Below are 125,746 nucleotides of genomic sequence, written 5' to 3'. Positions count from 1 at the left end.
AGGTACCCCAAATTTTGAAAAAACTTGAAGCAGCTGTGCATTGGCACAGACCTGTAGTCTCCAGTACTAGGGACCCACAGGCATTCATTCAAATGCCAGCCTGCCTGTAAGATACCCCTCTAAGTTTCAGGAACTTCAAGTTCTTCCTAGCCTAACCTGTGTTTTAACCGGGAGTTTTAATGAGGTGGTTGACGTTTGGCCGTGTGAGGTGAGGCATGCATGGCACTGCCCCTCACGTTCTCTGGAGATCAAGGGTGATCTGGATCTGAGAAATACAGCAGTCTCCTGTGGGTACAGGGAATGGTGGCGGGATTGAGAGATGGAAGGAAGCCTGTTCTCGTGGGCCTCAGAAAAGTTGGAAGTGTAGATCTCCATGACCTCTCTGCTTTGCCTGTGCTCGCACGTGTGTAGGGGTGTGGCAGGATGCCTGAATTGCTTGTGGTGGGTTAGGAACTACTTCAGCCCCGCTTCACAGCAGTGGGACGGGTGTGCTGACAGGGCATGGCCCTGACCGGATTTGGCAGCACAGTTTGCACTGCTGAGAATCTGGGTGTCAATACTGACACCACATAAAGCCCAAACCCCAGGGGCTGGAGAGATGGCTCTGGTTAAGAGCATTGTTTGCTCTTCCAAAGGTCCTGAGTTCAATTCCCAGCAACCATATGGTGGCTCACAACCATCTGTAATGAGGTCTGGTGCCATCTTCTGGCCTGCAGACATACACACAGAATACTGTATACATAATAAATAAATATATAAAAAAAAGTCCAAACCCCAGAGCTTATAGGCGCTCATGGTCACAGGAAGCACAAGATTTTTCTGTAAGTGGCTGACCCTTCTCAGATCATAATCTGTGGGGATGACTCAGTGAATAGTTCTGTTATCTAGTGGGGTCTTAATCTGGATCCGTGGTGGATATTTTAGCCAAGGAAGTCTTAGTCCTTTGTATGTCCATGCGTGCATGTTTGTAGACATTGGCCATGTGTGTGCAGATGGCTTAGGCAGCCTGAAGATGGTGATGGAGTTGGAGTTACAGGTGAGTGAACCCTCCTCCTGCATAGGTCTGGAAACCCAACTTCTATCCTGGAAGAGCAGCAAAATGCTCTTAACCACTGAACATCCGTCCCTCCAGCCCAGAGTCCCTGATAGAAGTAAGTAAATCTTTTTTTTTTTTCAGACCAGGCTGGCCTCGAACGCACAGAAATCTGCCTGCCTCTGCCTCCCGAGTGCTGGGATTAAAGGCGTGCGCCACCACCGCCCAGCGAAGTAAGTAAATCTTAACCAAAACTTATTTGCTTTCATGGCGAGGTGGTACTCCTGTGTTCTCCAATCAGCTGCTGCTGTGGAGTAGTATAGTTAAAATATGGGCCTGTGGCACATCCTTGTAATTGTGGCATGTTCAGGAGGTGAGAGAATTGTAAGTTCAAAACCAGCCTCGATTCCAAAGCATGAGCCTGTCTCAAGAACAGTACAGCAACAAAGAACCAAGTGAACCCATGTAACTTTCAGGTTCACCCTGCTTATTATGACACAGTAACGAGGGGAAGAGATTGCATGAAGCAGTTGAATGAGCAGGCGGGGTTCTGGGGAGTGCCTGTTGCGTTGAATCAGCCTAGTGCCTGTAAGCTGAGTATTCACAGAGTGGGATTGCCACTGCACAGACCTGAGTCGGGGTGACACTCAACACAGTAGCACCTCCATTCCTTTTGGGAAGTAAGCTCATTGATTGCTTATAGAACTAGTGTTCCCACCCCCCACTCTCCAGGAAGTTGTATTTTTGTAAGGAGGGTGAGGAAGGGTATAGGTGTGTGGTGTGTATGCTTCTGTGGAAGCCAGAAGATAGCCTGAGTGTTCTCAGAAGTCTTTTTTTGGGGGGCGGGGGGAGATGGTCTCACTATGTAGCCCTAGCTGTTCTGGAACGTGCTACATAGATTTAGTCACCTCTTTAACTCTGCCTATCACATGGTTGCAATCCTAGTACTCAGGAGACTGAGTGGATGGACATAGAGGCAGTGGACATGGAGGTGTACATTGAAGTCCCTAAGTGACGGCTGGGTCCATGACTAGAGTCAGTGGATTTAAGGTGTCTACCACTGTACCAGGCTCTACCTTGTTTTTTGAAATGAGGCTTCTCACTGGAACCTGTTGCTTTCATTGGGCCAGTGAGTTCAAGGGATCCATCTGCCTCACCAGTGCACGGATTCCAAGTCCCAGCTTCTGTGTTCTGCATCTTGAACTCAGGTCCTCATGTTTGCGTGTCAAGTACTTTACAGAATAAACAGTTTCTCCAACCTTGCTAATACGATGCCTTAATAGCCAAACATCGGCTGTCGCTCTCTCTGAGGTCCTTTGGCATTCTGTATTTGGTATGTTGGTGCTCTTAGTCCCCAGGAACAGTGTTTTGCGTTGAAAGCACTGCCTTGTTACCTTCCTGCTAGGTTGTGTGTATGCCACGTTGTGTATCAATGGCCTGTCGTTCTTTTCATTGATTCACTAGTAGGGCGAGGTTCCAGCATGTGGGATGACAAGAGTCCCCACCATTCTCCTGGACATGCTGAGTCCACAGCTTCCTGTGTCTTCTCCCCGAGCGTGCACCTGTGTCTCCAGTCCCATCTCTCTGTCATACCAGTTTTTGTCGAGACCCAGTTCACTGTTGAGAATCATAAGTGGACAGATTCACCCCTCTCCCTTTGATTTCATTTGTCCCTGTTTGCAGGCCTGTCCCATTCATCCCTATGAGCTGTGTCTTCCTAGAGGACTCGCCCGTGGTGCAGCCTGGAGTTGGAATTAGCTGCTTTACCACTGTGCTAAATTCTTAGGAACAGAGAACTGGTGTTTAATTCCTGTATTCTTGAAGTCCCTAAGTGGTAAATGAGTCAGTGACTAGAAGTCAGTCAATTTCAGATTGACATTTCCGTCCAAGGATATTCTTGGGAGACTGTGTATGGGGAGGGGGGTATGTGTGAGGAGGAAGCCCCTGGTCTAAGTATTCTTCCTGGATGTCCCTAGTTCATGTTAGGCGTTAATTCCTGCAGAACAACTGGCCCCTCACAAGCCTGCTACTCCTGCTCCACCCTGCTAGAAGGGCGTGGTCAGTTTCCCTTCTTCCTCCCTGCATCCAGTCTCCAGTTAAGTCCCACCATGCTACCTCAATAGACTTGACGCTGCACTCCTCCACATCCATGATTTCACTGGTCTTCACTGCATCGTTAGATTAATCTTTCTGAAACAGCCCTGGCTTTGTATCCCACACGTCTTCTCTCTCTCACCGGCCCCATAGACTGTAAGCCTTGGTGGCAGGATCTGTGAGTGAGTCACCTTTGTTACCCACTCCATGGCATCTACCAATAAATATTCTTGACTAAACAAATGAGCTCCCCCCCCCACCGCCTCAAACTCACAGAGATCCGCCTGCCTCTGCCTCCTGAGTGTTGGGATTAAAAGCGTGCGCCACCACTGCCCAGCTGAGTTCTTATTTCTCAGTATGAAGTCCTAGTGAAATGCTTCTCAGGTTATACACAGATTTTTTTCTGGGGGTAACTGTAGGATTTCAGAAGTTCTCACAAGATTGGTGTGAAGTTAACAATTAGGAGTTAACCACAGAAAATTTCAGAAAACTTTAATTTTTTCCATTAGAATTGGCATGGACATGTGTCTATGGATGGCTCAATAAATATACTTTTATATACAGCACAGAAAATTTTACATTCCATCTTTAAATTGCAGAAATAGATTTTTTTTACAAGCCAAAAAACCTTGAACCAAAACGAAACAAAATTAACAAAAACCCTGTCATAACTTTAATGACTTCATGCAAAAAAGGGAAGGGGCCAGAGGGAATCGCCCGTTCAAGGCTGAAAGTCCAATAAGAAGTAAAAATTGTACATTAAGGAAGCGGTTGCTCAGCACGCTGCTTAAGGTGGGAGCCAGACAGATCCTTAACTGCAGCTTTAAGGCCATACCTAGTTTATACATATGTACAAAGAAGTTTCCATAGAAAACACATGGTCACATTCTCTTCTGGCAAAGGATGAGGAACTTCCGTGAGTAATTCAGACCCAATTTTCCAGGTCAGTTAATCAGATGCCCGGGACTGCTACTCAGCAATCTGCTTTGGCTATGTGGCTTGTGGAAACCTCTCCCACTGTGGGTGATCAAGGACTCTAGAGCTCAGCCCACAGTGCCCAGCTAAGAATGACTCTTGCATCCTTTGGACTTAGACAACTACAGGCACCTTACCTCTAGTGGACCCCACATCCACCCTGGTACTGTGATAGGAAGGATGTCAAGATGCTCTTCTGTTCTAAGACTGAAATGCCTGGGGAGTCGGTCTTGACCTCCAAGGAGCATCCCCTGCCTGTTTTAAGGGGCTAACCTTTCTCCCTGTGCACTGGGCCACATTTCAGTTGGAAGCTAACTTTTCTGGGGAGGGGAAAAGGGGGAAAAAAGTCACCCAAGGAGTCATCCGGAGATCGTTCTATCTAAAAACCAAGCCAGGGAACTTTTACGACAGGTTAGTTCTGTGCAAATACTTAGCTGGATGAACTATCGATGACAAAGGGCAGTCCTTTGGAGGTTACTCCCAGGTCCACAGGAACTCATTTGCTTTGGCAAGATTTGGGAGAGACTGAAGTGGCACATTGCTCCCCTTGGCAGAAGCTAGCTCATCTCAAATTAGTGAATTTTATCTGAAATCCAGATGAGACTCAAGAACTTACCAAGCCTGAGATAAGGCAAACACAGCATTGGTCCAGTGGTGCAACCACCCAGGCATGTTGGAAGCCAGTCCAATCTGGTTTGGAAGCCCCATGACTCGTTTGAACAGTCATTTCATTTTTTTTTTTTTTTTTTTTTTTTTTTACTGCCACCCTTTGGGTAGAACTGTCAAGTTCTTGCGTGGATCCCAGCAGAGCTGTCACCAGGTTGATCCTGACGAAAACAAGAGGGCTTCAAAGTAGTTACGGTTTTGTCTTGACCACTTCGCTTTTGAGACAGGGTTCTGTTGTTTAGCTCTGGCAGGACTAGAACTCCGTATGTAGCTCAGGGTTAGATCTTTCTGTTTCTACCTCCGCGTGCTGGGAGTATAGTTATGCGCCGCCACAGCTGCTGTCTCGGCCACTCTGATTCACTTTATTTCAAGCCTATGGCAATGGAAGACATGTATTTTGTCCAGTTTTTCAAGTTTTTTTTTTCTTTTCTTTTTGAGGCTACTGAGGCCCCTGCTATATCTTGTAAGCAGAACTCTGGTTGCTTAAATGGGGGGAGGGAGGGAAGAGAACATGCCCCTTAGCCCTCTGTTATCAGGAGTATGCATGCCAGCATGCAGTAGGCATTGTATGTGTGTCCAGCATGAGAAAGAAGCAAGATGAGCCCCTTGGGAGTCTAGCTCATTCATCTCATTTGAACTTGTTAGTGGTGATATTATCATGGAATATCATATATATCACGGAAGATGGAATCATTATGACATGATATTGGATGGGTTTAAAATGTTGTGCAATTTATCTCATCCAACTTTTAGCTCCATTGATATTACTCTGGCTAAACCGGCGTGCTGAGAGCACAGTGCCTTTTCATGTGAGGTAGAAATGCATCTAACATGGAGAACGTTAACCTACCCAACTGCTTCTGTCATCCCCTGCCCCCCAAGCTAAGGCCTGGGGACAATATCTCCTGAGGGAGATACTCTGAACTGCTCCCTCGAAATACCCCTCCTCGATTGGTCATGGGAAGGAAGCAAATTCCCGAGGAAAAACCGTGTCACTTTGTGCATTTGCACCTGTGATGGCGTCGCAGCACCTGGTTCCTGTCTGTGTTTTCTCCTTCATACCATTTTTCTCCTCGTCTGATTTTGTGTCTGGAATAAATCTTCTCTAGGTTGGGAAGTGATTTCTTTAGATGCAGCTAAGAATGAGAACAACATGTTGGACTCTTTCCTCCAGGTCTGCCCTTTAGTTAGACCAACAACGAGATGATGTGTGGACCACAAACTCGGCTCTAGAAACACCTTCAGTATACTGCCAAGGATGTGGTTCGGCGGTCGAGCACTAGTCTTGCATGCCACAGGCTGTGGGTTCAATCCCGAGTCACAATGGGGCAGGGGGCACAGAACACAGGGCTTCACTGTCGGCAGCGTGCATGACGTATGGAAAAACCTTTTTCAGTCAGTGTTCATGGTGCGCTCCACACAGAATCATAGCTTTCAGGGCTGGGACTGGCTCAGTCAATAAAGTGCTTGTTGTACAAGCATAAGGACCTGAGTTTGGATCCCCAGAACCACATAGAAGCTGGGTACAGAACCTCTCATCTCTCTCTACACACACACACACAAACACACACACGCGCGCGCACACACACACACACATGCACTTCAAAATAAATAAAGAAGCCTGACTCCCAAGCTCCTGTCTAGCTCCGGGGCCTTTTTGGCCTAAACCCTTAGAATTTAATGAGATGAACTGATGACCTTTAGGATGTGGGCTCCCAGTGACTACTTTGCGTGCTTCCGAGATCAAGGCAAAGCAGGCTCATGTATCATGGAGCTGTTCAAGGAGAGACCTTGAACAGGGAAATGGACTGCCCGGGGTTTTGCGCACATCAAGTTGTCTACTGGACAGTTAGTCCAAGAACAAGGGGATCCAGAAACAAGCATCTATTTAGTGCTTAGGGTTCTTGTTTTGAGTTGAGGGGGGATTTGACTATATGTTTTCTCTTCTAATTTCATTTTCCCTTTCATTTCTAAACCTGGAATGAGAGAGAAGATCTACTGGACACCCCTTCTTTTCTGGAACATTGATCAGTATTCCTGTTTCAGTTGGCACTTATTTGAAGACTGCTTCTTTTCCCCCCAAACACTTGCTGGGAGAAGTAGCTGGGCAGCTACTAAATGGGGAGAGCCATTTAGCTGCTTAACGGGCAGATGAGACCACCAAATGGTAAATGGTTGCCATGGACATAGTCTCATGATTTGGGCTCAGAACCCTTGAGCACCCCAAGAGCGAGGTGCCTCTAGTCCCTGCACCCCCCCCCCCGAATTATTCACACTCACACCAGGGCTCACCCCGCTCAATTTCAAGACCAGCCCTTAGAGACGATGCTTATCTTTGGCTCCTGTGCCTTTCCTTCTTCTTCACCTTGAATGGATGGTAAAGGAATTCTAGGCTTCAGAAAGCTCTTATCCTAACTCTTCACTCCGGCCAAGTCTAAACCTTACTGACACAAGGGTTCCATCCTCTGCAGGACCACAAGTAAGGAACATGGTCCTATCCCCCAAACAGCAGATTCTCATCTGCTCTTAGGCTCACTCCTCTTTGTCTTCAAACTTTAGTAGCCACTCAGTGGCTTCACCTCAGTTAAGTCCCCTGTGTATCAAGCCTTAGTAATAGATTATTAACCTTGAAGATGGGTTAGTGGGTTTATGATGTTTGTGACTACATTTTGAGACAAAGAAGAGTGAACATTGGCTTTTTTGTTTGTCAAGACAGGGTTTCTCTGTGTAGCCCTAGGTGTCTTGGAACTCAACTGTAGACCAGAATGTCCTCAGATCCACAGAGATCCACCTGCCTCTGCCTCCTGAGTGCTGGGATTAAAGGCATATGCCACCACCGTGGAACATTGGCTTTTGATCAAGATCTTTGATCTCTAATCTAGTAAAAGATGATATCCACCAGCATTTGAGAGATAACTAGGATGTTAAACATTTATATACTGAGATATACTTAAACAAACATCCATACTTTTGATCTGTAGCTCTCAGATGCATTTTAGTGCAATAGCTCATCTATATTCTACTTTTAATAACAAAACATTGATCATTTAATTTCTTCAATGTTATGCTCATCAACAGTTTGGAAAGTTAAGGTTTCTTCAAGATCATGGAAAGTTAAATAATTTGTTGAAGGTTAAAAAACACGTACACGGAAGAGAGAAATGGACACCAGCCAGTCTCAAACCTCAGTTCCCCATCCTCTGTGGGACCAGGCCTGGATACCTTCTGTCGGGCTTTGTCTTGGGCTAGTTACCTTTGACTCTTACGACTCACCGTGTGCTGTGGGTGCTTCATCTTGACTGGGTGTTAAAGGTGCTCTAGGCTTTGGAGTCACACTGCTTAGGGAAACTATGGGTGGGTTGAGAGAGCTTCCAGAGGGTGAGCTCCCTTCCCTTCTTCTCTGTAAGTATCCCAGCCTCCTATACTAGACCCCTCCTTTGAAGGCTTCTCTCCCCGATAAAAACCTACACTGTTGTCCGTCACTCACCCTTTGTCTGTCTCCCCTTTTCGCCAGTCCACATACCAGGCAAGCGCTCTTCCAACGGAGAGTTCTTCATTTCTGTTTGTCCTCTCTGTTACTGGGATGTCAGAGTCCAGCAGACTAAACCCTTGCCAGGATGCATGTTTTCCTTGCACAGACAGAGTTCTCATGGTTGAGCCAGTAAAGCAAGGCACATTCTCTCCTCTCTTGTCATAGACTGTTGCTACTGTTTCTTAGAACTAGATAAAAAGAAAGTGGCTCTCACTTTAGACTGCTGAAGTAGAAAAACAGAATCCATATTCTATTTAAAGAATGTGCTTCCTGCTTGCTTGGGTGGAGGCATCTTTTTCCAGTTGATTCAATGGGTAGAAGTCATTCACCCACTCAGAGACTTATTGGCCACTTACCAATCCAAGAAACAGCCTGGGAAAATCCAGCCTCACCTGCCTGGGCAGAGTAAAGGGTGGGTGGAAAGTGCTGAAGCTGTTCCTGAAATAGATACTGATAGCTTCTAGCGTGGTGTTCATCATTCTGAACCGGGCTTCCAGTCTGACTGGGAAAAGGCTCTGACTCTCCGAGCCCTGAAGAGGATACACTCTTCTTGTCATCCTCTCCGAAGGATGCAGTTACTGCCGGGGATGTGACAACCCCCTTTGGCTTCAGCAGGTTGCAATCAAGTAAGACAGAAGACCATTATCAGTGGCAGTACCACCTTGACTGGAGAGCCAAGCTGCCCTGCAGTCTTACGTCATGGCGCCTCACAAGACATTACTTCTTTTTTTTTTTTTTGACATTACTTCTTTTTATGATGCTCGTAAAGATGCATGCACTGGAGGAAGTGAACCAGCCTTCTTGTTTGTCTCCCAAGTGTGAAAAAAAAGGGCTATGGAAAATATTGGTACACTTCTGAAAGGAATTACTTTCCTATTTATTGATAGTTTAGAAGAGAAAATAATTAGGGTGATACTTCCTTTTTTCTTCTGGAGTTAATAGAAAAATAGATCTCTTTGTCTGTCTGTCTGTCTGTCTGTCTGTCTGTGTCTCCTCTCTCTCTCTCATACACACACAAACACACACCCCCCCCACACACACTCACATTTTCCATTATTGCCTTTGCCAAGAAGGGTCTTGCAGGTGCTAGGAAATTCCAGAAGAGGGCGGAGTGGAGCCGTTTATTTCGCAAAACAGTGGGCTCCCTGAAGCTAGCAGGGTGAGAGGCAGTTGGTGTCCCCACCTGGCTCCTATAATAAACTGCAGCTCTGGAGGTGAGTTGAAGTCATCTACTCCTGTGTGCCCCTTTCCAAGGCTCACACTATGCACGAGCAGCGTCAGTCTGTACTGAAGAAGAGCTTCAAAACCAGTGCGCCATTCTCTGCATGGACATCAGATTTCCATATACGGGACCATCCGTCTTTCACCAGTAATCTCGGGGCATAAGGCCCTTTGTGCTCAACCTGAAGGGGAACTAGGAAAGCCTTGCCCTGTATATTGGGATCACCTGAAAGCTTTGGCCTAACTTATCTAGTTCAAATCCCTTTCTTTTTTTCCTTCCCTCCTTCCTTCCCTTCTCTCTTTCTTCCTCTCTTTTTTGGGTTTTGATTAAAAGAGGAAAAACAAATTTGCAGATTTCCTGACAAAGAGAAGCAACAGGAATTGTGCTGGTCAGTGCACCTGTACATAAAACCTACACGCTTGCACCGAGCCCTGAGAAATCAAAACGATGGTAGGCTTTAGGCTGGGCGAAGATTCTCAGTGTAAGCAGAGAATCACAGCAGGTAGAGCCAGGGAGAGTTCAGATGCTATCCCGCTCTCCCCACAGCGCATTTGGAGAGAGCAAAGCTTGCAATGTACCCAAGAACACTCTGTGTATTAACTGTGGGCTTGACTCAAGCTGTCTCTTTGCTTATAGTCTGAAAGGCTTCAGTGACATTCTCCAGTATGTCTCAAAGATGTGAGCCCATTGCTTGCTGGATTTGGCACACAGGTCAGGCAGCTCACAATGGACCATTCCAAAATGATGACACGGGGACCCAGGAGCCCAGTTGAGACTGGGCAAATGGTTCATTGGTTTTTCTATCTCAGGGTGACTTCAGATGCTTGCCATGGAGACCGTTTTGGAAGGTGCTGGGTGCTTTTGTGTGAGAGACATGACTCAGCATAGATTCCGATGCTCCCCGTGGTCGCCCTATTCACCTAGACTGGAGTCACTCTGAGCACAGTAAGGAGAGGGCTCCCTTGATTATTTTCCATCACAGATGTTCATTACCTAAATGAAGGGAATGAAGTGCCTCTGGCAAGGGCTAATTGCAGCCTCTCCTAAGATGCGCAGCCTTGGAGTGACAAGATTCCTCTTCTTATACCATGGAAGATGCTCAGAGCACCACACACTGACATCTTCATCCTGAACTCTTCAAGGCCATCTTCACGTTTCCTGCTTTGAACATTTTTAGGGTGGGAAAAGACAGACCTCAGATGAGAGTCACCCACTCACGGGACTCCTACTGCTCAAGATTTCCCATAAGCAAAGGTCCTGTGTCCCCCTCACCCAGAGTCGAAATGTGGATTGTCCTTTTGGATCGTACAGTTGAAGAGGAGAGGAGGTTCAGGCCGGTTGACCTTAGACCTGGCGGGACACCAGCAGGGCAGTCTCATCCTCTTGGCTGCGTCGGGCATCTTCTTTACTCAGAGCTATTGGTCTTTGTCTTGGCTTCATCTGTTTTAGACCCATCTTGGTATTAGCTTCGATGCCACAAGGAAAGGAGGAAAACTCACCAGGAAAAGTGCATGGTAGGGGACAGGTGGACACCATCTCTTCATTCCACTCCTCCGTCCTGCCCCTGAGCTCCCTAGCTTGAGGGATATGAGCAAAGTGCCTGACTGATTGTCAGAGATCAATCTCTATCCTGCCTGTAACTCTGACCCAAGGCCAAGCCAGTAAAGTGCAAGGACAGAAGTGCCACTCCTGGGTCCTAGCCATGGAGCGCGGGGCTGGGACAGGCTTCGTGCCATGGGGACAGTGGTTCTGTGCATAGTCACATCTGCAACAGGACTCCCTCTTCCAGTTCAGTTCATCGCAGTCCCTGTCACTTTCCCTAGAGTGCCCTGGCTAGGCTGGGACCGTTCTGGCACTTCAGAGTTAGAAGGAAAGAGAAATATCTGTCTAACTTTCCTACATGTTAAAGCTGTGCAAAGCATCTTTTAAAAAAAAAGACTTATAAAAATATAATGGGGTCATTCCCCCAAACTTCCCATGTTATGATCTATGAAATGTCAAAATATAATGAATGGACTTTCTAAATATCACAGTCTCTTCCCACCCACACACAGAATGGGCAGCAGCAGCATCGGCGACCTCCCTTCTACCTCTTCAAACTTGATTCCCACCTGGCATTTGGGACCTGTTTCAGCCAGGTCCACATTCCCATAACATACCTGCTTGCAGTTCCAAAGGGACTCTCCAAAAAAATAGACATTTGGAAAAAAGTTCATGGGTTTACACTCAGTCTCTCCCCATATTATTTCTTGAGATTATTACTTTTTTTCAACAATAAAAAAGATTGCATATTGGTAATACAACGAGAAGACCATGGCGGCCATTGGGCTGGCGCTGAGTTGGGCTGGCATTGAAGCGCGGAAGCAAGAGGAGCAAGCTTGGCGCCCTGTGGGGGGTTCCTGGATTCCCCATCCTCAGGCTTCCACAATGGTCCTTCTCCTCAGTCACTTCCTGCTGTTGGTCTACCTTTATCCATCTCCATGACCCACGCCGCTGTCACGTGACCCTCTTGAAGCAGAGGTGGAATGGCTTTTTGGCATGTGTCAACAGGGGTCAGCTTGAAGATCGATATGGCATTTGTAAGGGCGTGATGTGGGCACATACCACAGCAAGCTTGCTAGTGACCATATCTACTCTGGGAGAAGTTGTCCATCACTTTGAGGACTTTAAAAGTTTAAGCAGTTACTAGGCTGATTTAAAAGATGCATCTTTTGTTCTCATGGGTTTTGCATTAATGTTAAGCATGGTTATATGTCATATATTACACTGTTTTCCTGCTCTGGGGCAGGCAGCACTGACCTCCAAACAGGATACCCCCCCCGGACTTGAATTTTGAAAGCTGTGATTCCCCAATCCCCCTCCCTGACCCCCACCCTAACCCTCATGGTCCTCAGTTGCTGTATTTGAAAAGGCTTCCCCACCACCTCATGCCCTTGGAGGCTAGATGAATATTGCCATACCCTGGAAGTATCCACCCTTGTGGTTTCTATTGCACTTGGAGGGAGATGGGTGTGCGCTCTCCCTCTCTCCCTCCTCCCCTGGCTCCCAGCCTCTGTGCTCCTCCCACCACCCTCTCCCAACCCTCCCTCCCTCCACAGCCATCACTTGTTGTGGACATCCTCTCTTCGAACAATCTTGTAGATGATCCAGTAGAACATGTTGAAGATTAGGAAGGCCATGGGGAAACCGATGCGCGATATCTTGTCGATCTTCTTGGCTCTTTGAATGAAGAGTTTCCGCATCTCCTCCGGGGACTTGGACGGTGCAGGAGGGGGGTTGGTGGTGTTGTTGTTGTTGGCACCCTTGACAGAGATGCCATCCTTGGCCTGCAGACAGGCTGGGCCCATCCCATAGGCGGAGAAGTTGAAGCGGCCTTCTCCACCCTCATCATCCTGAAACAGATTCAGCATGGGGCTCTACTTAAAATAAGACAAGGGCTGGGCACCCTCCCTGCAAGGCACTCCCCTTGGGGACCAGGCCATGCCATCTGATCCTCCCTGTCTCTCAGGCTTTGTGTCCCCAGTTGCTGGAGGCAGTCTGGCTGGCTGGGGAGTTCGGCCTTATAGAGGGGCGCCACTCACCTGCGGAAACAGATGCAAGCCAGGGGATGGGAATGGGTACAGATTCTGAGGTCTGAGTTCCGCGCCAGGTTGTGGGTCTTTGTCATTTACTGACTTGTGACCTCAGTCCGCTAACTTCCTTCCCTTGCCTGAGAATTATTTTAAGGTTTCTTCTCAAGACTTTTTCATCTTTGGAGGCTTCACTGAGTAGCTGACTCCAGGCTGGCCTGGGGTTTGATGAGGGTTTCCAAGGATAGTTTGGAGACATCCCCTGCTTTGCCTCTGTTCTGTTGCCCTCTCCCGTATTCCCCACCCTGTGATGGCCTGGGAAGGAGCAGAAAGCTCCTGGCTTTCCCATGTTACAAGCCAGGGAAGCCATGGCTTCTTCCTGCCTCATGTTTCCACACCATCACCTTCAAGAGTCTTCTGATTCCCAGAAGCTTGTCAAAGGCTCTTTGTCATTTGGCCCCAACTTACCTTTCCAGTCCCACCCCACTTCCCATGTGATCTGCACCCCTGCTGGCTTTGTTGACCTTCTCTTTCTTTGTAAAATGCTTGATCCCAGATCCTAGTGGTTCATCCCTTTCCCCAGGTCAGCTCCATTTTGCCCTGGCCAGTCCCCTACACTTGCAGCTCCACAACAGGACCAGAAGGCCAAGGAGTTTGTTTTCTGTGTATATGTGCACTCATAAGTGTGTGGTACATGTGTGCATGCATGGGTACATGTGAAGGCCAGAGGTTGACGTCAGGAATCTTTCTAGATCCTTGTCCTTACTTGTTGAGACAAGGTCTCTCAGTTGAACCCAGAGCTCACCAGTTCAGCTTGTCTGGCTGGCCAGCTTGCTCCGGGGATCTCCTGTGTCTGCCTCCCTGGAGCTGAGCTCACAGGCAGGTTACCCCCATCTGCCTGCCTCCCTGGAGCTGAGCTCACAGGCCAGTTACCCCCATCTGCCTGCCTCCCTGGAGCTGAGATCACAGGCAGGTTACCCCACCTGCCTGCCTCCCTGGAGCTGAGATCACAGGCAGGTTACCCCACCTGCCTGCCTCCCTGGAGCTGAGATCACAGGCAGGTTACCCCCATCTGCCTGCCTCCCTGGAGCTGAGCTCACAGGCAGGTTACCCCACCTGCCAGGCACTTCTGGTTCTCATGCTTAAGCCAGAAGCACTTTAGTGTCTGAACTGTCTACCCAGGCCAAGGCCAGTGTTTTGGCTGCAAGCTGGCTGCCAACTCAGTGTGTGGTGCTGGCAAGATTCACCAGCTCCTATCGCCCTCCTGGACACCAAGAGCTCCCAGGAGAGGAATTCTGTCTTGCTTGTTCCCCGAAAGACAATGCAGATGAGAGTAAGAAATGCAATCCAGGATCCAATACTCCGATCTCCCCGTGCCTCTGCCACCCTAGGACTTTCCATCATCTCCGTCTCCCTGCCTCAGTATGTCAAATGCTGGGACTGTGGGCGTGTGCGACTATGCTGTGTTCTGCTAAGGACTTTCTAGCAGGCTGACACTGACCTCAGGATAGTTAAATTCTCCCAGTGCTAACGAAGGCCTCAGATTCCCTGGAGTGTGTCCACCTGCTCCATCTCCCTGCATGCCATTCTCTGTGTGACATTATTCTTCAGTCACCAGGAAGCATTTCCTCACATTTGAGGATGTTGAGCTTTTCCTCTTTGGTCCAGTTCAAGTTATTCTCTCTGCTATGCTTCTGCCTCCCAAATGGGAGCCCTGGCCTCCCCTCTTAGCTGCCCCTTGAGCTCCCAAAGACAGGCTAGCTGTCATGCAGAGTGCCCTGAATGCCACTGATCCCACTGAAATCTGACATTGCCTCTCCCATTGAGAATAGTAGTTCTCAACCAGTGGGTGGCGGCCCCTTTTGGGGTTGGGGGACAAACTGCCTTTTCATAGGGGTTGCCTAAGATTATCAGAAAACACAGATATTAACACGATAATTCATAGCAGTAGGAAAATTACAGTTTTGAAGTAGCAATGAAAATAGTTTTATGGTTGGGGGTCCCCACAACGCGAGGAACTGCAGAGGGCTGCGGTGTTAGGGAGGTTGAGAAGCACCGTGTTAGTGAGTAAGCTTGTGAGGGCTGCCATGGTGCAGCCTGTCCTCCCAGCATCTGGAAGTAGAAGCCAGAGGATCAAGAGTTCTAGACCAGCTGAGTCACACAGATGGAGGTCAGCTTGAAGTATGTGAGGCCCCGTCCCTCAAACCAGGAACAGCCAGCTCACAAAACCCAACAGGAAACAAACACCGAGCACACGGACATGTTCTTTTAGTGCGGAAGCACAAACCCTAGCAAGATTATTACTTCAATAAATGAAATCTTCATCAGCCCCCAGCCTCTTCAATTTTTTTCTTAGACTTATTTATTTTATGTGCATGGATGTTTTTCCTGCATGTATGTTTGCGTTCTAAGTGCACACAGTGCCTTCAGAGGCCAGAAGAGAGTGCTGGGTATCCTGGACCTGGAGCTGCAGGCAGTGTGGGCTACCATTGTGTGTGCTGAGAATCAGACCTGGGTCCTCTACAAGAACAGCAAGTGTTCCTAATGTTTGAGCCAGCTCTCCAGCCTACCCAGCCTCCTTTTAAATATTTTCTTCTTTTCACTCTTTTGGTTTATCCAAGGGGGTTCTGCATCCTGCGTCAGACACATGACTAATGCCCAGGAAACGATCAGTGAGCCCATCTGGCTCAGCATTCACTGTGGAGGGCAGAGAATGTGGGGCAGAGCACGAGGGAGGGAAGACAGGTGCAGAGCAAACACTGGAAGGCTGTGGAGGCCTCACACCAAGGCCAAGAAGAGGAGTGGGGGAAGCCAGCAGCCAGCACATTCCTAGACCCAGGACCTGGCAAGCGACCTGGGACTTTATAATATCCAAACGTGAACTTGCCCTTACTGTTAGGAGGCAGAGAATAGAAACGGTTGTCCCCCCTCCCTTTTTTATGGCGGTTGTCACCACACAACACAACACAGTACCAGTGCAGACACCCAGTGTGGTACTGTATGACCCAGCATGGTAATAGATGACCCAGAAATGTAAATGGTCTCCACACATCTGCCGCTCTAACTCAGAGCTAAGGCCTGTAACACCGAGCAACACTGAATGCTCTAGAAGAGGTCAGACTGGAGAGGTGGCTCAGGACTTAAGAACACGGACTGTTCTTGCAGAGGACCTGGGTTTGGTTCCCAGCACCCGCATAGTGGCTCACAACTGTCTCTAATTCCAGTTCTAGAGGATTCAGTGCCCTTTTATTTTGTCTCCTCTGGTACCAGGAGCATACATACACACAGGCAAAATACTCATAGACATAAAATAAAAATAAAAAAAATTAAAAGATTTAAAAATGAACAAAACAGGTGTGGGCTGATAAGAAGGCTAAGTGGGTAAAAATGTTTGCTGCTAAGCCTGAAAACCTGAGTTCAATCCCCAGGACCCATACAATAGGAGAGCATGGGTTATTTTTTAAAATAATATATATGCATAGATTAAATAATATATATGCATATATATTATTTAACTTTATTTTATGTGTATTGGTGTGAATATATCAGTATATTAAATCCCCTGGGACTGGAGTTACAGTTGTGAATTGTCACATGGGTGCTGGGAATTGAACCCAGGCCCTCTGGAAAAAAAGCCAGTGCTTTTTAACTGCTGAGCCATCTTTCCAGCCCAAGAATGTATTCTTACAAGTTATTTTCTGATCTCCATAATTCTGCACATGCAGACATACATGGATATTTGTGAGTGTACACACACACACACACACACACACACACACGCTCAAGGCCAGCCCGGGCTACATGAGCTGTCTCAAAAGACAAATAAGAGGAAAACCTTGGAATGACACTGCAGGAAATGTACACAATGAACCAACCATCTCTAGACAAACAGGAGCCCCTCCACCACATGAATCCCACTGCATATAATGGGCTCTATTGGGATGGGAAACACCACAGTAGCTTTCCTAGACACTTTTGGAGAGTTATGTTCCACCTTCCTATCTGTTACACATTGGTAGGGAAAGAGGTTTGGCCCCTTCTAGCTAGACAGTGGCCCCTTGTATGCTGGAGAAAAGAAATACCTGAGGAATGACTGGAAAAGGCTTGCTATTCTGACTACAACCAGCAGGTGACAGCACAAGCACGGTCATCTTCCTGGAGACACTTGGGGATGGAGCAAGAAACAGACTATGAATCATAGACTATGGAACCCACAGGAGGGATCCAGAGCTCTTGTTGAGTCTGGGCCCCCACAGACCCCTCCCAGTGATCCTTCTAATGAGGTGGGCCAGGGACTTGGAAGACTGGATGCTCTCTGCCCAGCAAATGAGACAACAACTGGGAATGTGGGAAAACAGTGGGACTTGGGGAGCCTGGCCCAGATCATCGGCCTAGAGAAATCCAGGTTGGAGCTAGTTCCTTGCCACTCATCATCAAAGCTCCAAAACCTGCGTAGGCTTCCTACTCAAGGGAGGTTTCTATAGCCCAGATCTACAGGACTCCAGTCAAGCCGCACCCAGATGCCAATGGGGAGGTCTTCCATTGTGTGGGCCCAAGTAACCAACCTTGGCTTCTGATGCTCAGACCAAGTGCAGAGCCTTGTGAATGAGCTCACATCAGTTCATCTGTACCCAAGGGGAGTGATGATGTGAGCTGGGTCTGTGGTGAGCTGGAGCGTGTGTGCTCTGCCTAAGGGCAGCTCCATTGTGCAGATACACATGGGGATGGGTACTCAATTTTGTTAAAGGTGGCAAGCGTTTCAGATGGTGCCAGAAGTTCGTGGCTCAAGTGGCTTTCTATATATTTTATTCCTTAAAAAATTTTATTTTAGGGGCTGACAAGATAACTCAGCAGTTAACAGCACTGACTGCTCTTCTGGAGGAACTGGGTTCAATTCCCAGCACCTACATGGTGGCTCACAACTGTCTGTAACTCCAAGACCTGACATCCTCACAAAGACATGCATGCAGACAAGACATCCAATGTACATACAATAAAAGTGAACAAACCATTAAAATTATTTTATGTGTATGTGTGAATGCCTGTAAGGTATGTGCCCAGTGTTCTCTGAGGTCAAAGAAGGCATTGAATCTCCTGGAGTTACCAGTGGTTGTGAATTAACATTTGTATCCTCAGAATTGAACCTGTCCTATGTTCTTTATTTTTTGTTTGTTTTCTTTTTTTTTTTTAAATGAAACATTTATTTATTTATTATTTATACAGTTTTCTGCCTGCATGTATCCTGCAGGCCAGAAGAGGGCACCAACTCTCATTACAGATGGTTGTGACCTGCTGGGAATTGAACTCAGGATCTCTGGAAAAGCGGCCAGTACTCTTAACCACTGAACTATCTCTCCACTCCCCGTTTGTTTGTTTTCTGAGGCAGGTTTCTCTGTGTAGCCCTGGCTGTCCTGGAACTTGCTCTGTAGATCAGACTGGCTTTGAACTCACAGAGATTTGTCTGCCTCAGCATCCCAAGTGCTGGGATTAAAGGTGTGTACCACTAACACCCAGCTAAGACTGTGTTCTTAACCACTGAGCCAGCTCTCCAACCCCTTTCCCTTTATCCCTTTCTACCCCTTTCTGTCTCTCCCTTCTCTCCTTCCTTCTCTCCCTTCCCTTTTTTCTTTGTAGCCAAGGCTAGCCTTGATCTCTTTACCTCAACAATGATTTTATTGGACTTACGGAACTCACAGGAACATGGAGACTCCACAGCAGCCACAGTGGAAAGTCTTTGCCCAGTCTGGATGATGGCTTCCCTATAGCTGCCTAGAGGCTTTCTCTAATTCAGATAACCTTTTCTAGCTTTTAACTTTGAACATTTGATCCTCCTGCCTCAGTTTTCAGAGTGCTGGGATTACAGTGGAAATCACTGCACATCATTTTACTTTTTTTTTTTTTTTTGGTTTTTCGAGACAGGGTTTCTCTGTGGCTTTGGAGCCTGTCCTGGAACTAGCTCTGTAGACCAGGCTGGCCTCGAACTCACAGAGATCCGCCTGCCTCTGCCTCTCGAGTGCTGGGATTAAAGGCGTGCGCCACCATCGCCCGGCTTACTTTTTTTTTTTTTTTTTTTTTTTTGAGAAAAGGTCTCATGTAGCTCAAGCTTATCTTGAGCTTGACATAGCAAAGGATGACGCTGAACTTCTGATTCTCCTACCTCTACCTGCAAGCACTGGGATTATAGGTGTGCACTCACGTCTGGATTTATGCAGTGTGAGGCATGGAACTGGGGGCTTCACAAATGCTAGGTGAGCAATCTACCAACAGAGCCACACCCCAACCTCCCCTTTTTTTTGAGAGTGCTATGCTGTAGCCCAGGCTGACCTTGAACCCCCAATCCTCCTGCTTCTGCCTACAAATGGTTACTATTTCAAAGGAGACACTTGGTTCCTAAAGGACAGTAGGAAGGGCTAAACCTTCTAGGAGGCTCCATCCAGCCTGCCAAATCTTTTCCAGTACAGACATAGAAAGACCTTGCTGTCTGGGCCCCAGGAAGATTGTCCTGTGGCCGATTGGCGAGAATGAATTGAATCATGTTTGCCGATGTTTACCATACGAAGGGGGAGCTGTGTGTGTAATAGTTTTAATCCTTGACACTGGTGGGATAGGGACAAAGAAAGTTTAAAGCTTCCTTGGAACCTCTGACTTCATCCTCAGCGTAGTCTCCTACCAAGCCAGTTTTTATAGATGATGATGAAACTGAGCCCAGAGACAGGCCAGCTTGAAGCCACATTGAGAAAGCAAGCAGCAGGCCTGCCCCAGCCTGCCCTGTCTACAGGATGAAGCTGATTATCATCGTGACTGTGGGCATTTGCTTCTTGGTGCCACTTGATAATCCCTACAGCACTGCTACTGTGGCTCCTGTAACCAAGCACGTCATCATTCATCAGGGGAAAAGTTAAGGTTTTCAGGGTTTGACCCTTGACTCTCACTTGCCTTACCCCTGGGACAGCCCAATGAAGCCAGGGTCACGGGACTGCTCCTAGCTCTTCCTCTGTCCACCAGTTGCCCCTCCCTAGGCCACGCCCCAAAGGCCTACCTTGTGATGTCGCCGCTTCCTCCTAAATCGCAGCAGCTCCTTGTGTTGCCGGGACACGAAGTTCACGGCCGCATATTCCAGCAGAGCCGAGAACACGAAGAGCAGGCAAACAGCCATCCAGATGTCAATAGCTTTCACATAGGACACCTGGAGTGAAGGTGGGAGAAAGCACGGGGAGGTGAGGGGAGAGGAAAAGGTCCGGAAATAGTGGGTGCAAGATTCCAGAAATAAGCAGTTTGTAAGCTTTAGGTCCTGCCCTGTTCTGAACAGTGCGATGAACTCTCGCGTTGTCCTACTCCACCCTGCCGATAACATAAGCCATTCTCTCCCAAGCATATCCACTCTGTGTTCACTACCCTTCTCCCAGTCACGGTGTGGCCACGCGCATTATCAGATGGACCCTGGCCAAAGCTTAATTTACTTAATAATGGCTCCAAAATGCAAACACAGAGATGTTGGGAATTTGGATATGATCAGAAAAGCTACAAAAGGCGTCTTTTAAACAAAACGGCAAAGTTCTCAATTTAATATGGAAAGTACCTTTTGTTGACATTGCTAAGATCTACATCAGTAACACATTTTTATTTTAAGAAAATCCTAACCTTTTTTTAAATTTTACAGGTTTATTTTTTATTTTATGTTTTTTTATATATAGATATTTTGCCTCTCTCTCTCTCTCTCTCTCTCTCTCTCTCTCTCTGTGTGTGTGTGTGTGTGTGTCTATGTACCACATGCCTGCAGTTCCTTAAGAGGCCAGAGAGGGCACAGGACCCCATGGGACTGCAGCTACAGAAAGTTATGAGCTACCATGTGGGTGCTGGGAATTGAACCTGGGTCCTCTAGAAAAGCAGTCAGTACTCTTAACCACTGGGCCATCTCTCCAGCCTAAGGATACGTTTAAAAATTTTATTTTTAAATTATACGTTTCAGTGTATATTTGCATGTGAGTATAGCATCTGCAGAGACAAGATGAGGTCATCAGATCTTCTGGAGCTGGAGTTATAGACAGCTGTGAGCTGCCCAGTGTGGTTCTGGGAACTGAACTTGGGTCCTCTGCAAGAGCAGCAAGCACCCTTAACCCCTGAGCCATCTGTCCAGCACTACGGCAGAACACATTGTCGACAAAATATGGTACACATAGGAAAGGAATATGGCATATAGGGTTTGATACCATTGTCTTTGCATGCAATTGCCAGAGGGAGAGCACAGTGGAGTGTCCCTAGAGTATGATCCCCGGGGATAAGAGGAGATTGTTGTGTTGCGTGTGGATGGAGCACTGCTTGCTCTTCAGTAACTTCCCTCACTCCCCTCTGCTCTTCAGTAACTTCCCTCACTCCCCTCTGCTCTTCAGTAACTCCCCTCACTCCCCTCTGCTCTTCAGTAACTCCCCTCACTCCCCTCTGCTCTTCAGTAACTCCCCTCACTCCCCTCTGCTCTTCAGTAACTTCCCTCACTCCCCTCTGCTCTTCAGTAACTCCCCTCACTCCCCTCTGCTCTTCAGCTGGGATATTAGGATGGAAGGAACAGAGGAAGATAGAGAAAGCACATGGAACAAGCTGGGCAGAATGTCAGGGAAAAGATATGATGCCGACGTGAGAAGGGAAGAGAGGAGGATGGCGCACTGGAGTGGAACATCGTATCCCAGTTTGGGAGGATGCTGGACTGAGCGTTGGCAGGAAAGGAGGCTGTCAGCAAGCAGCACTGTCAGACCCCCAGAAACTGTGCCTTCACAGAATCATTGACTGCACTGGCAGAAACTGCTACAGTCACGTGACCTAGACCTCTGTTGATTAATACCAAAGGCTCATAGCCATCCGGAGGGAATTTATTCAAGGAAAGCAGTTGATGGCTGAGAGATGGCTCAGTGGAAAAGGGCACTTGCTGACAAGCCCGATGACCTGAGTTCAAACCCCAGGACCCACGCGGTGGAAGTGAAGAACCAACTCTCCTAAGTTGTTCTCTGACTCTGTTGTTTATATGTGCCATCCCCCCCCTCCAATGGACGAAAAAGTAACAACAACAACAACAAAAGCAGCTAGATTGTGGAGAGACTAGCAAGTTCATAGCATTGCTTTAAAACAATTGAAAGCTGGTATCTTTTACCCATCATGTCTCTGCTTCCCCAACCCTGAAGATCAACTAATCTGCTTTGTGTTTCTGTGGCTTCTCTGTTCTGAACATTCCCGAATTCCATTATGAAATAATATTACAACATGTCTCCTTCCATGCCTGGTTTATGTCACTTATAATATTTTTTAGGCTCATCTAACTGTTACATACAACAGTGGTGATTTATTTGCATTTATTTATTTTTAAGTATTTATTTTCTATTTATTTGTATGTCTGTGCATGCATTTGTATGTGTAGACGTACATGAGTGCAGGGCCTGTGGAGGCCAGAAGAGGCCATCAGTTCCCCCTAGAGCTGGGGTTACAGGTGGTTTATGCACTGCCCTACATTTGTGCTGGGAACCCAATGTCAGTCTTCAGCAAGAGAAGCAAGTGCTCTTAGCTGCTGAGCTGTCTCTCCAACCTCAACAGTTTATTTTTGGTTGTGAGCCTAGCCTTTAACGGCTGAGCCGCCCCTCCAGGCCTCAACAGTTTATTTTTATGGCTTAATAATATTCGATTGTATGGATACACAGCACTGTTTTTGTCCATCCATTGGACGCTGGATATCAGTTATCTCCATCTTTTGGTGGAACTCAGAGTGAGGCTGTGATCCGCCCTGTAGAGAGTCTGTGTGCCCTGATTCATTTCCCCTGGGGGCTTCGGGCGCTTTAACCGGCTCTTCTCCCATCCTAACCCTCCAGACCACAGTAGCCTTGAAAATCAGCAGCCGGAAAAGCCCAGTAATAACCAACCACCAGGCAGCCACTGGAGAGGGCAGAGGAGCTGCTTGACTCTGGTTCCCAGGGCCTTGCCCTCTGCCTTTGGCCTCCTCTGCTCTCCCCTTAGAACGCCTGCTTACTGGCTGCTTTTCTTTGACCTGATTTGGAGTGGGCCCTGGGAACAGTTTTCATTTGTGTCTTTTTAATTGGGGGGACATTGGTTGAAAACAATTAGTGGCAGTTGCTATCAGAGGCACTGAGGCAAAGCGATAGGTTAATCAAAAACACGAAAGAGGGGACTGGGGCGAGAGCTCAGTAGTGGGGCACTTGCCCGGCAAGCTCAAAGGCCTGGGTTCAAGCCTTTGCAATGCCAAATAAAAAGTTCAGGAAAGCGAGCTACCTATGTCACAAGATGCCATCACAGCAGGCTAATCTGTGAGTGTTCATGGACAATCCAGGACACCCTGACCCCCAGCAGGAAGTAAAGGCTGAAGTCAAGCGGTGCACTGCCTGACTAATGCTGACTCTAGCAGACTTTCTCAGGAGGAGATGGGGGACATTCCATAAAAATCTGTGGTTTTTGTGTGGCCACCAGGCTGAGTGAGCCAGACTTCAATGGTTGCCATAACACAGAATACAGGGTTCACAGAACCAGCTCGGACAAAGAATAAATGTCAACAATAAGTCCTTAGGGGGGTAGAACCCGAGTTCCAAAAATTGCCAGGTTGTATTATGTAATATGAGCGATTTATTGGGTGTGCAAAACTAGCAAACAAACACTCAAAACAAAAAATAACTCTCCCACCAGAAAAATATGACCCAGTTACAGGAAAAAAAGAATATGGATCAAAGAGGTGGCACCTGAGGACACCAGATATCAGACTTAACAGGCTTAACACTTTATTTTATTTTTAGTTATGTGTATGCATTGTGTCCATGTATGAGTATTTGTACAAAAGGCTAGAGGCATTGGATCCTATGGGGTTGGATATATAGGAAGCTGTGTTGTGGGAGCAGGGAATTGAACTAAGGTCCTCTGCAGGATCAGTGAGTGCTTTTAATCTCTAAGCCATGTATCTAGTTCCTTTATTTTTATTATTCTTAAAGATAGGATATCATATAGCTGGCCTTGAACTTGCTGTATAGCTGAGGATGACTTAGAACTCCTGATGCTTCTGTCTCTGCCTTCTAAGGGCATGTGTGCCACTATCATACCGGATAGAGAAAGACATTAAATTAGTTATCTTAAATATATTCAAGCAATTGAAAGAACTGTGTGTATGAATTTGAGCGTGGTTTCATACATACATCTTTAGTCCCATGACTAAGGAGGTTGAGGGTGGAGGATTGCCATGTATTCAAGGCCAGCCTGGGCTACAGAGCAGTCTGCCTCAAATAAAACAAAAACAACACAAAGAAGCTAAAGGAACATTTGAGAACGTTCTCTCACCAAACAGGACACATTAGTAGAAAGGTAAAAATTATAAGAGAGCCAAACGAAAACTCTGATGTTGAAAGTCAATAATTAAGATGGGAATTTCACTAGAGAGACAGCAGTGGGTATGAGGAGGTAGAAGAAAGAACCAGAGAATGTGGAGAGAAGTCAGCAGTGTTGAGATCATGAGTATGTGGGGAAGAATGAGGGGAGAGGAGCACAGCCACAGAGACTCATGGGAAACCACCAAAGCCACCAACACATGATGACTAGAGCTTCAGAAGAGGCAAAAAGAGGTAGAATAATTGATCAATAACCTACCCTATGCCTATCATCTGTTTAATAATCAACTCTCAGTTATCTCTCAATCTATTAATAACCTATCATCTATCTATATATCATTGATCTTCTATAACGTCCTCCAGCTGTCTACTCATCTGTCATGTATGTATGTATGTATGCATATATGTATGATCTGTCTATCTGTTCTTGTTTCTTTTTTGTTGCTGGGACAAATGCTCTGACCCACAGCTACTAGGGGAGGAAAGGGCTTATTTGGATGACACTTCCAGGTCACATTTCATTACTGAGGGAAATCAGGGTGGGAACTCAGAGTGATACTCGAAGCAGAGACCACGGACGGAAGAATCTTACTTGCTGGCTTCCTCTCTGTTCACTTGTGCTCAGCTAGCTTTCTTATATAGCTCTGGATCACCTACATAGGGACGGCACTGCCCACAGTGGGCTGGGATTTCCTACATCAATTAACAATTAAGACAATCCCTCCGTAGACATGCCCACAGACCAATGTGATCTGTGCAACCCCTCAGTTGAGAATCCCTTAGATGACTCTAGGTTGTATTGAGTTGATACTTAATGCTAGCTAGAAGTGTTTATGTATGTATGTATGTATGTATGCATGCATGAATGTATTTATGTCTACATGTATGCCATCTAATATATCTGTCTACCTTATCTACAAATAGCATCTTTCTATACTATTTGGCTATTTCTGTATCTATCTTATCTCCTTATATAGATAAACAAAACATAAGTACTAACAATTGGTGAATGTAGGTGAAGGTCATGGAGTGTGTCTCGGATACTCTTTCGGTGTCCCTGTGTAAAAGCAGAAGCGATGTGTGGCCCTGACTGGAAACGGTGTAGACACTGTTTATCACCAGCCTGGGCCTGGCTTGAATAGCAGAGCACAGTGCTGTGTCTGGTGCTAGCAGACAGAGTGGGAAGTGCCTTGGACAGTTAGAGTGAATGGAGCAGAAACTGGGCCTGGCATTAGGGAAACGCAGAGCAGGATGAAGCAGCGATAGGCAGCGGTGTGGTACATCTCAGGAGGGTGTCAAGGAGTGGGGCACGGCGGCAGAGTTATTCCTCACAGGGGGCATGGAGGGACAGCAGTGTAGGGAACAGAAGGTATGTCTAGTGCTAAGGGTGAATCAAGCAGTCTGTGTTGAGTCTGGTGGGAGGACTGAGGAGACAGAACGCTGAGTCAGACAAGCATGGAATAATTTAGCAACCTGGGACTCCATACACCCTTCTCCAGACAATGCATATAACAACCTAGGTCCCCCTACCCCCTGCATCATGCTGTATGCCCACTGTGGATAGATAATGGATAATGGCCATGAAGAACTTGCCCTTTGTGGATAGTTTCTATTCAAATATTTTCCTGGATGTATCTGGGTATAGGAAGGAGGGGGCTGATCCAGTCTGATTTGGTTTTGGAATCATGAGCGGTACGGCATAGTGTGTCCTCTGAACAAACTGGTAGGGAAAATTCTCTCTTTACCATCTTTTGTTGCTGTTGTTCTTTGTTTTGAGACAGGGGATCGTTATGTAGTACTGGCTAGTTGGGAACTCACTATGTAGATCAGGTTGGCCTCAGACCTCAGAGATCTACTTGCTTCTGCTTGCCAAGTGCTGGGATTAAAGGCATGTGCCACCATACCCTGACCCTTATTTACGGTTTTATACCTCTACATAATTGGGTGTACATATGATTAAAATCAAATGCATCTTGGAAAAGAGCATGCACAATAAAGCTTATATAACTCGAATCTGTCAATCACAATAGAGAACCACCCAGATCATATTCATTAGTCATCAGTCCCACCCAGGACCCATAAAAAGAAGTCCCACACAGTGACTGGGCCCTTGAGCCCTCTCTCACTCAGGTGACCTGCTGCTGCTCTCTTTGGCAGGGTACCTAATTTATATTCTGGATTTACTTACGAATAAAGTTTTCCTACTATTTTGCAAACTGTATTCATCTTCCCTCACCCTCTAATTCTTTGAATAAGATGCTAAGAACCTAGAAACTGTGGTCCAGACAGAGACTTCTGGAAACAATGCTACATGCAGCATGCATATACATTGTGACACACTATATGCTCCTCATGTCTCAGGCAGGGATGAGGGGTGCTGGCTTCTTCTCTATTCTAGGGTTCAGTACTCCCCAATGGTGCCACTCACCTTGGGTAGGGAGGCTCGGGAGCCAGAGCTCTGTGTGGTCATGGTGAGCACAGTGGTGATGCCGAGCCCCACACGAGCTGGTGCAGCATCCATGTTGATCCAGAAGGAGATCCAGGACAGAATGACGATAAGCAGGCTGGGGATGTACATCTGGATCAGGTAGTAGCCCATCTGCCGCTCCAGGTGGAATCGGGCCTCAATGCAGGTGAATTTACCTGCAAGGAATGACAGTAAAGGAGCCACGGAACATGACAGAGAGTAGCAGCGGTATTAGGGTCAGCTTGACTAGAGTCCTGATTCAGCCCCATGCTGTCTGTACTCAAAGGCAAGTGCTTGAATTGTTCTGTGCCTCAGTTTCCTCACCTAGGGTAAATGGTGTAACACAGTTGACCCTCCATATCTGTGGGTTCTACATTGCTGGTTTTAGCCAAGTGCAAGTAGAAATAAATATTCAGAAGAAGTTCATCTCCTCTGAATGTATGCAGGCTTTGTTCCTGTCATCGCACCTCAGACAACAGGCAAACATCTGTGTACACAGCATTTATGCTGAGTTAGGTATTGTCAGTCACCCTAAGATAATGTGTGCAGAAAGATGTGTGTGTGTCATATGCAGACACTGCCCCACTCTACCAAGGGGACTTGAGCATCTTTGGCATCTTTGCCTCTAGGTATCTGAGGGGGTCCTGGAGACAACCTGCTGGGAACACTAGAGGATGAACAATACACACTCCATATGGTGACTCTTTTTTAAAAATTTACATTTATTTATTCATCTGTGGGGTGTGTATGCACAAGTGGGCATGCCATACCATGGCCCTTGTGTGGAGGTCAGAGAACAGAGAGTGAATTTATCCTTCCACCATGTGGCTCCCGAGGAGCAACCTACGGTTGCCAGGCTTAGTGGCAAGCCCTTTACCCTTGGAATCCTCTTGCCAGCCCTCATATAGCGGCTCTTATGGTTTTAGTGGGGTGAAATGAGATGGTGCTGATGAAGAACTCTGACAGTCCTCACACATTGTGGGTACTCAGCAGCCTCATTTGCCACCACCATCATGACCACTGTTGTCATTATAATTATCATCATCACCAACGTCATTATCACTGTCATCTTGATCACCATTGTCCTTTCAGAATCGTTACCACCTTCATGACTGCCACCATCATTGGGATCAGCTTAATTGCCATCTTCATAATTTTCATTATCTTCACCATTATTAATTATTTAATTATCTTCACTCACCACTGCCACCGCCACCACCACCACCATCACCACCACCATCATTATTTTTTTGCTAAGAGAGAGTACAGGTGGAGTTTCCAGGCCCTTCTGCTTTGGTGTCCCCAAACATGACTCAATTCTATCACTTCTTGTAAACCTTTTGTTTGATGACTCTTATTGAGATGTTCATACCCACACTCTTGGACATCTTTATTTCTTCCTAAGTATTTCTTTCTTTCAACTCTTGGGTTTTAAAGTGACTTAATCCCAACTCTGCTTAAGAATCCCTTTGTTTGCTCTTTCTTTTCTTATATGAAACATTTCCTATTCTCTACAGGACAGTTCAAACTCTCTAGACTGTCCTGCCCAGTTGACCTCTGACCTGTATTTCTAGCAATTTCCCTCTTCCATTACCCTAATGGTCACTCTCTGTCCCCTGTCCTTGTCTGGAGCATGCCTACTCTGTTACCCTTCTGAACTTTATCTTGCCAGTATCTTTGCTCCTCTTCCTTCCCTTGGCCCAGGAAATGCCTTTTCTCCTGCAGGAACGCTTATTCACAAAGTGGCAGAAGGCTCCTTTCCTTGATGTGTTCTCAGCTCTGCTCCTGAGATCACCCAAGCCTTGAAGTCACAGAACAGCTGGTGAGTGAGGGAGTCAGCCAGTCTCTCTCTTTCCATCTCTGGCACTGGACTGTGCAGCCTTTTTTCTCTTTTCACTCATGTATTGCTGGAACTGGGACCATGCCTGTCCCAGGGAAGGGTCTCAGTTCCTGTCTACTGAAGCCGGGGACCAGGAGATTTCATGGGGCTCCATGTGATCAGTGCCCTGTCCATCTTTCACCTCTGTCCCCATAGGGCTTGATCCAAGACTGTAAAGGTAAAGAGTGGAGGAGGGAAGGAGAGGGAAGGTTCCCTGCCCATCCGCCTCTTTCCACCTCTTGGCTGCTGTCAGTAATGCTGTTGCGGGCACAGAACAATCACGTCTCTGAAATCCTTCCTTTACTTTCCAGATGGATATATAAAAGGTTATTGTTGCATCAGGATGCAATGGATGAGAAGAGAAAAATAATAGAGTATTAGTCTTAAAAATAAGAAAATTGGGCAGAGGAGATGGCTTATTGGGTGAAATTCTTGTTTGGGTGAGCAGCTGTAATCCCAGTGCTGGGGAGGAGGCAGGTGAATCCCAGGAGCTTTCTGTCAGCCAGTCTACCCCAAACGTTAGTCCCAGTTTAAAAAGAAAGCAGAGAGTGATAGAGGAAGGTACCTGCCATCCTCTGACTTCTTTGTGCACAAGCATAGTAAAACGTATTTGTATATACACACACGAGATAGATAGATAGATAGATAGATAGATAGATCCTGCCATTTTCAAATATATGAATGGAATTGGCAGGCCCTTTCCTACCAAGTGAAGTGAGCCAGCTACAAAGACAAGTACTCTTCCATTTCAGTTATGCATATGGTCTGTGGCAAGCAAACTCACAGAAGCGGAAGGTGGAATGGTGGAGTTTAAGTGAGATAGTGGCCAAAGGGTGCAAAGACTCAGTCATGCAAGATTATTAAACTCTGGAGATGTTGTACTGTGTTCCTGGTCCTGATCCATACACACAGTCCTTCAGCCCTTTGCCAAGAGGGTGGATCTTAGGTGCACGTGTTTGTACATGCACACGCATATCCGTTAGCTTGATTGTGGTCTCCATTTTACAAAAGATAGCACGCACATTAAGGTGTACATCTTCAATACATACACTATTAAATTCTGTCAGTCAATTCTAGCCCAGGAAAGAGTGGGATAAAAAGGAAAATGCCGCACACTGGTAAAGCCTGTGGCTTGGGAGGATCTGTTGTGTCATTTGGACCCATGGTCAGTGGTTACTCATGGTGGCCACCAGGAGCCCTGTTATCTCAGAGTCAGCACACTCAGGGGCGAAGTACATCTTCAGCCATCCGGAGACTTCTGTGCAGTGACCCAGAAAGCTGTAACTGCCCTAGGCAGACCAGAGCCCAGGCTGCCTGTCTCTCACAGGGGCTTCCACTTACAGTGGCTTCTCCTGTGCCCCTGTCTGCCTGGACTTGCCATTCTCCTATAGCAGGTACACCTCCCCTCTGCTCAGCTGGGGTCAGGCACAGCTTCTTACGAGTATGCCAGTTAGCACACTGGTCCTCTTGCCCCTCCCAACAGTGTTCACACGAGCTGGCTTCCTGTCTGAGATGGGGTATAGATGGTCTTATGTTCTAATCCCAGTTCCTTCCTGAATTCAGCCTCTCCTAGCAAAGGTTAGACCCGTCATGGACGACAGACAGCTGACCAAGTATCTGGGGTTCCCCTTCTCTACCCACCATGGCTCCCAGAGAATGGACCAATTTCTAATGTTTACTGATTACCATTTAGAACCATGGCCTCCCAGCTCCCTCTTGCTTGTGTGGGTCCAAGGCAAGCACTTTACTTCTGCACACAAGTTTCTGTGTGGCAGAGCCCACACTCCGTCTACCAACTCCCCCTCCTTGCCTCAGCAGCAGGACCCCCTACCCAGAATAAAGAGTATTTATTAGCTTCCTTTGTAATTAGGTGTGGCCTGGGCTTATGTTAGCATCTCCAGGACTCACAGAAATAACATCTTAATGGCATTTTTTTTTGGTCCAAACCTATTCCATTAACCACCAGCTGATAAACACAGACCACGCAGTTCTGCGACTGGATGGTGTCTGAGATGCCCTGGGGATGGCATGACAGTCTCTGGCACCCACCTGTGTTGTAGTGCTTGGTGCAGTATCTCAGGTCCTTCTCCTCTTTCAGGATAAACTGAGGCAGGGTCAGTCCATCTGCCACCTGCACCGCTCCCTGCTCCTGCCACTCAAAGATGAGGTCATTCATGGTGTATCCAACTGGGAGGGATCAGGAGAAGGAACAGTCAGCAGCAAGGTCTCTGTGTTACACTTAGGGTGGGGGGCTTGGTGAAGCCTCAGATCACGGTGGAGGCCAGGGAATTCCATTGCCTTTTCTTCTTTACCTCCCTTGTATAGGAGGTGAATTGTTGAAATTCATTCCCCAGCCCTCCCATCTAGCTTGGTCCTGGGGCCCTTGCTCCTCACTCCAGGATGAAGGATGATTGACAACCAACACTTCTTGCACATGCCACTCCCAAAAACTTCCCCTTTTGTTCTCTACAGGTTTTCCTTTAGGGGGTGAATCTACCAGGTGTGATCTTAATGAGAAGTGTAAGTGGGAAATGGTGGCCCAATCAAGGCAACCAGATTTCTGTTCCAGGACCAGCTCTTTTTTATTTTCTTGAGACATGGTCTCATGTAGCCCAGGCTAGCCTCAAACTCACTATCTAGCTGGATCTGTCTTCAAACTCACAATCCTTCTGCTTCAGCCTCCTTTGGCGTACATGACCTAGGTAGTTTCTACCTTGTGTGTGTGGTGTAGCATATATATACATATATATATATGTATGTATATGTATATATGTTCATGTGGTTATGTGAATATGTGTGTGTAAGCCAGAAGCTGATGTCAGATGTCTTTCTCAATTGTTCTCCATGTCATTTATTTTTAGAAAATATTTTATTGTTATTATTATTATTTTTGTGTGTGTATGTGAGAGTGTTACATGCATGCAGATGGCCTCAGAGGCCAGAGGTGTCAGATTTTCCTGAAGCCTGATTTTCAGATAGTTGTGAGCCGACCAGTGTGGGAGCTGGAAACTGAACTTAGGTCTTCTGCAAGAGCAATATATGTGTTCTTCTTTTTAAAAATGTTTTGTTTATTTTTATTTTATGTGGGCTGGTGTTTTGCCTGCATGCATATCTATCTACGTGAGGGTGTCACATCCTCAGGAACTGGAGTTACAGTTATGAGCCGCCCTGTGGGTGCTGGGAATCCAGGTCCTCTGGCTCCAACCATGCAGTATGAGCTCTTAACCACCGAGCCATCTCTCCAACAACCACCTTAGTTTTTGAGACAAGGTCTCACTGAACATGGAACACATTGCTTCAGTTAGGTTGGTTGGCCAGTGAGTTCCAAATATCTGCCCATCTCTGCATTCCTGGCTGTGCTTGGCTTCTACATGGGTCTGGGTAATCCAAACTCAGGTTCTGATGCTTATGTGGCAGACACCGGACTGGCTGAACCTCTCCTCTGGTTCTGTTTCCTCCTTCCAACAATACACTCCTCTAGCTCCTCTTTGCTAGAGTGACTTGGGCAGTCAGTTGTCTACCTCCCCTGCAGGTGAGCATCCCCAAATCATGATTTCTCTAGCTGCCTGCCTCCCCTGCAGGTGAGCATCCTCAGACCATGACTTCTCTAGCTGCCTGCCTCCCCTGCAGGTGAGCATCCTCAGACCATGACTTCTCCAGTTGTCTACCTCCCCTGCAGGTGAGCATCTCTAGACCATGACTTCTCTAGTTGTCTGCCTCCCCTGCAGGTGAGCATCCCCAGACCATGACTTCTCTAGTTGTCTGCCTCCCAGGCTGTGAGCATCCCCAGACCATGACTTCTCTAGTTGTCTGCCTTCCCTGCAGGTGAGCATCCTCAGACCATGACTTCTCTAGTTGTCTACCTCCCCTGCAGGTGAGCATCCCCAGACCATGACATCTCTAGTTGTCTGCCTCCCTGGCTGGTGAGCATCCTCAGACCATGACTTCTCTAGTTGTCTGCCTCCCTGGCTGGTGAGCATCCCCAGACCATGACTTCTCTAGTTGTCTACCTCCCCTGCTGGTGAGCATCCTCAGACCATGACTTCTCTAGGTCATTTCTCTTCATTCCTAGCAGGCCCATTCACAAGGGACTTGATACTGTGCTTCCTCCTGGGAGGATGCGGCTGACGACAAAGTCTGTACCCCAGTGAGACAGAGTGGGGGAAATTATATTTCTATTGTATATTCTCAAAGGGACCCCCCCCCTTGACACTTTGAGCTATAAAAGTACTCTCCTGGGTTCCAGTGATTAGGGAATTTCTGCCCTGCAACGGGTAAATAGGAGCCTGGTGCCTTTAAAAAACAAAACAGAACCAAACAAAAACCTCAAAACGATTCTGGCAAGGGACTCACAGCTTTCCAGTTGCATGATACACGTCTGTACGTCCATTGGGAAGTTCTTCAGGTCCATGGGGCAGGCCAGCGTCAAGGTGATTCTGAGAAGAGAAGGGACTGGGCTGATATGGGGACCACACTTAAGGAGTCTGTGCCCCCATCCTTTTGCCAAATCATTGTTTTAGGGTGGGGACCGGAGACCTGAGGACCAGTGGTTAGAGAAGAAGTGTGTTCACATTTCCAAATTCCCGGGATGGCAGAGGAGGCTTGGTGATGGAAAGGAGGTGGCCAGAGTCAGAGGGACTTCTGGATTTCTCTGAAACTTTCTTGGACTCTAGAGACCTCTGTTTTAGCAGGTTGCTGGGGTGCCAGATGCTGCCCTACGCCAGTTCTTCCTTCAGGTTTTCCATTGAGGCCCCAGCCCCAGGTGCTCCTATGCTTCAGCAGTAAGTGCTGTACATGGCTCTTGGCTGCTTCCAGCCACACACGGGGCCTGTCAAAAGTGAGTCCCCCTACCCCCACTGCTGACTCTTCCCACACAGCTGACTCACATCTGTGGGTTCAGGCAGGGACAGGTAGAGAGCAGTGGGCCAGTTATTTATTTTGGGGGTGTTCAACCCTTATAAAAGCTGCAGCCCCAGAGCCAGAGGGAACCCCTTCAGTGACACCCCACGCTGGTAGCTGAGTCCTGGTGGAGCTGATTCTGGGATTGGTGGACATAATTCCCTGCTGTCCTGAGGTCAGCCCTACTTCTTTGAGGTACCCAGTTAGAGATGTCTCCATAGAACATAGCCACTACCACCGCAGCTACACACCTGGCCCTTGGTGAATGTCCCTTCCGGCTCACACCACAGGTGTGTGGATGTCCTCCAAGGACATTAAAAAAAGCAGGAGAGGGATGGGGAGGAAGAGGGAGGAGAAGGGATGCAGCGAAGGGGCGGGGGGGGAGTGAAGAGAAAATGAGCGAGGCCCATTTCTGAAGATAAAAGCTCCGAAGCGGGGTAGCTGTCAGACCGGGTTAATTTCCAGATGCGGAATGACCTTGGGACCATTGCTTTCTGCTGACCTGTCCTTCTGTCAGGTTGCACCGGGACTCTGCTTCCCAGAGACATGAAACTGTCCTGGCAGCAGAGTCTTCCAGGCAGAGGTGACCCTCCCTCCAGCAACCCACCGGGGGGGCCTTGGTGGCTGACTCCAAGACCCGTGTCATTCTTCATCTAAATGTGGCTGCTAGGGTGAAGTCAATCCGCAGGGTGGTGAGGGTTCCATGTCCCTTCCCCACAGACTGTGGGGGTACTGAGCCCAGTCCCCTCTGAGGGTCAGGATCAGCCCAGCCTCTGCCCTTTCCAGCCTGCCCCATCCTGGATATTGAAGGCTCCTCTCTGAATAGGAGGTGAGACTTCTCTCCCACTGAGGAACTGAAGGTAGAAGGGATGGTCACTTAGCTCTCTGAAGCTCCTTTAACTCAGAACACATCTGTTCATTATCATGTATTGATTTGAAGACGTTAAGCGGTGGCCCATGGCCATTCTGATTCTCCAGAAGTCCTGGGACCCAGGTGGAAAGCTGTGGCTCTTTTAATTCTCCAGTGGGCATGGGACCCACACTGGTACCCTATCAGAACTCACTTTCTGACAGGAACCATGAAAACTTGGGAAGGTTTCCTAAGTTTCCACATCTGTACTTTTCTGATGTATATAACGGGATCATCAAACCTAACTCATGAGTTATAGAATGATAAAATACATAAGCAGAGCTCTGCACGGTATGTTCTCCAAGATGCCAGTGTGAGAGCGTGAGTCCATTTTTCCATTTGCATTGTCCATTGTCCCTGTGCCCTGGGGGAGGAGAGTAGGGACTAGAGGTGTGTGTGTGTGTGTGTGTGTGTGTGTGTGTGTGTGTATGTGTGTGTAGGGGACAGGGAGTGGGTGTCACAGGACACTCTGAAAGTTTAGCACTTAACTAATGTCTATAGGCTACAGGCGGGGGAGGGGTCCTGACTCCCAAGGTTTAATACAAGGCAAGTGGGATTTAAGGCAGGGAGGCAGCAACCCTGGCTCATCCTTGCGGAACGTGCCATTTACCCGGTGGTCCCATTTACCGCCAAGCTGCTGTGTCTTGGCGAGCTTTGTTCCTCTAGACTTGCTACCGATCCTGTCTGAGAAGTCTATTTTGTCTTTTTGTTGAAACACAGGGTGACTTAAACGCCACCTTCCCTCACAAGCCTTTGTCCCACCCTCTCTCTGTGCTGATCATTGGCTCCAGAACTCACCTGATGCTGTAGAGGACATTGCCATTCCGGGAGATTCTCAGCAATTTGTTGTCAGTGGTGATCTCGTGGAAATGGGCTCCCTTTTCATTGGCAAAGAACAGGTCAGGCTTCCAGATGGAATCCAACATGGACGGGTCAAGGTCCAAGGAGTCGTCAGGGTACTCATTGTAGGCCAGACGGGGGTCATTCCACTGTTGCCTCAGGAAGATGTTGACCCTGTAGTCCTGCAGCCCCAAGACAGCAGTGGGGGTGGGGTTAGGCTCTGGGTGCCAACTCTCAGAGGACTTGGGTTCTTATGGCTCATGGGCTCCAAAACCTATCCTGGAAGAGGCTGAGTGTGCCTGCCTCCCCTGGTGTGCCTGGGCACCAGGAAACCAACAATCACTCCTTTCTGTCCTCAGCTAAGTATACATAAATCTGAACTTTAGAACAAATGTTTTATTTTGAAGGGATTTTAGCCAGGCATGGTGGCTCATGCCTGTAATTTCAGCATAGGAGGTTGAGGCAGTACTGTCATAAATTTGAGGCCAACATGGGTTACATAGCAGATATTGGGTCAGGACTGCAGAACATGACTCTGTCTTAAAACAACAAACAAACAAAACAAGAACCAAAAAAAAAAATTTAAAAAATAAATTTCAACGACTAATGTAATAGATCTGTTTTCTTGTTCTTTAAAATCAAAACACTTCTTTCTTCATTCCTTCTTTCCTTCCTTCCTTCTTTCCTTCCTTTCTTCCTTCCTTTCTTCCTTTCCTCTTTCTTGTGTGTGTGCAGCACACATATGATGGTCAGAGGACAACTTGCGGGAGTTTACCATCTCCTTTCACCGTATGCGTCCAGGGGATTGGACTCAGGTCACCAGGCTTGATGGTGAGCACCTTTACCTGCTGAGCCATCTCCCCAGTTCCCTGTTTTTAGCTTCCTGTTAACATATTGTTTTATTAACTTTCTATTTTTTGTTTTTTTGAGACAGCTTCCCTGTGTAGCATTGGCTATCCTGGAACTCGCTCTGTAGACAGGCTGGCCTTGAACTCTAGAGATCCACATGCCTCTGCCTCTGCTGGGATTAAAGGTATGTATTGACACAACCAGTTTACTCCTCCACATTGTGTAAAATAAAATAAGTGTAAAAAGGGAAGTTCAAGGTCATTCATAGCTGTGGAGTTTGAGGTCATGCTAGGATACAGGAGACTCATGCGGTCCAGGCAGGTTCAGCGGAGGTTTTCTTCAGCTGCTTTCTCCTATCGTAAAGTTTAGCTTTGCTCACACCTGGAAAAGCTGTCAGGACACTGGGCAGGTGTAGGTAAGGAATATTCCATTAAAAAATATATTTCAATAGGAAGTCTTTTAGGGGTTGGGGAGATGGCTCAGTGGTTAAGAGCACTGACTGCTTTTCCAGAGGCCCCAGGTTTAATTCCCAACACCCACATGGCAGCTCACAACCACCTGTGACTTCAGCTTCAGGGCGACCTGACACCTTCTTCTGGCCTCTCCCGGCACTGCACACACCCACTCATATACAAACAAACATATAAAGACCAAAATAAGTCTTAAGAAAAGGAAAGTGCTTTAATTTTGATGAAAAGGTACTGTAAACTTGGGGTTCACGAATGTAGTAGCACTGTAAATAGAATTTGGGGTGCATTTGTTTCCCAAGGCAGAAGGGCAGAGCATCAGTGTTGAGCTACCCAAAGGGCATTACTCTCCCAAAGACTAATGACCCCAAGTCTGACTTTTGGTGCCAACCCTGAAGAAATAACACACACACACACACACACACACACACACACACACCCATGCACACACATACACATCCATGTACATACCTCCACACCCATGCACCCAACCACTCCCACACACACATCCACACCCATGCACACTCATGTGAGTGCACACACATACACCCCCACATACCCCTACTTGTCTACATACACACATACCCACAATGCACATCCCCCAATCCATGCACCCACCCACTCACCCACACCCATATTTGTGCTTGAGTGCACACACACACACACACACACACACTCGAGATAACACTCTTTCTCCGAGGGTGCCATCAAAGTGAGACCATACTTTCCTTTTGGAGAGCTGCTTCTGAGCCCTCATCAGTCTTGATCGGTCACTAGCGGGGATAAGTGAGATCTTCCCACACTCAGTTCACCCCTGTCCACCACCTCCCATGTGCTCCATTCTGGTGAAAATATTGATAGCTTCATAAAACATTCCAAAGCGTTTTATAGGATTTTCCTATAATTTAATTGAAGCCTGTCCCTCAAGCCCCATAGAAGGTGACACTTGGTCTCATAATCTCAGGTCTTATGAGTCCCATGATGAGGACTAGGCCTGGATATTGTTTTAAAAGCCCAGTTCCAGGAGATCTGACACCCTCTTCTAGTCTCCATGGGCACTGCACGCACAGAAATACATGAGGTGAAATACCCATACATATCAATAAAAATAAAGAAATAAAAATAAAAAATTCTAATTATATTTGTTTAATCTGTGTGTGTGTGTGCGCACACGTGTGTATGTCTGTGTTCTCTGTGTATGTGTATGTGCACACACAAGCATATGAGTGAAGATGTGGAGGTCAGAGGTCAACTTCCAGAGGCACATTCTTCCCTTACACTATGTAGGACTCCGGTCTCAAACTCAGGTTGTCAGGCTTAGTGGCAAGTACCTCTACCCACTGAGCAATCTCACCAACCCTGGATGTTGGCTTTTGTTTTTCTTGCATTGTTGGTGACATCTCTGAAGCTAGCCCCTCCTCTCCTTTTCCTTTGGAGCTTATGCGGAGAGTGTGTTAGGATGGGTTCTGGGAGAGCCACCTGGGAGTAAACAGACTATGAATGGTTGGGTAGAAAAAGCCTCCAGTCCCCAAATCCCAGTCATGCTTTTGATGTTCCTGCTAGTGACATGTCAAGGCTGGGCATGTAGCTTCGAGGAAGAAAAGGAAGTGACATTTCTTAAAATGTTTTCCATACTGCCACACGCGTTTAATTCTCACAAAAGCTCTGCAAACAAACACCCCGATTCCTATGACAAGGGAGAGAAATGGGCTTGGAGAGGCTGAGGGATGTGTCCAAGAACAGGGTTTATGGATTGGGGAATCTGGGGCTGGGATCCTCTTGACCCAACCCACTAGTGAAAACATGACTTGGATGGAGGAAGTTGGTTCTTGCTTTGGATGCTCTGGCCCTTGTTGCCTGGCAAATTCTGTGAACTTAACTTAAGCCCTACTTCCTTTAGGAGCTGGATGCTCTAGGTACCCCCTGGCTTTCTTGCTGAGCTCCCATCTGAGTGTTTCCCCCCTGAGAGTGGCTCCTCCCAGGTGTGGTTGGCAGCAATTGGAAAGGATGATGCTGAACTCATGTTTTCCCCGCAGCAGCTCTGCTACCCCCAATAGTCCCCTCCTATATCCATGTCTTACTCTTTTTCTTTTTAGCAGAAGTAATGTATGCAAACAAAGAGAACCATGCATCATTTGAAAGAAGAAATAGATCCCATAGGATCTCATAATGAAATGACAAATGGAAGTCAGGGCCAGAGACTGGGACAGTAGGGTCCCCAATGCCTGACTTTTTTGGCCCATGGCCTCCAGTTCCTGACAGTTTCCCTGGCTCCTGAGTTCTCCCCATGACCATTGGCTCCTCCTGGAATCTATTTCTTAGACAGGCTCCCACCATGGAGTTTTCCTTTTAGGGTAGGTAAACAGTTGGGAATGAAGCTCAGAAGAGATCGAAATGAGTGGTTCAGTGGGCTGAAAGTCAAGGGCTGCTTTGGCTTCTTAGCCTTACACTTTGCTGGCTTGGTGTTTGACATTTGTGGAATCCATGTGCAAGTTCAGAACCAGAGAGGCAACAATGGAATTCTTCAACCAAGGACTTAAGGTACCACTCTCTCAAAGGCAGTTTAAATTCCCAAAGTTGGGGGGGGCACTCAGAGGTATAGTCAGTCCAACTATCTTCAGCATCAACTCACCCCACTTTCAAGACTTGAGATTCCTTGACACTCTGATCTCTGGTAACGGGACAATTATTTGCTTTGCTTATAAGACCAGCGAAAGACATTAACTCACCCATCCATCCATCTGCCCATCCATCCATCCATCCATCCACCCATCCATCATCCATCCACCCATCCATCATCTATCCACCCATCCATTCCATCCATACTTTAAACACGTGAGGGCTTCCTATTTGTCACTTAGAGTTGGATTTCTCCCTCTTTCCCTCCTTATGGTGTCTAATTTAACATTTTAACATCTAATGAGCTCCTTTAAATTCAGAATTGAGGAGAACTAGGAAGCTCAAAATGTTTAAGCAGGAAAGATCTCAGAGTTTGCGAGGGTGTGTTTTTGAAAAGGAGATGTGGAAGACCAGAGGTCCACTCGCTATTGTCAGAAGTAAGAGACATGGCCTTAAGGGGTAGATGGAGGAAGCAAACTCATGCTCCTATTTTTCTTTTTATGTGTAGTCCGGGCTATCCTCAAACTCTCCATCCTCCTGCTCTAGCCTCCTGAGTGCTGGATTATAGGTTATTATAATAATATATGATATATATTTTATATATAATATGTATGATATATAATATTTATCATATATATTATGCCACTATACTTGACCCATGTATCTTTAAAAAATGCTTTATTACTCTTTTGGGGTGTGTGTGTGCATGTGTTGGTATGTGTGAGCACATGCTATGGCATGGGTGTTGAGGTCAGAAAACAGTTCACTGGAGTTGGTTCTCTCCTGTTATGTAGGTTCTGGAGCTCCAACTCAGTTTGTGAGTCTCGTGTCATTTGCCTTTGCCAGCAGAGCCATCCATCTGCAGGCCCCTGTGCCCCTTTTGAAGTCTTAGTTTTCAGCTCTCAAGGAGAGAGCGGAGATTTCCTTTGCTAAACTCAAATGAACTCTTACCATGGATTGGGCTGCGTTGGATACAGACAGGCAGAAGCAGAAGCAGAGGCAGAAGATTTTGGTTTCTGCCCTTGGTGAACTCAGATTATCCAGCACACAAGGCAAGCAGGGGTCACAAATATCCACTACAGGAAACTTGGAGTGTCAGTGGTCTTAGGATATGCTAACAAGCTGTTATCACATGCAGCCCGGAAACCATAGGGGCTTGTTCCCAGCAAGGTTAGATGAGAAGGTGGCACCTGAGATGTCTGTTTCAGTGTCTCTTTCCTCCCAAAGCAGCTCTTGCACCCAGATAAGGACAGCAGCTGCTTACGGTGTCTGCTTAGCCGGGAAAGGAGCCAACAGCGCGTGACGACAGAGGTGATGAGTGAACGCTTAGAGCAGCCATGAGGAATGGGGCCACAGCTTCAGGGTGTTTAAGATTAGAATGAGGAGAGTCAGGAGCAGGAGAAAAAGGACTCTCATGTAGGAAAAAACCAGCATAGAGAGCTGTGTAGGCAGGAGCATCGCTGCTTACTCAACCTAGCATAACAAAGGCTTCCCCTTCTGAGCACATACCGGGAGCCAGGCGTTGTGTCTAATCACGCCACACACAACTTGGCTTTTTCTTTTCTTCCTTTTTAATCTTGAGAATAATTCTGTGACATAAGTATTTTTCAATCCGATTTTTAAAAGTGTGTATGTATTGCTGTATGTCTTTATGGGTGCGTATGTGTGGTCATTTGGATAACAAACATCCCCCACAGGCTCATGTGTTTGAACACCTGGCCCCCAGCTAGGGGTGCCACCTGGGAAGGTCATGGAGCCATTAGGAGGTGGGGCCTTACTGGAGGAAGTATGTCACTGGGCTTTGAGGGTTTATAGCCTGACTTCACTCCCTGCTTTCTATGATGCACTTGGATCTAATATTACCAGCCAGCTTCCTGACTTTGCCACCATGCCTTCCCCACTGTGATGGACCCCACACCTCAGGAATTGTGAGCCAAGATAACATTTCCTCCCTTCTGTTGCTCTTGTCAGGTTATTTTATCATGGAAAAGAAACCAACACAGTGTGTGTTAAGTGCATCTGTATGTGCAAGCCAGGGGACAAGCCATGGGTTGTAGAATATTAGTTCAAGGTGTGTTACCTTTGTTTATGCTGTGGGACATTTGTTTATTGATGCAAAGATGTGTTGTATTCTTTTATGTTGCGTTATTTATTTCTGTGAAGCTGTGTTACTTTATTTGTCTAAAACACATGATTGGTCTAATAAAAGGCTGAATGGCCAATAGTGAGGTAGGAGAGAGAAATAGGTGGGGCTGGCAGGCAGAGAGAATAAATAGGAGGAGAAATCTAGGGAAGAGAGAGAGGAACAAGAAAAGAAGGAGAGGAGGATGCCAGGGGCCAGCTACCAAGCCCCACAGCCAGTCATGGAGTAAGACGGAAAGATAGATCTATAGAATAAAGAAAGGTAAAAAGCCCAGAGGCAGTCTGTGAAGAGAAATGGGATAATTTAAGTTAGAAAAGCTGGCTAGAAACAACCAAGCTAAGGCCAGTCATTCATAAGTAAGAAAAAAAGACTCCGTGTATTTATTTGGTAGCTGGGTGGTGGATCCCCAAAGAGTTAAAGAAGGTAAGTATGCTCAAATCACATGGTTGATAAAAAAGAGTTGAGGGGGTGGAAGTGGCTGGAGTCTGATGATATACAAGTCACACTTGTATTAAACAAGAGAAAGAAGCACAAGGAATATGAAGTAGTATGTCCAATTGTCCCTGTTTGCAGATGATATGATTCTACACATGAAAAACCCAAAGACTCCAACAAAGGTTATTGGAAGTGATAAATGAATTTAGTACCAGGATACAAAGTACCAGGGTACAAAACCAACATATAATCAAGAGCTTCTCTATGTACTAGTAATAAATTTGCTGAGGAAAAAAAAATTAAGACAGCATCCTATTCACGGTAGCCACGAAACAAAATCTGGGAGCTGGGGCAGTAGCTCTGCAGAGTGTTTGCCTAGCGTGCATGAAGCTCCAGGTTCCGTCTTCAGCGCCTTATAAACAGGTGTGGTGGGGCACTCCTGCAACTTCAGCACCATGGAGATGGAGGCAGGAGGACTAGGCATTCAGGGTTGGGGTTGGAGCAAGGGCTTAGCATTTTAGAACACTGGCTGCTCATGTCGAGATTCCTGGAACCGGCATGGTGGGTAGTAACCAGCTGTAACTCCAGTTACAGGGGATCTGATGCCCTCTTTGGACCTCCTAGGGCCCTGCATGCATGTGATTCCTTGACATATCTCAGGCAAACACTCACGCACATACAATAAATTCATTAAAAATCCAAAGAATTTTAAGGCCATCTTTTACTATATAGAGAGTTTGAAGACAGTCTGGGTTACATGAGACCCTGTCTCAAATATAACACCTGCCCCCACTGCAGTTCCAGGAATGAACCTAACTAAGGATGTGAAAGAACACTTCAGTGGAAATTACACAACTCAAAACAAAACAAAACAAAACAAAACAAACTAACCGGTTGGAGGATACTGAAAGGTGGGAGGGCCTCCCATGTTCACAGATCGAAAGGACCTTTTGTCGAAAGACTCCTACCACACAAAACATTCACAGAGGCAATGTAACCTTCACTTGAACAACAGAGACATGCTTCACAGAACTAAAAAAAAAAAAAAATCCTAAGATTTCTACAGAAGCACAAAGGCCCAAACAATCTCGAGTGGAAAGGATAAAGCTGGAGAGTCATGGTACCTGGTTTCAGGACACCCCGCTGAGCAATAGTTAAAGATGGTGCTATACTGGCACAGGAACAGATGCTTAGATCGGTGAGGTAGAACACAGTGCCCGAAATAAGCTCAGCATCTTCAGCCAACTGCCTTCGAAGGTGCCAAAAACAGACACTGGAGAAAAGACAGCTTCATCGACAAACAGTGCTGGGAAAAGCAGGGCATCCAGATGTAGAAGACTCAAAGTTCATTGTCCATCTCTCACCCTGATCAGACAAATTAGCTCAAAATAGATAAGAGGCCTTAATGTAGACCCTGAAACTTTGAAAGTACTCAAGAAAAGTCTTGGGGAGCTCTGTTGAGATGGTGGCATGGGCTGTGGTTTCTTGGACAACTCCAAAAGCTCAGGAAGCAAAAGCAGCAACCGACAAACTGTTAAACGGAAAGGGTTTCTGCACAGCAAAGAGAACCGCCAACAGAATGAAGAGACAGCCGTGGTCTGGGAAGCAAGCGCTGTTAACCACTGAGCGACCTCTCGAGTGCCTGGAGATCTTTAAAACTCATCGCCACTAGGTGGGCGCTGGTGGCACACACGTTGAATCCCAGCACTCGGGAGGCAGAGGCAGTTGGATCTCTGTGAGTTTGAGGTCAGCCTGGTCTACAGAGTGAATGCCAAGACAGGCTCCAGAGCTACACAGAGAAACCCTCTCTTGAAAAACAACAAAACAACAACAAAAAAAAAAAAAAAAAGAAAGAAAGAAAAGGAAAAGAAAAAAAATCATTGCTATCATTTACACACGTGTTACTGCTAGAAAGAGCTGTGGAGACTTCAGTCTCAACTACATATTACACATAGACACGGTCCAGGGAAGCTAGCAGATTTCCCAGGATGCCAAGCAATTCCATGACTAAGGCAAGGCTTACATGATATGATGGTTAATGTTAATTGTTATGTGGACAGAATCTAGACTCATGTGAGAGAGGGGCCTCTGGACATGCTTGTGGGGTATCATCTTGATTGTGTTATTTGGGTTGGGAAGGCCTGCCCACCGTGAGTGGCACCATTCTCTGGAGAGAGCATTCTGGACTGTATAAGTGGAGAAAAGGAATAGGGCACTGCTATTGGCTTCTTCTGCCTAAAATGATTTATTTTTTATGTGTATGTGTATGGGCCCATGTATCTGTATATGCACCATGTGTATAGTGTCCATGGAGTCCAGGAGAGGACACCCGATCCCCCGGAACTGGAGTTACAGGTGGTTGTGAACTGCCATGTGGGTGCTGAGAACTGAGCCTGGGTCCTCTGCAGGCCCAGTCAGTTCTCTTAACCACAGAGCCATCTCTGCAGCCCCTTTCTGCTTCTTGACTGTGGCTGTATTGTGTCTAGGTGCTTCAAGCTCTTTCTGCCTTGATTTCCCCACTATAGCAGACTTGATGTGTGAACCAGAATGGCCCCTTTGTCCCTTAAGTTGCTTCTGTCGAGTGTTGTATCATAGCAATGAGAAAGTAACCAGGTCACATGGTCATGTGACTTACACCTCACTTCTTTTCCTTTGTTGTGTTGTGTGGCTTTGGAAGTTGTCTCACTTGGTTCCAATCAGGACAAAGCTGGGATCTGAACCCAGGAAACTAGTGCCATCCAAGCCTTTAACCGGGTTCTCTCTGAGTTCACGAACCCTCAGGGCCATCTGGTATGGCAGAAAAGTGACACAGAAGGCAAAGGTCAGGAAACTTCCTGTCCCGGTTCTCTCAGAGCTCACTTTCTGATCTGGCTGAAGAACCTGGCCCACTGTGTGCCTTTCCCAAGTCCAGGGATGGTGGGTGCCTCATCTTTTCACGGTGTCCCCCAACCTTCTTGCTCGTTTCCATTCAAGAGTGTTAGAGGCACATCTCACTGTTGGGCCTAGTGCTGTCCCCACGCCAGATGCCCTGTCGAACCTCAGTCTCCTCTAGGACACCACACTGCTGGGCGCCTTCCCAGGTGGATGTCACATACTCAGAGTTATCTTTGCTGTCAAAAGCCAGTGGGAGGTTTGGATAAGGAAGTAAGGATCCTTGCGTGTCTTCATGGCATCAAGAAATCCCAGTATGACTTCAAAAATCGTATATAAATACTGACAGCATCTCCTTTGATTGGATGTTGAATATTTGTTAGAACTTTAGATGAATTGTGTCTCTAAACTTTTTATCATCCAGGCACAGGGAGGAATCAGATTCACCGAATTAAAGCAGAGGTCAAGCCCTTACCTATTTTTTTATTTGTGTGTGTGTGTGTGAGCATGTGTGTGCCACAGCACACATGTGGATGCCAGAGAACAACTTGGGAGTTGGTTCTCTCTTTCTACCACATGAGTTCAGGAGGATGACCTCAGGCTGTCAGGCCCGTCTGCAGGTACCTTGAGCCATCTCACCGTCTTGAGGTCAGGTTCTTACCTGACGCCACAGAGTTGCTAAGCACTAGGCTGTATGTATGGGGCCCAAGACTCTGGCTTCCGGTTCCACACTGTTTTGATAAATGTATAACGTATTTTGATTTCTTTTTCATAAAAGTAAAACTGCCAGGCGTGGTGGCACACACTTTTAAACTCGGCATTTGGGCTACATGGTAAGACTTGTCTCAAAAACATTTTTTAATTTTTTTTTGAAACAAAGTTTCTCTTTGTAGCCCTGGCTATTCCTAAAACTTACCCTGTAGACCAGGCTGACCTCCCATTTACAGAGATCCACCTGCTTTTGCCTCCCAAGTGCTGGAATTAAAGCCATGTACCACCACCGGCTGGCTCCAAAATATTTTTTCAAACAAAAAAGTTCCATCTACTTTATCTCAAATATATTTTCAATATTGATTATTATATTAAAACCATTTAAAAGTGTTTTAAAATTAAATATTTGCTATTTAAATATTAAACATTCTGTTCAATATTTTAAAATGTTACTCAATATGAAATGGATATTAATTTTTTTTTAATTCTCTGTCAGACATGGAGGAGGGAGTAGAGTAGACAGGGTCTATCAGGACCCCACTGAGCTGTGCCATATTCTGGGTCACCGTGCACATAGTCACTGTCAGGAGGACTCTGACTTGGGAGATTGACAATACGGGTTGATGATATGGGATTTGTACTGGCTGTTGAAGGGTTGTTAACCTTGAAAGACAGCCCATGATGGTGAGATGGCCCACTGATACTCTTGGAAAGAAAATCACCAAGATTGCTCAGTAGGTAGGGTACTTGTGCCACAAGCATGAAGACTTGAATTTGGATCCCCGGCATCCATGTAAAAGCCAGACACTGCGGTATATATCTACAGCCTTAAGACTGGTGGGGTAGAGACAGAAAGATTCTGGGGACTCGCTGACCAGCAACGCTAATTCTAAGGGTAAGTTATAGGGTCAGTGAGAGATCCTGTCTCAAAAAAAAAAAAAAAAAAAAAGAAAGGAAGGAAGGAAGGAAGGAAGAAAAGTAGTGGAGCGCAATAGAGGATGGTTCCTGGTGTCTGGTCACCTGTGTTGACCACTGGACTTCACAGGCACTCACATCAGTGAGCACCCATGTGGGTGCCACTGATCATCCCCCAAAGGCAGAATAAAAGTACCCAGCATTCTTCTCTTCCATGAAGAAGGACCAAGACACATTTGTTTTTGTAAGGAGGAACCCTGGAATTAAGCAGGGTGAGAGATTAGAGTCTTGAGAGCTAAGGAAACTCAGGATGACAGTCTAGAGAGGCAACAATGCCCTGGTCCGTGACCTTGGCTTCCCAGCCAGGATTAGCTTGGAGCCAGGAGGAAGCCAGGGTGTCAGGCAATGGTCGGCAGATCCCTAGAAACAGCTCCTAGCCACAGGGAAATCCCACAGTCCTCAGCTTTGAGGCTGGTTTAGGGAACTACTGGAGTCCCATGGAGTATAGCGTCTGCTATACTCCCTTAGGCTTGAGCTGTTATGCTCCAGTGTCATCTTGAAACTGGGGTCACTACTTCGGTGTGCCCTCCACCTCAGCAGCATCTCTCCACTCCCAGGGCTCCACCAGCATTCTGCCACGCTCACACAGATGATGCCCACCAGGCCCAAGAGGATAACTGTGACCCTGGAATCCAAGCCTATATGGTGCTGTGCTTTCCAATGGACAAGTGGTCCAGTCCAGCACTAACACCATCCCAAGACTGTGAAACCTGTGTATCCAAGCTCTGAGGTCTGACTCAGCTAGCTGTTCCCCTCCCTAACAGAGCTCCACAGCAATGCCCCAATCATGAGGAACCCAGGCCCCTGAAGAACTCACTAATCTCAGCTATTTGTGTTGTTTTGGGACAAAATAATGTAGCTCAGGCTTGACTTCAACTGGTTGTGTAGCTGAGAATAACCATGGACTGTTGGTCTTCTGCCCCCACCTGAGCGCTGGGGTACCACCATATCTGGTTTATGGGGTGCTGGAGCTGGAAGCCAGAGCTTGAGACACTTCATCAAGTGAGCCTCAGTTGAGTTACTCTTGAAGGAATCATATTAGTGAGGTGATCCAGAACTAAAGCCTAGACAACCGAAGCCCAGTACCTTCTGTGGGACAAAGTCTCTACACAACCTTTTCCACAGAGCTGGAAGATACGGCTGTCCCACAAGATGCTCCAATATTGGTGCAGAGACTGAAGAAACAGCCTGAGTAAGGATCAGGGCAGTTCTTGAGGAATGCTACCAAGCACAATGAAGCTCTAGTTACTGCCACAAAATAAAAGGAAATCAATGAAATGCCCGAAAAGGGGATGCAAAATAATGACCTTGGGGGAAATGTGATGTGAGAAGGAATGTACATAGGTAATGTGACCACCTCAGGAAAACAACTTTGTATCTGGGAGATGGTACCTGAAATCCGCAGAGAAAAAGCGGTCATGAGGAAAGAACTCGACACAACCTTTGCTTTGAAAGATTCCATCAATGAGATGAAGATGTGACTGGATCAGCAACAGACCCAGTGTACCAGAACTAAGAAAAGAGAAAAAGGGGAATGACGGGACTTACGGGACAGAGTTAGTGAACAGAATCCGCATTGTGGGAATTCTGGGAGGAGGAGAGGCTCAAGAAGGCTGTCTAGTAGAACACCAGCTGGAGCTCACCAGATCTTGGGAGAGATGAGGCCTTCCAGATCCTCGAAGCTCAGAAGTCTCTAAGTAGCAGGCTGGGGACATGGCTCCGAAGTTAAGAGTGCACACTGCCCTTCCAGAGGACCGGAGTTTGGTGCCCAGCACCCTCATCAGGTACCGTACTTGCAGGCATGTGCACAGACCCACACAAAGACAGGCATGCAGGCACATAAAATGCACATTTTTTGGGGGGTGGAGAGATGGCATGGAGGTGAGAGCACTGGCTACCCTTCTGGAGGACCAGGGCTTGATCCCCAGCAGCATCATGGCAGCTCCCAACCTATAGTACTCCAGTCACCGGGATTTGACATCTTCTCACTTTTAAGAGAATCAGGCATTCATGTGGTGTGCATGCAAGCAAAACACCAATGCAGAGATGATAAAATGAAAAAAAAAAGCTTTCAAACTCTCCAAATATGAGATGGTCCCATGAATAAGGGTACTTGCACCAAACCTAACAACTTGAATTTGATTCCAGGACCCACACAGTGTAAGACAAAGATTGACTTCTTTGCATGTTGTCCTCTGACCACCACAGGAATGCCGTGGTGCTCTGCCTCTCACAAACAAACAAACAAACAAACAAACAAACAAAATGAAAATCTTCAAATAGATAGAACCTCCAAAGTCCCTTCTGGGCTACAATAGCAAAGACTGTCAACATGTCAGACAAAGCTGGATATGGTGGCTCATGCTTTTAATCCCAGCACTCGGGAGGCAGAGGTAGGTGGATCTCTGTGAGTGTAAGACAAACCTGGTCTTCATACATATCTTACAACTCTATTGCCGACCTGGTAGGGCTCTGTCTCAAAAAAGTCACATAAGACAGTAGAAAAGAAGCATCAAGTACCATAGAATCCCCATTAGACTAAGCATAGATTCTGATGATATGTTCAGAGTAGAAAAGAAGGCCACTCTCTGAGAGTCAGACTAATAACCGAGATGCATATGAACAGATCAGTGAGGCCTGGCCTCAGCCATAGCCACCTGGGGGTACTCTCAGTGTTTGTAAACAGGAATTTGTTTTCTTGAGACAGGGTCTCCTGTAGTCCAGGCTGGCCTCAAACTCACTACATAGCTGAGGATGACCCTGAATTATTGATCTTCCTGCCTCCACCTCCAGAGTGCTGGCTGAGCACACCATGTGTCTGAGTTTCTGTGGTGCAGGGGATTGAATCCAAGGTTTCACGCAGGCCAGGGAAACCCTCTACAAACCGAGCTACACTCCCAACCCCTTAGGAACGTGTTTTAATTTCATAAGTAGAACCCATATGCATCTCCTTTACAGGATGATTTTGTAGACATGTTGGGATAATCCTGTAGTAGAAGAAAAGGAAGGTTGTGGAGCAGGGATTTAGCAGTTAATGATGCTGCACCATCTGAGGGTCAGGGTCTTCATGTCCCAGTGGAAACTGACTTACATATGTTTGCAATGAATATATGTGTGTACATGTGCCCACGTGTGCTTGTTTGTACATGTATACCTGCGAACCCACACATGGGGAGACATGAGGTTGGCATCTAGTTTCTTTCTTGGTTGCTCTCTACCTTATTTTTTTGAGACAGTGTCTCCACTGGGATCCAGAGCTTCCCAACTATCTGGTCAACAACTCCCAGGGATCCTCCTGTGCCCACCTACACAGCATTGGGATTATAAGTGAGTTGTGCCCATCTTTTTATGTGGATGCTGGGGATTGGAACTCAAGTCAGCATGCTTGCACAGCCAGCATCTTATCTACTTTATTTTAAAATTTTATTTATTTATATTTCTGTGTATATGCATGTGCTTGCATGAGTTCATGTGCATCACGTGTGAGCCTGGTGTCCACAGAGGCCAGAAAAAGGCTTATGATTCCCTAGAGGTGGAGTTGCAGGCAGTTGTGAGCTGTCATGTGGATATTCAGAATTGAACCTGCGTCCTCTGGAAGAGCAGCCAGTGCTTTTCACCACTGAGTCATCCTTCCTTGTCACTGGAAAAGGGATACTGGGTGGTCAGGCATGATGCATTTTAGAACTGTTTTTTTTTTTTGGCGTCCTACCGTGTGGGCAGTGGTGGCAAGGGAGTCCCTTTGTGAGCATGTGAACAAGACCCGCTGCCTTTGTGAGCACACAAGCAAGCTACATTGTAAATGGGAATAGCTGACAGTCTGGTCTCTCCACTCCAGTTTCTTTAGAATTATATTGCTGTGTCAACTCTCCCTCTCTGATGGAGAGTTATACTCTGGGCTGTCCCAAACTCCTGGCCTACGGTCCTCTTCCGTGGTAGACTGAGGGCAATTATGAGAAAATGCTTCCAAGATTGCCCAAAGCCTCATTTTCTGCCTGTTGCCGAATCGAATGTCCTCTGCTATCTCTTTGTTATCAGTGGAGTATTGAGCACCTCTATAAATACAAAGGATGCACCATGTTTTGAAAATATTGGAAAGATGTCAATTGTTTCCATGTGAATTCCCATGAACTCGATGTCATCCTAGTTAGAGCTGGAAGAGATTTTTATAGGCTTCAAAATGTTGATTGGAGTCCCCTGGGATGAAGTGTGGACTCCACGAAAGCACGCTGTGTGAGTGTTGAACGATATCACAGTGAAACCCAATAATTTATACAATCAATGTGCAGCAATAACCTTCACACACACACACAAACACACACACACACACACACACACACACACACACACACACACACACACCAGAATAATGCAGAGTGAAGCCCATCATGGTGACACCCTCAAATGGGGGCCTTGGGTATTGTGAGGGAGAAAGTGCTGGGGTATGAGGCCTTTATCAGTGATGTGCTGTAGTGAGACTTGCAGAAGGTGCTGGAACATGGAGACAGATATATGAGCAGGTGTTTTTATACCTTCAACTGAGGAATGTCAGCGAGCAACTCCAGGAAACTGAGCACTCGGAATTATAGATGCGGATGAATTTGGACTGTAATTTCTGTGTTGACGCAGTGGTCCCAGATACTTCACACTTCTATGTGGCCTGGGGATATTTTTTTTCCTGGTGTCGACACTACTGAAGCTCTCAGGTTCATTGACTGAAAGAGTTCTCTTCTCACAGAACTCAGCAACAGCCCCACCAAGGCCTCCGTGAATATCAAGGCCCGTATCCACACGATGCTGGAGGGACTTAGAGAGCTATGAGGCCTGCAGAATTTCCCAGAGCCATCTCCCCACAGACTGTTTCTCCCCATCCTCCAATATGGAAAAGCCGGAATGCCCTGGAATCACATAGACCTTCGTCTTCCTCTAACTCTCCCTGATTGACAAAGTGCCCTAGAGACTAAAGGCACTGGAGGACCCATCCACTCTACAGAACCTCTCAGACACTCTAGAGGTCTTGCCTCCAACCTGTATTTCCCACCTGACTGTAGGGATAAGTCCCGCCCCTTAGGGGGTGTGTTTGCCTCGGGCTAATGTTTGCCTATAAATTTGGCGAGCGTGCTCCCAGCCGCTGCTTCTGCTTTCCTGGTCTCCGAGGAATGGTGGTTCTGTAAGTCTATTAAAGCTGTATATATATTTTTACAATCTGTCTGCATTCGTTTACGCTGTTACACCTGACTTTATACTTTGCCCTCTTTTGTCACCTTGTGAACCCTGACCCTCCCCCCACTTTAAATCCTTTTCCTAGACATTTGTATCTGTATCCTTTGCACTATCGTAAAGAATGAACTGATAAAAAATACAGTGTATATAGAAGTAAAAATGGCTAGTTGGGTCAAGAAGACCTTGTTAGAGGACTCTGCCAGACACAAGTGCAGGGTTTTACAGTGATCTCAGATGTGTTATTGGTAGGTTCAGGAGAAGGAAATGGATGAAGATTTGTGGCTAGGAATTGTATAGATAGAATTCAATTTCTGAGAAAGACAGTATTTCAAACTAGTGGAAAGAGACTTTGCTGGATGTGGTGGTGCACACCTTTAATCCCAGCACTGGGGAAATCAGAGGCAGGGGGATCTCTGTGAGTTCAAAGACAGACTGGTCTACATAGCGAGTTCCAGGCCAGTCATGGCTGCATAGTGAGACCCTATGTCAAAACCTAAACCCAAATCAAACAAAACAGTGACTACTTTAAAAATTGTGTTAGGAAGGGCTGGCTGGAGAGATGGCTCAGTGGTTTAAGAGCATTGCCTGCTCTTTCAAAGGTACTGAGTTCAATTCCCGGCAACCACATGGTGGTTCACAACCATCTGTAATGAGGTCTGGTGCCCTCTTCTGGCCTGCAGACATACACACAGACAGAATATTGTATCCATAATGAATAAATAAATAAATATTTTAAAAAGTTGTGTTAGGAAAAAAATGGTGTTGGAACAAGTTATGGTGGCCTATGCCTGTAATCCTAGCACTTTTGAGATGGAGGCAGGGGGATCAGGAGCATAAAAGGTCATCCAAGCTATAAAAAAGAATAAGAGGGCAGCCTAGGATACATGGGACCCATCTTAAAAACAAAACAAAACAAAAACCCTACAAAACAAAACAAAATCCACAAAACAAAACAAGTACCAAATGTGTTGAAGTACTTGCACCAGAGAAAGAGTTAAGCAATCAAGAAATAAATACTTCACAGGAAAATAAAATTGATTACAGAGTTACAGATGAAAAAGAAAAAGAAATCTAAGTCACTTGATGCTGCACCAGTGTGAGGACCCGATTTTGAGTCCTCAGCACTCCCATAAGAAGCCACACGTGGCCACGCATTCCTGTAACCCCAGCGCCGCTGCAGGTGGAACAGGAGCATCCCCGGAGTTTACCAGTCAGCCTGGTAAAGACGGTGAGCTCCAGGTTCAGTGAGAGACCTTGTCTCAAAAGAATAAGGCAGAGAGTATTAAAGGAGGATGTCCAATGTCTTCCTCTGATCGCTGGGTATGTATGCGTGAACACACACACACACACACACACACACACACACACACACTCACCTCTGTATATTATTCAAAATGCCCAATCAATATACTCAATGCAGCTCACATTTGCGAAGAATTGAGAGTGCAAATTAAAAGTGACAATGAAGTGGCATTTTGAAAATCATATTTGGTGATGATAAAAAGCTTGATCATATCCTGGTTGAAGGATGAAGAGAAATGATCACCACCGTGGGTGAGATTGGTGATGGAGGCTTCTCTAGAAGAGGAATGGACAATCATATTTCTCAAAAATACTTTCAAAAAGTGCACCCTAGGGTTGGAGAAATGGCCCAGTGGAGAAGGTGCTTGCTGCCTAAGGACAGGGTCTTAAGCACCCACAAAAAAAGCCAGGTGGGGCAACATGCATCTGCAACCTCAGTGCTGGGGGGCGGAGACAGGAGGATTCCTGGGGTTTGCTGGCTTGCCAGTCTAGCAGAATTGGTGAACTCCAGGGTCAGTGAGAGACTGTCCTAGAAGAACAAGGCAGGGGCTGGAAAGACAGCTCATCAAGTCTGCATAAGCCTGATGACCTGTGTTCAATTCCTGAACCCATAAAGACGTGGAAGGGGAGAATCCAATCTGGAAAAATGTCCTTTGATTGGTACGTGCACAATGTGGTGTGAATGCTCTGTCTGTCTGTCTCTGTCTCTCTCTCTCTTTCTCTCTCTCTGTCTTTCTGTCTCTGTCTCTGTCTCTGTCTCTCTCTCTCTCTCTCTCACACACACACACACACACACGCACATTCACTAAATAAATAATGTAATAAAGTCTTCTAAAAGAGAAGGAGAGACACTGGGTCCCTTCTTTTTATTCCCTCCCTCCCCGCCTCCCTCTGCAAAGGGAAGAAGGCCTGAGAGGATGCCATAGAAGAGAGCTCTGTCCACAATCCAGGAAGCCTGTCTCACTGGTAACCAACCCTGGTAGCACCTTGACCTTGGACTCTAGTCTCCAGAATTGAGACAAAGTCAATTGCCAATGTTTGGGCAGCCTACTTGGTGACGTTTTGCTGAGGAATACAACCGTGCTCAGCCTTGCAACGCATCCCATCTCCCTGGCTACAGGTGTTGATATGGAAACAGAGTGCTGAACTGGTACCTGAGGACTGGAGCCCTGGAGAGCCCTCTGCTTCCCAGCAGCCTCTGGATGAGAGAGAAATGAACCTTTGTGGTTGGAAGACCCCGAGCTTGGTGTGTATGGTCGGGTTCCCACTTTTTGTATTTCTTTCTTTCTTTCTAGATATTTATTTGTGTATGTGAATGTGATTGGATTTTTTCCTACAGAGCTTGCTCATTTCCATAAGCAGGTGGTCCAGCCCCTGATTTGTTTAATTAATCAACCAACTAATCTGCATATGTAGAGGTTGTAGGTTAACCTCAGGTATTGTTCCTCATTTGCAATCTATAGCTCCCCCTTCCCCCCTGCATCCCGCTACCAGGGCTCACTGAGTAAGCCCCGCTGGCTGCCAGTGAGCTCCAGGGACCTGCTTGTCCCCACCTCCTTTGCACTGAGATGTAGATGCTAATATGCCCAGCGTTTTACGTGGGCTTTGGGGGACTGAGCTCAGATCCTTATGTTTGTGTGGTAAACACTTTTACCTACTGAGCCAGATTCTCCCCAGCTCAGCCGTCTTTTGAATGCACACCATACTTTGACCCTGTCAAGACAAGTTTCTTTGCCAAAGGACAGATTTTGGTCCCTTTGCCCCATGAAGAAAGAGTTCGGCGAGTTTGCAAGTCAAGGACCTGTTTGGAGGAGCAGGCCCAGTGTTTGTAAATGTTGAGGACCAAGCAGCAGCTGGGCTTGGGGAGCCAGGCATCTGCTCAGGCTTCTTTATTTAACAGAATGATCGAGTTTCTGCAGCTGCACTGCTGGGCTGGCTGCTGAGGTTGGGCTCTTCGGGAAACAAGACAAAAATTCAACCAGCCATGTACTTCTAGTACAGTCCTGGGAGGGACAAACAGAGAGACTGGGGCGGCAAAACGTGTGACTGTGAACTGTACCAGAGTACAGACCTGAGACTCCAAATGAGGGCCTCCCTGGGGTGCTTGGCTGGCTTTGAACTTTCTTTGGAGCCAAGAATGACCTTGAATTTCCGATCCTCCTGCCTCCATCTTCTGGGTTCTGAGATTAGAGACATGGGCTAGCACACACAGTGTATGTGGTACTAGGGGAGCGAATCCAGGGCATTCTATATGCTAGGTAGGCCCTGTGCTAATTAAGTTGTATCTTTAGCCCAAGAAACATAGGAAGTTTTCTGCTCCTGCAGGCAGTCATGGTGTAATCGTAGAGAATGAAGACAGTCTTAGTTTTGAGCACGCGTATTTCTAATCAGTGGCTTTGTGTTGCACTCTGTTGGAAGGTTTGAGTTTGCAAATGCTGCTTAGACTGCTGACTCGAGTTTCATTAAAAAACAAGAAACAACTGAATGTGTTTTGGTTTGGGATTAGGGCAGGATTTCCAACAATTTCTGAAAATGTCTTAAACACACACCTGCTATTTTTGTACTGTGCATTGACGTGATGTATATGAGGCTTTTGGCCCTGATGGTTCTGAACAGGTACAGTGTTGGCCAACCCTGGAAAATGCTGACAGTGTCTTGTGTCTTACGGCATCAACTCTCTGGTCAGGATTAAATTTTGGAGACTGGGAAAGAACGATTCCTGTGCAAGCATGAGGACCTAAGTTCGAAAGCCCAGCGTTTAAATAAAAAGCTGAGTATGAAAGGCTGGTGTGGTGGTGTGCACCTTTAATCCCAGCACGCAAAGACAAAAGTGTGCAGATCTCTGTGAGTTCAAGGCCATCCTTGACTACATACTACACCCAGGCCAGTTAGAGATACACAGTAAGATTCTGTTCTTTTTCCTTTAAAGCTAAGCAAGAATATGAGCGTTTGCATCCCTAGCACTGAAGGGGCAAAGACATGAAGATTCCAGGAGTTTTCTGGCTAGCCAGCCTCTACCCCAAATGGCAGACTTCCTGTTTAGTGAGTGACCCTTGAGAGGCAATAGAGCAGACAGGGTTGAGAGAGATAGAAGAAGGTACCCAGTGTTCTCTTCTGGTCTCTGCAGATGCATACTCGTGACCGTGCCCCACCCCCCACATTCACATGCACTACATCTTTACACACACACACACACACACACACACACACGCGCACACACACACACACACGCATGCGCGCGTGCACGCACAAGGCACACCCACATAAAGAGGCATAGGCACATACACAAAATTTTAATTTATTTATGTAAAAGCAAGCTAAATTTATTTTTTGCTTCAGTATAAACATTTTTGTCTTTTTTTTTTTTTGGTTTTTCAAGACAGGGTTTCTCTGTAGCTTTGGAGACTGTCCTGGAACTAGCTCTTGTAGACCAGGTTGGTCTTAGACTCACAGAGATCTGCCTGCCTCTGCCTCCTGGGTGCTGGGATTAAAGGTGTGTGCCACACCGCCCAGCAACATTTTTTGTCTTTAATAAATGACAAAATTGCATACATATTAAATAATTATCTTAAGATGAATTTCCATATGATTAACAGTAAATATTTAATTTGTGTGTTTATTTTCTATACTTATCATGAAAAAATTTATTGGATACAAAGGGGTTCTACATAGAAAAAAATTTAAGAAACTTTGGCAGAGAAGATGCAGAGGTGGATGGCGGTGTGTTGGGGACATGAGGTGGTGGTGTGTTGGGGACATGAGGTGGCGGTGTGTTGGGGACACAAGGTGGCGGTGTGTTGGGGACGTGAGGTTGCGGTGTGTTGGGGACACGAGGTCTGAATGTTGGGGGAGCTGAATCTTACTCTGTTCACTGTGAGCAGAAGTGGTTTAGTGTGTTGTTCTGAGTGATTAAGAGACACTTTCAAACTGTCGTTTCATACGTTTGGAATTCCTAATGTCATATCTACTTCTCACAGAGATGTGAAAGATGGAGCCTTGCTGATAGAATAAGATAAAATAAAATTACCCGTGAGTCTATGAGTCAGAGATGACCACTATTAACATTCACCAATCTTTGCCTTGTGCCCCCCAGAGCAATTGCTTTATTTAAAGCTTTTTACTATAGAATCTTAGAAGCATATTCAACAGAGAACAAATAACCCAGTTGGTCCAGCGCACCCTTTCAGCATCTACAACCAGCGTGTTCCTCCATTCTCTGGGTAGGTTTGAAAGCCATTAGCAGGTTTTCCCTTTCATTGATTTATTTTTGAGACTGGGTCTTATTATGTAGGCCAGACTGGCCTTTAAGTCATTATCCCCCTGCCTCAGCTTCTTGAGGATCACAGCCTGCTGTCATTACGGGTGTGCACTTCCACAGCCAAGCATATTATCTTTTAATCTAGACACACTTACCCTGTTGTTTGATGTGTGTGTACGTGTGTGCATGTATACATGTGATTGTGTGTATGTGTGTGCATGTTCTTGTGGGTGTATATGTGTAGGCCAGAGTTAACCCTGGTGTTGTTCCTTAGATGCCATCCATTTTATTCTTTAGACAGCCTTTCGCAGGAACCTGGGGCTCCCCCTTAGGCTAGTCAGGTTTGCCGTCAGTCCCAGGGACCTTCCTGTCTCCACCTCACCCTTGCCAGTGCTGGGGTTAGAAGTTCATGCCGCAACACTGTTTTTTTTTTTTTTTTTTTTTTTTTTAAAAGTAGATTCTGGGGGATTAAACTCTGGTCTTCTTCACTGACCGATCCACCTCCTCAGCCTTGTTGTTTAACTTTTTAAAAAAATATTTGTTTATTTATTATGTATACAATATTCTGTCTGTGTGTATGTCTACAGGCCAGAAAGGGCACCAGACCCCATTACAGATGGTTGTGAGCCACCATGTGGTTGCCGGGAATTGAACTCAGGACCTTTGGAAGAGCAGGCAATGCTCTTAACCACTGAGCCATCTCTCCAGCCCTTGTTGCTTAATTTTTTAAAATACTTTGTGTAATTTTTGTTGCTGTTATTTTGAGACAGGGTGTGGGTAGCCTGGAACTCACACTATAGACTCAAATTCATAGAGATCCTCCTGCCTTTGCCCCGTGAGCCTAGGATTGTAGACATGCTCCACCATACATAGCCTCCATTGTGACATTGTCTTACTCACAGATACGATGGACTTTAATCATAATTATCCCCTATTACATTCTATGATTTTGCTCTTATAATTAGGAAGGTTTGTCCTGTGCTAACTTTGTTAGCCATTTAGACCTCTTCAGATGTTAAACCTTAACCCAAAGCATTGAATTGGACAGAAAAAAAAAAAAAAACACAACAATTCAAACCTACAGGAGACTCAACAAAAACACCCAATTCTGTGCTTTCTTGGGGGAAACTCAGTGTGGAGGAGCAGCCTCCCCAGGACAGAGACACCTACCGCAGAGACAGCGGATGCCATAACGTACTCACCATGGTTGTCTCAGCAATGGAGCCGAAGCTGTTGATGAAGATGTTGCAGCTCACGTTCACAGGGGGACCTGCCAATCAAGAGACAGGCTGCAGAGAAACTGGCTTCAAGGGTAGACCTCCCCACAGTGCCAAGGAGCCCCCTGCTTGTTATCTGCCCCTCCCCTAAGTGCCTGGGCCCCCCAGCTGGCATTTAGCATCTCTGCCAGACTAGACTCCCCAGCTTCCAGGTAAGGGGCAGGTACACCTCACAGGAGGCTGAGCCAAGCTGCACATTCATTAACAAAGGGTGATTCATCATCCTGCCATATGGCTGAAAGCCCTTCCCCAGGCCCCATCGGTGCCTTCTAATTTGTGTCTGAGATATATTTATGGCTACAACATTTGGAGGCCATCTCAGGAATCGCAAGGAACAGCAAGTTCTTTGCCTTGAACTTGTGAACTGAGAATGAAGGGGCAATGATGGGAATTAGCAGGTGAGGGATCTGGAGGGAGCCTGATGGACAGTCCACAAGCCTTTGTTAAATACTTTGTGGACGGGAAGTAGGAAAAGGCAAGATCTTCTGAGTAAATTGGGGGCATGGGGACCTCGGGAGAGGGTTGAAGGGGAGGAGAGAGGCAGAGGAAAAGGTAGAGCTCAATAAAAATCAATTTAAAAAAGGCCCCCCCCCCCATGCAAATACTTTGTGGACAATTTTTTTTTCTTTAGCTTTGCCATGTCCAGAAAAGAAGGGAAGGGAAGGAATGCCACTGCCTTGGTACTTGTTTCTGGGGGGGGACGAACTTTTCCTGGCTGAAGCTGGGATCCTTCATGTCGCATTGTGAATGGCAGCAGATACCAGCTCCTGAGCTGCTTCAGTGAGACCTTGACTGTCATGATCTCACCATGTTCCCCCAACAGCTCCGTGAGAAGGCTGGTTGTCACCCGCTCTGGGCAGAGTAGGAAACCGAGGGTCAGGGAGGCCAAATTATTCATCGATGGCCACACTGCTAGAGAACAGTGGAGCCGGGGTTGCAGTTTTGATTTTTCTAATTCTTAACAGTTATACCACAGGAAGCAGGTTGAGAGGGAAGAAGAAGCAGGGTCATGTGGCCAGGGGCAGAATACAGAATCAGTGTGTGTGTGTGTGTGTGTGTGTGTGTCTGTGCGTGCATGCACATGCATGCACTGGCAGAGGTCAGATGGCAACTTTGGTCGTTATTCCTTGGGTATCAACCCACCTTGATTTTGGAGATAGGACACCTCACTGTTTTTTGTTTTGTTTTGTTTTTTGTTTTGTTTTGTTTTTTGCTACTTTTCTGTTGCTTTGATAAAACACCATGATCAAAAGCAACTTTGGAACGGAAGAGCTTATTCAGGCTCATGGTTCCAGTCCGGTAAGAGTTCAGCATGGCAGGGGGACATGGCATCAGGGGGCAAACACGGCAGCATGGCAACAGGAACAGAAAGCCAAGAGATTACATCTTTTAACCTCAAGCATGAAACAGAGAGAGGGGAGAGAGAAAGAGCTGGAAGTAGGTCAAGGCTGCACGCTCTTAAAGTCATCTCCTAGTGCACACTTCCTCCAGCAAGGCTCAACCTCCTACACCGCTCCAAACAGCACCACCAACTGTGTCGAAGCCAACAGGGGGGGTATTTCCTGTTCAAACCACCCCAGCAGGCCGGCCTAGCTGGCCATCAAGCTCTGAGGACCCGCTTGTGTCTACCTCCTAGCACTAGAACGATGGGACTGGTTTTCACCTGGGTGCTGGGGGGTGCACTCGGGTCCTCAGGCTTGCAAGGTAAGTACTTTACCAGTTTTGTTATTTGCCCAGCTTTCCCCGCCCTCTTTATGGCACAGGTCTTGTCCCATAGCCCAGGCTGGTAGGGAACCACAGTGATCCTCTGCCTCAGCCTTCTGAGGGCTGGGATTTCTAGGTGTGTTCTATCATGTCCCCACTTGTCAAAGGAGCACAGGGGGTTTTAGGCACTCATCTGGGCTCACTAGGTAGAAGGCAGTGGAGCCAGGACTTGAACGGAAGCTTTCTGAGTGTGGAAAGAAGAGGGAAATAATAGCTTTATATTCTCTGGTGTCTGTCTTCAAAAGGTAGCCTACAGCTTCCATACACAATGTAGTTAAGATTCTCTTTCTCTCGGAAGGCTTGATGGCTAGGAGGAAGTTTTCTCTTGGGGTGAGAATCCAGGTCACCCCTCAAGGCAGTGAGGGTCAACCTCTGGGGTACCCAGCCTCCCCTGCTCTTGAGGCACAGGAAAGACTTCCATTTTCTGAATCTCAGTTCTCCGTAACAGTTTGGAAGGAAGGCTGGGCATTATTGTTGTTATTGTTATTATTATTATTATTAGTTACCATCATCATTATCCTCCTCCTCATCCTTTTCCTTCCTTTTTCGGAAGCAAATTTATTCAAAGCTGATCTAGAGGAATATTAAGGAAATCTCTATCTCAAATATCCACCTTTGAGGGCTCAGGGAGTGTCAAGAACTTTTAGGGATACAAGGGGTTAAGGTAAGGCAGTGGGTGGGTGAAGTATGTCTCATCAAAGGGCCTTTGCCTTTCTTCTTCTCCTTTCCCCTGATACTCAGTGCTGAGGATGGAACTCAGGACCTAGCCTATTCTAGGCAAGAACTCCACTGAGCTGCCCCCACCTCCACTTCTAGAAAGTCAGTCTGCCCCTGCTCTCCTGGGACATTTGCATTTCCTTTCCAGATGAACCAGTTCATAAGAAGAAAAGGTAGGGTGGGGGGAGGTTTCTAGAGAATGTCGTATGTGAGGGACAGATAGCTAAAGGATGAGAGGAAGGTGGTAAGAAAAGGGGACATCCCGAGTGATGCAGAAACTGCTGAGGGAAGCTGGGCGGCCTGTCTTAACGCTAACGGTTTGGCACCCTCTCAGGGAAGCTAGCCTATAGTCTGGATTATGAGCTAGTGGGGCTGGGGTACTTTCCATCCCTTTACCAGACTTGTGTGCGGCTGAGGCCATCTGCAAAATTTCAATCGCAGAGCCCTGAGTTGTGGTGACCTCACGCCTGTAGTCTTAACACCCAAGAGGGTGATGTAGGAAGGCCTGAAGACCGAGGTCAGCATGGGCTCCAGAGCGAGTCTCCTGCCTCAAGACATCAAAACCAAACCAAAACAGAACAAAAATCGCAGGGCCCTTGGCTCAGCCCTTTGCAGTGACCCTCAGCACAAGGCTGATTGTCTAACAAGCCACCTGGGTGGTCCGCATGTGTAGTTAGGTTTGGGGGTTGCTCAGAAGGATCGCATCTCCCATTCATAACCCAGAGCTCTCGCCACCGGCTAACGGTGCGTATTAAAAGCATTGTTTGCCTGTGCTGGCTGAGAACCACTGCTTTGTTGGGGTCACATAAACAGGCGCCTATTCCCCTCATTCATTTAGCCCCCGATCCAGGTTTTTCTTTTGATTTAGCCTCGTTTCATTTAGAGGCCCCAAAGAGTTACCACTCATGCCTCGAGGTGACGCGCGCACAGGGTTGCGCGCATCCGGCACTGTGACTTCCATATCAATGAGAGGCTGATGCATGAGTGTGAGAGGGCACCAGCCCAAAGGACCCCGTGGAGAGGCATGGCTCATGGATATAAACCCGAAATTAAATTATCTTGAGAAAAATCACAATCCGGTTGCCGTTGGCAGCAGGATAATGTATATATTTCATTAAATATTAAAGTTTAATTTTGCTTTTGTGTATGTGTTTGCATTGGGCTATGCCCCTGATCCCGGAAGCCACTGCAGCACACAGAGCCTTAGCTAAGGTAAACCCTCAGAAGAGCTGGGAGGGCCTGGTCTTTCTCCTTGCATCCCTCTTTGGATGCTAAGTCAGGTGCTTAGGTCCAGGAAGGAATCTCTAGCGGGGAGGAGGGGCGAAGAGAATGGAGGGGAATGTAGGCTTAATGAGTAGTGTTAGTGCAACTTACTTCCGTATTAGAGTATGAATCGACTTCGTGCTCCGCAGACCAAGTGTCTGTAGTTCTTGGCCACCTCTGACTTTAGGCTGGCCAGAAGCGGGTTGCTCATGTTGTACAGGTAAGCTACTGAGGGATAACTGCTGAGATTTCAAACTGTGTGCGTGCGTGCGTGCGTGCGTGCGTGCGTGTGAGTGCGTGTGTAGGGAGCCTTTGGAGTCTGAGCTGCATGGTCGTTTTAGGAATCCTGGGGTTTTCCTGGCCTTTGGGGAGCCTTATATGAGTCTGAAGCGGGATAAGGAGAGAAGGCCTGGTATAGTAGGCTTCCGGTACTGCTTTCGTCTTAAGGCGGAGGAGCAAAGTCCTACTCCTAGCTCCTGTCTGGGAGCTGCACGGGAGGTGACCTGGCTTCTAGCCAGGCATAGGCTGAAGGGGGAGCCATTTGGGAGTAGGAGGACGTCTAAGAGATTATGTAGTCCTGTAGATATGGGACTCGAGTGTTCTAAGTAAGATTTTCAGAGGGGCACAGAGGTGCCCATGCTCTAATCTCAGCACTCAGGAGGCTGAGGCAGGAGGATCTTGACTTTTTGATTGGGCTACACAAGCTTATTGAGGGCTTTCTGTGTGTGAAGTACGGTGGCATGCACAAAGAATAGCTCTTGAACCTTGGAGGTAACTCTTTGGAGCATCTGTACAGTATGACGCTAAATAAAAAGAAAAACTTGGACCGTGATATGGTGAAGTTCCAAAAGAGTCCACCAGAGGGCGTTGTGGACTAAATTTCTAAAAAAAAAAAAAAAAAAAAAAAAAACCCGGCTAACTAGGGCAATTGGTGCAGCCTGGTGGCTAAGGTCCCTACTGTCCTCTGCCGGAATGGGTTTGGCTTAGCCAATGCTATTCTCAGGGTTTGGCTTAGCCAATGCTAGTCTCAAAAGCTGTTATTTAGTATCAGTTTTAGAAATTTTTGACATAGAGCCTCAGACTTAAGTCCTGTCTTGGAGGACCTGACTAACGATGCAGTTTTCACTCCTTCCTGGATGCCCTGGGCAGGAACTGAGGAGGAGTGGACCTTGCAAGGGACTCGGGTTTTCTCTATTTTACTTATTTATTTATTTGGATAAAGAGAAGAGAGAAGGGGGAGGTAGAGGTTGGGTGTCTCTGACTGTTGCTCTAAACCTTATCTTTGGAGAGAGGTTCTCTCATGGAACCCAGATCTCATCAACTGAGTGTTGGAGGCCAGCGATCCGCCTGTGTCTGCTTTTGCAGTATTAGTGTTACAGACATTGTGTGGCCATGCCTGGCTTTTACATCGGTGTCAGAGATCTGAACTGTGGGTACTTTTAGCTCACGGAACCGTCTCTCTAGCCTCTAAGTTTTCCATATTTTTCTTCATCTTGTTCCACCCTTGCAGTATATCTGCCTGTTGCCCCTCCAGACTCTTGAGATTTTAATTTGGGGAACTACTCCAGCCAGCTGTACTACCAAGTGTCCCGGTCCCAGGAGAACCAAGGTGTGCTGGCTAGTTTTATGTCAACTTGACGCAAGCTAGAGATGTTTGGTAACCTCAGTTGAGAAAATGCCCCACCGGATTGGCCTGTGGTGTACTGTCCTCAGTAGTCATTGGTGTAGGTAGGCCTAGCCCACTGTGAACGATGCCACCCCTTAGGAAGGTAGGCCTGGGGTGTATAAGAAAGCAAACTGAGCAAGCCAGTAAGAAGCACTCCTCCACGGCCTCGGCATCAGTGTCTGTCTCCAGGTTCCATCCTGGAGTTCCTGGCTCACTGCCCTGAGTGATGGACGTGACGTGCAAGTATAGGCTAAACCAAATTTCTCTTCCCCCAGAGGTTTTTGCTCCTAGTGTTTAATCACAGCACCAGAAACCCCAAGAAACAAGGCTGTGCTAACGATGATGGAAGGGCGGTTGTGGACCAGTGAAGGAGCCCGTGGGGAAACAAGGCTGGAAGGGGGGGCCTGCATACAACACCCCAGCCACTTTCTGTCTGCCGAGACTGTGGGCAAAGCAGTCAGAGAGGGGAGTGTGGGGAATGGAATGGACGCATGTGCAAGCAATCTAGGCAGGCGGTAGATAGCTGCTCCCAGCTGTCAAATCTGTCTCTGCCTTTGGACTTGAGCCACAGGAGTGACGAGGAGAAACACCTGGAATGAAGAATGATCCTATGGCTGTGGGTTCTTGGGATCAGATTTTTACAGGGTTCTGTGTGGAAGTTCTGGGTGCACAGGCTCTCAAGAGGTTCTTAAAGCCATGTCTGCAAGATTCAAGTCGATCAAGACAGAACATTCAAAGGCACCAGAGAACACAGAGCCCTGATCTCCTCTTGTTATTGGTACTAAGGTCCCAGTGGGACCACAAATGCAGAGAACTTTGTCCAACTGCCTGGATCAGCATTTGGCAGCAATGAACCCTGAATGTTTCATTTGAATTTACATGATCCAGGAATTAAGAATTTCATGTAGGGTTCAGTTTTTGTCTTCTTGGGGCATTGGCTCATCTGGCCAAATGGGGCCCTCATTACCACAGGGGACCTACAGACTGGAGGTAAGGGGAGCCTTCTTCATCCACAGGGGCCTGTGGCTTTTTCTCCATGGTCTCTACCTTGGGTGTCTGACCTTTGTCTGGGAAGACCCATCCTGAATGGGCTTCTATCCCAGACCGAACAAAGAGGAGAAGGGTGGGTGAGTCTCATTTACACAAGGAAACTGCAGAAATGTCCGTTAGTCTGTGGGAGTCTTCTGCAGGTGGGCTTGAGTAGGAGGGCCTCTTCTAGAACAGACAGAAGGGGAGCTCCTTGGGTCAAGGCCTAGATGGGCCTGCTCCTCATCCGTGTCTTCTCAGGATTCCTGGTGGAAACCTAAAACCCCAAGAGTCATGGGAATGATTGCACACAGAGCCGGGTGGGCCATGCAGAGATGTGAAACTTGAGGCTCAGACGAAGGGAGGGGCTTGACCCAGCTCACAGAGGAAGCCCGTGCTTCAGCCGAAACTTGACCCACTTTCTTTGTTTTACCGTCTGTGACACTAGACACAGTAAAATAGACCTTTGTTCACTTACTGACTTCCAGAAACCAGAGGTACTATTGAGCTGAATTCTCTGAGGCTCTGTCTGAGCTTGTTGGGAAAAGAGATTGCATCGATTAGCAATGTCTACCTTGGGTGGAGAAGGAAGTGCGGGCGGGGGGGGGGGGTGGGCTGGGGTGGGGTGGGAAGGAGGTGTCGCAGCAAGTGTGTATCATGGGAGAACTTTTCCTGTGATTCTGAAAGGAAGGTTTTCCTACCTTTAAAGTTGGGCCTGATCCTAGCATCATACCCAGAAGTCCTCCCCATGAGCTTATCTAGGAAGTCCGAGGGTGACATAGGCTTGGGTGCAGAGCGGGCAGCTTCGGCCTCCTTGGAAGCAGCAAGGCTAAGGAGAGAGAGAGAGAACACAGGTTGATGGTGGTTCTTCTCCATGCTCTGATCAGACTCCAGTCTGGCTCAGCGATGTAAGACCCCCGGAGTGCTCTGAGCTTGAGCTGGTCATTAAGGCAGAAGGCTCAGGCCACACAGTTTATGCAGCCTCAGTGGAAGCCAGCCTGGAGCCTGGCAGATAGCCAGTGTCTGACAGGTTGAGAAGTCTCCGACTCCTCTCAGTGTCTGTGATCATGAGTCATCTCAGTGGCTGCTGGGTCTCCTTGGGAGAGGAGGCTGAGGGGTTGGATCTGGGTCTCCCTTGAGGAGAAGAGTGAGGGGTCAGACTGGCTGACTCAGCTCTGCTTGTGTGTGTAGGGGTACCTGCCCTCTCACAGGTGCGTGGGCAGTTAAAGGACCTCAGAGATAACCACTTCCTTTCAAGTTCTCAGAATCAGCTATTGTAAAAATGAGCAAATAGATAAATAAAAGCTGCTACAGTCAAATGCATTTGGAAATACAAGTTCAACCCGCTGACCTTTCCCAGGCATATACCCTTATGCACAGGGATGCTTACATTACAAAACAAGTATTTTAGAAATCCACCCTTAGAAACTGGAGGTGGTGCGTGCCTGTAACCCCAGCACTCCAGAGGCTGAGGCGAGAGGATTGCTGTAAGTTTGAAGCCATCCTGTGCTACATAGCAAACACTACGCACCCCCCCCCCCCCCGAAATGTGATTTCCTTGAGAAGCCCACATCCATGCTCACGGGTGTCTTTCTTTTTGAGTGCTTCTTTTTCTTTTTAAACCTGTGCTTAAAGTCTATACCAAAATGTCTTCAATAACTCACATCACTGCTTATAAAAAGTGGGGGTGGGGGGTGGGGTGGGCAAAGTTGAGGCAGAAGTGGAAGGTGCAACACAGGTTCCAGAGTTGATCAGTTAATCCTTGGGACCAGGAGTAGGGAGGTTGGAAATTAAGTGTCTGCTGACATTCCAAGGTATTTCTGTCAGGCCTCTTTTCCCTAACAAGGCAGGTTAGTCACACCTAAACAAGGTCCCAACGTGCCCAGATTTCAACACGAGTCATGGTTGGAGGCATAAGGGTTGAAGAGCAGTCACTTGGGTTTTCAGGCTTTGGGTCCCTAAGAGGCCTGAAGTCTACAGCTACACTCAAATGGAGAGACCCGTGTGCTGCCCTGGCAGAGGCTTGTGGGTCTTCAAAGATGGAGGGAGCACAGAAGCAGAAAAAGGCATGTGTGCCTTGGGTCCCCCTAGGGTCCATATTGAACTGGACTCGTTCTTTGTTTGCCTTCTTTCTTGAACCTTTGTCTTCATTGCTGGGGACTGACCCCAGAGAAGGTCTCTTTCTTTCTTTCTTTCTTTCTCTCTCTCTCTCTCTCTCTCTCTCTCTCTCTCTCTTCCTTTTTCTCTCTCTTTCTTTCTTCTTTCTTTCTTTCTTTCTTTCTTTAATCTGTCTGTCTTTCTCTCTTCCTTTCTTTCTTTCTTTCTTTCTCTCTTTCTTTCTCTCTTTCTTTCTTCATCTCTCTCTTTCTCTCCCTTCCTTCCTTCCTTTCTCCCTCCCTCCTTCTCCCCCCTCTCTCTTTCTTCTTTCTTTCCTTCTTGTGCACATGCATGTTGATCAGAGGAAAGCTCAGAGGAATATTTTTGTTTTTGTCTAACATGTGGGTCCTGGGGATCGAACTCAGGCCAATACACTTGACAGCAGGTGCCTTTACCAAGTGAGCCACTTGCCAGTTACAACCGTTTGTTTTTGAAGCTGTATCTATGTTTATATCCAAGGGCAGAGATCACATAATTTTATTTATTACCTATTTGTTTTCTAATCTCCCAGGTGTCTACCCTGCTGTCTCAAACTTAATTGGTGCTCAGCGACTGTGTGGTGACTGAATAATGATTGAGACACCCATTAATTAATCAAAAAAATATACCCGCTAATAGGAAGTGTTCGTAAATATTGATACATGGGTTAACAATTTAAAAATATAATTAGACTATTATACATAGTAATAAAAACACAGACACAGTCTGGTGTTTCTTAGGAGATTTGCAAGGCATGCTGGAATTTCCTAGACATCCTTGCTGAGGCTTTGAGAGTGCCCTATTCAGGTCTCAGGGAGCTGTACCGGACTGATGAAGAACATTGCCATTGTTTGGATGGGGGTTGTTGGTGCAGCTGGGGTCCTCTGATGAGATGGGCTTCCGCATGTATCGGTGGGGGTGCCATGTATCCCAAAGGAGGGTGTGTAACAGCTGTGTGCAGAGACTAGAGTGTGGATGTAAAGCAGATAATGTCACAGAGCTTAGTGTGAGCAAACACGAGGGTACCTGTATCTATGGCAGGTTAGGGCCATTGTAGTAGTCAATGGGGTGCAATGTGTACAATGACAGGTGGATACTGACAACCATCGATGCAGGTATTATACACGTTTGTTTTTCTATGCATTGTAACATATAATGTAGCAATAGCTCCCATTGGTGCTGCCTGTGCCTTCCCAGAGAGAGACAAGAACTGAGGGAGAGCAATGGAGAAACACCGCTTAGTGGCTTGCTCCCCATGGCTTGCTCAGTTTACTTTCTTATACACTCCAGGACTGCCTGCCCAGGGGTGGCACTGCCCATCATGGGCTGGACCCTCCCATATCAATCGTTAATCTAGAAAATGTCCAATAGGCTTGCTTATAGGCCAGTCTGAGGGAGGCAATGCCTCAAGTGGGATTCTCGTCTATTGAGTGATTCTAGGTTGTGTCGCGTTGACAATGAAACCTGACCAGGATAGGATCACATCAGCCCGTACAATGACAATTACATGTAGAGGGGAATGCTTTGGGCACCGGCGTGGTGCTGCTTGCCGGTGTCCACAGCCTGAGGTTGTTCTCACGGATAGGGAAGAGCTGTGTCGGAAACATATGGATACACTCAGACTTAGCTCTGACTGTCTCTGAGAAAACTGATTCAGTAACGATGCAAGCTGGGTATGGTGGTATATTCCTGCAATCTCAGGACTTGAGAGGCTGAGGCGGGGGGATTGTTCCAAGTTTGGGATACATAGTGAGATCCTTTCTGGAAAAAAAAAATGGAGCTAGAAGTGGCTCAGCAGTTAGAGCCTTTTACTGCTCTATCAGAGGACCCGTTTAGACACTAACACCCACATCAGGTGGCTTACGACTGTAACACCAGCTCCTAGGGATACAATGCCCTCTACCAGCCTCCATGAACACACATACAGGTAAAATAAACATTAAAAATCTGCCTCCCTCCAAAACTAAAAAGACACAAACAAACAAACCAACAAACATAAAATTCATTGTGTGTGCTCAACACCAACCTCCAAATCTCCAAGATTTCCTAATATTTCCCCAGAAACAAAGGCTCCATCTTGATGCCAAAGTGGCCATTTCCCTGCACCTGATAATCCTCAGCCGTTTCTGCCTCTGTTTGGACAGTGCAATTTGCACAGGATTATTTTAAGCCTCTCCCTCATCTTCAGTGGATCTGTGCTCTGGGCATCTGTAGGCAGCAAACACACTGCATTTGGAGTCACTGCCCCTGGGGACTTTACAAAAGCTGAATGAGTCTGAAAATGAGGCACCTGGCCACGTATAAGCACTGGGAAGCAAGACAAATTACTTCATTTTTTAAAAAAGATTTATTTTAGATTGTGTGTGTGTGTGTGTGTGTGTGTGTGTGTGTGTGTGTGTGGTTTGTGCATCTGTGAGAACAGGCACCCATGGAATTCAGAAGAAGGCATCGAGGGCATCGAATCCTCTGGGCCTAGGGTTATGGGTATTTGTGAATGACCTGCCAGGGGTGCTCGAAAGTGAGCTAGGGTCCTCTTGGAGAGCAGCAAGTGTTCTTAACTCTGAGCCATCTCTCCAGCCCCCACATAGGTTTGATGAATACTAATTGCCAGAAAGTGAAGGAACCTCAGTTCCATGGAAGGTTTTTGGTAGTAGATGCATCTTTGAACAGAGCATGGGGAATCTGTCATCTTCTGTTCAGGGCAGGTGTCCCCGCAGGGGTCTTAAGGAACCTGAGTTGTGACTCCAAATGGCAGATACAATGTGCATCTTATCGTCAACTTGATACAAACTAGAGTCACCTCAGGGAAGGGAATCTTAATTGAGGAATTTTCTCCCTCAGATTGTCCTGTATGCATGTGTGTGGGTCATTTTCTTGATTAATGAATGATTTCATGTGGGAGGGCCCAGGCTATTGTGGGTGGTGCCACCCCCTGGTCATGTGATCCTGGGCCGTATGAGAAAGCAGACTGAGAAAATAAGGGGGAGCAAGCTGGTAAGCAGTATTCCTCTATGGCTTCTGCTTCAGTTCCTGCCTTCAGGTTTCTGCCCTGAGTTCCTGCCCTGGCTTCCCTTGCTGATGAACTGTAATTTTGTAAGCCAAATAAGTAATTTCTTTCCTCGAGTTAACTAATTCTGGTCACAGTTGTTTATCCCAGCAACAGAGAGCAACCAGGACAGCATGGAAAGGCTTGGGCCCAGTGCTCAAGCTTTAGGCAGGACGATGCAAGAACACGGGGACTGTGGGACTTTGCTTGAGTCTTAGTTTTTGGGTACCTATGATCTGAAATGAGTGGCTTCGTATAAATTGGGAGGATCCTGAATCCGATAAGCACCATCTTATGAGTTTGCCGTATCATGCAACTGGTCCTGGGGTGGAAGCTGGTCCTGACTCCTTTGGGGATGCCCACATACTTATCCTGGTTCTTTTCCATTCAGTGTTAATATGTCTGCTCAGTGAGCCAACTTATTTCTCGGTGATGTTTTGGAAGAAAGGCTGGACTGATGTCCAGAGTCTCACTCTCCAGGGACAGGGAGTAAGAAGTATGGATCTGCATTTTAGATAAGCCGGGGCTGGTTAGGACATGGCAGCTTCCACCATATCATATGTGGCACCATGCCTCCAAGGTTAGCTGGAATGGGGGGGGGTCCTCACAATGCTCCATGCATTCCACTTCCCTGGCTCACTATAGGCAGAGGAGGCCTAGAGGTAAGGGCAGGCAAAGTGATAGGGATTAGAGGCAATACAGGAGAGAAATCAAGAGGCCCAGGTAGCTGAGGGGGATTCTGGGAACTGGAGGAGGAAAGAGAAGCAGTAAGGGTACCAAAAGGAGGAGAGCCTAAGGATAGAAGCATCTGAGGGTGATTAATGGCTGCTGTCAAGGGACTGACTATTGTAGAGCAGTGGCCTCAACCTTCCCAGTGCTGTGACCCTTGAATACATGTTGTGGTGACCCCAACCATAAAATTATTTCATCGCTACTTCCATAACTCTAATTTTGCTACTCTTATGGATCACAAGATCTGTGACATCTGTGTTTTCTGATGGTCTTAGGTGACCCTTGTGAAAGGGCAGTTTTACCCCCAGGGGGTTGCAACTCACAGGTTGAGAACCACTGATGTAGCAATTGGATGCTCCATGCAGTTATGGGAGTGGGGGCAGGCAAATGGGCTTGTGGGGGAAATGACATTTGCACTCAAACTCTTAGTCTGGTGTGGGGCTGCCTTGAAGACCCGGGGGAGGAAGAATGTGGGCAGAAGGATCAGCTTATCTGAAGTCTAAAGGTGAGAGAGGATTTGGGAAGCAGAAAAAAAAATTGTGTGTGTGTGTGAGTGAGAGAGAGAGAGAGAGAGAGAGAGAGAGAGAGAGAGAGAGAGAGAGAGAGAGAGAGAGAGAGAGAGAGAGAGAGAGAGAGCACAGTGACAAACAGTGGCAAGAGGGTAAGAGATGAGGGTGGAACACAGCACAGGTTGGAGTTTTGGAGTTGCAAGGATGGATCCATGGTCTATGTCTTTATGGTCTACATTTAAGGGAAGCAGAGGCCCTGGAGATGGCTCAGTGGGTGAAGTGCTCACTCTGCAAGGGTGAGGCCCCGAGTTTGAATTCCATGAAAATCAGGGCACGTAAGCCAGGCATGGTGGTGCATATCTTTGATCCCAGCGCTTGGGAGGCAGAGGCTGATGGATCTGTGAGCTTGGCCTGCCTTCTGTTTTATTAATATTTACCCACTGTATGCATCAGGTGTATGCTTGTGGCATGAGCAAATAAAAATGCCACTGCCAACCAGAATAATTTCCCATATGGATGTCTCCTTCAGTCCCTGGCACAAAGCAAAGGCCCTTTGTCACCAAACGGAGGAGTCTTTGCCTTCTGTTTTCCAGAGAGAGAAAGAGATAGATAGATAGATAGATAGATAGAATAGAATAGAATAGAATAGAATAGATAGATAGATAGATAGATAGAGTCTGTGTGGGTGCTTGTGCACATTTGTCCACGTGTATATGGAAGTCCAGCGTTGATGTCATCCTCAACTGCTCTGCACTAGTTCTTTGAGACAGGGTCTCTCACTAGTGAACACAGAGCTCACTAATGAGGCTATAGTGACCAGGCAGTGAGCCCTGGGGCTCTTCCTGTCTCCACTATCCTGGCATTATAGTTGTATATCACTACTCTCAACTTTTTAATGTGGCTTCTGGGGATTGAACTCAAATCCTCATTCTTGCAATACAAACACTCTACCCACTGAAGCACCTCTTCAGCTTGCCTTTTGGCTTCTAATTGTTCAGGGGACAGAACTGGTGAGACACTATAGCTTTTAGGAGAGGAAGTTGCCATCTGGTTTAGATGGCACCATCAGACCCCTGTAGTAGGCTGGAAGAGGAAGGCAGTATTTGGATGATCAGACACTGTCTGGGTTTTTAGTCATTTAAACCTCTGTGTTCTTTTAGAAAGGCCCGACAGACATCTGCCACTGTCCACACCATGTTTTTGAATGAAGGGTATGGCAGATGGTAGGGAGGTGCTGTCTGCTTAGCTCTGGGGAAGAGATGCCTGCGCCAGGCTGGTGTTCTTCGTTTGATGGACTGAACTGATTTCTGTCCCTGGTTCTGGCCCTAGCAGGTTTGGAGGTTGTTATCAGCAAGGGTATGGCTGGCCACCCCCAGCTTCTCCTGAGTTGCATCATCAGGTCAACATCTGGCTTCCCCTGGCCAGCTGTGCAGTTCTGATTTTATTTGATTGCGGTAAGGGGCTTAAGCTGGTCGGGGAGAGCCTGACATTTTATTACTCTCACTTCGTGATCTGCTAAGCAGTTCCAGGGAGCAGAATGTCACAGCCACATACATTAAGTTCCTCTCCCTGGGATCTTAGGGACCAAGATGCCCTTGCCTCAGCCTTCTTCCCATGGCTGCATGTGGGAAAGACGCAAACACATTTCAATACAATTCCTTCTGCTATTGAGAGAAGTCTGTGCTCAGGGAAGAAGCTCAGGATTTGTCCGGTTCTGGTCATGCTCTCTGGGCTCTCAGTAGCATTCCCCAGCCTTCTGTGCACCAACTCTGTTCTTTCCGTGTCCGCACAGAGCAGGGCCAGCCGTAGAAGGGTTCAATGAGAGGGCTAGCAAATTTAAGGAGGTTCTCCCTCTCAGAGTTGTGCAAGTGCCAGGCTTTGACAGGTAGGGACCTCAGAAAGCAAGTACCTTGCTCTCCTCCCCCTGGTCCTGGCATCTTATAGCATCTTGGATCCTCCAGCCTGGTCTACTCAGGCCACAATATCATGTACATCATCAAGTTTATTCACCCGATGAGAATGTGCCCGTCTCTCTCACGTTCTGCCTTATTTTCAGAAAGTTTCCGTTGGTGGCAGATAACATCAAGAGCCAAACACTGATTATAACCAACAGGCACTCTGAGCATACTGTATCTTACTTTGTAGAAAAGATCATTTACACATCGAAAACTGAGGCTTAAGTATGTAACTTGATCAGTCCAGCTTGTGGCCCTCCATTGGGGACTTGCTAAACAATGTTCGTGCTTTTTTAAAATTATGTTTACAGTGTTCTGCTTGCTGGCCAGAAGAGGGCACCAGATCTCATTACAGATGGCTGTGAGCTACCATGTGGTTGCTGGGAATTGAACTCAGGACCTCTGGAAGAGCAGTCAGTGCTCTTAACTTCTGAGTCATCTCTCCAGCCCCCTGTTCGTGCTTTTCTTTATTCTCATCTCCTCCCTCTTTATGTGTGTGTGTCAAGGCTTGGGTAAGGGAAGCCCTCATTCTTTGATCAACTCTATAACCTTGCTTCCCTTCAGAATAGGAAAAATTGGGTCTTGTGCAGACAGGAGTCAGAGCATAATCTCATAGGGTAGTGGACATGGCTTTCACAAAACAGAATGCCTAGTGCATGGAAGGGGCCCCAGAGACTTGTTAAAAGAATAGTAGATAGTTGAGATCCTGGATAAAGTTTAATTTACCTGTGTAATCATATTTCATTAGGGGTTTAATCAGTCTGAAGTCCCTCAAATCCCCAGGCTCATGGCTGTAATTCCAGCATTTGGGAGGCTGAGGCAGGAAGATTGCTTTGGGGCTTCAAGTCTGTTTGAGGGCCATCTGGGTGATAGAGTGAGACTCTGTCTCAAACCAACCAACCAAGCAACCCCCACCTAAATTCTGACCCTGCTGCTTTTAATCAGACCCTTGGGAAGATTCTTCTTGTGTGTCTGTGTTCATGTGTGCATGTGTGTACATGTAGAATCTAGAGGTCAATGTTGGGCCTCTCCTTCAGTTGCTTTCCACTCTGTTTTTGAGAAGGGTCTCTCACGGAACTTGGAGCTCATTGCTTTGCCTAGACTGGCTGGATTCTCCTATCTCTGCCTCCCTATCATTGATTGGGGTTACCAGGGTGTGTAACCCAGCACCTGGGTTTTTCTTATGGGTGCTGGGGGTGCAATTCAGATTCTTATGCTTGTGTGGCAAGAACTTTTTTGTCTAAGTCATCTCTCCAGCCCAAATTCTTAATGTTCTCTGGGAGAATCCAGGGCTATGAAGGAGAAGCCATTCCTTTTCATTTCTGGAAAATTCATGAACATTCCATGGAATGACGTGGCAGCTTGCCACAGTCAAACCCACGTGTGTGCGGAGGCCCCATATGCCTAATACCTTATGTCACTAATTATAATTCTGCATCCACTGCTTTTCTTGGCTCTGACTTTCCCATGTATCTCATTAGAGGGGAGGTAGGGTGCGGTATGGGGTGGGGTAGGGTGGGTGTTAAGTGGTCCTGGATGAGACAGGGACATGGGGATACAAGCAACTCTTTAGAGGCTTTTGTGTTGGGGGGCATGTCTGGGGGTGTTGCTGTAGCCAAGTCCAAGCTCTCTGCACACTTGGTGTCATCAGCATGCACACCACGAACCAGCCTCAGCCGAGAGAGCGGAGGGCTCTTATTACCTTCAGTGCGGCTTTCTGTTTAATCAGATAAATCTCACTGGAGAGATGTGTGTGTGTGTGTGTGTGTGTGTGTGTGTGTGTGTGTGTGCAGAGAATGGAGCCTGGGCTGCTGAACAGAAAGTTTAGGGAAAAGAAATTGAACAGATGAGGAGAGATTGGTCATTTGAGGTCACAGGTGGAGGAATATAAACATAGAGGACAAACAGGAGGGAAATGGAGACGTATGTTGGAGACCTTGTGATGGTGGTGGTTCACTGCGCACTTTGCATATATTAGCATATCCGGTCTCCATCATGACCCCACAAAGATGACATCATCACCCCGTTTTACTGGTGCAGAGGCTGATGCATTCCCTTTCAGACATTAGCCAAGATTGTGCCTCTAGTGATGAGCAAACCTAGGAGCCCAGCCATCGTATCGGCCCACACTGTGACATCCCTGTTTCTCATGAAGCTGCTCTTCGTGTTTCTATGGCTCTTTGGGACTGTAGGTGAGAGCCTGGGGCACTTGGGGTTGAAAAGCATGGTTTGAGAACAACATGGACATCATTCTTGACTCACGACTGCCTTGGATCCCCTAGCACCCCCACAGCAGCAACACCAGGCAAACAGGTTGTTCATGGCCCAGATAGTAGGGCTGTGAGGCCACTGAGGGGTCCCTGGATCGGATGTGGGACATTTGTTTGAAGATTTGCTCATTCTCAAAAGGTAATAAAGGGATGGATGAAGTCTTTAGTGCTTTTGAAATAATCTCTACCAAAACTTGTCTCAAGAAAACCAGCAGTGGGCAGGTGGGGTGCTGGGGTTGGAACACAGTAGCACTTGGCATGTGGAGACAAGAGGATTGTGAGTTCAAGGCCAGCAGGAGCTACAGAGTGAGAGTCTTTCTCACAACACCAAGGGCTGGGCATGGGGTTCAGTAGTAGAGTGTCTGTCTGGCACATGCAAAATGGTAAAAAAAAAAAAATCAAACAAAACAAAAAAAACAGGTTCCCCCTTGCCGTTCATTTTACTCTTTTCCACCCAGTTCACTCACTGTTGAAGCTCTGTGCTCTGTCTGCCTTTACAAACTCAGCTCTTGATTGACAAAAGGTTCCAGTGTTTTTTCTTTTTAAAACCAATGCTTTGAAAACAAATGTTAATTTCTCAGATTAGTCAAGGGTTTTCTTTATTAGGCACTCCAAGTTAATAACCATCACATTTGAGATAGTGTTAAGTTCATTAGTTCATTTATTTACTTACTAAGTAATTATAGAATACTTATTACATGTCTAAATAGTCCGTGTTGGAGCAGAGTTTAAAAACAACAATATCCACCATTCCTTATTGAGTGGCTATAAAGAGCCAGACATAAAATTAATTATATTCGGACTGGAGAGATGACTCAGGGAGTAGAAATACTTGCTGTGCTGGCATGAGAACCTGAGTTCGAATCCCCAGAACCCACATGAAGCTAAACATGACGGTACTCGTCTATAACGTGAGTGTTCTTGTCACAGGATGGGAGGTAGAGACAGGAGACTCCCTGGAAACCTGTGGGCCAGTTGGTCTGGTGCATGCAGTAGCAAGTCAGAAAGAGATTGTCTCAAGGTAGAAGGTAAGAACCAACACTTGAGGCCTTCCTCTGACCTTCACACACGCACTGTGGCAAGTTTGTGCCTGCACTCACACACTAGAACAAGCCCATGAACATATACATCACACACACACACACACACACACACACACACACACACACACACACACAGAGTTAATAGCATCATATATGCTATCCAATCTCTCATACAGCTAAAATGAGGAAGCTGGGGGTTCTAGAGTTTTAATGTCCCACCCAGGTCCTCTCTCTTACCTATATCAGTGACCAACTTGCGACAGTCAGTGCCTCACAGGAACTAGTAAGTGAAAATCAATCTACAACAAATAAGAGCTTGAATATCTGTTGCAACCCCTCCTAGGTTCCAGGAACATTGTAGAGGTAGGAGCAGGAAGAAGGGAAGAGCTGGAGGAAGGACTGAGCTGTGCAGAGTGCTGACTTAGGGACCTGCCATGGCTCCCAAACTCACAGCAGTCGCGATTGCTTGTATAAATTCTGCACTAGGTAACTCGTGATTATCTGTGTTAGTTGCTTTTCTGGGCACTGTGATAAAATACCCTGACAATGAGTAACTCAAGTGAGAACATATATTTTGGTTTCCATTTTCCCGAAGGATAAAGTCCATGGAGGTGGAGAAGACATGGCACCAGGTGAGTCAAGAGCTGGAGCTGGCTGGTCATACTCTCCTCCACTCTCAGGAAGTGGAGAGAAAACAGGGAGTGGAGTCAGGCTATAAATCCCCAAAGCCCACCCAAAGCTGCACTGGTGTGAGAACTGAGTTCGAATCCCCAGAGCCCATGGAAAGCCAGTCATGGTTGTGCTATCTGTAATGATCTCTCTCTCTCTCTCTCTCTCTCTCTCTCTCTCTCTCTCTCTCACACACACACACACACACACACAAAGAGACTTGTCTTTTAACATAATACACTATACAAATAAAAGCTAGTTTTGGAGCAGAACATTCTTTCTCCTACTGCTCCTCTCTCTCTTCCTCCAGAACTATGAAAAACAAATGTGTATTGTTTGAACACACAGCTCGGGGTATTTGGTTGTAGCAGTACAGTGACTAACACACCGTAGTAGACCATGATCTCCCCTGCCCCTCTCTCTGCGTGGGTGTGGCATATAGACTTGCTGTTAACTGGGGTGGGGTGAGTTTTACAGAACAAGTATTCTTTCTACAGTTCGTATTGTCAATATCAGAGTGCTCCTGTGTTATTAGTGTTAAACAGCTTTCATTGATTCAGAGTTGGCTGATCGGGGCTCTGTGATGGTGAAGCATGGAGGAGTGCCTAGAAATTTCTGGAAGCTTTTCTGTGCTCTACACTGGAGCCTACTACGGCAACTCATAGTCCTATGTAGACGTACCATGCACCCTTGGGTAATTATTCTGCTGTACCCTTAGTGATTTCTCTGTAGTTAATAGCCTTGCATTAACATTTTGATGAAAAGGATTAAGATCTGATAGTAAGAGGGCAGTCATCGCACACACACAGATGGATGCTGTCCAGTGGCAGAAGTGTCCAGCTACTAGCTGGCTGCTGGCCTTCAGACCAGGGCTGTGCAGTACTCTAAAATACATCATTTTTCTCCAGTGATGGAGGCAATATATGCATGTTGGAAAAGTACAAGGATGCAAGAAAGATGAAACCTACCAGCATCTTGTCACTTGGACCCTACCAGGAATCCTTTAGGTGACATACCGATAAATTTCTTCTAGTTTTTCTTTCCCCTGTATAGATAGTTTGTGTTTTTTTTTTTCTTTTTTCTTCTCTCTCTCTCTCCCTCCCTCCCTCCCTCCCTCCCTCCCTCCCCCCCCTCTCTCTGTGAGACAGACAGTATTTTTCTGTGTAACAATCCTGGCTGTTCTGGAACTCACTTTGCAGACCAGGGAACTCACAGCAGAGACCCATCTGCCTCTGCTTTAGGTAATTTTGTTTCGGGGTTTTTCTTGGAGGATTCTGAATGAGCGTCCCCTTCTGAATGTGCATTTTTTCCCCTCATTATTAAATTTTTAGAAACATGGTTTTAAATGACAGCGCTTGCTGCCATGTGCTGGTCTTTGTCTTTAGCCAGCGGTCCTTCTGTGGATGGGTATGGACAGTGGTTTCCAGGGCCACACCATTTTGTAAAGCTCCTCCATTTTGGAAAAGCCATGTAGCTACGCTAATTATTTAGTTTTCAAACTCGAGTGAGTTGTTTCTCTAGACTCTTGCCTCCCTTCACCTGTGGACTCCCAGTAGTGGTAAGGCAGGAAAGATGCCTGCCAATCATCTGACATTCTTTAACTGACTGTTCGTTGACTAACTTCAGCAATGGCTGTCATGGGCTACTAAAGGGAGAGTTGAACCCCCTCTTCCTCCCCTTTCCTCTAAAATGTACGTACAGGAAGGTACCTTCCCTCTGTCATGTGGACCTGAACTCACCTCAGAACCCCCCCCCCCCATGCTGCTATTGTCTGTCCATCCATAGTATTAATGGCTTTTGATAAATCTGTTGCCCAAATAGCCATCTTCCTCAGTATCCCCCTTGAACTGCAAAGCAAACCTTTTTGGCAGTATTTTCAACTTTGTCATAAGTCACACTGAAAGCCCCCTTGTGGCAAATCTCTGCTCCTGTCGTGGAAGTCAAAGCTGCCGAGCCCAAGCCTGGGATTGCTTCTGAGGTAGACAGCTGTGACCGCGAGAAGGAGCCTCCCACCCGATCACCACAGAAAATTAGAAATGGCAACTTCATAATGCAGCTTGTGAGCAGTTGACAAGAAGGGACACGACCCCCTGCCTTCCCTTCTCAGGCACCAGCTCCCACTGCCCAGGTAGCCACAGTTACTGATGCATGCTGGGGGGAGCTGGGCACCTCCGTGGCAGATGGCTCGGATGTCCACATGTGGCACATGGTGTCGCTTTCCCTACTGAATCGCTCTGCTTTGTGTTTGCCACCATTTTCATCCTGACAGTCTTCATGCCCTTAAATGCTAAGGATACAGGAAGGCCATAGGCTGAAGCCAACACAGAGCCTGCCTCTTATCACCTGGTGACCTTGAACAAGTCCCTTGAGTCTCAGAGGACTGTTTATTATAAGTAAAAGAAAGGTGCTAACAGGGAACCCTCCAAGATTGCTAGGGTTAAGTGAGAAAAGACATGGTAGGTGACGGAGACCTTGTTTTGTCTGATAACCGCCACCACAAGTTCAGGTTCCTGCAGAGGGTATAGGTGGCCTTCATTGCCATTTGATTTCAGTCCAGATTAAAACTCTTCATTCTGTGAACCCCAGAAGAATCTAAAGCCTGTAAGAGGCAGGGAGGGCAGGCACTGCTGGATGTGGGCTGCACTTCAAATCCTGGCTAATTTATTGTGTTCGGTTGTAGGACCTGCATTTTAAGCTGGATATTAGCATCTGGAACAGGTCCAGAAAGGAACAACTGGGCTGGTAAACAAACTTGAAATTGACCTATAAGGAATAATTAAGGACTCTGGGTGTTTGGCGGAGAGAAGGTTTAGGCAAAAGGGACCAGTGTGCTGGGCTGTTGTGGGGAGGCAGGGACCTGACTTAGTGAAACAATGGTCTGGAAGCCTTTTTCTGTTTTTCCAGGCACTGAGCTAAGCCGTTTGCAAATATTAGCTATTTCTCTTCTGCAAGATGCTGGGCCAGGTAGGTATTTTGCATTCCTGTTGTGGGAAGGAGGTGGCTGAGCTTCAGCAGGCGGAAGTGATGTGTAGGAAGTTACACGGCCTATAGGTGGCAGGGTGGGAGCGGGACCAGATGGTGCATGCATGCATGTTCTCAGGTGTGGATTTACTTATATGTATGTGTTTTCACACATGGGTGTGGGTTCATTTGTGTATGAGAACATGTGGGGGCCAGAGGTCAGTCTCAATCACCGTTCCTCAGGCACTATCTACTTAGTTATTTTGAGGAAGAGTCTCATTGGCTTGGAGTTCAAACACTAGGTGAGTCTAGCTGGCCAGTAAGCCTTAGGGATCTGTGTTCCCAGCATCTTCAGGGTTGTTGCTGGGGTTACAAGTGTGTGCTGTCACACCAGGTTTTTATATAGGCTGTCTGCATCACCCCCTAGGTCCCTGTGTTTATCCAATAGGCACATCCCCGACTGTGCCATCTCCCCAACCCCAAGTGTTCTGCTTCTGTAGTTTTGTAGGTTTGTTCCAAGCAACCAGGCAAAGTGAGCGGGGCTTTCAGAGTGTGGCTGCTTCGTGCGCACGAGGGTGGGCTATTCTGACCATCAGAGCTTTCTTGTAATGGAAGAGGCTGCCTGAGGAAGAAGAGTTTCTGGCCAGAGTTCAAGTAGAAGCTGGAATTTTACTTGGCCCTGTGATCTACAGGGCGTGGCTGAGATGGTGGTGCTGGGACCAGGATTCTATTTTTCACTTGTGTATTTTTTCTAATAAATTGATTAAAAATTGCTTTTTGAGGGACGGGACAGATGACTCAGTGTTTAAGAGTGCTTACTGCTCTTCCAGAGAACCCAACTTCAACTCCTAGCACCCATATGGTGTTTTACGACTGCCTGTAATTCCAGTTCCAGGGAATCACCCGCCTCTGACCTCCTCAGCCACCAGAACTCGTGGGGTCATACCATCTACTCCTAAATATACATCATTAAGAATGAAGTAAATCTTTCAAAAATATAAACTAAAGAATAGTTTTCCAGATAGAGTCTCAGGTGCCCATCCTGGTTTCAGACATACCATGTAACTGAGGATGACCCTGAGCTCCTGACTCTCTTGTCTCTAACTTTCCAGTACTGGGATTATAGGTACTGGGTCTATGTGGTGCTGGGGATCCAACCCAGGGACCTGTGCATGCTGGGAAAGCACATACCAACTGAGTTACAGCGTTAGTCCTCTTATTTTTTTAAAATTATTTGATGTGTGTGAGTGTTTTGCTTGCATGCATGTCTGTGCACCGTGTGCATGTCTGGTGCCCCAGGAGGCCTGAAGAGGCCCCTGGGTCCCTGGGAACTGAAGTTACAGATGGATGAGAGCTGCTATATGGGTGAAGGGAACTTAACCTGGTTCCGAGTCTCACAGTGCCAGATAAAGAGGGAACCTGAATTTCGTTGCAGCAGAACCTGGGTGGGGCAAGGTCGGTCTCCTCCTTCCTCTCCCGCTAGACAAGTCTGTGATTTGGGGGTAAGCCCCTTGTCTTTCCTCCTCGGGGTCTCTCCCTTCTTTCACCCTATCTCATTACATAGTTTTCTGTATATGAAAAACACCAGATTCTAAAGGAAAATGACTTTTCCAATGAACACTTCGAATTCAAATTAGGTAAGATGGCCTAAAAGAGTCCCATGTTGGTTAAGATCCTGGCTTTAGGCTCTTGATCCAAAAAATGGGGGTGATCATGGTACCTACTTCATGGGGTTGCTATTAAATCAAAAAGTTGTATACCAGAGCGCGTATCTTCTTAGGGTACTAGGAATTGAAGCCAGGGCTTTGTACATGTTGAGTAGGTGCTCTCCCACTGAGATATGCCCATCCCTCCTCCCATGGAACATAGAGAAATGTCCTGACATATGGAAGGCTGTAAACTCGTGCTATGTGCTAATGCTGGTAATTATAAGAATTCTTACTTAGAGGAATTCTTGTCCATAAGGCAAAGTTGTCCTTCTAAAGTGAAACTCATGATGATGAAAACAGAATTATCCCATACCTTTGCTATTTATCTGCATGTCGCCAGCAGAAACCCCATCCGATGCTGGGGACTGTTGTCATGGGAATGAGACACAGAGTTCTAGGCTCTAGTCTGGTCTGGACATTAAACCATTGTGACTCTGAAGAAGGGTCTTTCCCTGTGGCCTCATTTCTCCCTTGGAATGGGAGGCACCAGGCTGTAGAATTCTTTTCATCTCTAGCTTAGTTCTCATCCCACCCCCCATCTTCCCTCTCTTAGAAGATTTTCTAAAATAGTCCCCCCAATAGGGTAGACCCAAGTTACCCTGTTGAGAATATGTCTTGGTCTTCACTTTCTTCTAAAATACCCTGTAAGTCTAGTGTTGGGGAGATGGCTGAGTTGGTAATGTGCTTGTCATGGAGTCATGAGGACCGGAGTTAGACTCCAGAACCTATGTCAAAAGAATCTGGCTGTTCAGGCACGTGCTTGTCAGCATAGCCCTGGGAAGTGGAGACAGGGGGATCCCTGGAGCTCACTGACCAGCCAGCCTAACTTGATTGGTGACTCCAAGGCTGATGAGAGAGTCTGTCTCAGACTCGGAGGAATTACAACTAAACTAAAGTCCTCTGACCTCCACATGCATGCACAGACATGTGCACATATAGCTCCCTCAACTCACGTGTACACATGTACACCAACACATAAACAAATGAAAAGCCCAAGTCTACAGCATGACTTTGGCCTTCCATCTTCCAATGACCTTATACTTCAAGCATCACAATTTCAATGAGGAAAGCATCTTCTAGTTGCTCAGAAGATCCCTGCAAACATCCCAAAGGGTCTCAGCCTTTAGGCTCATATATTCCAGGGTGAATTGCAGTTGGCTCAACCACGACCATTTTGGACCTGTCTCTCCCCTCTGTGGCTCAGTGTGTCTTTACCCTTGAAAGGTGGGCTGCCTTGATCACATGTCTCCAAGCTTGTAATCTCCGGCACTCTCTTCCTTCAAAAACATTTTATTTTCACATTTAAAACTACTTTGTATTATTGTGAAACACCCAAGCATCGCTGAACTATTTAATGCCATAAATAAGAGTCCCCCACAGTCTCATTCTCAAGAGATGGAGACTATAAACAATTTTGGGTCCATATCTCTGCACTCCCTGCTTCACATGAGAACACTTATCCACATTTAAAAAAAATGAAAATGGTTTTCTACCGAATACACTTCTTTGATGTTTGAGTTTTGCTAACCCATTCAATTAAAAAGATGTTTTTATTATGTTTCATTTATTTGTTTATGTGTGTGTGGAGGCATGTATGGAGGTCAGGGGTTAATCTGTGAAATCAGGTCTCTCCTTCCACCATGTGCGTCTGAGGATCAAACTCCTGTGGTCAGGCTTGGTGGCAAGTATCTCTACTCACAGAACCATCTCATTGGCCCCATCTTGGATAGTTTTGGCTTTCCTCCATGGAATGGGATTACTTTGTGCCTTTTTCTGGTCATGTGACACCGGTCTCCTGTCTGACTTTTAGCCTCCTCGTCTGTAGGAAAATACAGTTTCCTTCCATCTGCCCATCTCCCTGTATTATAGGTGCAATGAGAAGAGGGGTGTGGGTGAAAGAGTAGGCACTTGGGGGCAAATGTTTGTGGATTGAGCTCTGGCCTGTTCTTTGTTTTCTTGGTTTGGTAATGCTGCCAGATTCTGAAGTTATTGTATGTCTGTTATATACCTGTTCTTGCATGCGCATGTGTGTGTGTGTGTGCATATGTGTGTGTGCTTGCACACGTTGTGTAAGTATGCTAACCATAGCAGGATGTCTAGCATTTTCCTCAATCATTTCTCCACATTATTTTTGATACAGGGTCTTTCACTAAACCTGGAGGTTACTAAATTGGCCTGGTTGTTTGGCCAGTGAACTCTGGGGGTCCCTTTGTCTGTCTCCCCTGGGCTGCACACTGTACTCAGGTTTTTATGTACATTCAGGGGATCAAAATCAGGTCCTCACGTTTGTGCAGCAAGCACTTTACTGAGCGAGCCGCAGACTCTGAAGTTCTCACTTTCTCATCTTTTCATTTAGTTTGTCCTTTAAGCCCCTCTAGAAAGAAAGTGTTCGAAGGCCAGGATGCTCCTGCTTGTTCGTGTGTCTTTCTCTCTCTCCTTGTGACTTAGAACTATGGCTGGCCTCTGGTGGGAACTGGTTTTTTTTTTTTTTTATGCAGAGTGAAGAACTGACCCACTTTCAGCTGAGTAGAAGGCCACTGGGAAGGGATAGGCAGAATGTGAGCTGGCTGAGCCTGGGTGACGGGGCCTAGAACTGTCTGCCCTCGTCCTTGGGCTCAGTTCCACTCTTTGCCTTTTATCTGCTCCACTCTCTCGGCACCCATTGGTCCCTGTGATTTAGTCATTTCCCGTGGCCCACTTTTATCATCCTGAGCCTCACGAAACTGTCTTCATCATTATACTGTCTCCTCGTCTCCAGACAGCCAGTCGGATCCTTCCATGCTCCACCCACCCTTGGCACCCAGCCCTCTAAAAGTGGCCATGATGGCTTTCTTGCTTTGCATGATGTCAGTTACCAGAGGCAGTATCCACACTCTGCTAGCCACCTGTCATTCAACATGAATGGTGACCTGTCAGGGAGGCTTACTATTTCCATGTCACAGAAGAGGACAATTTCAGAATCCTTCAAACAATCTTGCTCTAAGATGTACATCTAATTCATGGCATTGCTAGGACTCCAGACAACCAATCTTCAATTCCAGGCTCTCCTGCTAGCCAGCTTAAATGAAGCCTTATGCACTGCAGGTGGAAAGGCCATCTTTACGTAGTCTCATCTCGTCTCAGACATGGGAAACACGAGACTCAGTCACAACCCTCTGTGAAGCAGAGGGCTGGGGAGATAAAGGGCTCCGTAGGCAGAGTGCTTGCCTCTCAAGCACAAAGACCCGAGTTTCATCCTCAGAACTCACTTAAGAAAAAGCCCGGCATAGTGGCCTGTGCTTGTAATCCCGGCACTGAGAAGGTGGAGACAGAGGATCCCTGGGACTCATTGGCCGACAAGTCTGGTCTACTTGGTGAGTTCCTAGCCCAAGAGAGACCCTGCTTCAAAAAGAGGATGGACAGTACCTGTGCAACCTCAGAGGTTGTACCCTGGCTTCTGCATGTACACACACACACACACACACACACACACACACACACACACTTTCGCTACTGGCGAAAGACCTGGCTAGCTCTGAACTCCAGGTCATCGCACCTGAGAGAGAGTCTGGGACATCCCATCTTTTACTTATTTTGTTACTATCTTTCAGGAGGTGCAACTTTTTACGTGTTGAAGCCAACAAACCCTTTAAGCCCTTCTTTGCAGACCTGATAGGGGCCTTTTCATTTAGAATTCTTTTTTCTAGGAGCTGTTTTGGGTTGTACAGAGGAAGCCACCTTCCACGAAGCCCATGCCTTCTTCACAAACGAAACCATTTCTGATGAGATCACATGCCTTCACGGTAGTGTGGCTGTAGAGAAAACCACCTTAAAAAGTCTGTCCTATTCCACAGAAAGAACTTTACTGCAGGCCCAGGGGTATGATGGGAAACAACCTCATCTTATCTGCCATGGCTCAAAGATCTGGGGAGGCCCAGAGCTCAGACATGCTCTGTCAGGCTGCGAGGCTTCCCGCAGCTGTGAACGGCTTCCCGCGGCTGTGTCAGAGCCAGGACAGAGGCACCACTCTTAAGTCATGCTCTACCCCGTGACTCATTTACTGGAGCAGAAAGGGGTCATGGTGAGACACAGCAGTGCTTCAGGGTCGGCTGGGCACAATCCTCCAGGTCCTGGGCTTCTGCATAGCCAGTAACAGGAGGCTGTGAGGAGACATACAGGGACAGACACTGTGTGCAGCGTACCTGAAGCCACAAGGATAGAACAGCTCATGAAGGGCAAAAAGGGCTAGTTGAAACCTAGGGGACCACCAAGGGAGACACCTTGGCTTTTGAGGGGTTTATGGTCCAGTGAGGAAGGTGGAGGGCTCTGTCTGCAGGCAAGGCACTATGCCCAAACTGAGGGCCGACGGTAATGTTGATATTTTCAAAGACTTTAAAAAAATGATTTATTTTTATTTTTTGACTTTCATTATTTTTCTTTAACGGTATTTGTCACTGTGTGTTGGGGTGCATCAGATTTCCCTGGAACAGAGTTACAGGTGGTTATGAAACACTTGATGTGGATGCTGGGACTTGAACTCAGGTCCTTTGGAAGAGTGATGTGTGCTTTTCCAACAGGCTAAGACATCTCTCCAGCCTATTTTTCAGGGACGTTTGAAAGGAGAATTCAGGCTCAGTTGGTGGTAGGGACAGTAGTTACCCAGGGGATACCCATGAAAGAGGTAAAGCTAAAGATGGGTCTTGAGGTATAGGTAGGATCTCAGCTGTGGAGAGGGAATTACTGTCTGTTAACGGCTTGTGTTACTATTCCTATCTTTTTTTTTTTTTTGATTTTTTGAGACAGGGTTTCTCCGTAGCTTTTGGTTCCTGTCCTGGAACTAGCTCTTGTAGACCAGGCTGGCCTCGAACTCACAGAGATCCGCCTGCCTCTGCCTCCCGAGTGCTGGGATTAAAGGCGTGCGCCACCACCGCCCGGCTATTCCTATCTTTTAAAATTGTTTTTGAGATAGTGTCTCAAGTAGTTCAGACTGGTCTGGAACTAATCATTATCCCAGGATGACTCTGAATTCCTGATCTTCCTGCCTCTACTTCTTGAGTGCTGGGATGACAAGCTAGGGCTCTAAGGTCAGGCTTGTGTAGTACTGGGACCAAACCCAGAGCTCTGTGATGGCAGGCAGACACTTGACCAACTGAGTGACACCCCCTGGCCATTTAAAGACAGGACTATTGAGGTCGAGAATGGCTGAGAAGTTGCCAAGATCCTTCAACAAGGAAAGCAGGATCCAAAAAGCTACACTCCAGTGCAGAGCTGACTGTTCTGAGTGCCTCTGAGGGGGTGCACAGTTTCCAGCGTTATGGAGGGAGCTGGGGGCCACTGAGAGTCTGGAATGGGGACTCATGGACTTCATCTTGGGATTTGGTTTGTGTGATGTAAAGTAGATAGAAATAGAAGTGGGGGCTTCATGGGGCAAGCTGGGAGGTTAAGTGTTGAAGACATGGCATGCTCAAGAGAAAGCCAGCATGGCTCCTGGAACCATGGTGCTCCATCACAAATGGTACCCAAATCACATCATCATAACAGGGGAAGGGTTTCTAAGGCAGACCACTTGCATCCCTGTCTAAGATTGCCTGGTTCAGATTGGGTGGTCCCAGGAAGACTCTTTAAGCTCATCCACACAATGGGGTGAAAACCGGTTTTGCTCAACATCATAGCTCTGAGGAGCCCATAGACTTACTCATATTCATCACTGAGAATAAAGCCAGGTACAAATGCAATAATGTTTTGGTGACTGTTGTGATATAAAAATCATCCGAAAGGGTGGATGTCAAACTGCTAAATGGCTCATCCAAGGGAATAAGATTTCTGTGAGTTTTGACCCTCAACATCTCTTATTATGTTGCTTAACTCAAGATAAAGGAAAGGAAAGGAATCTAGCAGTATGTCTGTCTCAAAAGTTGATTGCCAGAGACTTCATGTGTATCAATTTATTTTCTTCTGGCAGTGACCCGCTAGAGGCACATGGGGGTCTGTCTCTGTGTCACTTGGAGAAATGCTAGGAACAAGTGGCAGAGCCAGGGTGACTCAGGAGGGTTACCTGTAGACTTGGTCACCCAGCCTTCTGGTCTAGAGGGTTCTAAGGAGACATTCCCCTCTGTTTTCTGGGAGTACTATGGGAGGCATGAGGTGAGGTGGCCAGTGCCTGAGGCAGAACTTCCTCCCCAAACTCTCATACAGAAGGTAAGGGCACACTAAGGATACTAGGTCCTCCACGCTGGGGTTAGATTGTGTGGCTGCACAATCGGTTGGTCTGAATACAGGGGAAAATAGCTTTTAATATTTTGTTCCTGGACCAGAGAGTGTGCTGCCCTGCTTGGTCTCTCAATCAGGAATGTGCTCCCATCATGTAGAGAGCTCAGATGATTTGGGGACAAACAAGAAAGGGTGCAGTGGGGAGAGCAGCCACACTCGCAGAAAGAACTTTTCATGTGGGGCTGGAGGGTAGCCAGCTTCCCCCTTGTGGAAGGGGTAAAGGTTGGAAACTCATGTGTGTGTACAGGTCATGGAACTGTTACTAGCTACATTAGCCTCAAAGAATCGGCTCTTGATTCTTAAGAGAGACAAACTTGCCTCCTCCATCTTCCTCATCTGCTTCAGTGTCTCCTGGTGAGTGTGGGAGGATCAAAGGTAGTGTAATAATCCTAAGGGCTTTCCTTCCTGCCACTCCTCCCCTCCCCTCCCCTCCCCTCCCCTCCTCTCCCCTCTCTTCTCCTCTCCTGTCCTCTCCTCTCCTCTCTTCTACTCTCCTCTCCTCTCCTCCCCTCTCCTCTCTTTTCCTTTCCTCTTCTCTCCTTTCCTCTTCTCTCCTCCTCTTTCCTTTCCCTCTATACCCCAGACTGTCCTGGAACTTACTATGTAGTCCAGGTTGGACTTCATATTTCATGGTCATGCTCCTGCCTCAGCTTTCCAAATGCTGGGGTTACAGACACTCCCCTTTGTGGTCCCTGGTAGAGAGGAGAGGCTGCTAGCTTGCTAACCACAACAGCTCCCCAGGGATGTGACTCTGAGAGATTAAAATGTCAGGGTGTTGATTTCTAAGCCAGGAGATCTGGCTTCTCTCTAGCACTAGAATGTCTAGAAAAGAAATGTGTGCATATATCCTATGATTAAAATGATTGAGAGGGACAGTGAGATGGCCTGACAACTTGAGTTTGACCCATGAGACCCACATGGTGAATGGAGAGAACAGATTCTTGCAAGTTGCCTCATGACCTCTATATCCTGTACTGTGGCATATGCATGTTTGCACACACATGTGTGTACACAAAATAAAAATTGTAATTGTTTTAAAAACAATTAAGAGAAAGGGGAAGAATGCCTAATAAATAAATAATAGCTAAAGAGTAAATGATATGGCTCTGTTAACTCCAAGGCTGGTTGGGAAATTCTTAGTTTTCTTATCCCAAGGTTGCACCTACCCCAGCCCCATTGTGTAGACCAGGTTGGTTTTGAACTCGTATCCCGTCTCTTTCAGCCTCCCCAGTGCTAGGATTATAGACATACATCACAGCACCTGGCTTTCACAGAATGGGAGGACTACCAGCTTGATGCCATCCCGGAGATGTGAATCAGTGTGGTGAATTAGCAGCCAGTGTTTGAATCTTGGCTCAACCTCGCCTTTACCCTGTGATTATCATCCAGGTTTCTTGCATCACTCAAAGGCCCACGATGTTTCTCCTCTAAGCCTCAGTTCTCTGATCTCTGGAATGGAGTTAGGTACCATTGTCCTAAGTCTTTTTAAGGTGACTGAATGACCGGGCAGCTTACTCTGCAAACTGAGGTGCTACTGCAGGAGCCGGCAGCTTGCCGCAGTCCTTTGGAGGTGGGGAGGGTTGCAGAAAGGAACACATTGCAATAAACACACACGTTCAAAAGCCAGGAGAACAGAACAGTAGCTCTCATGGGTATGAGGTAGTGACAGATTCCCTGGAAAGGAGGACAAATTAAAAGGGTGCAGAAAGAAGGATATGGTCCTGAGGTCAGACCAATGATGGGGTTATGCAGAGCCTTCTGAACCTCTGGGAGTCCCAAGCAAGGCTCTAGGGTTGAGAGTATCAGGTGCTCAGGAAGATGGGTGAGTGAGATTTTATCTATCCTCTGGGGTTCCTTCTGACATCAGGTCCACTCCTCCCTCAGTCCCAGATGCTCATTGCTGTGTCTGACGGCCTTTGGGGCCAGGATAGCATTCCCATCCCTTGATACCTCTCTCTGTCTGCATCCTCTCACAGTGCAGGTCTGGTGTGTGAGTGGGAGCTGATGGTGCACCAGGGTTCAGGGACTGCATTGCCATCTCAGGTGGGGCTGGCTGCCCAGGAGAAGAAGGGAGAACACAATGGTATCATCAGGCACACAGGCTTTGCAGACAACATGGTGAAGAAGTCTAGGGAAAAGTGCGTGACTGACGATTTGGAGAGCCCTGTCCCTACTTGTTTGTATTTTCCTCCCCCCCCCCCCCCTGCAAAGTGGAAGAGCTTCTTCACACATGGCCACAGTCAGGATGCTCTAGGGCCTTGCTACTCCCACTTCCTATCCACGTAAGCCTCTGTGTCGTGAGAGGTCTTCCAGGAAGACTGACTCCTATGCCCCAGATCTCAGAAACTGCATCTTCACAAGACCCTTGGCACTTGCTATGTGCCGAAAATTTGAAAAACTTCAGCTTAAAAAGTCTTTTTTGAGCACTTCAGTCTTTGGTCCCATCCCAGGAGAGCCTGATTCTGTAGCCTGATTGGGTACCTGCATTTTACTTTTACAATGTTGCTACTTTGTGGCACTAGGGACCCTATTCAGCATTTCATCCTAGGGAGATACTCTACCACCGAGCCACTTTCCACTCCCAACTATTTAATTTTTTAAAGATACCTTTAATTATGTTTGATTGACATGTGCAAATCTGTGCATCTGTGTACATCTGTGTGCACTGGTGAGGTTATCTCCACCGTCAGTCCCCACATCTCTCCATCACTTCCAGCACTGACTTCACATGTTATTATTTGGTAATCATACCCTTTCTGTAAACTCGCACCTCTCAAGTTCTTGGGAACTGTCTCTTTAGCAAGCCCTTCTCAACTAGGCTTGACAGATCAGATTCTAAGTCTGCTCAGAACTCATGCTGCTTCAGATTCCTTGGCTCCGAGGGACAGTGTGATCCCCTGGAGTGAACACGTATCAGATATGAGGATGCAGCTCCTGAGCATGGGACTGGACTTGGGTGTCCTGTGGGCACCCCTCACACATGAGGCAAGAGAGAGGACTGCTGCCTACTTCATGGCCGAGATTCCCAATTGTCAGCAGCATCCCGTTAAGATGGTAAACTCATTTAGTAATAGATTCTACAAAGCAGGCGGACTCAAAGGCTGAGAGTGGTAATCTAATTGTGCCGAATTAGCTTCAGACAATATCAACTTCAGGAAGCCACAAAGGGATCTTTAAACACCATTTCAAAAGCTTTGGTGCCCTCCTAAGAGATCACATTCCAAAGCCAGGCTCTGTGTGGCTAACCCCCCCCCCCCCCCACCAGCATCCAGCCACTGTTCCCTGCTAACTGCTTTCTCAATGAAGTTGCAGGCACCCCGTTGTATCTTTGGTTGTGTGCTAGGCTTTACAGGGAGTGGGGTTGCAGGAGGCAGTTGGAGTTCAGGGCAGGGAGATCCTAAGTGACAGGAACAGCAACTGTGACTGTGGCTTTATTTGCCGTCTGGCAAATTTTCTGCTAGGTCCTTCTGGTGCATTCTGAAGCCCTTTTCCTTTCTTAAATGCAGGTTTTTAATATTATTAAGGTGGCTTCCTTTTAATAATCATTTGCTACATTGTGTGTGTAGGTTCATTGCCTAATTTAGTTATTATCCTATCTATTTTGAAAAATGAGAAAAATACCACGGAGTATGTGCTCTTGGCCTGATTTACCGCCCACAAATTTTAGGAGGCAATTTGGGAGTTAGAACAAGAAGTGTGTGTGAGGGGTGTAAGCATTGTCAAGGTTGTCTCTGGTCTGCATTTCATTTATTCTTTTGCAGAGAATCACCCGCAATCTCATCATCTATAGAAGTGGGAATTTCTATATCACCCTGGCAAGTAGATTTTTATTCCCTGCTTTTCCCCCTCCTCTGAATGTCATGACCACTATAGCAGCTCCTGCACCATTCAATAAAGATTCCAGAAAGTTCTTCGTTCCCTTGAGCCAGAATTTCTGTGTGCATTAAAAATAAATCTATTCTTCTTTTGCAGTCGCATAGGCTAAATCAAATCTAATGTTTCTCAATGTGGAGGCTGCGGGTACATCAGAGGTACTAGTAATCTTAAGGAGGACTTGGAATCTCCTTAAAATGTTTCAAAGACTGTAGCCAATTGGGTTTTTGCCTCTGCCCAAACCATACGGACTGACAAGGAAGCACCACAGGTCCTTAGCAGTGTTTCATCTTAAGTAGACTCAGCGAGGGGTATTGCTTGTACTGCGGTAGTTGGGGAGTGCCTGACAGTTGTATATTCTTTTGACTAATGGCAATGGGTGGATAAGGCAAGGATGGGTTCAGTAAACAGCTAAAAAAAATAGACTTTATATGTATATGCATGGGGGTGGGGTAAGTGTTTAACAGTTGTTACAGAAAGTAGAGAACCTTTGCCTTTCTCCCCAGTCTTTCAGATGAAGGCAGTGGTGGGGCATCATGCCATCTCAGCACGCCAAACATTTCCTGGGATGGGAAGGTAGATGTTTATAGTCTTTGTCAGTCATCACGTCCTTCTTAGGGGACCTGTTCAAAAAGGGAACGAGCTGGCTGAGGGCCTCAATCTTTTCTGACTTCTGGGTCTGGGAGCAGCTGGGAACAGCTGTTATTATTATTATTTTGGTAATAGCTGAGATACACTGCAATCACTTTAACCCAATCTGTACTGTTACGGGGAAAGCCTGGGGAAAAGGTCATTGCCAACAGGAACAGCTAAAAATAATTTTTGCGAGTGTGATTGGCGGAGCACTTTCATTTTAAAGGTGGGCAAAGTGAGACCCAGAAGGGTCACAGAGTCTTCTCAAGGTCATGTTACTATAGCTCAATTCCAGATCTCAGGTCTGCTGCGGGTGAGGCCACACTAAAAAACCCGCAGAAGCGCCTCGAGCTGGGCAGACAGGAGACAGTACCATCCATCTTAAAAATTATTTTGGCTTCTGGCAGCTGATGAAGGAAATAAAGTTAATGACATCCACATTAGTGTGATGCTGTCATAGGCCCTGTACGGGCTGCCTGGAGGTGAGCCCTGTAGACCCTCTGCTGCAAGGGAAAAGGCTTCTTTCTGTAGGAATGGCGTGTGTCCCTGTGGAGTGCCCGGTTCTGAATGGGACACACAGTCACACAATTAGTCAATACCTGGTGAAGGGATGACGGCAGGGGAGCCACTGGGACTGGTTTATCCAGAGCCTTTGTGCAGATGGGGTCCTGTCTTTGCAAGTGGGTTGCTTAGAGCCTGAAGGGAACTTCTAATGGTTGGGTTTAGCCATCCGAGTTGATACTAGAGTAGCCACAAGGAGCCTTCCTATGGCTGTGCCGCAGAAGGAAGGCAGAGTTGGCTCTGGAAGTCAGAGCCCATGGACCAGAGCAGTCAGAGCCTATGGACCAGAGCAGTTCTGCTCTCTCCATTGCCCCACATAGCTGCGGCCTTCATCAGACCATCTCAAAGATAAATTTCTCATGAGTTCCTGGTAGGTCATTCCCAGCGTCTCAAATAATGCAGATGTTCTGTGGGGATTTATAATTCTGTTTTATTGGCTTTAGGTCCCTGTCCAAACTGCCAAAATGACATTTCTTTCCCATCTTTCCAAAGTCGCCAGAGGACATTTTGGTTAGCCCTGAGGCAGAGTTGCCTCATGGGCTTAGTTCTTTAGAAGAAAGCTCTTGAGTCATTTCAGAAACTTCTAGATGTGTTTTGCAGTGCCCTCAGATATAGTGGGCAGGACTCAGGCAGAACATAGCTGTTACCAGGGAGAAAGACCAAGGTGGTTGTCTGCCCTTCTTGGTAAGCTTGGGAACCTTTCCAAGAGGACCTATCTCAGGAAAACTCATTTATCTGTCCATAGTGATAGAGAGATGAAACAATATTATTTACCATGACCATTCTTGCCTTATAATTGATAGTAACATCTGAATTTCAAAGTTTGATCAGCTTTCTTAGCAAGTGATTGACACACAGAGGCTAAAACCTCAGCATAAGGCATCATCGACTGGGATGGGAAATGAAAGAGGTATTTAAGGAAAAGGTGGTGCTTTGTGGGAAAATCACTTAGTTTATGTCCCTCTGTATTTATCCCCCGCAGAAGCACAAGCTAGGTTTCTTTCTGTTTCAGTGGGACATGCTGTGTATTCTACCAGGGGTTGTTCCCCCAGGCACACTCGACCTTTTTATTATTATGATTAGTGCATCAGAGCAGCTGATTACAAATCTGGTTATTTTTATTGTCATTTTTAAACTGGAGCAATCCTGCATCTTCTCACTGTGCCCTGGGTTAGTTTGCAGTGTCTGGGGACCTTTTTGTTTGTTGTGATCAGGGAGAAAAGATGCTACTGGCACCAGACAGGCTGCTACAATGCACAGGGCAGACGTCATGACAAAGAATTACAAAGATCAAAATGCCAATAGTGCAGAGGCCAAAAAGCAGCCTCATAGATCATGTCTGTCTGAGTTATTGAGAAGGCAAGAAACTGTTGGGGTCATACTAGTCCCATCCTTGCTACAAGCCTCTGAAAGGACTCTGGGGGATCAAAGCCATGTTCCCTTTGATTTAAAGGTGGGTTGAAAGGAATGAGTTTCTGGTATTAAATAAATAAAGAAAAACTGCATATCAGTTTTAGCCCAAGTGGAAATGGGTCCCAACCTCCAAGTGACACAAAATTTATATTATTGGATTACGGGGTGTCATGTATTAAATTTAAGACTGTCAGACTGTTTAACACAAGAGCAGGAACTTCAGCCAAATTGCTTCCATGTTTTTGTGGGGACATGGCTGATGAGCACTGCAGCGCGGCTGGTCTCCAAGGACCCCAGTCTGCCTTTCAAATGCTTCCATTCACTCCCCGCATTGGTAGCGTGTGAGGCTCCAGCATCGCTCACATCAGTTGTGTTTGTTTGTTTTGCTGTCAGTGTTGCTGTTTCGCTGGTTACACACAGATGCGGTGCAGTAGCACCTTGGATAGTGCCCTGGTGGCTCCCCAAGATTTTCAATAATTTCAAACAGGTGAGCAGCTGGCTTTACTTAATCTAAGAAGGGCTTGGACCCTGGGAATATACACCAGCTCATTCCAGCCCTCAGCCTGTCCCTTGGAAAGAAAGGCTAGTTATTCTCCTGTAACCTGCAAGGAAGCTGCTGGCCTCTGTTTACCCTAGATTCTAAGTCTGTTATAAGTCTTACCTAAAATTTACCCAAAGATGAAAGTATTATAGATGCAAATACCATTTGAGCAAGGACATATCTTGGTTAACCCACTTGTGATCCCTTTTTGCATCATCTATCTGGGGAATTGCCAAGGGTGTGAACATTGACTCCTGAAATGAAGCAGCCGTCCTCCTGCTTTGATAGTGCCGCAGCACCAGCGTGATCCGGATCTCTCTAGTCATGCCCCTTGCTTCCTCAGAAGCACAGTGAGTTCTTGATCAAGTCCATTGCTGCTCATGTGTGCTTTCATCCGTAGAGGGGAAGGGAGACACAGTGAGACTCTCTGATGGGCCACCACCAGTTCACTTGAGGAATTAACACAGCAGAGTATCACCTTCATCTAAGCGATTACAATGCAGATTGTTTAGACCGATTCTCCTTTTCCTTTTTTTACGAAAGCTCATGTCTGGGAGAGGGAAATCAAGGACTGCATCAGGAAAAGAGGAGTGGGGGAGGGTAGAGTGATAAGACACTTCTTGCCACTTCTCATGAATTGGTAAATCTCACAAGGTCCTAGAATGTTGGACTTGAGAAAATACTTGGCTATTTACTTTCTCAGCTATGACTGGGACAGTAGCATGCTAAAGAATTATTTTAAGATGGCATTAAAAGCTTTAGCAGTGGAGTAACCCTGGGAAAGGAGCCGACGTCTTGTCTTCATCATCTCGACAGAAAAAAAAAACACAAAGAGAGGCTCAAATTCAGAAGCTGTCACTTTGGAGTGGAGGCCTCATCCATATCACCAACCAATGGATTAGTCAAACCAACAGCTCTTTGCCGTGTAATCAAATCATACTTATGTGCTGTTTTAGGATCAGAGAGGATCTTATTGGTGGTCGTATATGTTTTTAAAACAACCAGAGTGGGCTTTCTTTTCTTTTCTATTTTAAAATGCCTGTTAACTGACTTCAGTGGTAAAACACAAGAAGCAGACACGCAAGAACGAGGAAGATTAACGATCTCTGCAGAGCCGGGAAGAATAGTTTTCAATTCATACAGATGGAATTTATCATCACCACCTCTGAAGATGGCATGATTTGCCCACTTACAAAAGGCCAATCTGTTTCAATACTTCCTAAAGACGTGATTTTTCACTTTTCACTAGGGCTAACACAAGAACGCTAAGCCTGTAAACAGAGAATTAGGAGTCAATGGAAGGGTATGGAGAGCCCAGTCATGGCAGCAGGGATAGGCCTTCATTCATAAATAAGAACTGTCCTTTGGAGAAGGGGAGGGTCGGCCGTAACAGTGTTTGGAAAGAAGTGTGGACCAGGGAGGATGGAGTCAAAGTTTTAAAAGGAAAATATTTCTCAGTGTCTATTCGCAAATAGGCCCTATCTGCACTTAAGTTTGGGCTTTGCAAGCTGAAGTCATAACTGCGTTATCCCCCCCCTAACTCCAAACCACAAGAACCCTGACCCCCCCTCCCCCAAGAAAAACAACCAAAAGGGAGACAGAATGCTCTGTTTTGTGCCCAGCGAGTCCAACTGCAACCTTCCGCGTCACCACTAGTTGTCACTTCGCTCCCAGACGGGAGACCCGGGATTTCCAGCACTGCGGTTTGAGAGAATGCGGTCCCAATTAAACTAAAAAACTCGTAAAGCTTTCCTCTAAGTCCTCAGCCGAGTAAAGGGTAACGAGAAGAGGGGCCAGAGGGCGAGTATCGGGGGAAGTGTAACAGTCAGATAGACAGACAAACCGCAAGAAACAGGCAAACCGCTGCTGGAGCAGCCACTGTCTGGGACCTACACGCACCAGCCAGACACCCTGCGGGTGGAGGGGGGGAGGGGAATGGAAAGGCCTTCAGCACACAGTACCCCCTCCCCAACTGATGAGGCCACGGTAGAGTCAGCCTCTTTACACCACCTGAACCCCATTTGCATCATAAGGATAGTCGTGGTCGGTATAGGAAATCGCGTACCTGAAGAATACAATGGTCTCCCAAAGGTAGAATCGCAGAGTGTTGAAGCTGTACATTTTCTAGATTCTTGTGCTGTAAAGTCCACGAGTTATGGGGATGCAAAAATGTTTCCGATGGGCACCGACGAAGCCAGAGAGCGCCTCTGGGGAAAATAATCCAGATGTTTAAAGGAGCTAGGGAGTAGAGGGACAAGGTGGCAGAGCCCGGGGAGAATTGCAGCCTGGCGGCTTGGGCACCGCGGACAGCGGCGGCCGTGCAGGTTCAGCACCACGGAGAGCGTCCAGCCCGGCTGCGGGCGGGAAGAGCGCTGCTGATGCTCAACTCGCTGGAGGCTCCCTGCGGCGCTGGGAGGCACTCTTGGGGGTGGGTATATTTTCTTCTTTTCTTTTCTTTTTTTCCTTTTCTTTTTTTTAACCCTTGATTTTATGTCGAGATGTCCAGCTTCATGCAAGCAAGAAATCCGTGGGGATCAGAGTCCTGGCCTCGGACCCTTAGACCTGGCTGGCATCTTCTTTCTGGCCCTGGGCTGGCCCGAGGGGTTGTAGGGGTTGTGTGTGTGTGTTTGTGTGTGCGTGTGTGTGTGGGGGGAGGTGGAGCAGGTGACGGTGCTGGCTTCAGTTAGATGTCGGAGAGTGTGCCAGGCTGGCGCATCGCAACCGAGTCCCGGAATCTCGTTCCCCTGCCTCTGTTCCAGTCTGCTGTTGCCTTGCAGTTCGCGTTCTCTGGTCCCCGCCGAAGAAGTTGGGATTGCTGCAGGAAAGGTGTCCCATTGCTTTGGGGCTGCAGGTGCAATAGAGCCCACCACAACTTTCAGGGGCCGCTGGGGTCCATGGCTTCCCAGCAGGGCTCAGAATCCCAAGCTTTCAGGGGCATGTCGGGTTTCTGAGCTCGCGCATCTTCTGGCTTTCAGATCTTCAGACTTTCTTACTGCATTAATTTAACAAACTGGCGGCGTAGAGGATGGGCGGGGGGCAAGGGCCGACGGGAGGGGGTGGAGAGGGGAAAATGGGGGGAAAAACTCCTTAGAAGGTTCAAACCCTCCCACTCGAGGTGTTCATTGGCCCGCGGCTGCAAAAACCATATCTTCTCTTCAGGTTTGGCCAATTGTGTGTTAGGCTCTGGGTTGAATTTAACCCTTGAAGTGCTGGTAGAGACCAGCTTCCTGCACTTCCCAGGCCCCAGTGTCTTTGCAGGTCTTCTGTTACTCCAGGGAGGTCACAAAATTCATCTTTTAAAAGACTGCAGTCTTTTTTAAAATTTTAACTTTGATTTTTTTTCTTAAAAAACAAAATAGTCCGTTGTAAGTGAAACACCACGAATCCCAGTCCAGATGTGCTCAGGTTACTCAGTGTATCATTTAAAAAGGCTCACTTGGAACCAGAACCCTCAAGTTCTTATATTTTTTGGTTGTGAGCCTAGCCTTTAACGGCCGAGCCATCCCTCCAGGCCCCTCAAGTTCTTTAAAGTGTGGAAGCTATAACATTTGGGTCCAGAAGATGTAGAAAAAAGTCTGGTGGACAGAGTAACTCTCCTTTCAGGGTCACTGTGGTAGGAAAGTTCAGGAAAAAAACAAAACAAAACAAACAAACAAAAATCCAAACCAACAACAACTTAGTTTCTAGGGTCAAAAGGGAGCTGAGCTGCCTGGTCTCTTTTGAGAAAGACAGAAGTCACACTCCTCCATCGGAACCAAAGATCCATCATTCAGGCTGGGAAACTGGACTCCCGGTGAACGGCAGAGGCAGGGAGTGCATGCACAGATCTTGTTCCCGTGGTGCTCACCTTCCTCTCATTTCCTTTCACCCGGCTTCCTCTGTTTCTCTACCTTATCTGACTCTCTGAAATGAGATATACATTTCACTGTTAAGCCCATCTGGGGAGGTAGAGTTAATCAGATTTTCTCCCAGCCAGGGGACTTTAGTGGATTAATAGCCTCTGCAGGATTTTCTGGCCTGCTGGAACTAGCTGGGACTCTGGGGGCTCTCCCTTCCAATGCTGCTAAGAGAGGACGAGCCTTCCTTTACCCAGCATATTCAGGAAGTCCTTTCTTAGGGTAATAGTTCCCACATCTCTGTTCTCTGCAAGCTTAGCTCTTTACCTGAGTGAAGCTTCCTTTCCCAGCTCAGGGCCAGACCAGCAGAACCCCTCTCTAGTACTGCAGAAGTATGTGCCAAAGGGACTCTCATGATTTCCCCATACCAGGGTTCCCAAAATGTTTTCAGTAGTGACTGAAAAGGAGATTTGCTATCGATAGTGGGTGCTCACGAATCTGATACAAATGTCTATGTAGATGCACCATATTGAATATATACATGTAATTATGTAGCACATGTAATCAAAAGCTGACCAACTTTTGCACACCAGCAGACACCCCAGATGGCCTCATTGCTCTCTAGTCACACCTTAAGGTAAATATCATTGTCTTTGCTCATGTGTTTGTGTGCCTATATGTGTGTGCTCTTGAAAGTGAAGTTATCCTCTCTCTCTCTCTCTCTTCCTCTCTCTTTTCAGACAGTCTAATTATGTTGCCTTGACTGGCATAGAACTGGAACTAGATATGTAGACCAGGCTGGCCTCAAACTCACAGAGATTTACCTGTTTCTGCCTCCTGAGTACCGGGACCAACATCTCGCACCACCATGCCTGGCCTAATAAGTGTGTGTACTCCCATGTGTATCATTTTGATTTGTGCTCTGCATTAATCCTAAAGTGAACCTGAAGGGTTTATTTGTGTTTGTATATTTCTGTTTGCAATCGGTTTCTGTCCAGATAGGCATATATGTTGATATATTTCTATATGTATGTATATGCCACATATATGTCTCAACAAGAGTCATTGTGGTGCGCCAGAGACATTAAAACAAGTAACAAGTCAGCAACTGTATCCCAGCCACAGCAGGCTAGGAAACACCTGCACAGTCAGATATGCATGCAGTATCTAACACTTTCTTTCACTCCTCCCATGATGGAAGTGTGTGTGTGTGTGTGTGTGTGTGTGTGTGTGCATGTGTGTGTATGTTGTTGCTGTTGGTGAGTGTGAATATTTCCCAGCTTGTGGTAAGAGAAGAGAGTGATTATGGTACAAAAGAGGAGTACTTGTGTTTTTGACGAGTTTCTGTTTGTGTGAGGCTGACAACATTCATTCAGTCACACAGATGAACTGAGTATGCCTCAAGCATAGGATAAACAGTGGTCTGAACTCCTGGGATAGGCAGCTGCTTCAGAGACAAGTAAGAAAGCCAGAAAGCCAAGGGTTTGTCCAGTTTATTAACTTTTTCAAAGAAACAACTCTTTGGTTGATTTTGTATATTTTTTTATTCTCAATTTCATCCTAAGTGTAAATGGATAGGATGACATGAACATTAAAATTTCTGAACAGTCAAGGAAATGATTGGCAGAGTTCACAGACAATCCACAGAAGGGTAGAAAATCTTTACCATGCACCCCTCAGACAAGAGGTTGCTATCCAGAGTTGTTCACAAAGAATCACAGAAAATAAATCCCAAGGAAATAAATCTACAAATCAACAGATGGATGAATGTCTGACCAGGCTGATTTCAAAAAGGAGGAACACAAATGGCCAATAACTATTTTAAAAGCTGTTAGTGGTATACAAATTAAAACTACTTTTAGACAGGAGGCAGAGGCAGGCAGATCCCTGTGATTTCGAGGCCAGTGTGGTCTACAGAGTGAGTTCCAGGACAGGCTCCAAAGCTATACAGAGAAATCCTGTCTCGAAAACTAGAAAACAAAGCAAAACAAACAAGAAACTACTTTTAGATACTTCCTCACCCCAGTCAAAATAACTGTCATCAACAACCCTGCCAACAAATATTGGAGAGGATGTGGAGAGAAAAGAACCCTTATTCATTCTTGTTGGGGTGTGTGAGTTCATAGAGCTTTTGTGGAAATCACTCTTGAGACTTTTTTAAAAATTAAAAATAGAACTATCATGTGACTCAACTATTTTACTCTTGGACACATACCCAGAGAATTTAGTACCCTACCACAGAGGGTACCTTGTGTTTGTTGTTCACTAGCCAAGAATTGGAATCATCCTAGATGCCCATCAACAGATGAATGGTTAATGAAAATTTTATATATATATAATCTCAAAACTTGTTCACTGACCACTATGCATGAGCTATACCATGTGTGTGCCCACACACTTGCCCCTCCTCTCACACAAATAAAATAATAAAACATGTAATACAATTTTAAAGAAGAAGAAAGTTAAGGGGTTTATAGTAACATGGAGATATGTTTTTATATGAGGCAACCAGATCAGGGAATGTTCTGAAAGAAGACATATGAACATCTGTTGAAGAAATGAGGACTGAGACAGAGGAGAGTTTTTCAGGTGAGGGCAAAAGCTGCAGGGAGACAAAGGAAGGAGGAATATATTAGAGTGTGCAAATCCCTGATCCAGTGGGCCTAAGGGGAGAGGGGCAGAGAGACTTTGGGGCTAGACTACTTCTAGTCACTGGGGATTAGTATTACCTCCTGGATAAGGACTTTGAGTTTTACTTAAGTGAGGTAGGGAGTCACTGGAGTGTGTATATGTGTGTGTGTGTGTGTGTGTGTGTGTGCGCGCGCGCGCGCATGTATGCATGTTTTTCTGTGTGAATTCTTTTTTTTTAAATATTTATTTATTTATTTAGTATACAATATTCTGTCTGTGTGTGTTCCTGCAGGCCAGGAGAGGGCACCAGACCTCATTATAGATGGTTGTGAGCCACCATGTGGTTGCTGGGAATTGAACTCAGAACCTTTGGAAGAGCAGGCAATGCTCTTAACCGCTGAGCCATCTCTCCAGCCCCTTTCTGTGTGAATTCTATGTGATGGATTTGTGTGTGTGTGTCTATGTGAATCAAAGCAGGAGATACTCATCAGGAACAACTGAAAATATTCTTCTTAGTGACTGGCCTTTTGTTCAAGTGTTTATGTACAGAAGGAAAAAATTAATCCAGAGAGATTAATCAACTTCCCCTTAGACCAGTAGCAGTTGGCAGAAGAACATGAGGATCTTAATTGTAGCTAAAAAAATCTTCCCAGTGCTTTTGTTTCAACTAAGAGGAAGGACACACAGAAAAAGGATCAAAGCAATCTAGAAGGGAAGGGATTCTACCTGGATTATTAATGATATATAAAGATAAATACTATGTATTTAGAAAATGGACTTAATACTCTTACCGTAGCAAACAGCTTAGTTTAGCCTGGCTTACCTTAGGCACGTGCAGAACTCTTACATTTGCCTATAGTTGGGCTACATCATTAAGCATAATGCTCATTTTATTGTAGCCTGTACACACACACACACACACACACACACACACACACACACACACCACCCCATAGGAGGTGCTCAGTAAATATTTCCTGCAGGAATGAGTGAATAAATAATTGAAAGAAAAATAAAAAGTTTCAGGCAGAGGCTTTAAAGAGAGGGGAAATGAGTGTGAATCAGGTGAGATTTGCCATCATGTGCCACCTGGTATTAACAGTGGGTGTGTAGTGACTGGCTGTGCCCACACTGCCCTGAGAGGCACCGTTGACATTCTGTTAATTAAAAATGAAACAAAATGGAGCCTAGGCAGGTGATCCGGAGGCTGACAGTGCTTGCTGCTCTTATAGAGGACCTGAGTTTGGTTCCTAGTACCCATGTTCAGTGTGGCACATAAACCATCTGTAATGCCAGCTCCAGGGGATCTGCTGTCCCCTTTTGGCTTCGGAGGGCACCTGCATGAACTGGGGCACATACAGGCAAGCAGACGCACATATCTGTGCATTTATATACACATAAAAAAAAAACAGGCATGGTGATGGATGACTTAATTCCAATACTCGGAAGGTAGAGGTAGGATGATCTCTGTGAGTTCAAGGCCAGCCTGGTTTACACATGAGTTCCATACCAGCCAGGGCTACAAAGTGAAACTCTGCCTTAAAAAAGAGAGGACCCCCAGGACTCCTTGGAAACTCTCGGTGGCACCAGGTCTCTGTTCTGAGGCACAGCTGCTTTCAGTACCTCTGGTACTACCAGAGCACTGATTAGGTACTCAGGGCTCAGCGAAGCAGAATGACTGACTTGTCTAGTTCTCAGAACTGTACACGGATGTGTCTGAACGCTGCATTCCAAAGCCTAGAGTGAGGGAAGAGAACGAGGCTCTGCAAGGAGGAAATGAATGCCTGCTATCAATGCAGATCAGACCCCAGCTTCCTGCCCCAGCAGCTTGACACCCACATGAGACCACGCATTATCTTCCTAGACCTCATTTCTATGCTTCCCCTCAGCCGCCTTGCTCCTTTCTTCTCAGCCTGGCTTTAACTCTTATTTCATCTTTATTCAGTCGGTTCTTCTTGCTCAGCCTCTTATCTCTTAGAGTTTCCACAAGGACTTTGCGTATTACGGAGTCTTGGCAGAGGATACAACTTTTTTTTTTTTCTGAGTCTGTTCTTTCACTTGAGTTCAATTATTTGTTTTGTAAAAAAAAAAATGTATGTATTTGACTTCATTTGAGTCTGATACTATATTGAGGTTGTTTCCCCCTTTAGCCAGTGTTTACTGAGGTTTTTCTTTCGTGTGTGTGTGTGTGTGTGTGTGTGTGTGTGTGTGTGTCAGGAGCTGTGTAAAATGGTAGCAGAATAGTGTTCATTCACTTGAAAGGAGAGGGTTCAGAAAGAAACACTTGCAGTTCATATTTTAAAATGACTTGAAGGCCAGGCATGGTAATTCTTGTCCACAATCTCAGCACTGTGGATGCCAACACAGGAGGACTGCTAGTTCAAGGCTAGCCTGGGCTACTTTATTAGTTACTTCACTTGTCATTCTACGTACCTGAAAAGAAGCAGCTTAAGGGAGGAAGGACTCATTCTGACTCACAGTTTAAGAAGGGATGTGGCTCATCATGGTGGAGAAGGTGTAGCTACAGGCTGCTCCATGGCAGCAGGACTGTGAGGCTGCTTGTTCACATGTCAGGGGGTCAGGAAGCAGAGAAAGGGAGGGTGCTGATACTTAGCTGATGCTCTATTCTCTGCCCTTTATTTCCTAAAATGTCCATGGATGGTACTACTTATATCCAGGGTAGGTCTTTTTTCCTCAACTAATCCTCTCCAGAAATGCCCCCTCCCCCTGGCACACTCAAAGTACATCTCATTAATGTCACGGGCGTTTCTTGGTGATGTGAGTGTTTTTTTTTTTTTTGAAACAGGGTCTCGTTATGTAGGCATGGCCTGGCACTTGCTATGTAGACCAGGTTGGCCTTGGATTCACAGAGATTGCTTGCCTGTGTCTGCTACGTGCTAGGAATGCAGGTGTGAGCCACTATGTGTGACTTTGAATGCATTCCCCCCTTTTCTTGAGACAGAGTTTCTCTGTGTAGCTTTGGATGTCCTGGAACTCACTCCATAGACTAGGCTGGCTTAAAACTCACAGGGATCCCACCTGCCTCTACCTCTCAAATTCTGGGATTAAAGGTGTGCACCACCACCACCTGACTGAATGCATTTCTTAACCCAATCTAATGGAGAATGAAGATTAACTATGGCAGCCTCACAGCAATTTCCAGGCCAGCCTTGGCTGCATAGTCAGCACAGACAAGCAAACTGTCAACAAATCACCTCTTAAAACTGAATACACAGGGGGAACATTTAATGAGAGTAAGGTAATTAGCGAGAGGTGGAAGAGGGGAGAAGATAGGACAATGAAGTGAATATCCACAAAATACATCCTTTATTTTATATTCCAATTATTAGTAAGGGGCTGAGGAGAGGGCACAGTTGGTAAATTCCTGCTGCACAAGCATGAGGACCTGAGTTCAAATCCCCAGCATCCACATGAAGTTGAGTACTGTGGTTCAGGTTTAAACCCTAGTGCTAGGAGGTAAGAGTAGAAGAGACAAAATGGATCCCCAGAGTTCATTGGCCACCCAGTCTAGCCAATTAGTGAGCTCCATCAGGTTCAGTGAGAGACCCTGTCTCAAAAAATAAGACGAAGGGACAGATATCATCTGATGCTGACCTCTGGTCTTTGCATGCATGCACACACATGTGTATATACCCAATATGAACATGTACATATACTGCACACAATTTAATTAGATTGAAGTAAATAATATATGTGTTCCTTTTTAAGAATTATTTATAAGACAAGAATTGCCATATCACTCTATAGAACACAGCTATCCCCCTCCAGTCTGTCTCGAATCTAACCCCTGACTGTTCCCTGCTCACACACACCAGCCCTGCCGTCCCCTGTTCACACACACCAGTCTTGCCGTCCCCTGCTCACACACACTTGCCCTGCTGTCCCCTGCTCACACACACCAGCCCTGCTGTCTCCTGCTCACACACACCAGCCCTGCTGTCTCCTGCTCACACACACCAGCCCTGCTGTCTCCTGCTCACACACACCAGCCCTGCTGTCTCCTGCTCACACACACTAGCCCTGCCGTCCCCTGCTCACACACACCAGCCCTGCTGTCTCCTGCTCACACACACCAGCCCTGCTGTCTCCTGCTCACACACACCAGCCCTGCTGTCTCCTGCTCACACACACCAGCCCTGCCAATCCCCTGTTCACACACACCAGCCCTGCCGTCCCCTGCTCACACACACCAGTCTTGCCGTCCCTTGCTCACACACACATAGCCCTGTTTCTGTTGCTTGTTTCATTCACATGGGATTGGTCTGGAACTTTCCTTCTTTGAAATACTTTTCTCAAATTTTTATACAGAATCGCTGTTTTGTGGCTGTTCTTCTCCTTCTTTCTCTGTGTGGAAGTTGTACATGTGTGCTTGTGAATGCAGATGCTGGAGGAGAACACCACTGGGCAACCTTTTCACCCTAAAGCACATTTATCTATCTATCTATCTATCTATCTATCTATCTATCTATCTATCTATCTATTGTGCTAGGGTTTAGAACTTGGTGCAGTAGGTAAGTGTTCTACCACTGAGCTACGCTCCTAGCCTTTCTTTCTGTTCTTTATTATCCTCTATGTAGGATTGGTGTTATGGGGCTGGAGAGATGTCTTAGTGGTTAGGGGCTTGCTGCTCTTCCAAAGGATCTAAGTTCAGCTCCTAGCACCCATGTCTGGCAGCCCATGATCAACTGTCATTCCAGCTCTAGGTGACCTGATGCCTCTTAGCCTTCTCATGCATGTGGCAGATAGATACTCATATTCACACTAAAGAAAAAGTTTGGTGCCATTCTTTTTTCAATGTTTGCAAGTGTCGACTGGTGAAATTCTTTGGAGGCACAGGTTTCTCTGTGGAAAGCTTTTGCTCTCGAGCTTTCACTTTTACTAATTTTTAAAAAGCAGTTAAGGGGTCATTCCAATTTCGTCTTTTCTAGTAATGGTCTTGATAAGCAATGCATCTCTAGGAAACCATCCGTTTCATTTAAGTGTTTAAGTTATTTGCATAAGATTTGATAACTCCCTGATTTTGTTAGCGTGTATACTTTGGTGACATCTTTCTTATTTGTCATCTTGACGCATGTGCACCCTCTTTTTCTAGACAGTTCTCCAAGACCAGCCATTTTATTTTATTTTTTATTTTCTTCTTCAATCAAATCACTGATTGGCCCATTAGCTCTAGCTTCTTATTGGCTAACTCTTACATCTTAAATTAACCCATTTCTATTCATCTGTGTATTGCTATGAGGCTGTGGTTTACCAGGTAAAGTTCCAACATCTGTCTAGGCGGGGCTACATGGCTTCTTTTTGACTTTGTCTTCTTTCTCCCAGCATTTGGTTTAGTTTTCCCCGCCTACCTATATACTGCCCTGCACAGGCCTAAGACAGTTTCTTTATTAATGGTATTCACAGCATTCAGAGGGGAATTCCACATCACCTCCCTTTTTTGTCTAATTAAAAAGGAAGGTTTTAACTTTAACATAGTAAAATTACATATAACAAAACAGATATCAAGCAAAAATTACAGTTACAATATTTATATCTACTTTATCTTTTATCATAACTAAGGAAAAGAATAATTATAACTATCTATTCTTCAACTCCATAAAAGGCTCCAGAAGGATATAATATTACCTAAGTTAACAGGAAGTGCATTGTAAGAAACTTCCAAAATTTAGAATTGACAGAGATGTCTTGGTACCTGGACAGTCACCCAAAGTTCTTCTGTACTGTTGGGGTGTCCATCTTCAGTTCACAGGCCCATAGTATCCAGCAGACTTTTTGGTGAAGCAGGAAATTTCAAAGACAGTTTTGCCTATATTGGCAGTTTGTCTGTCACTTTCTTCTGTGTCCTGCAGAATGTCTAGTAGACTTTTTCATGAAGCAAGAACCCTGAATGACTGTCTCACCTTTAAGCAAGTTCAGCAGTCATTTCTCTGTGGGTCCTGCATGTCCAGTTCATACAGCATAACACTAAGCAGTTCAGGCAAGAGCAGTTTCTTGCCCAAATGGAGATCAGCCATTTTATTAGTCACTTCAAGCAGTAAACCTTAAATTTTCCTGTATTATACATTTTATCTGTTACATTTTGGGGGCTCTCATCTTGTTCATTTTGTGGGGGTTCTATTTAATTCTCTCTTCTAGTTTCTTGGATGAATAGTTGCATATTTGACATCAAGCTTTTTAAAATTTTTCTATTTAAATGTTAAATATTTAAGACATTGAATTTCCCCTAGGCTTTGTGTCCTCAAAGTTATGGTAAATTATAATTAAAAAAATTTGAGACAAAGTTTCTTGTTGAATCCACTGCAGCTGACTAATTGACTAGGCTGGCCAGCCAATGAAATCCAGGGACACAACACTTTCAGCACTGGGGTGATAGACCTGAGCCACAACACCTGGCTTTTATGTGGATTCTGAGGATCTGAACTTCTTGGCTTTTGAGGCTAAGCTCATGTGTATGGTGTTTGAAGATGTAGCTCCATTCTTTCCTGGATCACTCCTTATCTAGAAAAGCTTTACAGTGACTTCTGTCTGGTCTTTAGAAGTCATTAATCTTTAGTTTTCCTGGTTGTTTTTGACCTATAATCAATTTTTATGTGAGGGAGACAGTTTGGGTGTGCTTTATATATACCCACCTGAGACTCACCCAGCTTTGTGGACATGGGTCTGGGTGCATTTCCTCAAGGACTCTTCTTCACCTCCCTTCCTTCTCTCTGACCCCGCCATCTGGGAGTTATATGTGTGTTAGACCTTGTTACCCTCTGCTCACTGTGCTTCTTCTACTTTCTCCTTCTGTTTTTCTGTCTCGGTCAGAGTCATTGCTCCTTTTTTTTTTTTCAGTAAATGTTCTGCTGTGTTTAACCTGATTCACACTTATCTGTCATGTTAATTTCAGTTTTTTTTTTTAGCTTTCAGCTCTAGTATTATCACTTGGTCCCTCCCTCCCTCCCTCTCTCCCTCCCTCCCTCCCTCCCTCCCTCCCTCCCTCCCTCTGTCCCTCCCTCCCTCCCTCTCTTCCTCCATCCCTTTCCTTCCCTTTCATTTCCTCTCTTTCCTTACCTCTCTCCTCTCCCACCTAGATTTACTTTTATTTATGTTTATGTGTCTCTGTGTGCCATGTATGTATGAATGTTGAGGAGGGCCAGGAGAGGTGTTAGATCTGATGGAGCTGGAGCTACAGGCTGTTGTGAGCCTCCCAGCATGGGTGCTGGGAACTGAACTCAGTTCTTGGCAAGAGCGACAAATGCTCTTAGCCACTGACCCATCTCTTCAGTCCTCACTTCTGTTTTCAGACTCAGTCCATAGTCTGTTCTTCAAACAGTGCTGAGAGTAGTTTCCCCCTCTTCTTCCTCCTCCTTTTTTGTGTGTGCATTCATGTGTGTGAATGAGGGTGTGTTCATACCACTGTGCATGTGTGGAGGTCAAGGGACCATCTTAAGTGTTACTCTTCACCTTTAACCTTGTTTGAAGCAGGTCTCTTTGCTGATTTTCTATTGCTTATGCCAGGATAACTATCTTACAAGTTTGCAGAATTCTCCTTTTCCTATCCCTACCACACCCCATCTAATCATAGGAGCACTAGAATTACAGATAGGAGCTATTGTACTTTATATGGGTTCTACGCATTCAAACATAGGGCCTCATGCTTCTGAAGCAAGAGATTTTACCCACTGAGCTATCTCCTAGTCAAAAGAGTAACATTTAACCATTCAGTTTAAATATTTCCAGGGCATCCCTTGTGCACACAGAATGAAATACAGCTGATCATAAAGACCCACATGATTGGCATTGCACCCTTCTCTGACTGTGCCTCTGCCACTCTTGCCCAAGCTACAGATATTTGGTTACTCTTGTTTGAGTTCAGATATTTACCTGGTTGGTTCTTCCCAGCATGCAGATCTCAGGTAAAGTACAATCTCTTCTCTGACCACTTCACGAAGGGTCCCTTTCCAACTGCCACCATTTGTTGTCTTATTTTCCCCTACAACCATAACCCTTATTTAACTTTTTTTGTGGGCTTATGAATTCCTTTTGTATTTTAGAATATAGACAGCAGAATAAGAGGCATTCTATCTCTCCAAATTTATTGTCTGTTTATTTCCCGCTGCTGTGATTAAAATGCTCCAACAAAAGCAACTTAAGGGAGGAAGGTTCATCTGATGCACAGTCAATCACAGAGGGGAAATCACATCAACAAGAGCTTGAGAGATTCAGTTATGGTGAGTCCACGGTCAAGAGCAGATCGCAATAAATGGATGCATGCACACTAGTCTTCAGTTTGCCCCCTCCATTTTACACAGCCCAGGATCCTCTGCTCAGGGAGTGGTTCTGCCCACAGTTAAGAGGGATCGTCCTGCAGTAATTAATTTAAGAGTTTTGCATAGACATTCTTGGAGGCTGACCTTAATGTAGATACTCCCACGTTGAGGCTCCTTTCTCAGTGGGATCTAGGTTATGAAGTTGACATAACATCACCACCTCATGACTATAATAGATCATAAACACACCAAACATTAAATGGATGAATGGAACTTTCCAAGATTTGCTTTCTATGCTGAGCCGTGTTTCAAGGCTTTGATTATAATGATCATATCGCACAGAGCCCTATTGTCTCCTGTTTACAGAGCAATAGCTTTGAAGGGGCAGAGAGACCACTTTCCTTCAGTTATAGCAGGAAAATGAAGGGTCTGAAGGCTCAACTCCACCTTTAACCTCTAATGTCAGGTTTTAGATTCATGGTTGGTATTACACATTGTGAACTATGGGTTATAATCAATTAGGTTTTCTCTTTGCCATTTTCATGGGGCCTCTTTTCTCCGTGCAGGGATGGCTTCATGTAAGATGTGTTGGTGTGTGACTGTAATGTCAGCACTTGGGAGGCTGAGTTAGGAAGGCTGTAAGTTTAAGCCTAGCCAGGGCTTCACAGGATGACCTGCTCAGACGAACTCTTTCCTTGTTAACAATGTGGCATTCCCATGGTTTTTACCATGTCCCAGATTACAGTTTTGTTGGAAGAGATTCGAGGGGAGATAGCTGCTCTTTTTGCTTACCCAGATTATGTGTCACCCTTCTGGGACTCCCCCTGGGATCCTCCCTGAGCAATGCTTCTCTCTTACCCACTGTCACTGTGGTCTGGGGGTCTGATGGTCACAGTGCTCAAATCTGTGATTGAATACCCGACAAGGAGCCACTTGCAGGAAGGAGGATTGGGATCAGAGTTTGAGGATGTGCTCCACTGTGGGAGAAGCTGCTTGTCTATGGGTGGATGGCACAGCGGTGATGGCAAGCTCGTGAGCTGCTGCGCTCACATGCGGATGCATCGGGAGGCAGAGGACATGGGGGTTGTGGTACTCATCCATTTCCCTCTTCCTCTTTTCAGTTTTGTTTTGGACTCTAGCCCGTGGGTGGGTGGGGGTCTGTCTCCCAATTTAAGCCTTTCTGGAAATGTTCTCACAGGCACACACAAGGTGTACCTCACTAATACCCTAGGCGTTTCTAAACCAAAACCAAACCAAGTTTATAATATGAACATAGAAAGTTAGCCAGAGATTCCAGGGTAGGGGGACACAGGACTGTCAACCAATACATTTCAGTTTCTAGGAGGTTCATGGTCAGGATAAACACATGATACTGGTCCACTCACTATTTTAATCGTGACTCTTTCACTGGAAAGAAATTCACTTTAAAATGTTTTTCTTGACTATTTCTTTTTTGATAATAGACAGGCTTCCAGCTCGTTATTTTCCAGTCTCGGCTCCTGGGTGCTGAGATTGTAGGCAAGTGGCACCCCACTCAGTTCCTTAACTCTTTTTTTTTTTTTTGAGACAGGGTTTCTCTGTAGCTTTGGAGCCTGTCCTGGAACTAGCTCTAGATCAGGCTGGCCTCGAACTCACAGAGATCTACCTGCCTCTGCCTCTTGAGTGCTGGGATTAAAGGTGAGCGCCACCACTGCCAGCTCAGTTCCTTAACTCTTAGACTCTGATATATGCAGAGGAGAACCAAATACGCCCTGCTCCACAACTAAAACAGAATTAAACAGAAGCTAATGCTGAAGAAATGAAAACGCAGAGCTTGAGAGAGCCGGATTTCTCACAGTGCATTGCGAGTGCCTATTTCTAGCCGTGCTCAAGTCATCATCTCCCCCGGCCTTTTCAGTTAAATGGACCAACTAATTTATCTCGTGCTCAAGCCAATTGCAGTTGGATCTTTCTTTCTATTACATTGTAAAGAGTGCCAATTCATACGTGCTCCATAAAGGGTGGTTGATGGTTGATTGACTGTGGGTCTATCCTTTTGCTTAACACAGGAGTATGTAGCCTGGTAAGAGGCTTAGGGTGTTCTGAATAACCTTGAAGAAGCTTCCCCCATCTCTCCTCCCACAGTTGTCTGCTGTGCTTTTCTGTCTCTGGCATCTCAGTGCAGGGGGTCTGATGTTTGGATGTCAATTGAGCAGAAATGATGGTAATAGGGAGACATCCTTCAGTAGGAGGTCCCACATGGCCAGAGCTGCTAATTGGTGAAGGCGGTGTCTTCTAGAGAAACTGAGGCATGTGTCACTGATGATAAGAAAGCAGACACTGAGTTGTCAAATCCTAATTTGGGAGTTGTGAGATGTCAGAGCTGATTCAAGTCTCCTAGGGTAGACCACGCTTGCAGGCTCTCTTCCTACTCACAAGCAGCATGGAGAAGGCCTTCAGTGTAGCTGGCTTTTGCTGATCTTGGAATCAAAGCTTATACTTGGAAGGTAAGTCCCACTCATGTGCTATGCATCAGGCAATGGGGGCAAAGTTTGTGTGTGGGGGCTTTTGAGGTCAAATTTGGGCTTTTCTACTTGTTAATGGGTGACCTTGACAAAGTTACTTGCCACCCCCGTACTTTTGTTGTCCCATGTGTAAGATGGTGGTGACAGTGACACCTACCTCATTAAGCGATGAAGCTTAAAGCAGAACACACGGAGAAGTGTGTGAGCATTATCAATGCCTCTACTCCACCTTCTCTTACTAGGCAGTCCTGGGCCTGTGTGCTGGATAGTTTTATGTCAACTCGACACAAACTAGAGTCCTCAGAGAGAAGAGCATCTCAGTTGAGAAAATGTCTCCTTAAGATAGGGTTGTTGGCAGGCCTGTAGAACCTTTTCCAAGTTAGTGATTGACGGGAGAAGAGCCCAGCCCATTGTGGGTCATGCCATCCCTGGGCTGGTGGTCCTGAGTTCTATAAGAAAGCAGGTTGATCAAGCCATGAGGAGCAAGTCAGGAAGCAGCACCCCTCCATGGCTTCTGCATCAGCTCCTTCCTTAGATCCCTGCTTGGCTCGAGTTTATCTTCTGACTTCCTTTGATGATGACCTACCTGTGATGTGTAAGTGTCAGCTAACAAACCCTTTCCTCTTCAGGTTGCTTTGTTCATGGCCTTTTATCACAGCAACAGTAACCCTAACTAAGACAGTTTGTGTCCTGACTTTCTTTGGGATTGCCTTGGTTAGTCATTCCTGATAGCATCATGAGCTTCAGGCTGGAGATCAGGGCAGGTCCTCTTGAGACCCCAAGGCCTATAGCACAGTTAACAGACAACTGTGAGACAGGGGATTGAAGTCATCGAAGCCTCTGGCCACTTCCCAAAGCCAACAATATTAGATGAAAGTTACAGTATCTTCTCTCTATTCTCTTCTGGGGTCCTCGCTGCTGGTTCTTATTAAAGACAGTTTTCTCCAGATTTTAGACAGTGTTTTAAAAGCTTAGAGTCAAACACTGGTCTCCCAAAGGACTGGATACAGTTTCTTCAGTTTTCCCTCAAATCCCTGACCTGAATTTCCAGCAGCTGGGTTATTAGTGAGTCAACAAAACATGTGCCCGGGGGATAGAAATTCATTCTTGTCCTTTGGTCATTTAGAAAACATCAAGAAGAGAGAGTTCTGCTTCCAGCACACTCTGGGCTTGAGAGCAGAGTTGTGCCCTGAACCATTCTCTGTCCTACACTTTTAGGATTTAATGAGAGAGCAATGGAATTTACTCTGAAACTCTCTTCTGTACACTTTTTATTTTGCATCAAGTCGTCAAGAAGACATTGTTACCATTTTCATTTAGCATTTGAAGTGATGTGTTTTGTGCCTCTTGATCATATGTATCCCCAAGTCCCCTCTCCCACAACTGAACTCACATGTGCAACCAGTTCCTCCCGTGCACATAATCAAAAATGATAAAAACAAGGATTTAGAGAGCCATCCTCATCACACATCTTCTGTAACTACTTCCAGAGTACTTTCAGTGGTCCTTTTAAAGCCTCTCGTGATACAAGGCTGGGAGTGTGCACTTCTGGATTCTGCTCACAGCCTGAGAGATTCACGTAATACCCAGCAGTAAGGCACACAACAATCCAGAACCTGTCCGTCTTGGTCATGTGAAGTCCAACCTTGGTCCTTTTCCACCCCCCCCCCATCTCTCTCTCTCTATATATATATATCTACAACACCTGTATCTCTATTTGTTCTGCCTCATCTTTCCAAATCCCTGCGAACCTAAGCTTCTGTGGCTGCTCAGTTTCCACTCTGGTACCTTCCTTTCCTTCTTGGCCATTGTTCTAGTTTGATGTCCACCACTGGGATGAAATAGCCTGACAAAAAGCAAGTGAGGGCAGAAAGATTTGATGTGGTTTCCAATTTTGGGTTGCTGTTCATCACTTCAGGGGAGTCAAGGCAGGAACTTGAAGCGTCATTGCTCACAGTCTGCAGATGGAGAAGAAACACCGACTCTGGCTCGCTTACTTGGTTTTATACCTGGCTAGTTTTCTTCATTCTTACACAGTTCAGGGGCCAGACTGTGAAGTGGTTGATTGCACAAGGTAAGGTTGAGGCCACCTACATCAATTAACAATCAAGACAGATTCCTATAGACATGCCCACAGGTCAGCCTGATGTAAGCAGTTCTTCAATGTGACCCTTTTTATGGGTGACTCCAGGCTGTGTCAAGTTGACAGTTAGAACCAATCAGAACAGACATTCCCTCAGCTATCCTGCTGTATGCCAGGTGCTGCAGTCACCACAGATGAAAGAATTCATCTGAAAACCAGTTATTTCCCTGCACCCTGTGGTATTCCATCATTCCCCACCTCCCTCCACTGGTGCCTAAGCCACTCTTCAGTCGCCTCAACTTATAAGCTAATTGTGTCTTACAGATGTTTCTGGTAGCCTTAAATGCTATCTTCTATGGAATAAGATCAACATCAAGTTGTTAGAGGCCAGGAGGGCCTGGCATGGAGATTCAGAGGGCTTTGGGGTCAGACTGTAGTGTTTAAGGGTCTGTTTTGTGCCTCGTTAGGCAAGTGATCTTGGGAAGGTCATAATTCCCTTTTTGTCTTTGCTTTGTTATCGGTTAAATGGCATAACTTCTAGGGTTGCTGTGACGATCCCAGGAGATAGTTAAGCAGGTGTTTAGCAGAATGCATACAGCATTAGAGTATCAATTGGAATGGCAAGTAGGCTCAATATTTTATTTCACTTTTTAAAAGCATTTATTTTAAGTTGTGTGTGTGTGTGTGTTTTTGTGTGTGTCTGTATATGGGTATGTGTATGTGAATGCAATACCCACATAAGCCATAAAAAAACATCAGATCCCCAAGGAGCTGGAATTACTGGTGCTTGTGAGCCATGAAATATAGGTACTGGAAGCAGAATTTAGGTCCTTTGCAAGAGCATTATACTCTCAACCTCTGAGACACCTACCCAGCCCCTAATTTATTTGCATTTTATTTATTTTTTGTGTGCTTAAGCACATATGCCTTATCATATGTGTTTAGGTAGGACGATAATTTGTGGGGTCTAGTTCTCTCTTTCCACCATGTGGCTTCATTAAGTTCGACATTAGATGCTTTTGTCCACCAAGTCCTCTTACTGGCTCCAAAGTCCTACATTTTAAAGAGTCAAGGGCTCCTTATGTTTATTTTAGTACCTGGCACAGGTGAGATTCTCCATCTGTAGCTATCAGCAATACCTACTGAATACTTTTCTTGCTCCTGGTGTGTATTAGGAGTTCACCAAAGGTTTGTTATCAAATCTTTTCAACATTTCCCAAGAGAGGTGTTTTAGCCTATTGTAGATACCATATGTGCTAAAGCTAAAGCTGGGGGAGCTGAAGCAACTTAGCTTGAGTTTAGGCTGTGAAGGGGTAGAGAGGGTTGGGGTTTGAAAACGCTGATGTCTGACTTTCAAGAGTGTATTCACTGCGTATCCAATGAGAATCTGCTCATTTGTACAGCAACCCTTGAGCATCTTTGAAAACAGAGGCTGCTCATCATTTCCCAGTCTCCCAGACCTGAATAATCACACAGAAACTATATTAATTACAACTGTTTAGCCTATTAGCTCAGGCTTCTTATTAAGTAACTCTTACATCTTAAATTAACCCATTTCTATTAATCTGTGTATTGCCACAAGGCTGTGGCCTACTGGTAAGCTACATAGCGTCTCCCTTACTCCACCTACTGTCTCTCACTATCCCTTCCATCCTAGCTATATTCTTCTCTGCCATAGGCCAAAGCAACTTTATTCATTAACCAATAAAAGCATCACATATACAGAAGGACATCTCACATCATCTCCCCTTTTCTGTCTCATTAAAAATGAAGGATTTAACTTTAACATAATAAAATTACATATACAAAACATTTATCAAGCAAGAATTAGAGTTACAATATTTAGTCCATTTACATTTGTCAAATTAAGGAAAATATTCTATCATCTGTCCTATCTTTGTGAATCTAACATTTGATATCTAATTTATCCTTTATCGTAACTAAGGAAAACTATAACTATCTGTCTTCAACTCGTCAAAGGCCCCAGAAGGATATAATGTTACCTAAGTAAACAAGAAGTGCATTGTAAGTAACTTTCAGTGTCCTAGAATTGACAGAGACATCTTGCTGCCTGGGCAGTCATCCAGAGTTCTTTTGTACCATTGGGGCATCCTTCTTCAGCCTATAAGCCCATTGTATCTAGCAGACTTTTCTGTGAAGCAGGAAATTTCACAGAAATGATAATAATAATAGGAGACTGCACATTTATTTTCCAGCCACCCAGACCCAAATAATCACACAGAAACTATATTAATTACAACACTGTTTGGCCTATTAGCTCAGACTTCCCAGGAGTGCCTGGGAGAGGGTTCCACAAGGCACAAGCTGCACTGCAGTCTCGATGCCTTCCACTGCCAGTAGGGAGGCTATTGGCCATTGAACCTTCAAGGAGCACTGCAGGAGGGAGGCAGCTCCTGAGCTACATTTGCTTCTCCATGATTAAATTACAGTCAGCAGGGGAACACATGTATGTGTGGATTTCCAAATGAAGGCAGAAACAAGCGACTGGGTGTAGGACACTGTCTTCTTTTCTTGAAAATGGGCAATAACGGCTACTCATTGGGCCCTTGTGAAGATTCAAGGCTCATGATCTCACTTAATAAAGAGGAAAGCATTATAAAAGTGAGATTTTTTTTGTGACTTTCCTTTCTTCTTCTTTCTTTTTCATTTTGGTTTTTTGAGACAGGGTTTGTCTGTGTAGCCCTGGCTGTCATGGAATTCCCTCTTTAGAACAGCCTGGCATCAAACTCACAGAGATCTGTCTGCCTCTGCCTTTTGAGTGCCGGGATTGAAGGTGTCAGTATTGTCTGGCTTGAGATTTTGTAATTTTAATAGTTCTGATTTGTGGTTTTTGAAAGACACCATGTGCTCATTCATGTGGGGTTGTTCTGATTCTTCATAGCCTTTTTCACAAAAAGATGATTTTATTTTGAATTATGTGTGAATGCATGTCTGTGTGGAGGTATGTGTACTTGTGAATACAGGTGCCCATAGAAGCCTGCAGAGGGTGTTGGATCTCCTAGAGCTGGAGTTAAAGGTGGCTGTAAGTCATCTGATGTGGGTGCTTAACTCAGGTTGTGTGCCAGAGCAATGAGTACTCTTAACCCTCGAGTCATCTCTCCAGCCCCATCTTTACATTTTCTGATGGGCTCTAAAAACCACTTCTATTTTTAAAATTAGGACTGATTTTTTTCCCTTTTAATTTTTTGCTTCTAATACTTCTTACCTCATTGTTTTCCACTGGATTATGTTTTATTCTTTACTGATGACTAAAAGCCATCCCTTTAATGCTCCAGCCTCCTTTGTTTCCTTTGAATGCTGTCATCTTTGCCACTGGACCAGACTCCACCCCCACCCAGCGAGTCTCTCCTCAAGAACAAATCCTATTTCAGGAATGAGTTCCCACTCAAAGCAGTCAGAGCATTCCACCCCAACTCCTCTGGGCCTCTGGGTCAGGGGAACACCCATGGCTCTTTAGTGCCTTCTCCAGCTAGGATGAGCTGGGGCTGTGAAGGGGATGGTAGCACGAAAGCTCACATATGGTGGAAAGAGACCTTGGATGATAGGAGCTGGGAAAATCACTGGCCATTTGCTGAGCACTTACTGGGTACCAGACATTGTGATGGGGTGGTTGATGCTCACTCTCTCCTTTAGTTTTTGTTCCTGTAGCTTTCTACAATACCCCGACAAAAGCAACTGAATAGAGAAAGGGCTTATTCTGCTCACAGTCCAGGTCACAATCCATCAGTGCAGGAAAAGTCAAGGCAGCAGGAGCCTGAGGCATCTGCTCATATCACACCCACTCTCAAGAAACAACACCAAATGCTTCCTAGTGCTCAGCTTGGTTTCTCCATTTTGTGCATTTTGGAATGCTCTGCCTCTGGAATGGTCCTGATCACCATCAAGACGGGTCATTCGATACCAATTAACACCACCAAGTTCAGCTCCTAACAGACAGCCCAGAGGCTCTTCTTCCAGGGAAGTCTAGAGTCCACGAAGTTTACAGTGAACACAAACAATCCCTGGGTCTCATTGGATTCTTTCAACATAGTGAAAGAGGGAGCTGAGGCCATCCCCATTTAAAAGACTGGAAAGCAGGCCGAGGTCGAAGCCACATGGCTAAAATCTCCCCGACAGGAAAGGGGTGGTAATGAGATGGTCTCCACCCATGGCTCTTCAGGAGCATGCAGGTATAACTATAATCCTATAGCGCTTACTTGCGTGGGATATTTTTCCCAACCCAATTTCCTGTTCCCAGAGTCATGTGGTTCCCTGTGCAGTATTTATGATACTCCTCCCCGGCTGTTGGTATTATCATTTGTCTCCTTGGCCAGATCCCGTCTTCCCGCTCTTTGCCGTTCTGTACCTCTTGCTAAGGACTGGAGCTGAGAGGGGAGCGCAAATGTTTATGAACGAATGAATGATGGAGCTTAATGAACATAGGTACCGCTTGGAGCACTCACGTGGAATCCAGGGGGAAGGAGAATGATGTACTTCTTACCAGCCACAAATTCCTCTCCCACGAGCAAAGCCTTGGGAAAAGAAAGGGATGGGGAAATGGGAAGAGTCAGAGCATTTGTTTAAATTGGAAAAACAAGGCAGCAAGATTTATTATTTAATTTGAGAGAGACGTAGGAAAGAAGTTGCCTGCCATGTATTTCTTTCCAATTAATCCAGCGTTTCTCCAATTTTAGCTTTTCATATTTCATCTTAATGATCTCATATCTGAGATCTAGCTCTAATATGATTTGCTTAATATTTTCCTTAAAAATATCCTGCCTTTCAAAGCATGTGTGTATTTATTGTGAAAGGGATCTTTATAACACGCTGATAAAAATGAAGCCATTATCACTTGCTCTACAATGTGGGTGAGATGGAAATCGTTGAGGCAGGAGCAGAAACCGTAATTACACTTTAGAAGATTACCACCTGGCCGCTAAGGGACTCGAGTCAGGGCTTGTTCTGTTATCTAAGAAAGACAACCAAGAAGCGACACAGCAGTGTGTGTGTCTTTGTGTGTGTGCGTGCATGAGCACGTGTGCTTGTGCATACACGCAGGCATGCATGGGCACACACACGTGTACTTGGGGAGAGATGTCTCTGTTCGAAAGCTCTTGCTGCTTTGGAGGCAAGAAGAGGGCATCAGATGCAAGAAGAGGGCATCAGATGCAAGAAGAGGGCATCAGATGCAAGAAGAGGGCATCAGATGCAAGAAGAGGGCATCAGATGCCTCCAAAGACACCTGCACATATATACATGCATGGATACATTTGTATAAGTAAGAATAAAAAGTCTTTAAAAAGTGGCAGAGCAATGGGTTTGTATGTTTGTGTGTGTGAGTGGGTGCACATGTGTGTGTGTGGGGTACGTGTGCATGTGTGTACTCATGCGTGTGGAGGTCAGAAGACTACTTTGTACGTCATTCCTCAGGTGCTGTTCACTTTGGATTTCGATTCATGGTCTCTTCTTGTATTAGAACTGGGTGAGTTATACCTGGCTGGCTGATCAACAAGCCTTAGGGATCTACCTGTTTCTGCCTCCCAAGCAGTAGAATTACAAAGACGCGCTGCCATGTCTGGATTTTGAGGTGTATTCTTGGGACTGGACTCAGTTCCTTATACTTGCAAGGCCAACACTTTACCAGCGGAACCATCTCCTAGCCCCTTGTGTTAGCCACACTGCTGCCACGCTGAAGCTTTCTGATGGATGGTTAGAGGCATTTGGAGAAGTGGTCTCACTAAATGTCTCACTATTCTGTAATGTCAGGTGTGAGACCTTCCTAAACACACACACACACACACACACACACACACACACACACACCCCATCTGTGTTGTGTGGATTAGGAAGCACTCTGCAAGTGGATGTGTCCCTTGTCTCTTCTTCAGTGTGGCATCTTAGACTAGTAAAAACAATCTTCCTCTAAACACCCAGAGGCTTTTGTTTCTTCCTGCCTTCCCTCACAGCCTCATTCCCGGAGGGCACACTGTCCAAACCCTGATGTCTAGAACCACCTCTGCTCCCAACCTTTGGGGGTTCAATCGGGCCATGCTGGAGACCCCTAAGGTGAGCATTGCTCCAGGGAGCAGGTGAGCTGAGCCCACTGAGAACTCCTGAAAAGAAGCAAACCTACTTGAAGTCACCTTTTCAGCCCAGAACATTTTATTCTGGTGAAATCTTTTTCCTGCCCCAATTCACTCACTGCAAAAACTAACATAATTTATCTTGGATGTGGACATCAGCTTGGTGTTGGCTGGTTTCATTTATTTATTTATTTATTTATTTATTTATTTATTTATTTATGTAACAGCGAAGTCCAAATCACTTGAAGAGAAAGAGGAGAAAAAAATATCTCACATCATGTTGCCAATGTGCAATCTGGTAATAAAAATTAATATGCACATTACCACAAGGGCTGAGAAGAGACAGGCAATAGAGGATGCCCCATCTGAGTTTCCTGCTCCCTGTTTGTGTTACAGTCACAGATAGGTTTGGTTTTGTCTTAGGATCGGAGACCTTAGACTCCTGGGTGCTCCCAGCTGGAAAGGAAGGCACTTGGAATGGGCCAGGGGAGAGAGGGTAGACTTGTTGTCTCTTGTTATCCCCATAATAACTCAGGAAACAGGGCAGGTAAGCCTCCTTTTGCAGGTCAGAAACACCTCCAAGGTCATATGCATCCTCAGAGTAGCAGGGTGAAGATTGGATGAGGCCCCCCAGGGGCTCACTATGCTGTTTGTGACTGCCCTGTAGGACTGGAAGTTTGGCGGTAACTCTGTGGCCTCTGTTTCATGTCCTCTCCATGTGGGACTGACCACAGGGTCCCCTGCAGACTGGACCTCCTTTTGGACCCATTGTCTTGGGGGAATCAACCCATCCCGTAGAAGGACATTCATAGAGTTGCAGCAAAATGACCTCTCTTGGGGTTGGGGAAGTGGTTCAGTTGATAAAAATACTTCTCATATAAACATGAGGACCCAAGTTCCTCACTGTCCATGTAAGAGCTGGCCTGCGCGAAGAGCATGTGTCATTCAGAGCTGAGAAAGCAGAGACAGGAAGATCCCTGGTTCCTGAGGTTTGCTGGCCAGGCCTCTGAGCCGATCAGTGAGTTTGTGGACCAGTGAGGCATTGTCTCAGGAAGCAAGGTAGAGAGTGATCAACTAGGTCACCAGATGCTCACTGCTGGCCTCCGTGTAAACACGGACCCCCCCCCCCCCCCGCAAAGCAAAGCCAAACAAAAAATGGCCTCTATTTTTCTTCTTTTCACATAGCCTCTTTGTAAATCTCACCAAAGACCTTTGGAATGGAGACCCCTTTCTCAACTTCTGTGGCAAGAGACCCCCACCTCCCCAAAAAGCAGTTATTTCTTTCAGTTTGTACAGATACGGACCAAGGTAAGACAACTTTTCTTCTATCCTTAAAGAAGTGTTTAGTGCTCAGCCCTAAGTGGACATCTGCTCCAGCCATTCAAGGCTCAGGTAAGATCATAGAAGGTGGAAGGCTGGTGGCAGAAAGATTGCAAGGGCAGAGGAATGGGATAAGGGCTGTTATAGAGCTCTGTCTCCTGGACATGGCATGGGGGTGGCATCCATGAACTCATGGGCCTGCACAAGATTGAGCCTACCAACATTCCAGCATGGACAGGGGAGGGGGGTCCATAAGGCCCTGGCCCTAGACCAGCAGTTCTCAACCTTCCACATGCTGTGACCCTTTAATACGGTTCCTCATGTTGTGGGGACCCCCAACCATAAAATAATTTTTGTTACAACTTATAACTGTAATTTAGTTAGTTAGGAATCATAAAGTAACTGAATCATATCTGTGTGTTCCGGTGGTCTTAGGTGTTCCCCATGAAAAGGTCACTATACCCTAAGGGGTCGTGACCCACAGATTGAGAACCTCTGCCCCAGGGTTAAAACATGCTCCACACTTTCCTGCCTCAAGGGTTAAAACAATTTTTTCCCATGAGTGAGGAAGCTTCTCATTACAGAGCTGACTGAAGACTCGAAGGTGATTTATGCAGGCCAAGCAGGGCCAAAGATCTGTGTAGGTAAGGCCAGCAGGGCTCCCTCCCCAGGATGGACAAACAGCTTGCCAAGACCCCAAGATTCTGCAGACCCTTATTAAAGGGTGTGTGCAGATGGTGACCCTGCCTTCCCTGCCTATGATGGACTTGTTTGCAGGGCTAGGAACATGCTGGGACAGAAGCAGATGGCTGGGGTTTCCCAGGCTGCCTGTCCAGTGAGTAATGGTCCCCTGCCGGCAGCTGATAGGTGCTACAGAGAGGCTCAAGCTAGGGTGTGTGTGTGTGTGTGTGTGTGTGTGTGTGTGTATGTGTGTGCATGTGCATTCTTTATAACTTATACACATATATAATATTCTTTGAACAAAGAATTATTATTATTATTATTAATTCTATTTTCATTCACAAATCTCCCAAGCTTCTCTCCTACATTCATGACCTTTTTCGTGACCTACTGCACTTAATTAGGGGTTGCCTGCATGAGCATGGGTGTGGGTCGTTTGCTTTAGTGGCAGCAATGAACTATAATACACATACCACTGAGGAATATGACCTCCCTCCCTGCAACTGTCTGTAGATCATCTATGAGGGCTGGGGCCTTAAGGACTCTTTCCCTGTCCATGATGCAATGCTGGTGGGCTCAGTCTTGTTCTGGTCTTGGGTGGGGACCACTGTTGTGAGTCTAGATGTATAGATGCAATGGCTGTGCCATGTCTAGAAGACAGTGTTTTAGAGTGCTACTTATTCCCATCACCCTGCTCTTCAATTGTTTCCAGCCCCTCTTCTGTGATGTTCCCTGAGCCTTAAAGGGGTGGAAGAGATGTCCCCTTTATGGTTGAGTACTAAACAATCACTTGTTCTCAGCACTTTGGCAGTCACGAATCTCTGCACTGTTACTTACTACAAGGAGAATCTTCTCCGACTAAGGTAGACAGCAGCACTAATCTATAGATATAAGTATGAACATTTAGAGAACAGTTTGGCATTGTGTCCATAGGTCTCTCCTCCCAGGGTCTATGACCTCCCCAGCTATGGGCTTTTGTGAAGGTTTGTAATGTCAGATACGAATGGATCAGAACTCAAACACAAACAGAAAGTGTTTGGTTACTCCCATAACCATCATGCCACTACTGTGCCTTTGAGCACATCTTGCCAGGCATATATGGGTATAGTGGTTTACTGAGTTCACAGCTGGGGGAGAATATTGTCAACTTTTTTCTCTCTCAGCAGCTTGAATACCAAATTCTAGCACTTTGACATCTTTTTTTTTTTAAAAATTTTATTTATTTATTGTGTATACAATAGGGCGCCAGATCTCATTACAGATGGTTGTAAGCCACCATGTGGTGGCTGGGAATTGAACTTAGGACCTCTGGAAGTTCTTAATCTCTGAGCCTTCTTTCCAGCCTGCACTTTGACATCTTTGAGGCAGAAAAGTGATCTCTTTAGATCTTGAGAATGTCACTACTTTGACTTTGGCGTTCCCACCCTTCAGAGATGTGAGGTGTACATTTCTGTTGTTTCTGGATGACCCCGTTCATGGCATCTAGTTACAGCATCTCAGAGGCGCTGAGACCTGTGACTTCATTTATGTTTTCCTGAGTTCAGATCAGGCTGTCCTTGATCATATTTGAGGGTAAATGTGGAAAAGGAAGAAAACAGGGCTTCAAGTCTGACCTGGGTTGGAATCCTGACCTGGGTTGGAATCTCAATGACCGAATTCTGAAATATATATTTAACCTCAAATCTCAGTTTCTCATTTGGGGGGATTGCTTAGATTATGTCAGTGAAAAGGATCCCCTGCCCCTAGATTTTCTCCTTCTTCTTCTCCCTTTCCTCCACCTTATCTCTTTTGTTACCATCTGGAAGAAGGGGCATTCTGGAGTTGTAGACAAGCCTTCCAACTGGCTGATAAGTCCAGAGCAGTGTCCAGGAGCTGGTCCCAAAGCAGGGGTATCCATGGCACTGCTGAAGCAAGGAGAATTTCAAAGAACCAGAAGGGTCCTCGGTGGCTCTGTAGCGGGGATAGTAGATAGCATGTGAGAATCTCACTCTGTATTAGTTGTTGATCTCCCCTCCCCAGTTTTACCACGATGACCCCATGAACTGTCCTGGACCTGCCCACTAAATACACCTAAGCAGACTGTTTACACGAGCTACTTCCACACCATCACACCTGTGTATCCTGACCTAGCGCTTCCTTTTAGAGACAACAGGCAAGAGAATGGAAGTGGGGCTGGGGTGCTGGCTATTTTTCAAGCACAAGGACCTGAGTTTGACACCCCAAGAATCCATGTAAAGAAGTCAGGTGTAGGGTAATGCACCTGTAATTTCTGTGCAGGGGAGGCAGAGACAAGCAGATCTCTGGGGCTCCCCTGTCAGCCAGCTTAGCCTAGTCAGTGAGCTTGACTTGAGGATTGTAAGAGATTCTTGTCTCAAAAAAAAAAAAGTGCAGAGGAGCTGGAGAGACGGCTTAGCAATTAAAAGCACTTGCTGCTTTGCCAGAAGACCTGGGTTTGATTTCCAGAACCCACACGGCAGCTCACAACTGTCTGTAAGTCCAGTTCCAGACGACCCAATGCCCTCTTCTGGGCTCTAAAAGGCACCAAGCATGCACATGGTGCATAGACATACATACAGGCAAAATACTCATGCATATAAAATAAGATAAAATAAAGTAATTAAAACAAAAAGAAAAGGAGCAGAGTTTCTGAGGAATGAGAGCCGAGATTTATCTCTGGTCTCTGCATGCATGCATATACATGAGTACACTTGAATATACACACATACAGGGTGCATGCATGCACACATACATATGCACTAGTACACACACAGACATAGACACTCATACACACACAGAGCTGAGATTAATCCCTGGTATCTGCACGCATGTGTGCACACGTGCACTAGTATACACATATACACACACAGACACACATAGACACACATGCACACACACACCCACACACACACACACAGAGAGAGAGAGAGAGAGAGAGAGAGAGAGAGAGAGAGAGAGAAGAATACAAGTGGCTCCCTCAAGGTCATGCAGTGGCTGGGATACACTCCAGCTTGAGCTCGCTC

The 125,746-nt window shown here is 46.3% G+C and overlaps 1 protein-coding gene and 1 long non-coding RNA gene across 3 annotated transcripts; both read right to left on the bottom strand.

Moving 5' to 3' along the window:
• Positions 1-4,833: 4,833 nt before the first annotated feature.
• LOC121457181 lies at positions 4,834-12,323 on the bottom strand. Its single transcript, XR_005975683.1, has 2 exons — positions 11,682-12,323; positions 4,834-5,141 (listed from the first exon to the last, which is right to left on the bottom strand). It is a non-coding gene; the product is annotated as an uncharacterized LOC121457181 (long non-coding RNA).
• Positions 12,324-12,623: 300 nt separating this feature from the next.
• Positions 12,624-98,273, bottom strand: Glra1 (glycine receptor alpha 1). 2 transcript variants are annotated; one of them, XM_041665020.1, is made up of 9 exons: positions 97,381-98,273; positions 65,717-65,844; positions 58,505-58,572; positions 35,411-35,634; positions 33,157-33,239; positions 30,853-30,990; positions 26,886-27,100; positions 20,131-20,277; positions 12,624-12,938 (listed from the first exon to the last, which is right to left on the bottom strand). In XM_041665020.1, exons 1-9 carry the CDS (start codon positions 97,434-97,436, stop codon positions 12,624-12,626), a joined length of 1,374 nt encoding a protein of 457 aa, XP_041520954.1. In that variant the 5' UTR covers positions 97,437-98,273. The 2 variants fall into 2 exon arrangements, with proteins under 2 accessions (XP_041520954.1, XP_041520955.1); XM_041665021.1 differs by having other exon boundaries at positions 12,624-12,914.
• Between the last annotated feature and the right edge of the window lie 27,473 nt (positions 98,274-125,746).

Source organism: Microtus oregoni, unplaced genomic scaffold (genome assembly GCF_018167655.1).
Source record: "Microtus oregoni isolate MIOR12 unplaced genomic scaffold, Mior012 000015F_ref0000493, whole genome shotgun sequence".
In the NCBI taxonomy this organism is placed as follows: domain Eukaryota; kingdom Metazoa; phylum Chordata; class Mammalia; order Rodentia; family Cricetidae; genus Microtus; species Microtus oregoni.
This window is presented reverse-complemented; position numbering and strand designations above follow the sequence as displayed.

Coding starts and splice junctions, on each gene's coding strand:
- Glra1 (XM_041665020.1), bottom strand. CDS start 97,436: ATGTACAGCTTCAACACTCTGCGATTCTACCTTTGGGAGACCATTGTA. Junction 65,845..97,380: donor GAGACCATTGTATTCTTCAG/GTACGCGATTTC, acceptor CTCTCTCCTTAG/CCTTGCTGCTTCCAAGGAGG. Junction 30,991..33,156: donor TATCATGCAACTGGAAAGCT/GTGAGTCCCTTG, acceptor GATCCCTCCCAG/TTGGATACACCATGAATGAC.